Source organism: Myotis daubentonii, chromosome 14 (genome assembly GCF_963259705.1).
Source record: "Myotis daubentonii chromosome 14, mMyoDau2.1, whole genome shotgun sequence".
Classification (NCBI taxonomy): domain Eukaryota; kingdom Metazoa; phylum Chordata; class Mammalia; order Chiroptera; family Vespertilionidae; genus Myotis; species Myotis daubentonii.
Window position 1 is genome coordinate 54861609 of NC_081853.1, and position 142460 is coordinate 55004068.

Sequence of the window (142460 nt, forward strand, 5' to 3'; positions counted from 1 at the left end):
AACTATTAATTTTAAGAATATTTTTATTGATTTCAGAGAGGAAAGGAGAGGGAGAGAGAGAGAGAGAAACACCAATGATGAGAGAGAATCATTGATCGGCTGTCGGCTGGCCCTTAGAGACATATTTTTAAATACATGAACTATTAACAAAATATGCTCTTATAGTATTAGGTCAAAAATAAAAATTTCATAGTCTCCAAAGCAGAAGTTATACAGCTTAAATAATTCAATCAAGAGGAAATAAAGTTAGACAATTGAGAATTAAATAATAGCTAAGTATTATGTGTTGAAAGATTATGATAAGCACACACTCCTTACTAAGTCTTAAAAGGAGAAAATTATATGCATGTATGAAAAAAATTAAAAAGAAATTAAATCCAGGAGGTAGGAGAACAACCTCAGGAAAATCAAATGCAGGGGGTGCATTAATGAGGTGGCAGCACAAATGAATTGCGCTCTGAAATGGACACCCCCAGATCAAGGAGGCATCCGCTGCGCATCCACATGCCAGCGCGTGGCTGCCGCCACGTTCGTGTGGGATTTCGGCATTTTGCTGTCCTGTGTCTGTGCACAGAAGCAGCCAGCGGCCCCTCAGCCGGGTGTGTTTTTGTGTGTGTGACAGTTTAACATCGAAGCGTGAGGAACGCTAAGAAAGCAAGGGCCTCGCGTGTAAATGACCTTGAGCCCCTGGGATTTCACTGTTAAAGACCTTCATTATCAGTCATGAAAAGGAGCATGCAGAAGGAATTTTGAAAACCAATTATTCTTAACTTTGATAATTGGAAATTGGAAAATGAATTTTTAAAACTCATTGTTCCAAAGCTGTTCCCGCAGCGTGCACGGGTGCCGGGGGGCCTTTGTGGCCGCCTCCCTTTCCCGAAAGGCCCTCCTTTGAGCGTTTTCCCCCTGAAGAAGCTACGTTGCATCTCATGTAAAATATTTGCCCACGACCGTCTCCTTTTAGACAGTTCTCAGCGTTGACGTTTCCTTGGGAGCCGAGTGCTCATCACGCCCGTTGAGGTTTATATTACCCTGTAGCCATGCAATTTATCACAGTCCTACATCAGCAACTTCTTTGATTATTAAAATTCCCTGGCAGAGGTGTGCGGAGGAGCCACCGAGCTGCCGTATAATGAATTTTCTTTATTATCTGACCCGAGGTGCAGGGAAACTATATATTAAGGCGTGTGATTGAAAACAGTGAGAAGATGCAGGCCCCGATTAAGGCCGTCTCTGGGACTAGCTCGCCAGGTTTAACACGCTGCCTGTGTCCTGCGGACAACCCCCCAGAGGCAGGAGCTAATAAGCCACCTTTCCCCCGTAAAAATGAGCTTTTCGTTCCCCAAAGTGGCGGCTCTCACGCAGCGATTTTGTGACGCTCCCCACCAGGGCTCGGTTTAGAATAGTAATCATTTACCAGGGAGGTGAAGTGACCCGAGTTGCTAATAACACTCCCTTCCCATCCTTCAGCTGTGTCTGAGGAGTGTTTATCCAGCGTCTGTCCGTCCGTCCAACGGGGAGCTGGTATCGAGCAGGCAGATGGGAAGCCCCAACCACGCTCACACCTTGCCTGTACACGCCCTTTTCTTTTTGTTCTTTTCAAAAATATATATTTTTATTGCTTTCAGAGAGGAAAGGAGAGGGAGAGAGAGAAACATCCATGCTGAGAATCATTGATCGGCTGCCTCCTGCACGCCCCACACTGGGGATCAAGCCCACAACCCGGGCATGTGCCCTGACCAGGAATCAAACTGTGACCTCCTGGTTCATAGATCAGTGCTCAACCACTGAGCCATGCTGGCTGGGCGATGCCCTTTTCTTAAAGGTTTGTTTTCTCACAGGTAAAGTCAAGAGCAGGAGGCCTTACAGGTCGTGGCGCCAGGAAGACAGGGCCTTCCTCCAGGCCCTAAATCACGGTGCATGGGAACTGGTCACCAGCACATACAACAGAAGCATAGCTGTGTGTGTGTGTGTGTCTGCACGCGCGCGCATGTGCATGAGGCCTGTGCACTGATGTTAAATAAATTCGCATTGTTGTGTCTCTGATCTCTGGGAAGATTTCGTGTTATAAAACTGAAACTCTGTCCCCATTAAATATACCTCCCCATTTCTCCTTCTCCCCCAAGTGTTTTAAGCTCCTGTAGGATATCTTCTCTTTTTAAAATTCATATTTTATGTTCTTGAGTGTTTATCATGCCTTATAAATAACCCACCAGAATTTACGTGGATTTAAAATAAATATTTATCTCAACTAAGGAACTCTTATTTTACAAATATTTGTAAACTCGAGCTGTGCGCCAGGGTGTCTGCAGGGCTGAGCAAAGCGGATGCATCCCTCTCATCACCACTGGGGTTTGGGGCTGGGACAAGTCCATGACACAGTGATGGTGAGAACTCCAGAAATGACGGTGCTTGTGGTGACTGGCACTGCATTATAATAACAATGAGGAATCACAGGCAATACCAGGCATTGGGGTTGTTTTTTCAAGGGGTGCTATGAAATTGTGCCTCTTAAATGCACCCCTGAAATTGATGATTGAACTCATCAGTGTCAGACTTAGTTCACGGATTTCATAGTATTTCCACCTCCTCTGGACCCGCCCAGCTACCTCCCTGATCTGTAGTCACAGCTGCCGTTGGCATGTTCACTTTGCAAAGCTATAGAATTTACCATGTGTCGGGCCAGGAGGCGTCGAACTGCAGGCGGAGGTCATCTCTGCACAGGTGTCTGATGGAGCCCACGAATGTCAGCTCAACCCTGAAATGACCACCCTATTATACCCAAAACCTCTGCTTTCAGAAGACCTTTAGTGCCTGCATATGACTTCCAGTGCTCTCAGAAGACCTTTAGTGCTTGCATATAACCTCCAGTGCTTGCATATGACCTCCAGTGCTCTCATATGACCTTCAGTGCTCTCGGAAGACCTTTAGTGCTTGCATATGACTTCCAGTGCTCTCAGAAGACCTTTAGTGCTTGCATATGACCTCCAGTGCTCTCAGAAGACCTTTAGTGCTTGCATATGACCTCCAGTGCTCTCAGAAGACCTTTAGTGCTTGCATATAACCTCCAGTGCTTGCATATGACCTCCAGTGCTCTCATATGACCTTCAGTGCTCTCGGAAGACCTTTAGTGCTTGCATATGACTTCCAGTGCTCTCAGAAGACCTTTAGTGCTTGCATATGACCTCCAGTGCTCTCAGAAGACCTTTAGTGCTTGCATATGACCTCCAGTGCTCTCATATGACCTCCAGTGCTTGCATATAACCTCCAGTGCTTGCATATGACCTCCAGTGCTCTCGTATGACCTCCAGTGCTCTAATATGACCTTTAGTGCTTGCATATGACCTCCAGTGCTCTCGTATGACCTCCAGTGCTCTCGTATGACCTCCAGTGCTCTCATATGACTTCCAGTGCTTGCATATGACCTCCAGTGCTCGCATATGACCTCCAGTGCATGTGGCCAGCTGTGAGGGTTCTGCAGATGAGGCCTTGGGATGATTCTGAAAGTTGAATTCACTTCCTGATGTGAGGTTATCTTACAACATGGGTGAGAACAGCAAGCCCCCGCCCCAACTTGCACCTGCAAACATGCTACATCTGTCTGAGGTCCTCACCAGACTTCTTCCAGAGAAATCTCACAAGACAAGGGAGCCTGTGAACAAGGGGCTGTGTTAGCCACAGGTCTGGGAACCGCAACAGGTTCCTGAGAAGGGTTTCAGGTATTTATTCTTTTTTATCTTGACTTTTTCCTTGTTTCACAGAGGAGAATGCAGGACAACAGGCTGTTGTTGTTCTTTAAGCAACAAGGAGAAAAGAAACCTGCCCCTTTCCTTCCATTATTCAGCGTAGGAGGAACTAGCGTGCGAGGACTCGGTGCTCACGGCAAAGCCGTGACGGGGTCCCCACCACACCAGCCTCTTCCTGTTGTGTTTGTGGTTCTGTAGCTGATGAGTCATGAGTCCAGAGTAAATAGTTTAATTTTGTGAGGGAAGTAGGTGTGTTCCGTGCGTCCATTGTCCAGCCTTCAGATGACCTTGCAATACAAACCGAAGTACACATGGGCAGTTGGAGGCGGCGTCTTTCTTTGTTTGCCCCGGGCAGGTTTAAATCTGTCCTTTCGTGTGCCCCCGGCAGAGAAGGACCGGCCCTTGGGGCTCAGCTCTGCATTGGCGGGAACCCAGGGGCACTGTGGCAGTCACAGCCAGGGCAGGAGAGGAGGAGGAGGACGCTGATTCAGAGCCATCACTCACCGTCATCTCTTCATTAGATTACGAGAAATCCATGGCACGCTCCGTCTCATTTTCTCAGGAGGTCACGGTCCAGGCTGCTAACCTCATCCACACACATAGCCCTAAGCACTCTCCATCATCTCCCCCACAGTTCAAGCTGAAGTTCATCCCTCTGCCTCCCACCAAACACACTAGGAGAGCTCCCTGGAAACATAAGACCCCCTCCATGGTCCCCAAGATGAATGTCCCCTCTATGGACTGCCCAGGGCCCTCGGGGGAGAGAAGGTCCATGGATGAGTCTTCACCTTTTGCTAGCTTGCTTTCTTTCTCCTTTAATATATTGCTATTGATCCCAGAGAGGAAGGGAGAGGGAGAGAGAGATAGAAACATCAATGATGGGAGAGAATCCTGGAACGGCTGTCTCCTGCATGCCCCCCACTGGGGATCAAGCCGGCAACCTGGGCATGTGCCCTGACCGGGAATCAAACCATAACCTGGTTCATTAGTTGACGCTCAACCACTGGGCTCCTCTTGCTAGCTTTTGAGAACACCCTGGAAAAAGCGAGAGTTAAACTGTAATTTTATACAGATACGGTTCCATTGTTTTGACTAAACCAATTTGGAAAACCATTTTGAATTTTGATTGTTACTGTATTGATCATAAAATTAGTCTTTGGACAGAGCCAACCCCTTATGGCCATAGCCTCCTGTGTAATTTCCTCTGAACTCAGAAAATAGACTCCTAATTAATGACCCAGACTTAATAGTCATATTGATTTGGAAATAATGCTGTTTCCACACGGTGCAGTGAAGTTCAGGGTAAAACAATGAACAGGATGATTCAGAAGGAAAAATTGCTTCCATAGTTTGTCCTAAAATTGTTTTGCTCTGGATTATTGTGATGACTACTTCAGTTATTCAGTTTACTTGGTGCAGATGTGGTTGAAGTCGTGGCATTAAAATGAATCGTCATAATTTTTCAATAATTCATTGGTTGTGTTTCAGCAATGTTAAAGTTCTAATTCGTTGATATACATTATCAAGTAGACATGTTTGAGTTATGTAATGTGTGTGTGTGTGTGTGTGTGTGTGTGTGTGTGTGTGTGTATATATATATATATATATATATATATATATATATATATATATCATGGGTGGCTATACTAATAAGTACTGTATTTCATCTATCCACTCTGAAAAAATACCACAACATTTTTTTGAAACCATAAAGGTCTGACCTGTGAAACGAGGAGGAAAACGGCGAGGAGCACCCTGGCCAGTGTGGTCTCTCTTCTGTGCCCGTCCCTGGTGCCTGCGTGTCCGAGTCCCCTCCTCCCCTGAGGACACCGGTCAGACTGGATGGGGCCCACACACGCGGCCTCACTTAAACTTACTGACTCCTGACTGATGTCCTGTCTCCAAATGCAGTCACATTCCAAGGCCTGGGGTGATGCCTTCCACATAGGCTTCCAGAAGGGACACAAGTCAGCCCATTAAAGCCCCAAGAATCGCCCACTGTCAGTCCTCCAGGCTGGGTATCGCCTCTCTGAGGGCTAATCCAGAGAGCGGACTCTTTCCTCTCGGAACCCTGCCCTCCACACTTGGGCTCCGAGCCAGGGACGGAGAGAGAGAACAGAATGGCTCTCCCTAGAAGGGGCAGGTGTTTCTTCTTCCAACCTGCCAATGGCCGGAATTCAGTCGCCCAATTCCACCCAGGTGCAAGGCATCCTGGGACATCTCGCTCAGCGGTGTGCCTGGGAACCCACACTGAAGCCCAGCGATGGCGAACCTATGACACGCGTGTCAGAGGTGACACGCGAACTCATGTTTTTGGTTGATTTTTCTTTGTTAAATGGCACTTCAATATATAAAATAAATATCAAAAATATAAGTCCTTGTTTTACTATGGTTGCAAATATCAAAAAATTTCTATATGTGACACGGCACCAGAGTTAAGTTAGGGTCTTTCAAAATGCTGACACGCCGAGCTCAAAAGGTTCGCCATCACTGCTGTAGCCTCTGCCTCGTGATCCCCCAGGCGTTTAGTTGGCAGAGTTACATGCAATGGAGAGGGAGGCACTAGTAGCTAAGTTGTTACGGGACATGTTTCTATCAAGCATCTTCAGAAGACCATCTGGATTTGGAGGGTTTGCTCTTCACAATGTAAATATTTGCTGGCAATCCCAAAGGTCAAGCAAGACAGGGGCTGAGAAACTTGTCTGTAAAGGGCCAGGTAGTAAATAGTTTAGGTGTTGGGGGTTCAGGTGGTCTCTGTGGAAACTACTCAGCTACGGAGTGGTCCACAAAAGCACGCATCAAAAATACGGAAACAAATGAACATGACAACGTTCCAATAAATCTTTATTTACAAAACTGCTGGCAGCCCAGTCTCAGCCTACAGGCCCTCGTTTGGCAACTCTTCCTCTGGCCTATTAGGGAATTTGTCATTTTGCAAGAATGTCAGTCTTGTGCTCAGATACTCATGCACGGGCAATGAGCCTGCATGACCGCCAGGAGGACCACCAAAATATGGCAGTGCTGCCTGGCCAGTGTTGCTCAATGGTTGAGTGTCAACCTATGAACTAGGAGGTCACGGTTCAATTCCCAGTCAGGGCACATGCCTGGGTTGCAGGCTCCATCCCCAGTGTGGGGCATGCAAGAAGCATATATTTAGTGATTCTCTCGCATCATTGATGTTTCTATCCCCCTCTCTCTCCCTTCCTCTTTGAAATCAATAAAGATATATATATTTTTAAATATGGCAGTGCTGTGCTCTGACTAACCTGGGTGCCCCGTGGACTATCCCCTGTGAGTCAGTAAGAACAAAGTACTTCGGGAAAACCGGCCTTGGAACCACAGGTACCTGCTGGAGCTGGTGAGGGAAGAAAAGAGGAAGCAGGAAGCTAAGACAGAGGTGGGATACGGCGAGAGGATGCTATGGTCAGCCCCTCTGACCTTGACTTGTCTTCGAGGAAGGGTGGTTCCTTCTTGCCCATAAAAACAGAAGCCCTGCTCCTTAAATCCCGAGGTGTCTTGTATTCACCGTATTTTCAGCTGTCGTCTCCTCGTGGTCCTTCCACACTCACCTGTCTCCTTTGTACCAGCAGTGCCTTCTAGGGAATCTGCTGTCTTTTCTGTACATTTGCCAGATCTGCCAAATTGTGCAAAAAAGCATGTGTGAGTCGGTCAGACCCAGCGGTGGTCCCTGGACCCTCAGTCGCTGCCTGGGACTCAGGCCCCCACTTTGCCTGCCCCAGGCTGTTGCTTCATCCTTTATGTTGATGTATCATGACATCAGATGAGGGTGGTTTGTTTTGTGTGCACTTATTGAGTTGATCTAGATACAGATCAGTGCCTGGCACCTGGTAAGAGCTTGGTAAGAGTTTATTAATATCTTAATAATCCCATCCTTAATGCAATACAATTTATAGAAACAGAATCCTACCAAAATATCACCAAAGTCGGCAATTTTTTAATCCAAAGTCTTTTGTTTATATAATATTGCCAAATTCCATTTCCTTGACACTTTTCTGCTGTGATGTTCATGGAATCGCACTTTTCTGTTTATCTCTTGCCTTTATGACATTCCCTTCTTCATCAGAGAAGCTTGTTCGGCTCTCCTGTGGTGGTTTATTGTTTTGATTACAGTAGGTCCTCGAGTTACGTCGGAGATCCGTTCCTACGGCACAGTGTAACGCGATTTTCTCCATAAGTCGGACCCACCCACATAAGCCCTACATCACTCACCTGGCGCACATACACAGAGTAACGAAGTGAAACAGCAAAAAAAAATTAAAAGAAAGGTAACAATTCCTGGCGTTTACCTGTGGGAACTAAATAATAAAAAACATAAAGCACATATGTACATACGTCGAAATGGTGGAACTTTTTTTTTTAATAAATAAATGGGAGATGGCAATGTAACCACGAAACGACGTACAACGAGTCCGACGTAGCCGAGGACTGTCTGTATAAAGGCCAGAGGAGCTACTGAAAATAGTTCACCTCTCTGGGTAACCTGGCGGTAGTCACCCGGGGCCTTAATGAGAGGCTGTTTGAAAGAATGGGACCATATGGCTGGGGAGGCACATCGGCTGCAGCAGGTGCAGTTGACCTGGCGGGGCTGTACCTGCCACAGGAAGCCCCTGGGTCTTTGGAGCCTTGGTGTGGGCTGTGGAGGGTGGGGATCCCACCCTGCTCTCCAGCTCACAGCAGGATGTTTATCCTCTTCCGCCGGAGGGGCCTGCAGGTGACCGTGTGGTCAGAGCCTCACAGGGTCGAACGGGCCCCGGATGCCATCCTGAGACTGTGCAGGGCTCCCTGGGCAGGGCTCTGGCTTGGGGAGGCCCTGGAGGGGTCTCTCCAGGTGGGGGTGTGGGAGGAGCCGGTGTTCCTTAGGTGTCCAGCGTGGTCTTCGCTGCGTCCCCCGGTGCTATAACCACAGGGGACACTGAAAAACAGACCCAAGTTCCATTTATTCCAAATGTGAGAAAGTGGGTTATTCTCGATCTACGAGACGTGCCTGTACAGTGTGTATGTGTGTGGATTGGATGGTGATCCAGGCGCACCCCAGGCTACTCCGTATCCGAAGACAGTTCACAGGGAAAACGGTATCAATGCCATTTCCCGAGCCTCAGCCTTCTCTTGCGGCTGAGAAATACGTGCACAGTGTGAGGGCCACAAAATGCCTCCCGTCGTCAGCTGCGTACGTGGCATCTTTTTCTACTTCCCTTTTAAAGTCTTCATGGTCTTAGTTTTAAGCCCACGTTACCGTGTTGCGCCTGACATACCATGTGTTTTACTGATAGGAATATTCATTTCTCAAGAAATGTGAAGTAAGGGTATAAATATCCATTTTGTGGGCAAAGCATTTTTAGTTTGCATTATGAAATTTGTGTCCTTGTTTTCTTTTTCCCTCCTCATTACCTCTGTTTATTCAGGGAAGTGTTTGCTCAGGTTTTTGGCTTGTTATGTCTCTGACCTTGCTGTGCACATTTCTTTCTTTTCTTTTTTTTTTTTTAATAATGTACTAGTGACCTGGTGCACAGATTCATGCACACTGAAAGGAAATTAATTAGAAGGTGGCTGGTGGGACTGGGCAAGACGGGCAGGACATGCCCTGGAGCCAACATTCCGTGGTCCCTCCTGGCTGGCTGCACCTGGGGCAGTGCTGTGGCTCCAAGGGTATCTGAGGAGTGAATGGGGTCCCAGATTGCAAGAGGGCGGTTCACCGCAGCTCTGCAGCTCCCACGTTGAGTATCTGCCCCCTGGTGGTCATTGCGCATCATAGCTACCGGTCATAGCTACCGGTCAGATGGTCGCTTAGGCTTTTATATATATAGATTTTTGTTGAATTCAGAGAGGAAGGGAGAGGGAGAGAGAAAAAAAATCAATGATGAGAGGAATCATTGATCGACTTCCTCCTGCACACCCCACACTGGGGATTAAGCCCACAACCCCGGGCATGTGCCCTGACTAGGAATCGAATCATGACCTCCTGGTTTATAGGTTGATGCTCAATCACTGAGCCATGCTGGCCGGGCGACTGGGCACATTTCTGACTTGAATATGCCTGTCCCCGCCCCGTTTAACAACACTTCCTGTGTCCTTTTCCTGATGGGAAACCAGTCTCCTGTCTTCCTCAGACAGACAGCATCAGACCTACTGCCCAGAGTGGACAGGATGACAGGGATGCTCTTGGCAAGAAGGCCCCAGGACCGGTTCCCGAGGAAACAGATCCATTTGCCAAAGGATCGGAACAAAACCCCAGTCCCATCGGGGCCACATCCATTTCCCCTGACAAGGGGCAGTTTCACCTGACATCGGAGGTCACGCGGTGGTGAGAAAAGCCCATAACTTACCGGACAGGAGTTTATTGCCATTAAAGTATAAAACAGGACAAAAGAGTGGGGCCCGGACAGCGGTTTACGGGAAACCTCTTCTGGCCCTTCGGTAAACACGGCCTTTGGGAGCGTCCCCGTCGCTGTGGTTTGCTCGGTCCTCGGAGTCGAGTTATGGCCTGAGCGGATTCTTGCGGAGGGCGTGAAGGTTGGCATGGCAGTGCCTTTCTCCTGGCCCTGGGGATGGATGTGTGTGATTCGTCAGTGTGAGCATATGCCTGGCTGTGCTCACCAACTTTCCGGGAAGTTTACTGCCAGGGACACCTTCCAAGCCTGGCGCCAGCACTTAGAATTTAGGTCATTTCCGTGAGAATCAGTCAGTGAGGTGTGTAATCCATCCCCATAACTACATTCACTTACTATCCAAATGCACATACTTCAGTAGCATCTTACATTCTTCACAGGCTTACCATGGTGCTTCGTTCGATGTCTTGGTGAGCATTTTAGATGTGCGCTATAGCTCATGTTTGTAATGGGTGGGCCAGTTAAACAGGGCGGGTACTAGGCTGCCAGATAGTATCAGTTTATTCAAACTCCATTTGCATTTATTTGAGTAGCAATAATGGAAAACTGTATCTCCTGTATGTACATTGTATTTGTGGCATTTTATGAATGTTCAAAGGTATAGTGTCCTCGACTTCGTAAAGGAGAGGGTTTTGGAACATAAAAGATGCTATTTATCCCATCTTGTCCCCCCTTTTAACTGGACGGCTAGCACTTGTCACGGTCTTGAGAACTCACAGAAATGCGTTATGCTTTCACCATCTCTGGTTACTGGGATATTATGAAAAGTTAGAAATATCATCTTTCTGCTGTTCACGATACCCAGCTGCTGCGTGAGAGTCGGTATGACATGAGAGCGGATGAGATACCATAGAGAAACCTCCTCTTGGTTCATAACCATTGTGTCTGGTCCTCCAGTAACCATCAGTGCCATTTTGAGAATCAAAAACGAGCCTGTCTACCTCCCCCCCACCCACCCCCCCAAAAAAATGTATTATTCGTTGGGATAAAGCAAAGAAACATGTTTGATGAACAGGAATGGTTGTTCGTTACCTTGTGTGGAAGATATTGATCAATGAGTCCGTCCTCGCTGTTCCCACCACAGGCCGTGTTCCTTTGGGCACACGTAGCGGAAAGGACACTTTATACAGAGAGCGGCTTTATTCTCCCTCCTGAGCAAGTCAGTCAGATTTAGGCACATTTTAAGTTCTTTTGTTTTGTTTTTAAGTGGCTATCTTTATTCCACTTTGTTTTCAGATGCAAATAGTTAAGTGCTCTGCATTCTAATCCAGGAAGGGCCTGTGACTAAATCATAATTTAATGATCTCTTCCCGGGAGATAATGATGTCAGATTTGGATCTGGAAAGAGGATTCTCATGTTTATCTAATTGGGACCATCTTTCTGCAAAACCTCTGTGGGCTTCTGTAGTTGTGCTAATAATAAACACACCGGGTGAAATCCACATTATGAAAATGCTATATTTTTGGTTCAGGAAATACAGAGCATTGAAACATATCTTCGTATATAAAATATTTTTATGTACCTGTGATAATGTGCATTTTCTCTTAAGTTAGGGGACTTGTCAGTTTTATTGAAAGCAAGAGCTAGGCTCTCTCTTTCTCTCCCTCTCTCTCTCTCTCTCTCTCTCTCTCTCTCTCTCTCTCTCTCTTTGGTTTGAATAGCTTTATATACCTAAAATAAATGGAAAGAAATATTGTTTTTCTGAAAGAAGACAAATCCAGTGCAGTGCCAGTAACTGAGTCATGGGTGGTGTTAACACAGTGTATCACATGCGAGCAATTTGTGATTTAAATACTTGTCTGCTAATTAGTTTGTTTATTTTTCTGGGGAAAAAAAGTCAATTGACAGCATGAATTATGGCCCCTAAATACTGCGTGGAGAGGATTAATTGGTCCATGGCTCTCTTTAAAACTGATAAAAATGTGCCCACAAAGAATTTACCAATATACCATAATTTTACAACCCCCCCCCCCACCTGTCTAGGTTTATGCCGTTGTTAAAAGAGGAATGTCTTAAAACAAGGGTGGTGAATACCTACCACATGAGAGCCATTCCTTGTATAATATCAGTGACCAGGGGCATTAAAAGACTCCTTTGTACCTTCTGCCGACTCACAGCGTTGGGACCCTCTGGACACAGTATTTCAGAGAATCGCTAACAATTAGATGGGTTATTTCATGAAAAGGAAGACTTTTCGCCTCGCTCATCCCTTTACTAACCAACCTATAAGAAGAGAATACTCTTACTACGGAATCTGTAGTGAATAACAACGATTTTGATCACAAGAAACAGACGACCAAGTCAAGCCGTTTTAGGTTAAAACAATTTTTGCTCACCTCTTCCAGGGTCAAGAAGTATTCCAGTTTCAGCTTTTCATAAACAACAGGCGCTCAGCTGATGAGAAATGAGAGTGTAAGTGTCTGCTCTCTCCTTTTCTTGTCCCTCGTGTGGCTTTATTCTCAGGGACGCTCTTCCTAAGGGGTGTTGGACGCAGCCAGCTCCTCCTGCTCACGTCACACCTGCTGTGTCCTCACTTTTTCAGATAGCTCGAGTGTAAGTCCCAAAGCAGGTCTCCCATTGGCTCCTTTTGAGACAGGGGTGTGCGCTGTTGGGTTCCCTGTCTCCAGAAGTTGATGAATGAATTCAGGGGCAAGGGAGGGGTAAGCAAAGGGAAGCGAAGTTTATTACATTGAAAGTAACAAAGCTCTCTGCACGCAAGAGGGGTCCCGAAATGAGTAGCCACAGAAGCTCACTAGTCTAGGGGTTTATATTTCCCGCTCTTGCCCTCTGTGGTCTCTGTCACACAAGCACCAGCCAGTCTCTTTCTGCCCTCCTCTCCCCACTTTTAGTTCCTGCTCTTGGGTTCAGGGGGAAGGGCAGCTCTAGGTTGACTGGTACATTGTGCCTGTCTTGCTCACATCCTGACCACCTGGCTCATTCCCTCCTTATCTACCATCTTCCCTCCCCAAGGCCCTTACCCTAACCTGCCTGATCCCATCTCCCTCCTCACTGTGAGTCTGATGCCTTTCAAAGCTCCATCGCCCCAGACAGGGATGGAAATACTGGCTGTGCTTACCTGTGCCATTCGCCTGGACCAGAGGTTGATGGGAGCATCGGGAAGTGCCCCTACCGGGCCACAGGCCAGAGGTGTTATTCTCTAGGGCTGAGCTGCAGGAATGTGGATCAGTGCCGGGCCAAGGAAAAGACAACAGACCACCACTGTGGCCTCCATTTTAATTTTCATTGGCTGTTCTAAGATTGTCCTGATGACAGTGATTACAATTAATTAGGGGGATGATGAAGCAGCTATAATGAAGAGATTCCATCCAGAGACATTCATGGTGAAATGCGGGCTCTGGTGCAGTCACCCGGGGACTCAGACAAGGGGGGCCTTCTGCTCCCCTCAACATGAGGCTTTCTTCACTGTGGGTGGGGCTCCTAGACGGGAAAGAATCTACGATGCCTTTAAGGAGGTGACCTGGACGTTTCCCACAGCAGTTCTCCTCGCGTCCCTGTAGCCTTGGGGCCACACCTGGTCACCGGGGAGCCTGGGAAGCATACACTTGAGACAGGTGGGCTTGTGCCTCAGAAGGAATCCACACATGCTGAAAGCATGGGATCTGAGACCACAGCACGACCTGGCTCCAGGAGGATAATGTTGACAGGGGCCCTTACATGGTCTCGATTTAAAGCCCGGCGAAGTTGTCTGGTTCCATGGCCCTGAAGCTGGATCGCACATATTAACGATCCACGGCACAGAAGACAAGGTCTCCCTTCTTATTTGTTTTGGAGGCGTTGCTCTTTGATTGCAGTCGGTGTCCTTCTGTTCTTGTGTTAAAGGACGTGTTCAAGGAGGATCTACTGCGAGTTCCTTTCTGCACTGCGCAGGTTCTTGTTTTGCTTTGTTAACAGGGGAGCTGAAGGTGCGGCTTTGTACCTGGAGGCTGTGGGCAGGGTCCCCCGGACCGAGCAGCCTGCCCTCCTCCTCCGTGCAGCAGCCAGCTGGGCTGTGAGTGTCAGACCTGCCAGACAGGACTGGCATTTCCAAGCTGCAGCTCTTCTGCTGAGCAGTTTTTCTAGGAAAGATGCCATATCACCAGCTCTGGGCTTTGCCAAAGGCTCCTCTCCTCCCGCGGCCTCGCTCTGGGAATGACACCAGTCCCTGGTGCAGGCAGCCTGGGCCGTAGATCAGCAGGAAGGGCTGAACGTGCCCCGCCCCCAGTACCTTCTCTCTTTCCAGATGACCGGCCTATCTCTCTCACCTTCTGCTTCTGCTCCTGAACCAGCCGCCCTCGCCCCCTCGTTTGTGGTTGGATAGCGTCGTTTTATTGCACACAGCCGTCCTCAGTTGGGAGCGATAAATCCACACCTTTCAAAGCGAATGCAATCGCAATTCCACGTGAGGCCCCAGAGCCCAGCCTCTCCCCAGCACCCGCGTGCACGTGGTGCCTGATAGACCAGGATCACCCTGGAGAGCAGGTGGGTCTGAACAAAGTGTCAGACAGGATGGGAGCCCAGGGAGGGTTCCAGCTCAGCAGCCCAAGGCTCTGTCCACACACGTCCCCTCTGGCTGGCTGCCCCTGATGATTACAGATTTGAACCTATCCTTGGAGATAACGCTGGGAGGTGTTTCTTGGAGGTGGAAATGGATACCACCTGCCTCCATTTGGCATGCCTTTATTGAAAAAAAAATATATATATATTTTTTTATTGATTTCAGAGAAGAAGGGAGAGGGATAGAGAGATAGAAACACCAATGATGAGAGAGAATCATTGATCGGCTGCCTCCTGCACCCCCCCCCACTGGGGACCGAGCCAGCACCCCAGGCATGTGCGCTTGGCCAGAATCGAACCCGGGACCCCTTAGTCCACAGGCTGACGCTCTATCCACTGAGCCAAGTCGGCCATGCCTACTTTAAATGACATCCTTTCGTTGGCTAAAGTACTTTCCATCTTTCTCGCAAATACTGTTTTCCTTCCTTGGCTAATGATTTGTCTCCCTCCCTTCCTCCTCCCCCTCCCTCCTTTTTTCCTCACTTACCTTTCCCGCCTCTCCCTCCTGTTAAGGCCCGCAGCCTGGGGCAGAGAGCGCTGTGTGTATGCCGACCTCAGGACCGCCCCTGGTAAGCCCTGGGCTCTTAGTTCCTCATTTATACGCAGTGTCAGATGCTCAGCCTTATGTGGTTCCCCTTCAAAGAAAAACCCATATTTGAGAACCGACCCTTCATCTTCTCGCGGCAGGTATCATGCCTTGCTATTCTCTAATACATTTTGGATATTTGATTTAAAGAAAAGCAACTGGTCTTATCTACTGAATTTTCCACTGGACTAAGCACCTGAACAATGACTGGTAAGTAGCAGATGCTCAATAAATACTTGTCTTTTATATTTATTTATTTATAAATTTGTTTTTATTAATTTCAGAGAGGAAGGGAAGAGGGAGAGAGATAGAAATATTAATGATGAGAGAGAATCATTGACTAGCTGCCTCCTGCAACCCCGGCATGTGCCCTGACTAGGAATCAAACTGTGACTTGCTGATTCATAGGTCAAAGCCCAGCTCCTGAGCCACGCCGATTGGGCAAATACTTGACTTTTCAATGATTCTAATGGGAAGCAAACAAATCGCAGAGAAAAGAAGAGCTGCATGTTCGGGAGTGGCCTGTTGGCCCGGCCCGGGTGGGGCTCTGAGCCTTCTGCTGAGTGGGTGCACACCCAGAGGGTGGCCAACTCCGGGAAGCCAACTTGGCTTTGCGTCTCCTTGACCTTGGACATGCTTTCCTACAGGCACAGTCTTTCCCCTGTTGGAGATTTTATTCAGTATTCTACCTTGGTTTCTACTTTAGAAAACATGCCGCGTGAATAACGATGCCTCCGGCGGAGAGATTCCTGTAGCAATTGAAACTCAGGGCCAGTCCTGCCCTCACTTGCATTGGCAGTGCCAAGGCAGGCAGGCAGCGGGACCAGTGCCCACACATAAACCGGCAGAATCCGGATCCAGGGCCAGCGGTTAGTAAGATTCACCAGCCCATTCACTCATTTTCAAAATGTCTTATTTGGCGGCTTCTGAAGGGGAGTTCTGAGTCCACCCTGTGCCACTGGGGACGGTGGCATCACCCCGAGGGTGGCCCACGGCTCTGAATGCCCTTATTGTTTGATGCCGGTGAGAACAAGGCCAGAGCGGAGCCCACCTCACTCCCCTGGCAGATTAGTGATTCTCTTCCCATCAAAGCAGACTCACATGCAACAGCATTTTTGTTAAGTGGTATTGTGTGAACAATTGGAAAATCTGATTATGGTGAGAAAAAGATGAAAGAGATATGCAAATCCCTTATTCTGCTAAAGACTGTCACTTTCCCCAAATCATTTTGGAATCCCAAAGTAACGTTTACATTTTCTGGTGGCCATGGGGAGTCTGGGAAATGACCTCTGTTACTGGGGTGAGTGCCAGGGGCTGTCTTCTACCCCACATTCCCGAATTAACGCAGAATAAGTGAGAAAAACATCAGTGAACGCTATGGTGAAATCACAGACCAGCAAGTATCAGGACAAACAGTTTTTAAAGTGGTAACAGGGGTAGGTTAATTTGCATATGTCACAATTAGGCAGCCTATGGAGCCGGCCTGGAGTGGGAGGGAGACTGAGCCCAGCGCCCTTCCTGGGCGGCCACCACGCCCTCCTGCCCGCGGCGAAAGGGACCCGGCCTGGCCAGTGCCTCTGGAAGCCGCGGAGCCGGCCACCGCGCAGGAGGCAGCCTCGGACACCCCCTTTGCCGGAGCCGGGCCCACGTTTGCGCTGCGGAGAGTCCCGAGCGTCCCGAGCCGTGACCACCCCTGTCCCACGGGAGGGAGCGCAGGGAGGCGGCGCAGACGCGGGCGGAGCGGAGGCGCAAGCGGCAGGCGCGGGAGGCGCGGAGCAGAGCAACCAAGCCGGTCCCGCGCCCGCGGCCACAGCGGCGCTGCTGGGACTCGGGGGCGTCCTCTCCCGCTCCCCCCTGGACCCGGGGACGTGCTCAGCGGACCGGGGGCCACTGGCGACGCAGGTGTGTCCTCGGCGGGCGGGAAGGTGGGCAGGTGTCTGGCTCGCCCGGGGTCGCCCAAAAGCCAACTCGGGGGCGGATGCGCGGAGGCTCGGGGTCACTCCTGGGAGGGGGCGTCCCATGGTGGCCTTGGAGGTGCGAGACCAGGTTCCGTCCTGGCCCCGCAGCCATTTCCCGGGAGGGACACCCCTTCCCAACCGAGCCCCTGGGGGAGAGGGGGCGTGGAGGCCGCCTTCAGACAGCTGGGTCCCCAGGGAGCGGGGAGGCGGCGAGTCCCTGATACCTAGGCGCCCACTTTCTCTGCGGGGCCACCAGGAGGACCCGTGGGTGCCTCCAGCTTCCCCCCCGCCTCGCCCCCTACCCTCCGGGAGGATTCCGGACCCCCCAGGACAGGACAGCCGTTGCGGGAGGCGGGGGGCGGGAAGGTCCAGCTGGGTTTGCAGTCAGTCCCGGCCTCGCCTCCCCCCTCCAGGGCCGACCCTCTGGGGAAGTGGGGCGCGGTACCCCACCGCCCTGTCTGCCTTCCAGGGCCCCTGGGGGTTCTGTAGGCCCTGCCAGCTTGAGGCAGGAGACCTGTGGGCAGGTGGTGGTTGGGGGGGAGAAACTGGAGGGGGAGGGGCTGGAGGTGCGGGGCGGAGGGCAGGCCTGGTGGTTGCCATGGCTCCCGGGACCGACTTGGGGCGCTGGAGATGCGGGTTGAGCCGCCCCTGCGCTGGGTGCCCCTCCCCCTGTCCTTTCTCTCTCTTCTCGCTCTTTTCCTCCCCCCACCTTTTTCCTGAGTGCGGGCAGCTGGGGCGGGTGCGGGCGCAGTGATTGATTCTGAGAGCGGGGCTGGGAGCGGGAGGCCGGCTCGCCTGCCCGCCTGCCCGCCACCCCGCAGACTGCGCCCCGCCGCCCGCAGCCCCGCAGCCCCGCAGCCCCGCTCGCCTGCGGCTGTGCACGCTCGGTCCGGGGCCGGGACGCCCGCGAACGCCGTGGAGGCCACGCACGCGGTCCAGGTAACCGCGGGGGTCGCGCTGGAGGCGGGGAAGGCCGGGCGTGGAGCAGGGGTGCGGTGGCTCCTCCGGCCGGCGGGCGGGGACTGGCGGGTTCAGCCCCACCTGCTCTGCCTGCTGAGCCCCCGAGGGGCCCACAGAACCTGCCTGAGCAGGAGCCGCGCGGTCTGAGCTCCAGGACGCGGGGTGGAGGCCAGTGGTGCTGGCGGCGCTTGGAGGTGGGCACCGGGGAGCCCCTGGGTGAGCTGGGCAGAGTCCCTCCGCGCCCACGTGGTCCCACTTCCTGCGCCCCCACCTGGCAGGTGCGGTGTGGCCAGAGCGACTTCAGGATCCCGCCCCTCCATTTCCTCTTCCCAGCCCCGGGGGTCCTGTCCACACCTGCCTTCGGGCTGTTGCAGGACTGGAATGAGGGCATCCAAGTAGACAGTGGAGCATAATAGACGCTCCAAAGTGAGCGTTGGTTGCAGAGGCGGGTCCTGTTCCTGCTCCTGTTAGCTATTCCTTGGTTTACTTAGCTGTGGTGCCTTCTCCTTTCCCCGCTTGCCTATCATGCCAAACGCCTCTGGTTTCCATTCTCCTTGAGTATCAGGGATATGACTGTTACCAGGCGGGCCCAGCCCCCAAAACTCTGGATGGCCGCCGCTGGGAAGCTATACACGGACCACTGCTGGCCAGGTTGGTTGTCCCTCAATGGATGGAGAGAGACACTTAGACAGCGATTTGGGGAAACGCAGTGACAAGGAAACCAAGTGGACTCGAGGCTGTGGGTGTGAGACTTGGTGTTTCCTTGGCCAGCTGCGGAGGTTGCAGTGATTGTGTCTGAATTCCCTTCTCTGTGATACCTCCCCTGTGGCCTGTACCTGTGGCCTCCCCTCTGGCCTGCACCTGTGGCCTGTACCTGTGGCCTCCGTGGCAGCGTGGATCTGGGGTCTGGTGTGTGAGCCAGCTCTCTGTGTGCTTGCCTTCCGTGCTGCGGTAATAGCAGAGCACGTGTGTGATCACGCTTCACAAGCTCCTGAATACCGTGACCCAGTGGGCCTGGACATGTCTGGCCGGTGTGAGGACGCGATGGCAGTCCTTAGAAATCTCTTTCCCCACGTTTGTGCCCACTTCACGGCGGAAGTGCCAGGCTGTGGTGATGAATGTGTTTTCTGGACTGTTCTCTGCTCCACCTGTATTGATGGATTTTTCCTTTCAGAAAAAGGCTGACCCGGCCGGTGTGGCTCAGTGGTTGAGTGTGGACCTATGAACCAGGAGGTCAGGGTTCGATTCCCCATCAGGGCACATGCCCGGGTTGCGGGTTCGATCCCCAGTAGGGGGCGTGCAGGAGGCAGCCAACCTGTGATTCTCTTTTATCATTGCTGTTTCTATCTCTCTCCCTTCCTTTTTAAAAATAAGAAAAAGAAATTAAAAGGCTGGCTGTGGAGGTTGCCTGCTTCCTCCTGGGTCTGTAGGTGCTCGTTATACCCCCAAGGACGGATTGCTGGGCGGACAGGGCTGGCGTTGCAGTTGACCTTCCCTTTACCTGTGTTCACACATTCGGTGAACTGGTTTCACATCCTTTCTTTTAAAAACCACTTGTGAAAAGATAGGCATGTCTCCGATCTGAAGCTAGTAGAGCCCCACAGACTATAAAACAGACCCCACCCAGGAAGGTGGGAGGTTGTTGGGCCCAAAATTGCTTTGTGGAAATAATGAGGCCCATTCATTCTGATGAAGAATTGAGTCAGAGGGGTGATCAGGGCTGATTTTAGACCCAAACTGGTGTTTATCTCCTGAAGGAAACTTAAGTCATAGACGGGGCTGACGGCTCAGATTTGAAGGACGGGTGTCAGGGGCCCTGTGAGCATCAGCTCAGAGTGTAGAGTTTGCCTTTGTGGGTGACGGCCTGTGACAACACCCCTCCCGCCAGTGCCTGTGTCATCATTAAAGGTGCCTTGAAGAATTAGCGTGACAGCCGGTCTGACATTCACACGGCCATTTACATAGCGTTTCCTGGGAGCGCTGGCATTTGCTGTTTCACTTGTTGGAAATTATTTTGGCCTTTGATTTATGATGGCCACCGTGCCATAGAGCCTACTATAGCTTAGAGACAAAAATTTAGCCTCACACTGCTTTGTGTTTTCCCTAAATGTCCGAGCAGCCATGCGCATGGAAAGCTTGAGTTAGGCTACAGACAAAGGGGACAGGGGAAAGCTGTGACAGTTCTGGAGGTGTCGGTTCTGAACGGGGGACTGATTGGCCTGCCAAGGTGTGCTCCGAGCCCTCCATCTCTGCACTGGGTGTCGGGGGTGGGGGGGAGCTGTCCTTAACGATGCCCCCTCTTATCTGATCCCATCCGTGTTCCCTGTGTTTTTATTTTCACACTCAGACCGAGAATACTGCATTTTCAATTATGAACATTTCGATTACAGCTTCATCCTAACTAATTCAGTCCGGAGAGAATGCAATTGTTATGGTGATTTACATACAATATGCTAAGTTAACACAGCTAATGAGGGAAAGCCCGCCAGTCCTATGCATTCCTAGAAAAACACTGTGCTAAGCATTCTTTCAAAGAAAAGATCCCATTATTCGCCAGCACTTTATGTCTACCTGCAAGGAGAACTGGCACGGAGCCATTTCCTCGGCTCTTAAGGTGGAATCTCTCACGTTGGCCCTCACATGCCTCCCACCGCTCTTTGGGGGGCGGGGGGGGGGAAGGATGGAAACAGGTCTCCATTTCATCAGACATGGTGCTCTCTCCTTTCTCTGCATCCTATTGGAGAAAAGAGTGTATTTTCTAATTTTGGGGGCTGGTTAACGCCTTAAACGTTACTAATTACTGCAGTTTATTTTTTGTGTGTCGCAGTAGAGTAGTTAGTTAATTATAGCCTCCTCATTAGCACCGTGTGGAGAATAATGAATTAACACATCCCTCGGATCAAAAAAACATCTAAGTTTATCTTCTGAGAATAAAAGTGTTATTGTGTTACCGAAAGTCACTATAATTTTCCCAAGAAGCAAATTGGTTGGAATCCTCTGGCTCTGGGATAGGAGCCCTGATGAATGAGGTGGCTGAGCACAGACCGGGAGCCGGGCTGCGGTTGCTTGGCAACCTAGCATTATTCTGCAGTTTCTTCTGGGATATTTATCCAGTAAACTAGAAAATTCTGTTTTGTTAACGAATGTTTTTTAGTCAGTGCACAAATAGACCATAACTAATTGAGATTTTATGTATTGTGCCTAAAAAATGGTCCTGCTTACCTTCCCATTGTGCTGAGATGACAGAAATGCAAAGCATATTCTGTTTTCAGTTTTTTAGCATTTACTTTCTGTAAAAAAATAAAAGGTTTATTTCATTTTCATATGAATTTGTCTCTACCAAGATATTACAACTTGTTTATCTCTTGGGAAGTCAAATTATTAGGAGTGTGTGTGTGTGTGTGTGTGTGTATTCACAATTTTTTCAGTAAGAGCCAGAAAGAGAATTTTAACTGAGAGGAAGTCTTCAAGAATCATGGTTTGCGGGTTGGAGTGACCACCGGGTGTTCAGGGAGGCATGGGCCTCCGTCCACAGGTCGCTGGAGGACGATGACAGGGACGCTAATGCACTGAGTCTGGCAGATGTAGGGATGCCCGCTGTTCTTTGGCCCGGGTTCCTCTCGCTGCCCCGGGAAGCTCCGGGCAGGAGCTCAGCGAAGCCGTGGCTGCCTGTCTTTTCAGCCTCCCCTCCCGCCTCCAGGGACTGCGATCCATCTACACTTTCTCGACTCGGCCTATGAATTTTAGTGCGCGTCGCAATTCCCTCCTCAGGTCGTAAAACCCTTCGGGCACATTTTACGCATCCCATAAACCCTTGTGCTGTCTGCACAGCGGGAGACACAGGTGTGCGGGAGGTGCACTGGCTGCCCCATGGGGCTGCATCTGAGTCCCCTAAATCCTGTGTGGGTGGCCTTGGCTGGGTCAGGTGTCCTCTAAGACTGAGTTCTCCTAGGAAATGAGGGATACTATTCAGACCCGGTGCGCGGGCATTACTGTGAGTGTGAAGTGGGCCCCTCTAGGTGGACAGCTTGGTGGGTGTACTAAGCACTCAGTGAAATGCTGGCCGTTATTGACATAGTAGTTATCCTTCCGTTCCATGCTGTGGATGGAGGGAGGGGGAGAGCGCACCTGAGCCTGCTGGGGTCCTGGTAATTCCTGCTGAAGAGCCCCCGCACCTCGAAAGCCTCAGGTCTGTGGACCGCGGTGATGGGGGGCAGGAAGCTCCAGCTGCCAAGGGCAGAGCAGAGTGGAGGATCCTGACGTCGGCTTCAGGGACCTCTGCCCACTTCCCTTGGTCATCCTTCGTGCCCAGAGGGGGGTCAGCTGCAGCCTCCAGACCGCAGAACACACCTGTCCATTCCCCGTTACCTCTGCTTTCCTATCGGAGATGAGGGGGTACAGCAGAGAGGACATGCACAGGGTGTGGTTCCGATTCTATGGCAATGGGCTTGTATGTTTAAAAATATGTTTTTATTGTTTTCAGAGAGGAAGGGAGAGGAAGAGAGAGAGAAACAGCAGTGATGAGACAGTCATTGATGGGCTGCCTCCTGCACGCCCCCTACTGGGGATCGAGCCCATAACCTGGGCATGTGCCCTGATGGGGAATCAAACTGGGACCTCCTGGTTCATAGGGTGATGCTCAACCACTGAGCCACACCAGCTGGGCTAACAGGCTTGTAGTTTTAGCTGAGGTTCTTCTCTAACAGAGCCTGTGCTGTGATGGAGGCTCCGATGGAGGGGGGGCAGGCGTCCTGTTCTGGAAATGACACCTGTGCTCTGAGGACAAGTCTTCATTATCAGCTGTCAATTAAGATGCGGCTTCCGAGGGAAAAGCCATCCAGCTGGATTCTAGGCATGGCCGATATACTTGGGGTTTTAGAAAGGTGTTTGATGTTTTGGTTTGAGGTATTTAGAAGCTAATGCTGATTATCTTTTATGTGTGAAATGGAAATACCATTCTCAAGACTCAGTGACTGCAATGACGCTGTTGTGTTGTAGAAGGGGGGGAGGGGGGGCAGGGAAATTGCGCGTGCTCCCACTCCGGCCAGACCCGTTCTTGTGTCCTTGGACCCTAGGGGCTCGGTGTTCTCTGAGCTTTTGTCTGACCCCTGCCTGTTTCTCCAGAGCATGGTGCTCGGGTCCCCAATCAATACTTTTATTTTTCTGTTGTAAATTCAGAGACTTCCTGAACTTCTCTAAAAGGCGTCTGGTGCACAATGAAGAATGATTCATCCATTAAAATGTATTTTTTTAATCCTCACCTGAGGATATGTTTAGAGAGAGGAAGGGAGAGAGAGAGAGAGAGAGAGAGAGAGAGAGAGAGAGAGATCCATTGGTTGCCTCCCATATGAGCCCCGACCAGGATCAAACCCACAACCTCAGTATGTGCCCCGACTGGGAATCGAACCCATGACCTTTCAGTGCACAGGGTGATGCTCAACCCACTGAGCCATCAGCTAGGGCTGGATTAAAATATTTAAGGAATTACTTGCAATGGCAAGAAATAAAAAAAAAATTGCCGGCAACGGTGAGCATACAAAAATAATCATCTGTAGATACGTCAGAACAGATAGCAGGCTGCTCGGGGCTGTTTGCTGTTGCGCACCAATTTGAGACGTACTCCGTGTTCCGAGACAGAGATCTAAGCGAATGGATGAAAACAAAGCGCGAAGAAAGGAAGGTGTTTATGCCTGACCTCGATCCCGCTCCGCTCTGTAACCTCCAGCCCCTCTCGGCGGAGCTCGATTTCAAAGGTCTCACAGACCGCACTGGCCAGGCACGCAAGCTTCCGCTCATAATTGATTTGGGCTGAATAGGTTTTGAACGCCATTGATGCACTCGAAATAAAGGACCAACAAAGAGCAGTTCAGGTGCAACACGGGAGCCCCTGCTAGTCCAGCTCGCATAAACTGGAATTGACCTTTACCTCCGCCCCTTCCGGAAGCGCCGCGTCAGCCCAGTGAAGGCCGTCCGATTCTTGGACGCCGACCGCCACGCACACACCCTCCCGTGGAGGACTGGTCACTGCCTCCTGTTTGCCTGTGTCCCCAGCTGGAAACTGGGGAGAGAACCGTGCACTGGGGCCTCCCGGTGGTCGTCGGAGGATTAATGAGCTAATAAGTGCTTTGAAGAGGAAAGTGCCAGCTATTATTATTACTAATAAAGCATTTTTCTCCCGTGCTGTTGGACAGCAGCCATTAAAAACCCATTATTGTACTTAGCAATGAAGCCGTCTAGTTCCGCCCAGGATTCAGGCCTCATCCCTTCCACTCCCTGTGCCCCGCAGCCTCGGAGCTGATGGCAGGGACTGCGGGGTGTGTCCTCGCCTCCCAGGCTGGGGTCCTGCCATCGCCCTCAGGGAGGCGCATGGGGCTGCACTCTGGTTCTGTGACCTGGAAGAGGAGGCAGTGCCCAGTCTAGTTTTTTATTTTATTTTATTTTATTTATTTTTTATTTTTTTTTGATATCAGAGAGAAAGGGAGAGGGAGAGAGAGAGAAACATCAATGATGAGAGAGGATCATTGATCAGATGCCTCCTCCACACCCCACAACCCTGGCATGTGCCCTGACCAGGAATAGAACTGTGACCTCCTGGTTCATATGTCGATGCTCAACCACTAAAGCCACGCCGGCCAGGCCAGATGGGTTTTATTTCACTGGATTTACACCTCATTTCCTGCCCTTGAAGATGCACCTGGGATCCTTTTGGTTATTTAGTTCCATGAAGGAAGCGAGCTTATTCAGGTGGCTGTGTGTGTGCCCGGGTCTCTCCACTGGCCAGTGGACCTCTTACAGGATGTCTCAGGGCCCTGGGAGCCCAAGCAAGACTGCAGCTCCGAAAGCTGGGGCCGGAGGCGCACTGACCGTGCCCTGTCATCCACTGTCCAGTGGTCAGAGGGCAGCCGGGTGCTGTCATCCAACCCCAACGGCGGGCTCTAGTGGACAAGGGAGGGAGCATCGAGAAAAGACTTGCCAGTGCATGGAGGTATTAAACCCACTGCCACACCACATGCCCCACATCACTGACCACACGTGGGAACGGAGAGGAGGTGGGCAGGACAGCCGCTGCCCGTGGGACACTCCCATCTCCCCCAAGTGGCAGGGAGTGGACATCAGCGAGGAGGATTCGATTGCGAACAAGGGCATGAACCTGGGTTGCAGGCCCTGGTCAGGGTGCGTGAGGGAGGCAACCAAATAATGTGTCTCTGTCTCTCCCCCTCCTTCCACTCTCTCTAAAAATCAATGGAACAGTGTCCTCAGGTGAGGATCAACAAAAAGCCCGAAGTGTTTGTGGGTGCAGATGCCCTGAGTCAGCTGTGGCTCCTGCGGAGGATGGGGGCTCATTAGCTCTCAGCACTCCTCCTTCTGGTGTTGGCCATGCATTTAGGAGGCGTGCGGCCTCCGTCCTCCCTAGAGCCCATCAGCCCCAAGGATGGCTGCTGGGGTTTCCTCAGACAACACGGAGGGACCCTGCCTCTGGGCAAGGGCTGCTAACCAGGCCATTCTCACCCAGAACAGGAGCATTCTCCCAATTCCGTTCCCCAGCCTGGCACTTGGCCTCAGATGCCACACCCAGCTTGCTTGCTTTCCCGCGTTGGTTTACAGAAATACCCTGATAGAGGCACGGAAGCTCACACCAGTTCCGCGGCGCAGAGAAACTGCAAGTCATCATCTTCTTTGTCCGTGTTTCCAGGAGGCCCGGTGAGCTGCTGGCTCGCCTGCAGTTGGCCGGTGCCATCTCAGCACCTCTGTGCTCCGGCTGCTGTGCTGAGCAGCAGCTGGGAGCCCCAGAGGGACGGATGCTTAGAAGCTTGACTTTCCCCCTTCAGTCCTGTGTGCATCGGGGAGGCAGCTGCCTTCTGTGCACCTGCTGAGTAATTTGGTTCCACCGGATTCCAGCTGGGGAAGAGCAGTATCAGGAAACAAGACCTTTTGGGCGTCCCTGTGCCCCAGAAACAAGACAGAAGACGAGCCCGTGCCGCCCAATGAAATGTGTGCATGTGCATGTTTGTGTGTGTGCATGTGCATGTGAGTATGTGCATCTTTGATGCATCTGTGTGTTTGCGCATTGTGTGTGCATGTGTGCGCACATGCATGTGTGAACATGACACCTCTGCGTGCACATGTAGTGTGCATGTATGCATATGATGCACCCATGTATTGTGTGTGCATGTGCATTGTGTGTGCGTGTGCATTGTGTGTGTGTATGGCTCTATTCCAAGGAGTCATTCATTCACTCACCCAATATTTATTGAGCTGCTCCTAAATCCCAGGGCTGTGCTAAGCTTTAGGGTGGAGACGAGCTCCCCGCCCTCCCCCAGAGCACCCTGACTGAACGCCAGCCAGCAAATAAGCAAATAAACAAGTCCTCACGGGAAAGAAACAGAGGTCTGCGGGAGAGGAACCTGAGAGTAGGAAGTGGCTTTCAGAAGGTTCTCCAAGGTGACTCTGAGGGGCTGAGCCCGAAGGGGAAGAAGGCAGGAGGGGTCCGGCCAGAGGAACAGGTCTGGGCAGCGGGAGCGGGGCAGACGGGCTGCGGGGGAAGAGGTTTGGGGTCTCTGGGACCCACAGAAGGCCTGGCCTCCACAGTCCTCATGGGTGAGTCCTACAGGGGATGTTGGGACAGATTGTGCAGGGCCTCCTGGTGCTGGGTGAGAACACGGACTCTGATTTATAAAAATGCCCTTTGCCACTGGGAGAGGGCGGATTGTGGTGAGGCAGGTGCAGGCTTCCCCATGGGAGGTGCGGACAGCCTGGGCCTGGACTGGGCTGTGAGGGGATTGTGTCAGTGAGGCAGTGTATCCTTCCAGTAGGTGATGCGTGCTTTGGGCGTAAGGAGTTACAGGAAGGCTCTGTAAGGAGGGTGTTCCCACAGCAGGGCAGAGGGAATTGGAGGCCAGCAGGCCAGAGGGAGGGGGACCCCAGGACGGGCCTGCAGAGAGGACGCAGTGCAGTGGGCTGCCTGGGAGAGCTGCTCGCTGGGCCCCCAGCAGCTCACAGGTGGACGTTCCAGGTGAACAGCAGGCCGGTTGTGATGGGCGTGGTGCAGGGCATCCGACTGCCCTTCATTTGACCCTTAGAGTCAAACCAAGGGTAACATCTCTGAAGTCTGAAAAGGAATATGCATTAGAGAGCCGCCCAGAAAGGTGCAGCCGGAATTAATTCTTAGCATAACTTTTATTTTCTTTATAAGGACAGGTCATGAAGCAAACATGGCCTTAGCTGGTTTGGCTCAGTGGATAGAGTGTCGGCCTGTGGACCAAAGGGTCCCAGGTTCGATTTCGGTCAAGGGCACGTGCCTTGGGTACAGGCTCCTCCCTGGCCTGGGCCCTGGTCGGGGTGCATGCAGGAGGCAAGCAATCGATGTGTTTCTCTCACATCGATGTTTCTCTCTGTCTTTCCCTCTCCCTTGCACTCTCCCTAAAAAACAATGGAGAAGTATCCTTAGGTGAGGATTAAAAATGTAAAATAAAAAAATAAATAAATAAAGCAAAGGTGAAAGCCGGTGCAGACACTAACACATTTTCTTATGCCCTTGCACACACGTGAGTGGTCACGCACACACACACACACACACACACACACATGCACACCAGCATTGTGTAGGAGCCAAACGATTGTGCTCCCCTAGGTCACCTGAAATGCAGGGAGGAATAGCTGGAATGGTAACGAGGGGGCGACTCCCCCGTCCGCCTTCTTTAAAAGCGGAGCCATTTCTGTGACTTCTTAGGGAACCTCGTTTACCCTGTGGCGCGTGTGTTTTTATCGTCCCCCTCATTTTCCAAATGCTTCCTCCTCGCCCCAGTGCCTCGGAGACTCTTCAGTCGGGAGAGAGGCTTTCTGAGTCGACGTCACGTGGGGGAGTTTTGCAAACATAACAAGAAGGGCGTGTTAGTCCCTGTCAAAATATTTTCCTGTTTAAACCGGGCAATTTGGGGCAAAAGCTGAGATGCACGTCAGGTTAATTCATGCTTATTATTTCAGGCGAATAATTTCACCAGGAGCCCGCGTCGGTACGTTCATGTTTGCGTCGTGCGCGGGGAAGGAGCAGGAGGAGAAGAGGCCAGGGGTGCAAAGGGGCGTGAATGCCCCTCACCGGCTCCCAGGGGGACCCGCTCACCTAATAACACCCCCAGGTGTGCCTCTCTCACTGCTAAGTGGGCAGTCGTCCTGGAAACCAGTTTTCATATTTTTCTGCTTAACAGCTTTCATAGAAAAGCTATCTGAGCCCGGCCGGTGTGGGTCAGTGGTTGAGCATCGACCTATGAACCAGGAGGTCATAGTTGATTCCCAATCAGGGCACCTGCCCGGGTTGCCAGCTCAATCCCCAGTAGGGGGCGTGCAGGAGGCAGCCGATCTATGATTCTCTTCATTGACGTTTATCTCTCTCTCTCCCTCTCCCTTTCTCTCTGAAATCAGTAAAAATATATTTTTTAAAAAAGCGATCTGAGAAGAAGCAGGGGGACAGGCAGGCTGTGTTACCCGGAAGGTAGATAGACGGGAGGCGGGTTGAGAACAGCACCTGTGTGGGCAGCGTTTAGACACACTCCAGGGGTGTCTGCTGGGTCCTGGGGCTGATTGGGGTGGGGGTGTTTCTGAGCTAAAGGGGGGCAAACACAAAGGAGACCCTGTCCTTTCTCTGCCACCCTCAATCGATAAGGATGGAAGGGTGGGCACACATCACTTTGGAAGACAGTGGGTGATGTGTGCGGAGCCGGGACAGGAGAGGCACCTGGGCGAGGTCGCAGGTGATGGGCAGCAGCCCTAGCTCGGCGGGCAGGATTCTGTGTGGCTTGTGCAGGTTCCGTCCGACGGGCACAGACCTGCCGGCTGCCTCGCTGCCAGGCCTCCCAGCCTTCCCGGCTCCCTGTCCTTAGGGCCTGGGCGTGCTTCCTCCTGTGTTTTCGTCTGTCCCCACGTTGCCCCATTTTCTACCTCGAGATTCCTGCACTTCGGCTTCGCAGGAGTGACTCACGGTATTCGCCAAAGGGCAGGACCTGGTCTGTGCTTGTCAGGGGGTGGTGAGCGCAGGCAGATCCCCTGTGCGCACCCGCCGTCCTCACCAGCCGTCCTCACCTGCTGTCCCACCCTCGGGCCACACCACCCGGGAAGATGAGTGACAGCACATCCCTCCCACGCTCATTGCAGTTCATAGCTGATGTCCGTCAGCCTGTGGGTGGAGCGAGGGATCGATCCACCCTCTGCGTTTCCTTGGCACGCAGCTCTGCAGTGGAGGCGACAGCGCCTGAGTGGATTTGATCTGCAACAAGGTTGTTGTTGGGATTAAAGAATCGGGACTCAGAAGGAGTTGAGACCCAATTTAATGATGTTCTGGGAATGCATGGTTTTAACAGTAAGGTCTTTGCTTCTTCGTAGGGATTTCAGTTCAAGTCTGTGTGGGGAGACCCTCCAGCCCCCACCCAGGCAGCCAGCCTGCGCTGGGAGGCCATTCAGGCTAAGAGAGAAAGGCTTCCATCCCCAGGAAGACAGTGGACTGTTTTTCTACTTTATGGTGCACAATGGTCTGCTTAGACTGCAGTGATGGCGAACCTATGACACACGTGTCAGAGGTGACACGCGAACTCATGTTTTTGGTTGATTTTTCTTTGTTAAATGGCATTTAAATATATAAAATAAATATCAAAAATAGAAGTCTTTGTTTTACTATGGTTGCAAAGATCAAAAAATTTCTATATGTGACACGGCACCAGAGTTAAGTTAGGGTTTTTCAAAATGCTGACACGCCGAGCTCAAAAGGTTCGCCATCACTGGTTTAGAGGTTAAATATTCAGCCAGACCCACACCTGTGACTATTGACATTTTTCCATGAACTCGGTTGTGTAAATGTATGTGTGTGTGTCTAACGGGCAGTATTTTAAGATGATTATACCTAAGTGGATTATGCCTAAGTGGATACTTTATTTCTATTGATTATAATTTGCATAAATCGAGTGCACAGGGGACTGCGTGTCTGCTGGCGTGCAGGGTGGTGATAGGATTGTGAATGGCTCATTAGCCCAGGAGAGCCGGTGACCGAGGCCTGAGAGGGATTGCTATCAATCCGAGATCAAGTGGCATCTTTTCCACGTGGATTTCTAAATCCCCTATTACTTTGCAATCAGCTCCAGGCATATTTTAGACGAGAGGTAGGCCGCCTCCCATTCCTGATGGGAGAGGAAATAGCGGATCTGACAGTGTGTGTACCAGATATGGAAGGTAATGTCCACTAAGTGGACTCAAAATGCTCTTTTACGGAGAAAAAAGTGACTTAAACCTCTGTGTCTCATGGGACCTCGTTAGAGTCCTCCTCCAGGACTCTGTGCAGCGGATGTTACCCAGAATCCCACCGCTCACACGCTGCAGGCCAGTGCGTGGACGCCGAAGGCCGGTGCGTGGACGCGGGATTAATGGTGCGGTTCTGGGGCTGTGCAGCGAGCATCGATTTCCCCATCAGCCCCGTGTGCGTTTCCTAAGGAGTCGCTGCTTTGTGTTTTCAGGTGATGATACATTTCACTTTTTATTAATTATCATCTCTGCCCACATGGTTTATGCCTGATTCCATTCATTGAAATGCTTTCCTAATCTTCTTTTTCCTAATTGTTATGTCCTTCAGAAACTTCATTAATTTTGAGCACTGGTGTGTGAAAATGGCAGGAGGGAACGCCACTCACAAAGCTGTCTGACCAGCCATTCTCCCTGCGTCCATTGTCAGGTGCCACTCGCCTCTCCCCAGGACCCAGAGCACATCCGGGCACTCCCTCAGGTGCTTCCTGAATAGGTGATGCAGGAGTCACAGGAGGGCCTGCCTTCTGCCAGGCAGAAGGATGGGGCGTGTCCAAAGAGAGGGGGCCGGTCAGAGCTGAGCCCTTTTCCTAGACTCTGGAGAGCCTGTGCTCCCGAAATAGTTGTGGACATGGGCAGGTGAGAGGAAAGGATTTTTTGCTTGAAATTTTCAGATAATTAGTTCAGCTCTAAGGTACATTTTATCCACTTCTAGTGGGATTATAAAACACCTACTGAGATTTCAGGGGGATCCTTATAGCTGAGTTCAGACTGTACTCTGTAACCTTCTAAGAAGTTTCCAGAAAACAGAAGATAATGTTGATTGGTCCGGCCGGCATGGCTCAGTGGTTGAGTGTTGACCTATGAACCAGGAGATCACTGTTTGATACCCAGTCAGGACACATGCCTGGGTTGTGGGCTCGATCCCCAGTGTGGGACGTGCAGGAGGCAGCCTATCAATGATTCTCTCTCGTCATTGATATTTCTATCCCACTCTCCCTTCCTCTCTCTGAAATCAATAATATATATATATATATATATATATATATATATATATATATATATATAACTAAAAAAAATAATGTTGACTGCATGCAATTTAGACTTTAATCTTTAAGCTTTTGCCTTGAGCTTGCAAATCCATGACCTGTCTGTGCCCCTCCCGCATCCAGACGTGATGGGGTAGAATTTTCCCCCCCCGCACTGCTCTGTGGTCTGTCCAGGGTGGGACCTGGGCCCGGCGCCGGTTTCGCTGCTGTGGTTCAGTTTTGCTGTGCGTGGGTCCCCGTGCCTGCCCTGCACCCTGGGTTTCGGCAGTGTGAGGAGGCCCAGTGAGGAGCTGCAGGAAGTCAGGACAGACCCACACTGAGCCCGGTGACGTGACCGGCTGGCCGCTGTGGGAAAACCTCCCTGAGCACTTCGTTACCCCAGCTTCAAAGGGGCCTTGTTTGTGGAGGATCAAAGGGTCTCTTGCAGAATCAATTCAGAGCATTCAGCACCCACGGAGGGAGGAGAGCATGTCTGTGCTCCGGGTGAGCGGACCCTGTGGAGAGACAAGGAGGTGCTGCTCTCCGGCTGTGCCCCGCATTCCACAGAGGAGACCAGAGCCGAGGCTGCACATGGACACGTCCCCGGACAGCTGTGTGCAGCCTCCCCGGGCCCTGGGAAGCCACCTGTGCCCATGGGAGAAACGGTTTCGCTTTCCCAGGGGAGGGCTGAGTTCGTTTTGGGTCATTTTATTTTTTAAATATATTTTTATTGATTTCAGAGAGGAAGGGAGAGGGAGAGAGAGATAGAAACATCGATAATGAGAGAGAATCATTGATCGGCTGCCTCCTGCACGCCGCCGACGGGATCGAGCCTGTAACCCCGGCATGTGCCTTGACTGGAAATCGAACCATGACCTCCTGGTTCATGGTTTGATGCTGAACCACTGAGTCACGCTGGCCAGGCTGGGAGGGTATCTGTAAACTATTTCCTATTCTCTTTCTCCCTAAATATGTGGGTGTGATCCTCAGCTATACTTTCAGCTTACTTATTTAGCTTAATACAAATGTCGTTTTGATGAATATTTTTCAGAGCATCACTAATGATTTTTTACTCCCTTCACGTCAGAAATCTCTTACTGATTGATTAGCTGACCCATTTTTGGCAGGAGGGGCGGTCAGGACACCCACTGCTGGTCGACCAGAAGGTCGTTCGCTGAGTTCCCGTGTTCTCTCTCTCCCTGTGAGCGGCTGGGCACCTGCCCTGTGCTGAGCTCATGGGGAGGCTCTGCTGAGTCATGGTTCCGGGCTGCTCGTTGGAGGCTGTTCCAAAGTATCAATCTGGTCTCTGAGGGACACAGTTATGTTTCTGTGTCATTCCGGTTCCTGGAGCGCTTCACGCAGTTACTTTTACTGGGTCCCTATTAAGCTATGTGAGAGGTATCATCATTTGCATATTTCCTTATACATTGTCACCTATAAGCATCGCATTTTATTAAATTAAAGTCAGAGTGAAGCAGTGAACATTTAGAGTGTCAGGAGCTGTGGCCTACTTGGATTTTTGCACATCTCGTGACGTCTCTTTAGCAGTTTCCGGTTTTTTTCAGTGATTAGAGTAACGCGTGCTCTTCCGATTAGCTATTTGTTTTCACAGTTTTACAAGCGAGGTGTTTGCACTTGGAATTTTTTTACAGAACAAAGTTTCCATTTGCTCGTGAGCACTTATAAAATAACACTTATTTTAGACATTATCTCTGCTTTTTAAAATCAAAACACTGTTTTCTTTTTTTCCAGTTATTTTTTTAATCCTCCCCCAGGGATGTTTTTTATTTACTTATTTTATTTTAGAGAGAGAGAGAGAAACATGGATATGAGAGAGAAGCATTGGTTGGTTGCTTCCCGTTAGTATTCGCCCTAAAAGGGGATCCAACCTGCAACCCGTTGGTGTACAGGAGGATGCTCCAACCGGCTGAGCCACCCGGCCCAGGCACACCTCCCTGTCACACTCCGCAGGGACAAACAGGAGTCCCGGCTCCAGAGGGAGCCTGTGGCTTCCGGGAGGTGGGGCTGTCAGTGGTGTAATTTGGAAGCGCGCCAGCCCCTTTGGGTGTCACAGGGGCTGGGGGCCAAGCTGTGAACTTGGCTACTATTGCGGCAGAAGCTTGGCTTCCAGGGTTGTCCTGATTCTATAGCCCCGGGCCCTCCTTCCCCTGAGGACTCTGCTCCCACCAACCCCCTTACACTCCTGGCTCCAGGTACCTGGTTGCCCAGCACACTGGCCAGCAAACTTCTGAGACCCTGTCCTGCAGGAGATGAGCCATGTTGGCTCTGACTTCAGAGATGATCATCAGGATGCGTTGTATCCTCGCTGGATGGTAGAGAACGTAGAAATTAGGCCATTTTCCCAAGGTAACACCCTTGGTGGGTGCCCATTCATTCAGGCAGGTGTGTATTGATGACCTGCTGTGCCACCTGGGGACCTCAAAGCCCAGACCCTGGGAGCCTGAGGGGCCGGCTGTGGTTGGTCAGTCCAGGTCCTCCCAGGCCGCCATCTGTTGTCAGGGAGGGGCTGCTCAGGGGTGTGCTGTTTCTCCTTGATGTTCCCAGGTAGTGAAATCTAGACCCTCCTCCCTGTTACACGCTCTGAGCGCACTCCCCAAAACCGTCTCGCCCTTCCTGAAGTTACTTACTTCTTTAACACATATGAGTGATCTTAGCAATCGAATTCTGTTGTATGAGATTTGCCTCCGTTTATGTCTGAGGGTTCTCCCCTCTCCCAACCACAGCCTAAGATTGTAGAAAATGCAGTGATATCATCTGGTGTGTAGCCTTCAAGGTTTTCTTTGTTTTGATCTGTTCTTTGTATTCATCTTCCACATTAAAGATTCTAGTCTTCCCTGCGTGAGTCTGGTGACCCAGCATCTTGCGCGTTTTAATTGCCTTCTCTGTTCCTCCTTCACAGCCATCATCAGAGACACTCTTCTTGTCACCGTAGACGTTTGAGGTAAAATGAAACTCTAAAGCAAAGCGTGTTGTTTTCCCTGGGAGTTAGAAGGCTGTCCCCTCTCACGTCATCTCACTTGAGCCCCAGGAGCTGGGCTGCAGGGTCGGCCAATCTCATTTGCAACCAACACGTGCACACATTTCATGTCTTCTGTTCTTGCTGAGTGACAGCTGTCCCACGTGGCGGGTGCTGGACGCCACAGACGCTGGCCGTCTCCGGGGTCCTCTGCTCAAGAGAACAACTCAGGAAACAGTCCGACCCACTCATCGCCACCGGGAGGGTCAGGGGCCATGTTAAATGCTGTCCGGGCATTGTCAGTCATCCATAAACAGTTTTGTTTGTATTAATAATGCAAATAATACCGGAGTCAGAGTAGCTGGAATGGGCCTGGAAGGCGGTCACTAAGCAAAGTGGATGGGCACAGTGTGGGGAGTGCCACTCGGTCAGTTGGAAAGCAGTGGGGGCCGTTCTGAGGTGGGGGTGGGGTTGGGGTGGGGGCGGGAGTTTTGTGTTTCGGTGAATTGGCGTGAGGCTCTCCCCAGAGGCCTCCCAATCTGTCTGCAACTTTTTGGCAGGAGCTTTTGGAATAAGGCCAACGGGATTGTCCAACTGCACGGAAAGGAAGTGAGTGGCTTGCTGTGTTAGCCGGTCTTCTTTTCTTGGGGCCAAAGAGACTGTAGCTTTCTGCTTCCTTTTACATCATCATTTCTACCAGAATGAGTTAGAATTGCTGGGTGGAATTGAGTGGTTTGGCTGATACTCATTAAATCAGGAGAACTGGCACATGGGAAGTCTTTGCTTTATTTCTACCGTCGGCGTCTCCATAGAAAAATCTCAGGTGGACAGAAGTGCATTCCTGGGGTGGCCTCTGAAACAGGCTTTGGAGATGAGAGCCAATCCTCCAGTCGCCTGCGGTTGGCAGTAAAAGGATCGTTTGTGTGTGTGTGTGTGTGTGCTGGTGGAAACACTTTCTTCATTTCACAAGTTGCTTTTGAAAAGATGGGCGCTTGGTGGGGAGACACCTGGGTGGGGGGTGGCTACTGGAGCTGAAAGCTCGGGTATCCTTTCTTCCTTCCTCTTGGCCATTGCACAAATACACCAGACCAGCTCTATCCCCTTGTCCCAGCATTAATCATGCCTGTCCATTTTGGGTGTTTACACCTTTAAATATTTATGAGCTGCTGGGTCCTTTATTGTTGTTTACCCGCTCCGGGCGCTGGGACGCCTTGCTCTCCTTCCGCAGCCAGCACTCCCTTCCCTTCCTCATTCTCCTGCCTGGTCTTTGGATTGCCTCCAGTTTGCATACATAATTTGGGGATTGAGGTGCCAAAAATATAGTCATTTTCAACTGGAGTCTTGTTGAAGTCGCTTTCACTCGAATCTCATACCCAAATAACTTGGATTTCTGAGGCCTGGAAACTCAGCGAGGCCCCCCCAGGGAAGCTGAGATACACAGAGAGGGCATCAAAAAGCTGCAGGTGGGTCGCAGGTCCCCAGGGAAGCGGCCTCTGGACTGGAGAGATCTCCGAAGGAGCGCGATTCGGGCAGTTCTGATTTCAGCCTCGGTCTGGGGTCGCTGTGAAGATCGCTGTGGTCACAAGCAGCCTCCTGGTTGTTAAGACTCGGGTAGGATTGGGTTCAGTCCTCATAGCCACTCTCTACATTTTTATGTACTTTTCCTTCCTTTGCAACTTCAGAAGGTAGAGTCCTTTATCAGTAGGAAAACAGTTGCCATCAGGTTCCAGAGAAGAGACGGACGTTACATTGTTGCCGGTGGGAGTGGGTTCATGTCGAAGGAGAGCATCGGGGACCTGTACCCGGGAGGCCGTGACTTGGGAAGATTTATTTGTGACGTCAGATGCACAATCAAAGGAGTGCCCCTGGGTACCCAACATGTCTTCTCCGTCTGTCCCACCGTGGAAAAAGCCCAATCTTGCCTTCATCAGGCCCGGAAGTAGGGCCGGTGTCCAGAGATTCTGTGCCCTGCCAAGGCCAGGCCAGCGCAGCCTTTCTCCCCATCCGGCCAGCTGAGCCTGTGTTCCCGGCCGTGCTGGGGCCGGCTCTGTGTCCAGGACCACACTCAGAGCCCGCCCGTCTGCCGTGGGCCCCGGCGGCCACTACGAGTAGGTCCACATGGCTGCTACAGAGAGAACAGGCGAGCAAAAGGGGTGAGTGTGTGATACCCAGAGAGAGACAAGTGCTCACCAGCCCCCTTTCTCGTTCTATCCCTTCCCCGTGGTTCTCTGGGGAGTGTGTGAACCTGACCTTCCCGGTGAAGCAGGCTTATGCTCCCTGGTTGATTACGCTTAATAATACCTGATTCCCTTTGCTCCCTCCCTTTATTAATATTGAGCTACCTACACTAACAAAACGACCATTAAAATATTACAGAGAGACACTGAAACCCAGCAAACCTTGGGTGGTCTTTTTAATAAACTCACCCTTTGGATCTGATATTTAAAAAGGGCTTTTCAAGTAACAACTTGACAGCTGGCAAAAATAAAATGCCCGTAAAATTACGTAACACGACCAAAGAGATGACTCAGAGTAAGATCCAGTGAAGGGAGAAGATTTTGTTTCCTCAACCAAGTGCCATTTGTGCCCTAAGACATCCACGTTGGGAAAAACACCGCGTGTGACATGGACACAAACCACAGGCTGCTCCCCCAACAGCAGAATTGGTTGAGGCCTCGGAGAGGACATAAAACATGAAATACATCCCTGCGCTCGCCGGCCCGACGGGGGGGGGGGGGGGGGGGGCGCCTCTTGGAGCCGCTGAGATGAGATGAGCGGGGAATTAAGAGATAAATCAAAGGATCCCATCAAAGCTTCTGTCCTCAGTCATAAATGCTCCCACCGTGGAAGGAGGCCTCCTGCACAGAGATCAAAGCTGAGCGCCTCGCCAAGCACCCCGGATTCCCTGCTCAGAAAACCAAGAGCAGGGAGAACGTGGAGGAAACACATCAGAGCTACTCGGAGCTGCACACAGTACCATCTCCCTTTCTCAAGGGCAGCGTGCTCCATCAGAGAAACCAAAGGAATCCTGTTGGCGCGTTGACGGAGAGCTCGAGTTCTACCTTCAAGCAGGGAGGGTGGCCCCCTGGGCTCGGTCGCTTATTGCAGACACACACGAGGCTGCTTCCGGGTGGTCAGCCCTTCCACGTCGATAGTGAGGTTCTCTTCACATCTGCAAAGAGCAGGGACAGGGGTTCACATGGAGAAAAGATGGTCTCTCGCATGTAGCTGGGTCAGAGGCTTCCGTCCGAGTTCATGGCCATGTTGTTAACTTCTCCTTACTCAGTGCATCAGCCCTCGTGGGAGGTTTGCTGCTTCCGTTCCCTTTGTGAGCGTGGCCGGTCCCTGAGCTGTGCACAGCAACCCTGTCCTCTGTATTCTTCTGTCATTCACACTGTATGTTATTGGTGACATTTTCAACCTGCGCTGTGGATAAAATGGCAGTGAAAGGAAAATAAATCTTAGCAATAATGGTCCAGTTGTCTAGTACAGGATGTTTCCTTCCTTTGTAAAAATTGAACCTTTAAAAAATGTTCACTCATTCAAAAATCGTTTTTGTTTAACTGTTGCGAGCCACTCGGCTGAGGATATAACAACAAACAAAAAGGAGACCCAGTTTTTACCCTCCTAAAGCTTACAGTCTAATAGGGCCGAGACCTATTGATCGGATTGTCACTCAAACAATGTCTCATTGCTTCTCTAAGTGCCAGAGGGGAGAGTTACACAGAGATTGGACTTGTGGAGGTCACCGAATGCTTCTCAGAGGAACTGCTGCCTGGTCAGAGATAGGAAGTAACTGGACAGGAAGGAGGCATCTGATTAGACATTTTTCTCAGGAGTGAGTGGATGGTGGTGGAAGATCAGTCCAGCTATAGGCAGAGGACAGGGCCGTAGGTAGTGTACTGATTCGGAGAATGGATTTTAGCACCAGGAAAATCAGAAATCTGGCAACTTCTCATTTGAGAATGCTGGACAAATTAGACAACCTCTTTGAACCTCAAACTGTTGACTGTAATCCTTATCATAGAATTTCCCTGATAAATGTTAGCTATCATCATCACTATCATCATCATTACCACCACTGTCACCATCACCATTATTATCATCACAGCCATCATCACCATCATTGTTATCATCATCACCATCATCATCATCATCACCACCATATCACCGTTATTACCATCACTATTATTATCACAACCATCATCACCATTGCCACCATTATCACCACCATCATCATCACCACCATCATCATCACCACCACCATCATCACCATAATCTTCATTAACATCACCATCACTACCATCACCATCACTATCATCATCGTCACGACCATCATCACCACCACCACCATCACCATTATCACCATCACCACCATCACATTATTACTGTCACCATCATCATCGCCACCATCATCACCATAATCTCCATCAACATCATCACTTTGGGGTCCAGCACTGATTTTAGGCTTATCATTTCGTTACTTTGAGTTTCAACTTCATACTTTTATAAAATGGAGGTGTTGGATTAAGTGATTTCAAGATTCCTTTCTGCTGTAACGTTCCATAGTTTCCCACGCAAATCTAACCCTGGACACTTTAGCTCAGATGGGAAGCCTGTCTGATGCAGGCTAGGGGAAGTGTTGCTTTTGGGGAAATGCTTTGAAAACAAGCACAGTTCTGCCTTTTAGCGGCTTTTCTTCTATTTTTTAAAATTACATTTTAGAAGTTTCTGTTATCTTAGATTACAGTTTATAGCACGTATTTCTTCTGCTAAGAAGCCTTTAAAGTGCTGCCGTGGGACATTTAATTTCCCATTATGGTTAGTTTCTCAGATTCTTCCTTTTGTAATTGTCACGTTTTTACAGTCCTGTTTAAAATGAATTTATTTTTCCAACTAAAGATGTCAAGCTGAGTTGGAAATTGAAATCCAAGCACTGTAAAATCAAATGATAAGAATGTGGCTTCGGGCGAAGTTTTCAACCACCACAACCTCTAGAAAGATCACCACAAAAATGTTTCCTTTTTTTTTTCTTATAAAATCCGTAAGCACACCTCTGAGATTCTTTTGGTCAAAATAAAATTGCATAACATTTCTAAACCTAGTCAAGGGAAACCGACCTACACCTTGTTATTTGTTTTAATAGTTTAATATTTTGTTTGATTGCCTCATCTTTACTCTGTTTATACTTCACTGAAATTACGATTGTTGCAGCTTCACAAAGTCTGCTTTTGACTAGAGTACATGAAACAATTTAATCTCTTTTTAGTGCCACAGATAGGAGAGAGAAGACATATGTTTCATATACAAGATGTCCCAAAGAAATGTATGCACACGCGAATAGCCGATAGCTCCATTTTGAAAATGAAATGTAGTTTAATAAACACGTAGGTCTTTGCGCCCTAGTCTTGTCCTCAGTAAAGAGGAGGGGGTGGTACTGAGTTTATTTTTAACAGGGACAATGACACACTGTTATACTCGATACGTGGTGACAGCTCAGGCACTGTGGCCAGCAAACGAGCCCGGCGGGGCCAGGGCGGCCTGGCCGAAGTTTGGGTGCCAGCTTTGTTTGTGGGCCAGTGAGTTCCCTCGATGGTGTCAGGTTTATTTGGGTTCCTGAGACCAGTGAACGGAGTCCAGGAGTGCACCCCCTTCAGCCACCCCGACTCCTCCCACACGGCTGGCTACTGACAGACACGGCCGCTTCCCCTCCTCCGGGTCCTGAAACGGACGCTCCATTGGGACGGGGACTGGCGGCGCCCCTTCCTCAGCTCCTGGGAAACCCCACCGCCCCGTGGGCACCCAGTCACTGCCGGTGAGCAAGGCCCATGAGTGGCGCTGGAGTTTTGTTTCTTCCCATGCTGTTTACAGGCCCTGTCACTCCCAACCTCCTCGCTGGCTTCCTGCTGGGAGGGAGCCGCAGAAAGCCCTTGTTTTCGGGAAAAGGATGTTCTGAGCTGTGAGTTGTGACTTGGTCGATTGTGTGTCAAACAATCTCTTTGTCAGAGGCCAGTGTTCCAGTGGCTGTGAATCAGAGGCAGCGGGAGATTCCGAGAATGTCCTGTCATCGCGGGCCTTTCAGACACTGAAGTGACCATTGTGCCACATGGCCTCTCAGTCGGGGTCGTCCAGTGACCCTTAGCGGTCAGGGACTCTGGTCACTGAGACGCAGCTGGGAGCTGTGCCATCCTATGTGTGTGTGTGATAACTAATGTGTATGTAATCACTGTGTGTGTGGTAACTGGTATATGTGTGTGATAACTGGTGTATGTATGTGTGTGTGTAACTAATGTGTGTAACTGGTGTGTGGGGGGTAACTACTATGTGCGCATGTGTGTGGAACTGGGTGTGGGGGTGACTGTAGTCTGAGGGTGTGTGTGCCTCCTCAGCAAGGTGTGTGCTCAGGTACCGAGAAGCCTAGCGCTCCGAGGGCTGACATCAGCGTCCGTGTGGACGGCGTCACTGCCTTTGGCAGGTTTGCCAGGGTTTGGCAGGTCAGGTTTTGGGTCTGGGAAACCCCTCACTTCTCCATCTGAATTAACAGTGACTGCTTCTCCGATGCCTCCATCTCGGCTCACGGAGGGCTCCCAGGAACCTCTGCTCAGACAGCGGGCCCGGCCACCCTCCTGGCTGATAAACGGGGGCAGGCAGCGGGAGACAAAAGCATTAGGACAGCTAATGGTTCTAAATGAAATCATCTTCTCAGACCTCCCCTCGTGGCGCCGCGGCGAGACCAGCAGCCCTCGGAGTCAGCCCGCCCTGGCGGGTCCAGAGGCTTCTGCCTGCCCTTGGCCGCTCGCCACGTGACGGGACACAATTGTTCAGAAGTCAGGGGCAGCCACGCGAGGGTGAGCTGAGCGGTCGCACCTGCTCTGGGGAGCGGCCGGGCACGGCCCACGCTCCACCTCCGCTCATTGCACTAAAGCAGCGGTTCTCAACCTGTGGGTCGCAACCCCTTTGGGAAGTCGAACGACCCTTTCACAGGGGTCGCCTAAGACCATCCTGCATATCAGATATTTACATGACCATTCATAACAGTAGCAACATTACAGTTATGAAGTAGCAACGAAAATAATTTGATGGTTGGGTCACAACATGAGGAACTGTATTTAAAAGACCAGAAGGTTGAGAACCACTGCACTAAAGCGAAGCCTGGAGTCGCTGCCACGGACACGGGGGCTCGGAGCTGGAGGGGCATCTGTCTGACTTGGCATTGCGCTTATTTTTACCTCCAAGTAAATGATTGGGCCTGAAGAAAGGGAAGAAGGAGAAGGAGGGAGAGGGAAGGAGAGAGAAGAAGAAACATCAATGTTGAGAAAGACATATTGATTGGTTGCCTCTTAAACACACCCTGGACTGGGGCAGGGAGTCGAACCTGCAACCCAGGTACTTGCTCTTGATTGGGAATTGAACCCTGAACCTGCAACCCTTAGGTGCATGGGCCAATGCGCTAACCATTACACCACCGTCCGGGGAAGAAAGGACAGAAATCAGAATGTTAATATTAAAACTCCTGGTGTTTAAGAAACGGATGCTAATTCCGGAGGCCAAAAAAGTCCCAGCACAAGCGAAACGGAACGTACCCTTGCGTGGCTTGTCCCTTGGATCCCGGGGTTTCTGGAGTCCCCTTCCTCCCACTGGGCTCCCAGGTGAGCCACTGCCCCCCGCAGTCCTGAGTGGCAGCTTCCCAGGAGGGTCCTTCCCGCAGACTTCAGACTGGCCTGAATCGTGAGCCCAAACTGCGGTGGCGGAATCCGACCACAGGTGTTTGTGCTGCTGCCGCCGGAGCCCTCAGGACCTGGAGGGGCCGCTGCATTGCCCGCCTCTGTCCCCCGGCGCCCGGGCCCCTGGCGATTTGCCAGAAACTCCCCGCCTCTCAAGGGGCTAATTCGGTCTCTTCCCCAGGGCGGTACTGATGTGTGAAGATGGTACGGCTCTCGGAGAAGCTAATGAAATAAAGCGGACTGGGCTCGCGGAGAATTCTCAGTCGCTTGCAGCACAGAAGCAAGTACCTGGCTTTGCAGGTACCTGTGGGTGCTCTTAACGTCCGTGGCTTCATTTCGTTACTGCTGTCCATGGCATTGGTGGCCGTTTTGCCTCGTCTCTGGAGAAAGCACCTCCCTAGGAATTGGTTTAGTCGCCCTGTGGAATGACAGTTTTGTCAGCTGTGGGGACGTGTTTGGGTGGAGAGAGGTAGCAGATGGTTTGCAGGGCGTCATGGGCAGGGACGTGTAGGGAGCAGGTGTCTTGCCGCGTTCCAGCAGTCTAATTCGTTTATGCGTTCCTACGAATGTTGAATGGGGAGTTAATAAACTTGCTATTGTTCTGTAATGAGAAGTATTTTTTTGCTGCAATGAAAACGGGCACTATTCCTATTCAAAAGGAAGGCTCCTAGTCTGAAAAAGACACTTGTGTGAAGAAAACTTACGTAGAAGGAAACTTGTGCGCAACTAAGCGTTCTAGCCAGAAGATAAAGTTACGTTAATTCAGTATACTCCCTGTGCCACTTCCTAAAGTTTTTACGTTTCATCTCATTTATGAAAAACTTGGGAATTTAAAAGCCTAAGGAAGTAATTTATGTTCCAAAAACCAGTAATCAGAGTCATTGGGGTTGAGGACCTGATGACCTCCAAAGTCTAAATCATCTATTTATACCATCTTTTAAAAATATTTTAAAATAAATTATTATAAATTTATTGCCAAGGTTACTTTTGTATTTTCCCCATCTATCACCAATATTGTGAAGGTAAAGATTAAGTCTGTTTCACTAACCACTCTATTTAATGTCCATAAGTTGCAGGAGGCAGTTATGTCCATCATAACTGCTCAGTAAAACTCACTGAATGAATCCCCTGGGTTCTGAAGGCCAGCCTTGTTGACACATTAAGCTTGTGCCCTGGCCAGTGCGCTCACTGGTTAGAGCAGGGGTGGGCAAACTTTTTGACTCGAGGGCCACAATGGGTTCTTAAACTGGACCGGAGGGCCGGAACAAAAGCATGGATGGAGTGTTTGTGTGAACTAATATAAATTCAAAGTAAACATCATTACATAAAAGGGTACGGTCTTTTTTTTTTTTTTTTTTAGTTTTATTCATTTCAAACGGGCCCGATCCGGCCCTCGGGCCGTAGTTTGCCCACGGCTGGGTTAGAGCATAGGCCGGGCACTGAAGGGTCTTGGGTTTGATTCCTATTTCAGCCTGCTGGAGGCAATCTCTCTCTCTCTCTCTCTCTCTCTCTCTCTCTCTCTCTCTCCTCCCTTCTTCCCCCTCCCTCCTCCCCTCCCTCCATCCCTTCTACTCTGAAAAAAAAAATTAATGGAAAAAATACCCTTGGGGGAGGATTATCAAAAACAATTAAAGAAGTAAAGTTGTTATCATCTTCCTTCAGACACGTTTTTTGGGGGCTTGGGGTTGGGGAAGAGCAATGCTTAGCCTGCTTGGAAGACAGCTGGTGTTTTATGAAGCTGGAGATGTAGTTATAACTAATGAAATCATGGACTCCACGCTCCTTGTCCATGAGGTTTAAATAAGTCCCAGAAAAACCTCATGACCAGAAGGGTTGGGTACCCTGACCTGTGTGGACTTCCCTGCATCACAGCTTGGAGGCTAAGAGTGTGGGCGCTGGTTCAGTTCCAGAATGTTCCACGGATTAGCCATAGACCTGCTAAAGGACTTCTTTCTGCACCTGGGTTATCTCATCGGAAGTCAGAGATAACAGTAGTACCCACCTCATAGGACTGTTATGATGGAGATGAAATGAATTACTTGTCAAGTTCTTAGCTCAGCGCCTAGCACATAGTATTGCTATGTAATGTGTGCTCCAAAATCATTCGAATATATGCCCAATGCGCACTGATTTTAAAAAATGTATTGAACACCATAAAGATACCTATGATAATAAAAGCATAATATGCTAATTAGACCGGGTATCCTTCCGAACAACCTTCCGGACGAAGCCAGTGCTGCAAGGGAAGCCTGGGTCCCAGGTTCCAGAGGGAAGCCGGTGCCGGCAACTGGGGAAGGAAGGCCTACTCTTGCATGAATGTCATGTATCGGGCCTTTAGTAGTAAAAATAAATGAGTAAATGTATTGAACATCTGCATGGACATTAAGGATGTTATTTAATAATTAATGTACTCCCAGTCCTAGAATTAAATTATAATGTTCACAGCTAGGATCATAAATGAATTCTGGAGAAAAATTATATTTATAAAAGCAAGATACAGAGCCAGGAGTTAAGATGTAGTGTCCAGACTGTGAAATGGGAGTTGAATGGTCTATATCTGTACACACACACGACATTAATGCTCCCAGCTTGCCTGTTGGCAGGAGAATGTAGCACTGAATCCCATGTAATTTCCTCTTTCTCTACCACATTCATATTCACATGTTACCTTGATCTTTTTTAAAAAGGGCCCAAAATTGCTTGCATTGCAAACCATAATCACTGTATTTTTAATTTATTTCTCTTATCGTACACTGAAAATTGTGCAAAAAAAAGTGGCATTCAAAACCTGAATGTTTTTGTGTTAGGAATTCAAAGAAAATAAATACCTTGTGTGACTTTATTTCTGAATGCTAAATTAGCTTGTTCTTCTTTTTCCTACTTGCCGGTTTCTGCGTGTTATCTTTGACATGACATTTGGACTTGATGTAGGAAAGAGAATTAACTCAGAGGTCTGTAGAGTAAGCCTAGGACACGTTTTTTATTATATAATGCAAATGTTTTGCTTTGCTCTTTTTTTTTTTTTTTTGAAAGGAAGGCTTCTGGAGAGAAGCAGTGAGAAAAGCAGAGAATTTCTTGGCTGCTGGGGCAGCTGCATTCTCTGTGTACAAGGCTTTGTCACCTGCAAAATTAATTTGGCAAAGATGGCTCTTTCTTTGCCTGGGTCTCCCCGAGGCAACGCAGAATAGCACGTTTTCCTTATGGCTCTGTGCACTAAGGGGTAGGTTTCTAAAAACCGCAGCTCTCAACCGAGGGGCCGGGTGGGAGTGAGGCAGCTGTGTGTGTGTGTGTGTTCACATGAGTGTGTGTTACAAATCTTACGGGCTGAGCAGAAGGACTAATGGGCTTGTATATTTTGAGAAAGATTCCTTGGTATTTCTATTTTATTTACCTTTGGATGGCTTTGCTCTTTTAACATCTTTCTTTTCCCTAATGGGCAGTGTTACAGTTGTGGTTACAGATTTCACACTTGCGCTTGTAGGAGGATTATAAAGTGTAGTGACAGTGTAGGCATTTGTGTTTGATCTAGGGGACAGATATGTGGTCTGTGCACATGTGCCTGTGCGTGTGTATATGTGAGTGCTTGGGTGTGCATGCGTGTATGTGTGTGGGGGCATGTGAGTGCTTACACATGTGTGTGTACAGATATGTGTGGGTGTATGTGCATGTGAGTGTTTGTGCATGCATGCTTACACATGTGAGTGCATGTGCATTTGAAGGTGAGTGTGTATGTGAATATTTGTGTGTGCATGTGAGTTCTAGTGTGTATGTGCATGTGTGTACATAGTTATGCATGTGAGTGCATATGATGTGTGTGAGTGTGAGTGTGTGCATGCATGTGTGTGTGTGTGTGTGTGTATCTAGGGAGGAGGCATGGTTGCTACAGAGCTTCCTCAGCTCATGATTGAAACTCTTGTTCTAATTCAAGGAAGAGATACTCAGTCTTCACAACCATAAGACTGAACTTTACTCATCTTCTCCGTGGAAACAGTCCAGGAGGCACGTCAGAATCACCAGACTATCTGAGCAGATGGTTTTGCTTCCTTTTGTATTGGACACTGCCTTCCATATGGCAACCTTTCCAGCCCTCCTCTCGGGCTTGGTTCTCCCAACGGCCCCGAGGACGTCCCACGGGTCACTTACGAGATGGACATCCCACGGGCTCACTTACGAGATGTCGCCGCTCCCCCCGCAGCCCCCGCTGTGCTCAGTGGCGGCACGTCTGGGCGCTGTCACGTTGGGAAAACAGTGACGCCATGACGAAATTCCGTCCTGTCATTCGATCTTTGCAGGGATCCCGGGGGCCCTCGGTGTCACTTCGCAGCTCGCCACGCACGAGTTCCTCTCAGAGCAGTGACCCTCGGCCAGGAGACCTTGTCGCAACATATGGCGACGCCTGTCACAGGGTTCGTGATGGGCACACAGCTGACCTGCTGTCCTCTTGGATTGGCTGCTTTTCTGTATAACCTCCACAGAAAGGAGAAGACGACGTTGTATTTGGAAGCACAATGGGGAGGGGGGCGTGCGATGGCATCTCTCGGACAGACCACGCCTTACAGACACAGCCACTCTGCAAAGGGGGCATGTGGTCAGGTTCCGAGTGGCCGTCTGCCAAGCTCGGCCAGGAGTGAGCCTGCATGTCAGAGCTCCATCAGGAACAGAAAGGAAGCAAGAGATGGCGTCATTGCAGGTGTCACTGTGGGAGAAAACTCCAGGGGCCTGGGTTCCAGACCTGAACCGTAGGCTCTCCGATGGCTTCCAGCCACCTCCAGCCTCCTCCTCTCTCTCCCTTCTCCTGCCCAGACCTTACCATTCTCACGGGGACATGCACAGAACGGACCAGTTCACAGCGCTCAGAATGATGAGGGATGTCTGAGAAAACCCATCGACAATGTGCAGCCTTCGTATCCTGGGCAGTTTATCAGTTACTTTAAGGATGAGGACAGACATGCACAGCACGTGTCACTTTCCACCGAAGTGAAATCGTGAAACTCTTCGGCTCCAATGATTTCTTGTAAAGAAGGTGTATGGGTTTTCGCTCCCCACATGAGTGACGACCCTACATATCCTGTTACGCTTTTAGATTCTGAAATGCTCATTTTATTTATTTCTTTTCATTTTTAAAAAATATATTTTTATTGATTTCAGAGAGGAAGAGAGAGGGAGACAGAGAGAGAGGAACATCAGTGATGAGAGAGAATCATTGATCGGCTGCCTTCTGCACGCCCCCCACAGGGGATCCAGCCTGCAACTTGGGCATGTGCCCTGACCGGGAATCGAACCGTGACCTCTTGGTTCATAGGTGGACACAACCACCGAGCCACACCGGCCGGGCTGAGACACTCACTTTAATTCCCAGGAAGCTGTCTTCTCCAGGGGCCCCTTAACCTTGCGATCGGTTGAGCGTCTCACATTCTGAGGGGTTTTCCTAGTCAAGGACCATGAAGGAGAACCATGTGGTCATCTCTCCCTTTCCTCTCTGAGGAATTCTGGGAGCCCGGAGCGGCTGCTCTTGGTCTGGACCGGGTGCTGTGAACTCCGGAGTCATCTGTTTCTCCTGGCGTCTCATAAATGGTCCTTATCATTCTGCGGTTCCCTTGGAAAGTGTATACATTAGTCCTGTTGTCTGCTCCGGGAAATTGATGGCGAGGCTCTCGGAGGAGGGAGGTGCGGGGATGATGGAGGGAGAGGGGCGAAGATCTGCGTCCAGAGCAGGGGGGACCCAGGAGGATGACACCCAAAGACGGGAGGCGGCCGTGGCGGAATCACCTGGACCGGGATTCCTGGGCTGCTGAGACGCGATTAATCGACACCGTAAAAATGAAATGCTGGCCCGGGGAGGAGGTGGCACTCCACCGGGCCCTTGAGGATGTGTTAGTGCCTCCACTTGGCAAGCATTTGTTTTCTCCTTTCAGAGCATAAAACCTTCACGTGAAGGAGAGATCTGTACCCATGTTGTCCAGCCCGATTTTAATCCTTGCCCGACAATATGTTTATTCATTTTAGAGAGAGAGGACGTGGGGGGAGGGAGCGGGAGATACAGATGTGAGAAACATGGATCCATTGCCTCCCGTAGGCACCCGCCGGGGATTGAACCCACAGCCTAGGAGTGTGCCCTGACCAGGAGCCAGACCCGCCACCTTCTGGTGCACAGGAGGACGCTCAGCCCACTGAGCCACCACTCGCCTCTCACTGGTCTCTGCACTCAGGTGTCACCCAACAACCATCTGCGGTGTGCGGTTACCTGCGCTTCCTGTGCGAGGTCTTGGGGACACATGAGTGGAGTATAAGTCCCCTCCCTTATGGGCTCACCCCTGTGGTTAGAAGCAGAATAAAAGGGAAATAACTCAGCAAGACAAGTGCTGTGTTGACAATGAAGCTCGGAGTTATGAGGGAGCGATGGGGTTACCTTAGATCAGTGGACCAGGAGGGACTCCAAGGTGACATTTCAGGGGGGACCTGCATGGGAAGGGGGGCCCCGAGCAGAGCTGGGAGTGAGGAAGTCGTTCATGCTGACTCCTCTCTGCGGCCCCCAGGCCTGTGTTCGGAGTGTAAGGGGCGATCGCTGCTGGACTTACCTGTCTGCACCTGGGAACCACACCAGGGGTTTGTGTGCAAGTCACCAGGGACCGTTCCAAACTCATTGACAAGTCTCGCTCTGTGGCTAGAGCATTGACCTGTTCACCACAAGGTCACAGGTTCGATTCCTGGTCAAGGGCACGTACCTGGGTTGCAGGTTTTTAAATATCATTTTTAAAAATAGATTTTTATTGATTTTTAGAGAGGAATGGAGAGGGATATACACACACACACACACACGTATATATATACATATATATGTATATATATATATATATATATATATATATATATATATATATATATATATATATATATTTTAAATAAAAGCAGGTGTGTGTGCTGCAAGGGAAAGGCTGGTTGCAAGGGTGACTGGATCCGGGCTTCATGAGCACATCATCAGCTTATGCCAGATGTGGATCAGCTCACAGTCAGTCTAGCATGGGAAGCAGAATCCTACAAAGGGAAGAATTCAATGTGATACTTCTCATTGTTCTCATTGGAAGATAGTGCAGCTGGAGATGCGGGCATTTTAGTGAAAGCTGATGAAGTCCCTCCCACCATTTTCTCTACAAAAATCATGGGCTTTTAGTGCCACTCGAGAAGGCAAAGTATATTTTTATGCTGCAATTAAGTGATTGAGGACAAAATGCAGTAGTCGTGAGAACGTGATCAGACGGATAAAGGAGCCGGGAAAGAGAACCATCTCAGTTCTCCCCTTAAATTCCCTCTCCAGCAGGGGAGTTAGACATGAAGCGGCCGGGCCCAGCTGTGCCTGGAGCTCCACCCTGGCTCCTCCCAGCGCTGCTCTCAGGTTATTTAGACTCTGCCTCAGTTTACTCAGCTGTAGAATGGGGGTATTGACAATTCCTGCCTTCTGGGGGTAACATGCATCCTCCATAGCCCGTGCCTGACAAGGGACAGCTCCGTCATCAGCAGCGTTATTCCTCCAGAAATGACATAGCCAGGACCGGAGCCAGGGTTTCCCTTGCTCCAGAGTCACTGCTGAGGGGGACCTGCCTGGTGCTTGGTGGGAAAGGCCGGGGAGGGGCCAGTGCGCCTGCCTCCTGATGACTCTGTTCAGGTTCCCCTGTTATGTGTCCCACTTTTATAATCCCACTTTTATAATGGATCAAGATTACAATGATGAACAATAAATGAACAAATTCATCATGGACCTGATTCATGAAGCCCATTACCCCCATTTTCACAATCCTGGTTCACAGGCTCTCACAGCTGGGCTCTTGAGCCCACAGCTGGGCCCTTGAGCTCACAGCTGGGCCCTTGAGCCCACAGCTGGGCCCTTGAGCTCACAACAGGAAAACTGGCTCCCACAGCTCACCTTATGAATGTCACCTTTGCATATTGCAGTACTCCTTCCGCGGCAGGACTTTTACTCCAGGAGCCCAAGTGCTTGCTCTGTATCAGTGTGAGACAAAAGAAAGAGAAGCTGACGGGGTTCATCCCGCACTTGTCATAATATTAAAACTCTGCTACTTCTTATCTCACTCCTCACTGCATCTTCTGCTCTGAACAAGCTCTTGGGATGATAAGGCTGTTTCTAGCAATTTCTCTCCCCAGAAACGCTGACTGGGGTTTAAATCCTGTGAGCATCTGAGTGGCAGACTCATCGCTCTCCTTAAAGATGCTCAGGTCGGGAACCTGCAGGGCACCGCGGGCTGCAGGCAGGGCCGCCGCTGCCTGGATGGGACCCAGTCGTTCAGGCCCGGAGCGGCGACACAGTTACCTTGGACCACACGGCTCTGTTCCCTCTAACATTTACTTATTTATTGCCAGTTTACTTACGGGAATCAAGGGTCCACTTTTATACTTTCAGTAAATCCTTTAAAAAAAATTTCTCTTTATTGTTGAAAGTATTACATATGTTCCCCTTCCCCCCCATCGGCCCCCTCCTCTCCACTCCTCACCCCCCAGGCCTTTACCACACTATTGTCTGTGTCCATGGGTTATGCATATAAGAATACAAGGTCTTTGGTTAATCTCTTCCCACCCTCCCCTGCCTTCCCTCTGAGATTCTTCGGTCTGTCCCATGCTTCTCTCTGGATCTATTTTGTTTCTCAGTTTATTTTGTTCATTAGATTCCACATCTGAGTGAGATCATGCGATACTTGTCTTTCTCTGACTGGCTAATTTCACTGAGCATAAAGGTAATTCTTTTCCACATAAATTATTGTATCAGAAACGCTGTCCGTAGCTCCACCGTGGAAATTAGCAGCCAGTATAATGGCTCACTGTGAGTCGCCACGCCCAGGAGGTGAATCTTGTTGGGGGGGAATTGATATTCTTACCTAAACAAAGTGCCAATGCTTTTTTAATGGTTTTTATCAAACTGACTTATGGGCTTATCATAGACCCAGTCAATGTTTATTGATTGGTTGTGGATCTAAATGCATAGACACAGCACACTGCTTTAGGCTAATTTACTAAATAAACATTGTCCTGCTTTTCAATAGTAGAGTCTCGGGACCTTGGTGAAGGCTTAGAGACGCTGACTGAGGTAGAAACTATTCCAGAAATCTTTCTCAGCTGGAAGAGAAATGCCGAATTCTGCGCCAGCAGGGTCGTTCCCCCGTTTTCCTGAAAAAAGAAGTGTGAAACAGAGACAACACCTATGGGCTACGTACGCAGAAATTCCAGCCAGGCAGGGTGCGTCCAGGTGTTTGGTGAGACACCGGCTAATCCCCACGTCCCCTCTGTGCTCCCGTCAAAGATTCCGTGAGGGTCTGAGCCATGGGGACACGTAGACTTCACTGAACACACCACGTGTGTGCTGTGTGCTTCCTGCTGCCGGGCTGGGGAGGCTACGGAAGATTCTAGAATGACAGCCAGAATCCAGGTAGTTTTCAGTCTTCTGACTTAAGTGGAGAAAGAAATGAATCAGAACCCCTGTTACCCACGTGGTATCACTTAACTGGTGTGCTCAGAAAAGCCCACCCGCTGGATGACATGTTTGCCTGATGGTGTAAACAAGGACCACTCCCTCCTTTTCTTTCTTTTTGGGTGTTTCAGCCGTAAGTGAATCTCCACGTGTCATTCTGTGTGTAAGGTACACTCTGCCCCCCCCCCCCCCCAATCCCCTCGCTCATCTAACAGGTTTAGAGAAAGGGCTGGGCTTTGCGTTTGGGGGGAGGCCTGAGGGACTGAGGAGGAGCTGGGAGTCCAAACCCCCCTTACAGGACCGGCCGCCACACCAAAGTGCCAGGGCAGACGCTGAAGCGCACACGGGGTTTAACCGGGAGGGTTTCTGACGCCCAAAGCCGCAGAAGAGCAGCTGCTTAAACACGCGTGCCCTTTGAGGAGGGAGAGAAAGGGATTTATGTGCAAGACTTAAACAAAAGCAATCCCACAGGTGGGGCGACGTCATGAGAAGGGGTGCTGGACTAGGAACTATCCAACACTGTGTGCTTTGAAAGTGTGGGGGAGGGAAAATAATTTTATTTCGACCCTTTTTGGTTTTCTGCCGAGGCCCCTATAATAAAGATAGATTGACCGGAGAAAAACCAGATACTTTTAATAACATGGGGGATGCCCGGGGGAACCGAGTAACTTCCAAAGATGGTCCAACCTGTCTCCTGAGCTGAAGGCAGTGTTGGGTGGGGAGAGGAAGGCGGCTGTGGGCGGCCAGGAAGACAGTACGCAGAGGACCGCTGCTAGGTGAGGGTTTGCTGCGATTTCAGCTCCTCTTCCTCCTCCTCCCCCTGGTCCAGTGAGCGTCTGAGACCCCTTTCCAATGAGATAATGTCTCCCACAGAAGGGCAGGTTATCCATTTTTAAAAGTTGATTCCAGAGAGGAAGGGAAAGGGAGAAAGAAACATCAATGTTGAGAGAGAATCATGGATCACCTGCCTCCTGCACACCCCCACTGGGGATTGAGCCCACAACCTGGGCATGTGACCTGACTGGGAATCGAAAGGTGAGATCTCCTGGTTCATAGGTCGACGCTCAGCCACTGAGCCACACCGGCCGGGCAGCTCTCTGCTTTTAGAGCTTCGCCTGTGCCTGCTGTTTCCTGGAAATGATCTGACTAACGTACCCTATGCCAAACCCTTCTCCCCTTCAGAAGCCGTTGCTGGGCTCCGAGTCACCCACCAGGGCCTGTGGGCCCGAACACTTTCCCTTCTTGTCTCTAGTTTCTTCGGCCGCTCTAATAAGTACATTGACATGAGACAGGTGAACGGGAGAAAAGCAAAGTTAACTTCCTGTGTGCGGAACCGCAAGACATGGGACTGGGCGAGCGGGGCAGTGGAGGCTGAGGGGTGTCCTGAGCTAAGGAGCTGGGGGACCTCCCGGGGGGAGGCCATTCCCAGGACAGAGGAAGAGCAGCTGCGTGGTAACCGGAGGGCGCTGGGTCATGCCTCCTACGGGCAGTTCTCAGCCGAGAAGCAAGCGACAGGGACGACGTGTGGGAGCCCCTTCCCTCCCCTGAGTGGCACCCCGCGATGGCGGTGGTTTCCAGTTGCTCCGAGAAGCACGCTTTGGGAATCATGTTGCTTATTGCCAAGGCTCGGTATTGCCTAGTTCAGTGGTCGGCAAACTGCGGCTGGCGAGCCACATGCGGCTCTTTCGCCCCTTGAGTGTGGCCACGAAGTTTCAATCGCACTGTACGTGCGCGCCCGCACGTGGTATTTTGTGGAAGAGCCACACTCAAGGGGCCGCAGTTTGCCGACCACGGGCCTAGGTGAAGTGTAAGGAGAAAGTTGTGGAATTCTTGCCGTGAAACCACGGCTTCTAAAGACGCACCGTGCCCCGTGGTAGTTAACGTTGTTGTCGTGCAGTAACTATGGAAACTGCTCCCTGTCTGGGGCCCCTCCCCCTAAAAGACAGCAAGTCGGGAGCTTTTATTTATCAGTTACTCTCCAGTAAATTAGTGTGAGGTCTCATTCAAGGGATGGATCCCCTACAAGGAAGAAATTAACATGGCTCACCGTTTACCTCAGGTTTCATCAAAATATTTACATAACGCCTTGTCACTGCCGCTTGCTAGCCACTCAGGTGATTTTAACAAGTAGTCACCAAATACAATGTGAGAGAAAGTTGCCGTAGAGTAGACGAGTGTTCTTTGGATTGAGAACTAGTCAATGAATGAATTAATGTCAGGGAAGTTGACAAACGCAAGAACATTCATAATGTTGGCCATGACCTCTGTTGCCAAGATAAAGTGATGGCCAGAGAAGCTGGAGATCTTTCCGTCTCTCCCAAAATGAGGTCAGAATACCCAGTAAGTCATGACTGCCCCAGGAAGAGCCTTACCTGAGTTCTTACAGATCATCCTTACCTGAGTTCTGTGCAGATCACTCAGTAACTCGCCATCTTCACGTAACTGAATATCATCGATATATGATGGCATGTATGTAACAGTGGACAAATCATGCACTGTATTGTAGGGTACATATATTTCTCTAGAAAACTGTCAGGAAGTGTTCACACCTTGTCTAGAGAGGGAGAGGGGAGATGTGATCTTTAACGCTCATTCTTGATCTAATTTTTAAAAATAGTCTCTATATTAATATATTTAATATTTTCTTTGGGGATTTTACAGGGATTCACTTTTATTGTGAAATACACAAAAGCTAATTTAAAATGGTATGTGAAAATGAAAACAGAGTATAATTTTTTTTAAAATTTAGTATTAGAAGCAAAAGGCATGGCATTAATTTCTCTTTCTGACATATATCTTGGAGTGAGCCGTGTTGCTCTGGCCCACAACATTGTGTCTGACTGTCATCAATCAGTTCAGAAGGACACATGGGCTGATACTGCCTGTGGGTCCCTATTTCTTATTCATGGGAAGTGACTACAGGATGTGAAGGGTCCACAGACCTAGGTCAGCAGCCCAGGAATCTGCACGAACTTTCACAAACTGCAGAGGTCATAGGTCGGCTCTGTCGGCGCTAAATCCATCGCCGTAGTGACCATGAGCCAAAGCAAATTGTAAGCTGTTTATAAATTTCTCTTAAGTACCAAGAAATCGAACTTGGTATTTCATGACTTGAGTAGAACAAGATGGCGTCTTAGGATTTATAGAGCAATAAGCTTAATGTTGCTAACACACCTAGGCATTCGTGCATCTATTAGACTACTTGCCACAAAAGACCTATACGTCGGATTTGGATTTAAATAAAGAAATGCCACTTGGACAACCTCTGGCCTGGGATTATGCGTAAGTTTATCCCTTTCCTGTGCCCCGACCTCTCGCTCGCTGTGGGTTTGCTTCATCATGGTCCCCCTGAAAGTTCTGGCTTCACAAGAGGTATGTTTCTATGAATTATAAATTTGAAGAGAAACTAAGTCTAAAGTTTTAGTATCACTATCCAGCCATCACCATTTTTAAGCAATAAATTGCCCTGGATGCCTTTGCCTCAGGGAATGAACAAAGAAATGTGGGCACGAAACAAAAGAGATGAAAAAATAGCAGAGGGCTGGGAAATAGTGACAGAAATCAGAGTGGGCACCCCCCCAGCCCCCTGCACTCTGGGCCCCCCTTCCTCACACGGCCTTGTCCCCGGAAGGTTATCAGCGTCTGGTCACGGGCTTCATGTCCATGCAGCTGATAATGAGGATGACCTGCTGCTCGCTGTCAGAGCCGAAAGTCCCTGTTGACGATCGAGTGCCTGTCGTTGCCGTTCATTCCGTAACGCCCTCGCCTGGTCTCAGGTTAAGGTTAATGGTGTGTCTTCAGATTTATACGCGCATCTAATTGGATAAAACCTCCACCCGGAACGTTTACGGCATGTCCTCATGTCTGATGTCTGCGGCCTGGCTCAGTCCGCCCTGTGCGTGTGTGTATCTTTGGGCTCTGTCTGTAGATACTGGTAGTTTCCGAGGCGTAGAGGAAGATGGGGTGCGCTGTCCTTCTCTCCAGTAACCCGTCCAGCAGGTGCTTCGTGACCGTGTTCGGCTGAGGTTTCCCAGGTGAACAAATACTCATCAGCTGGACTCCCCTGCTCCCTCACGTCTGCTCACACGCGTGCGCACACTCCACACGCGTGTGGTTATGCCCCCACCCCACTGTCAGCTCCAGCTCGGCGGAGTCCCAGCTGGTAACCTTTGAGGCATTGCTTTTTTTTTTTGGTTTGTTTAATTTTAAAATTAAAAAAATTTAATTACGGTTGACATTCAATATTATATTAGTTTCAGGTGTACAGCATAGTGTTTAGATGTTTATATAGCTTCTGAGTGATCCCTCTCCTAAGTCTCATCCCCCCCTCCCCCCAGCACCACGCATAGCTATCACAATATTACTGACTGTATTGGCTGTGCTGTGCTCTATGTCCTGTGACTATTCTGTAACCACCTTCACTTTGTTCCCTGGCTCCCCCACCCCCCGCCCCTCTAGCAGCCACTGGTATGTTTGTTCTCCGGGTCTGTGAGTCCTTTGGGGTTTATTTGGGGCATTGCTGATAGAACTCAGCAAGGAAGCGGACCCAGGGCAGAGGCTGTGAGGTTCTGGCCACAGGAGTGCGCTCCCCACCCAGTCACCCCATGTTGGGTGTCTGACAGACTTTTCTAGCGAACCCGCCTGTAGCTTGAACACCCCATGTTTTGCGATGGGACATTCTCCTAACATCTAGTATGCGGATGAATAGGCCTTCTGATATTTAAAAAATAAAGATAGCTGTAGTAGCCAGTTTCGCCACATTTGATTAGACATGTAGAAGAGTTTCCATGAAAACCTTTCAAATGTTACCTCAGTACAGCAAGGGATCGATTAAAATCCAGCCACGTCCACAGAACCCTCGCACAGTCGACGCGGAAGAAATCTAAAGCGAATCTGAGACAGCGTCACCCGTGGCTGCTCGTCACTTGTCAGGGCCACTCGGAGCTGTGGCTATAGCTGGCCTCCAGCAGGTACTGATAACATTAATGAGATTCATTGGGAGTTCTAGTCCTGTTAGCCTGTGCTATTGCAGCACACCTAGCAAGGTTTAGATCCATGTTGTACCTATCAAATCCGTATTTACTTTAGTAAGTAACTCAGAAAATTAATTTCTCCGTCGTCTTTCGATGAATGAGAAAGAAGGCTCTCTGGAATTTCGCTGGCTCTTACGTTGGCACCGAGTGTATTGTTGTAGACGTGTGGATGAAATTCACTCGCTCGCTCACTCAGACTCACTGATTGTCTCCTGCACTGTGGGCGGGCCGGGAAGGGCGGGAAGCTACAGTCTCATAGCCGCGGGCGAGGCAGGTGCGTGACATCTTGTGAGCCCTGTTTTCATTTCATAAGTCACAGTCCTCATTCAAAACATTTGATTCATACAGAAAAGTGGGAAACAGGTGAAAACCACCCAAAACATAGGCATATTTTAAAATCAGTTCTTTATGAATAAAAACATAATTAATAGCTATCATAAAACACTTGCCATGTAATTTGTTCATTTCTTTGAAACAATTCCAAATTCCGTGCTTCTGATTGTTTTTTTTATCAAAGATTCCCAGACTCAGTGGGCGCTATTTGCACTCATTCTTTATGTCATTGGTCTCTTGTTGGGGGTTCAGACAAGAGCTTCCCACCTGGAAGTACTTCCACCTGGAAGCACCCCCTTTCTTTTTTTGGACATTTCTTTTCTTGGCGTTGAACAAAGTTGAAATACATAAGGAATAAATGAAGAGAGAGTGAATGGAGGGAAGGTGTTGAAAGACCTGAGGAAAGTGGAAAGGAGAAAGTCGGTTCTGAGAGCTGAGGTTTGATGTAATGTCAGCTGCCCATCAATGGGGTAGTTGTTAGGCGCTGCTGGGGCCTCTGGTTTGGGGTTTTGTGATGCGGGGGCGGGTGGAGAGAAATGACAGCAGTTATGAGGGGCCTTTTTTAATGCAAGAACTTGCTTCCCAAAGTTGACCTTTGGTTATAGTCGTCAGAACTCACTCAGGTTTTCTCTCTTCCATATTTTGTAGTTTTCAAATTTTAGAAAATGTATCATTTATTTCAGATGAGAATATAATCCAAAAAGTTTTGACTCAAGTTAGAAGAGATGGAAACCTGTTGGTTGAGATTTTGACAGGTAGGATGTAAAGTTTTAGACTCTGTACTTGCAGATATTTTTTTTTTCCTTTGGAGAAAATATTTTTACTGTATTTTAGCCAATTTTTTAAGGAGATAATAGTCATTAACTGATGGAATTAGGAAAATTTCTATAGTTGTTCCATATATTTCTTACTTAATTTGATAGGCTTTATACTAGTGTTATTGTAACTGATGGTAAATAAATATCTTTAAACTTGAAGATTATTATATCCATTCAGACCTAACCCACACACCACCCGGGGGGAGATTCCACCTGGTTGGATCCAGTAGTTAGAGGCATACATACAGATCTCTCTCAGGAACTGGAAATCTCTGGGAATGAAGGCAGTGGACTGCTCCTGGGACGAGAACCTGTAAAAGGTGGAGAAGTGGTTACACGAATTTAAACTTACGTAAAAATTCACTGAGCTGTACACCTGAATCGTGTATGTTTTAGTGCATCTGTAACTGGACTATCAATGGGTCTGGGCTGCCCGTCACTACTGGAGCCAATTCAGCAGAGACAGGGTTGAATCATATATGAGTGTTTATTCCCATCCTGCCAGCAGCATGGGAGAGCAGCGGGTCATCCACAGAAATCTTCTCTCTACCCCACCATAAGCCACTGCTTGTGTTGGGTGGAAGGACAAAGATTACATGGGGAAGTAGGCACATGGGATCTTCAAAGGGCTGGCGGCTCTGCTTTCTGCAACAAGGTTGTTAATCTTTCCATGACCATAGGCAGCTCCCTGATGGGGAGGATGGGCTGCATTTCCAGGTGAGCTCCCAGGTCCCATACAACTCCAGCCAGGTTAGAATGTGCCTTCTCTAACCAGGACAAAACCATGGTAAACAGAGCAGGATTGATATTTCTTACAATTATAGCTGGTCCCCAATATTCTATTTCTGCCCCTATCACATCTGTGCTCTTCCTCAATTAACAAAAACTTCCCCCCTGGGCAGGACGGTGTACAAGGCACCAGGAACGGTGCTGAGCCAGCATGGAAGGCCAGGTCTCCTTTCCTGCAGCACACAGTCTGGATTTGGGTGGCTTCCTTTCTTTCCCTCTGTTAGGAAAGACTCTGAATTAAATGTCAGTACAGCATCTCCTCAGTAAGAATTTGTGTGTATGAGTAAATAAAAGGGGAAACCAAAAATATTGGTTACGTATGTGCAATTCTGTTCCAGCTGGAGCTCAACCTGCAGTCTCTTGCCATTTAATTAAATCAATGGTGTTATTAATGATACTGGTCTATCCAACATAATTATCAGTGAAAGCTGACATTTTCCCAATGCGATCAGGTTGCTTAGAGAAAAGTCTGCATTTCTTTGCTCTTCTGCGGAGGATGGATTATCGCTGGGAGCCACTCCTTTGTCACGTCAGTGACATGAAACAGTGTGAATGGATATGGCCAGATGTACAATATTCCCTTTGTTTTCAGAGCAGAAAGCCATTAACAGTTATCTCAGCATTCCTGTGTTTATGACACTTGTAAATTGATGCATGGTCTTCCCCAAGCAGGAGGCGGAACAAAAGCCTCTTAATTTTCTTTATGTTTATCCTTCCCCAGTTTCACGGTGTTGGGTGATGTGTGGGCTTCCTCCCTGGCAGCCCTGACTGCGGAACTGGGGAGGAGTCTCATGAGGGGACAGGTCCGCCCCATGGCCATCGCGAGCAGGTCCAGTGCCGGCCATCAGTGCTTGCTTCTGCAGCTCAGGGATTGCTGAGCCCTGTGTGCGGAAGGAAAATGAAATGTAAACCATCCTAAGTGAGAGCGCTGTCCCTGACTGTTATACTAACATAAACCTCCTCCGTCATTCTTAAATCTTCGCTTTGGATGCCATGGTCATAACGTATCCCTTCCTGCAACTGTAATGAAAGTTGCTGATCTGTTTCAAGCTTCCTGAGTACAAAAGTCTTGTTTAAAATTGAGATGCTCCGAGTTCATCCCAACATTAGAATTCAGTGTGGCCGGAACAGCACTTGATTCTCCGGTGGAGGGGTCAGGGTAGCCCCTTCTGCTCTGCACCCAGAGCCTCCTGTAGAGAGATGGCTGGTGGAGGGAGGAAGCAAAAAAAAAAAAAAAGAAAGAAAGAAGAAGACTTCATGGACACAGACAACAGTGTGGTGATTCTCAGAGGGGGGGGGGGGGGAGGTGGAAGAGAGTAGAGGGTGATCAATGGTGGTGGAAGGAGACGTGATGTGGGTGGTGAACACAGTGCGATACACGGTTGCCGTTAGTGTGCCGTGTACTTTCCATCCGTTGTTCTGTTATGTCTGACAAACATGTGACCTCACTTGACCTCACCCTATGCTACAGGCAGCGATGCTTCTGTCCCGTGTGCAGATGAGCCAGAAAGGTGGGCGCCCCCAGGCCGCACAGGAAGGCTGTGGATGTCACCTGCTGACTCAGGGCCGTGTCTTACACACGTCACGCTCCTGTTCACTGGTCAGCAGGCCAGAGTGCCTTTGCGTGTAGAGGGAGGCCGGGCGAATGGACAGAGGCCAAGTCCCCCCCACCCCCCCACACACACACTTCTTAGAGCAGAGGATGAATGTAAGTGAGTGGTTCTGTTTGAGGAAGATGTGGGCAATTGGAGGCCCCTGAAACATGGAGGATGCACGTGTGTTAGGGGCTGTCGTTCTGGAGAAACAAGGGCTGATTTTCCGTGTCGTCATGTTGGGGCACTCCTGTGCAGTATGCATGTCGGCCCGTGTTTCCGTTCTGGAAACAAGCGTGTTCTAAATCCCGATCACACTAATCTCTCCAGGGCACCAGAGTCCGGCGAGAAGGGTCCCCTTTGGCCACTAAGACATCTGTTTCCTTTGAGTTCCATGTCAGGATGACCTCTTCCTCCCCAGGATGAGTGGGGAGAGGAGGGCGATGTAAACCACCAGGTCCAATTCACGAAAACTCATTGGTTCTTTTTCTTGACCAGGGGTGATGTCATTGGACCCGACCAGTCAGACATCAGCTTGAGGTCACTGGCTCTCAGACATGTTTTAGTGTATTTTCTTGTCTTGGTTCCAACTCCATCCTGAGATTCCATGAATGCTTTCATCGGGTGTGCGGCCTCAGACTCAGATTCTTGGAAGAAAGATGGATGGGAATATAATTGTGTAGCTATCTTTCTGTTTCAAAGTGTACTTACTGCCCAGCTGGTGTGGCTCAATGGTTGAGTGTTGACCTATGAACCAGGAGGTCATGGTTCAGTTCCCGGTTAGGGCACATGCCTGGGTTGCTGGCTCATTCCCCACTGTGGGGCATGTAGGAGGCAGGTGATCAATGATTCTCTCTCCTCATTGATGTGTAGTGATGTGGGTGGTGACTATGGTTTTTTAAAAATACATTTTTATTGATTTCTGAGAGGAAGGGAGGGGGAGAGAGAGATAGAAACATTAATGGTGAGATAGAATCATTGATCAGCTGCCTCCTGCACACCCCACACTGGGCATCGAGCCCGCAACCTGGGCATGTGCGCTGACTGGGAATCGAACTGTGTCCTCCTGGTTCATAGGTCGATGCTCAACCACTGAGCCACACCGGCTGGGCCCTTACAGTCTCATTTTAAGCCAGGAGCTCAATGTTCCTTTCTTTTTGTGGAAGAGACTTTCTTGGATCAAGACCATGTCGTTACAAAAGGCAGATCATTGCTACTGAGCAATTAGCACCCAAGGCTATTTGTCTGTGGCTGTTAGAGGCACCGGGAGATTAATTGAAACAGCCGGCCCTCCCTTACGAGGCCCCTGGTTGTTTCTGTGCTCCGTTTCAGGGTAGGATGATGTATTAATCTGGAAATGTGGTTTCCTAATAGCATCATGGTTTTGAAAGCCTTTCCCTTCACAAATAGGACAGCTCATTAAACAGGCACATGCAATGGCCTTAAAGAAATCGGCATTGAATATTAATGGCAGAGAATATTAAATAATAGATTGCAGGTGACGAGTGATACATAGCTCTAAACAGTGAACTCGGATCACTGTTCTCGATGTGTTTCGAAGCGAGAAGGACCAGGAAACTTTGAAGGACAAGGCATTACCGTGTTTCCCTCATACTTTCCCCCTTAGAAACAGCCACACAGTTGGTGTCCCCAAGCTTTTCCCAGTGGGTAGAACTAGTGTTTGCAGTTTGGCAACGCTCAGCTTTTCATAATGAAAGCAGTTGTAATTTTTAACACATTTTATTTTGTGGATCGGAGTCATTCTTTCCGTAAAGACACATTTGAAAATATTTTTTACTACTAATGGAAGCCCTATCCAGGCCACCAATGGGTGTGTCTCTCTCACACCAATGTTTCTCTCTCTCTGTCTCCACCCCTCCCTTCCATTCTCTCTAAAAAATCTATGGAAAAATATCCTCGGGTGAGGATTAACAACAACAAAAAACAGAAAAATATATTTAATTTCTGTGATGTTGACATTTTAGAGTATATAGCTTCCAGTCTGTGTTAGTCTGTATTTTTTTCTGCATTTCCAGGTCAACCCCATTCCCCTCCGTTTTCACCGGAAGGACAGAGGGAACAGAGTCCCGTCCTCTGCGCGTCCTCCTCCCGGAAGAGCAATGGAGCGGCTGCCCGGTGCCGGCGGAGCCGTCTTCTCTCTCCTGTCCCTCCTCTTGCATTTCGCCAGCGCCTCTGAGATCCCGCTCTCAGGTAGGGTGACGGCGTCAGTACCGGCTCTCGGGGATCTCATGTGCACTTTGATTTCACGTCGGACATGTCTAGATTGAGGAGGCGTTTCGACCATATCTCTGTGTATTTCCCAGCACTCCGTCAGAATCTGCCTGTGTCTTCCTCGGTGTTCGCGTGGCTTGCACTGCGCTGCCCGGCGCCATTCCTCACAGCCCAGGCCTTTTGCCGCCCTGCAGGCTTGGCCTATGGGAACATAGGCTAGAGATCAGGAGGTATTTTGCCGTATAAGATAGTCTCAAGTACAACCAACAGCTGCTCCTTTTATATACTCAGGTTCGTTTATTTTAGGGACAAGTATGATTTAGAAATTACTGGTACCCAACCAATCATAACAAAAAAAGGAAATGAATAAACTTTGTGTTCTTTTAAAAAATGACTATATATGTAGGAATGAAAAATGAGATAGGAAAGTGTTAAGCAGCCGTTTTTATAGTGCGCACATACACACGTCCGACGGCACCCACTGCAGATGTAGGCACCTTGTCCTGTGAATTTACAGCAAGAGCTCCGTCTGTGGTTGTTATGGAAGTTTACATCCTAGCATATGTTGGTAAGATGAATGCAGATCTAAAAAATCATAAATCTGTTTAATTAAGTGAGAATAATTAAAAACTCAAAAAAAAACCAATGTGTCTGTGTAACCAGACAATCAGTGGGTCCGACTGCCTGTCACTACTTGAGCCAGTTCAGCAGAGACAGGGTTGAATCATATATGAGTGTTGATTCCAGTCCTGCTGGCAGCATGGGAGAGCAGGAGGTCATTCAAAAAAAATCTGCTCTGCCCCCCACCTCACTATAAGCCAGGTGTTAATATTGGGTGGAAGGACAAAGATTACATGGGAAGTAGGCAAAGGGTAGGCCCAATGGGCACTTTACAGGGAATAGGGGCTGGGGATCCTCAAAGGGCTAGTGATGTGCAAGGGCTGGGGGTCTTCAAAGGGCTGGCAGCTCTGCTTTCTGCAACAGGTTGTTAATCTTTCCATGACCATAGGCAACTCCCTGAGGGGGAGGACAGGTTGCATTTCCAGATGAGCTCCCAGGTCCCACATGCAGCTGCCAGCCAGGTTAGAATGTGGCTTCTTTAATCAAAATAAAACAATCATAGTTAACAGAACAGGATTAATATTGCCTACAATTCTAGCTGGTCCCCAACATTCTGTTTCTGCCCCTACATCTGCAAATGCATTGTATGTAGAGCGTGTTAACTCCAGTGTAGGAATTTGGGGACATTCCCTTGTGTGATAAGCTCATGGGACATAAAGAGACCCTTGAGAAGTTACTTAGATATTTTGTCCATGAAGTTCAAGGCTTATCCCCCTGGGTTTCCACCTGTGACTTTGAGAGTTATAAACAATGTGTGCTGGGGCTCCTGAGACTCTCCACCTTGGGAAGGGCCTCCAGGCCGTCCGAGTTCTGGAGAATTAGTCTGGGCCTCAGAAAGTCGAATACGCAGCTGCTAGCCCTTCAGAAACCCAGACAGTCCCCCTGTGACCAGAAGGGGCCGTCACTCCGGCCGAGTTAGCTAATGTGCTGGGAACCACTTTCCGAGGCTTCCTGAGGTTACAGGACATCACATACTGTGGGCCTGCACCTGAGGGCACCCCCCCCCCCATGAGAGTCACTTCCCCACTCTCCTGGGCAGGTTTCCCTGGCCCCCTGCTTGAGAAACCCCGCTGACCCACTCCCCAGACGTACAGATTCGAGGTTCTCTAAGTCGAGGTGAATCTGCCGGCTCACACACACTGTACTCCAGCCTCGCTGTAGAAATGCGGGGAAGGGCCTGAAAGAATTCGTCCTCGGAAGGTTCTTTTGCTTTGAGTAGCAGTGCCTCACTCGGAGCGAGTTCTCCGTGATCCTCCAGGGAAAGAGGCTCACTTCACACTTGACCCAGGCCAGTTCCCGACTCACAGTCTCCCTCCTCTCTGAGAACATCTGCTTCCTCTCCATCTTCCCTCCTCGGGTCCATTGGTGGTGAAGGTGTGAGATTTTTGTCTCCATCCGCAATGCTCATTTTCATTCCAGTTGTCTCAGCAACTTAGGCGTTTTCGTGGCGCACAGTCCTTCACCAACAATTGTTATAAAATATTAATGACTTGTTTTCAGAGCAAGTGAATATTACCCATTTATTTCAGGACTCTGGAGCAAATGAAACGGAGGCAGGTATTCAAATTGAATGCCAGCACGTCTGGTGTCTGTGTAATTGGCCTAATTATGGAGAAAGAATTTATAATGTAGAATATCTATTCTTATAAACACCCAGAGGTGGTGAGCTTCATTCCTGGAACAATTAGTTATGCCGAGACTTTACAACCTTAGCAAATTTAGGAGAGAATAATGCTCTCACAAACAAGTTGTTCACAAGCCATTAGCTGATATCTCAGGGACCGTGGCTATTGTGCGCCATTTATAACGGTAGTAAAATGTGAGTAACACGAATATGCATTCAGCTCAAGACCTGCTTGACTTAGACAGAGCATTAACCAGAAGCAAGGTAACTGTCCGTGCAGATATGGATGTTATTAAAATACTTACCAGTACCCAGTGGATAAAGCCTGAACCTAGGCTAATGCCCCTAAGTTAGTAAAACATGATTATCAGATTCATTAGGCACAGATACAGAAAACAGAATTTTAAAATTGGAAGTGGCATGGAGTTATTGTCCTAGGCTGAGCGTCCATGATAGGTGACCCTAGTACCTCTCCAGTCCCAGGGGCACATCCGGGCAGTCTGTGATCAGACCTTTCACAGTAACACCGCCTGGCATTGTTGCTTTTTGCTGCGCAAACAGGTGCTTTATGTTACAAAAGCAACGGGGGTAGTTGGTGTCACCCTGGCAGAGATCAAGGTGTTGGCAGCCAGCTGGGCCAGCAGGCAGGGTGTTCTGCACAACCATCTCCTCTCAGTAAAACAAAACAAAACAAAACAAATGTTTTGCTTAAGATTGTCCTTGTGCAGCCAGGCCAGTGTGGCTCAGTGGCTGAGCATCGACCTATGAACCAGGAGGTCACGGTTCAATTCCTGGTCAGGGCACATGCCTGGGCTGTGGGCTGGATCCCCCAGGAGGGGACGCCCAGGAGGCAGCCGGTCAATGATTCTCTCTCATCATTGATGTTTCTATCTCTCCTCTCTCTCCCTTCCTCTCGGAAATCAATAAAAAATAAATTTTAAAAAAGATGGTCCTTGGTGAAGCACTTAAACATTGCTGCTCTTATTCAGTGTCCTTTCTTGAGCACATTCTTCTTCATAATCTGTGGCTGAACCGGGACATCCACATAAAGTGGTTCTGCCTCTGACCAAGGCCCCAGGTGGTCCCATCCCTTCACCGAGTCGTGGCGTGAGCACCATTTTTACTCCAAAGAACACAACAGACCGAGATTACAGGAACGGGTACGTGGCAGATGTTACTCCCAGTGGATCAATGGACCCTGTCATGTCAAGGTGGACAGCTGACAATATGTGTTTCATTGATAAAATTAGCAAACCGATACTCTCCACTCGGAGCCTGACAGCTCCCCGACAGGGACGGCTTTTCTGGTCCGATCAGTGAGGATATTGACAAAAGTGAATTTGGAATACTGTGTAATGAAATATATCAGGATTGGCGGATGGCTGTCACTCAGGGAACCAATAATTTTCCCAAACGGTTATTGTGTGATGTTACCAGATTAGGTATGATTAAGAAGAATCCACGGATCAGACATTTTACGACAACAGAGTCTGAATAGTTTCTGGCTATGGTTTCAGACTCCGCATTGCAATGAAGAAACTGCCACTCTCCCCAGCCTTTTTGGCTCAGTGGATAGAGCATCAGCCCATGGACTGAGCGGTCCGGGTTCGATCCCGGTCAAGGGGCATGTACCTCGCTCAGTTACAGGCTCAATCCCGGCCCTGGTGAAGGTGTGTGTAGGAGGCAACCAATCAATGTGTCTCTCTCACATAGATGCTTCTCTGCCTGCCTCTCCCCCTCCCTTCCACTTTCTCTAAAAATCATTGGAAAAATATCCTTGGGTGCGGATTAACAAACAAAAACATTTGTATTAAATGTAAAAAAAAGAAAGAAAAAGAAACTGCCACTTGGTGGGTTTTGGTGCACTCTCTAGGGGACTATCCACAGTCACCAGATGGGACTGGAAAATATTTTACCCGCTCACGGACAGACCTGTGTGAGGCTGGGTTTTCTTCTTATCTTTATTATTAAAATATATATGTGTGTGTGTGTGTGTGTGTGTGTGTGTTACTGATTTCAGAGGAGAAGGAAGGGAGAGAGAGAGAGAGAAACATCAATGATGAGAGAGAATCAGCGATCAGCTGCCTCCTGCATACCCCACTGGGGAATCGAACCCACAACCTGGGTATGTGCCCTGACCGGGAATCAAACCAAGACCTCCTGATTCATAGGTTGACACTCAACCACTGAGCCACACCTGCTAGGCTATTTTCCTCTTTTTTTTCTTGAGATCTTTAAGCAAAACAATTTCAGCAACAGATTTGCTGCAGGCATATATGAGAACCCACATCTTCTAGGATATAAAGAGATTTGCAGCAAAATGAAACAATGCCAGGTCTCTTATTCTACTTTGTGTTTTTTCTTTTAATAAAACGTTATTTATTTCAACCTGTGATGGGATTATTTTTAATGGACTAATAAATATTTTAAGGATTTTTAGCTTTAATTTCTAATAAAATGGAATATACGACAACATGAAGCAGTGGCACCGAATTGCATTCCTTCCATGAAACCCATGGCACATGTGGTAACTAGTTAACCTCACTCAGTGTTTTCACCATTTAGTTCCACAGGTTCCAACCATCACAAAACAGTCAAAAGAGCAAGTCGCCTTTCCCTTTGATGAATATTTTCAAATCGAATGTGAAGCTAAAGGCAATCCGGAGCCAAGGTGAGCGGCCTCCCACCTGAGGCCTTCAGGTGTGAAATCCCCTTTCCTGCCGCTTCCTGGTTCAAGGCAGCCGTCCCCTCTCTGTAGCCTCACGTGGCGGGAGGGGGGTTGGGGGAGGGAAGAATGCTCTCTTTCATAGGGACACTGACCCTGCTCTCGAGAACCCCACCCTCGTGACCTCATCCTCTCCCATGGCCCCGCCTCTGACCCCATCACACTGGGGACTGAGCTTCAATTCAGGGATTTGGAGAGATTACACATCAGCCTACAGCCTCTTGTCAGATGTCTTCTCTGATGGTCCATGCAACATACTTTCTGCCAGAAATTAAATGTCCTGGTTTTGTCACTTCTGTGCATTGGTGTATAAATACTTGAATACAAGATATCGTTTTTCCACGTCCTTAAGCTGAGCTTTCGTTACAGATTTACGTGGACAAAAGATGGCAAGCCCTTTGACCTCTCCGACCCTCGGGTCATTGCCTCCAACAACTCAGGAACCTTCCGGATCCCAAATGAGGGGCAAATAGCTCACTTCCAGGGGAAGTACCGCTGCCTCGCTTCAAACAAGCTGGGAGTGGCTATGTCGGAAGAAATAGAATTTATAGTTCCCAGTGAGTATTACGGTGGAGATTTCAACTTACAGACGTTTTTGTCCAGTGCGCGGTAGGCGTTGTTCTGAGCTCTAATGAAACAACACATTATTTGTTTAATCAGCGCGTGTGCGCCTTATATCTTTTTTATAAGGGGAATTCTCTTCCAGGTCTTGACATGTAGAAGTGGATGGATGACCTTGAAAGCAATGGGAGGTTGCTGCACTCCATCCAGTAACCTTGTGTCTAATTTGGGGAAATGTAGTATCTATTGCCTCATGATGAGAACTAAGTTGCACATGGTATTAGTTAGGGTCAGCGAGTTATGCTGCAGTAACAAGTCATCCCCAAGCAGGGTTCACACAGGTCATTCCTAAATCTTGCAGTTCACTATGGGTGTGGCAGCTGTCCGTCGGAGCAGCTGTTCTGTTCCCCACACAGCCTCCTGGGCGACTCACCCTCATGCCGTGGCTGCAGCACGTGACCCTGGGCCACCAGGTTAGGGTCTGGGGCAGAGAGCATGAAAGCTTGCTTCTAGCGAGAAGTCACACAGGTAACTTCTAGAGGTGAGGTGGCTCAGAGCTAATCCTAAAGCGTACCTGACGTCACCGTGGGAGTCCCTCAGAAGATGCTTAGCAGTCATGCCTGCTGTAAACAGTAGTCATGGAAACTGCAAGCTGCTTACTCTGGAGGGGGTCATTGGTCAGTAACTATCACCAAAACTAAGACTGCATCACTGCCATGCTCAGGGGACCTCTGATGACCAACCATCACAACTGGCTATCTTCCCTGATCTTAGAGGGGGCAAGGTCATGTGATCCTAACCAGAGGCTCACAGAATAGATTCTTATGTAGAACGCTGTCACCAGCTGCCGTGTGGCAGTTTCTCCTCACGGAGTTCTAAACTTTGAAGAACTCAAAGAACATCAAAGCGCTCGCAGGATACAGCGGAAGAACAGGCACGCGCTTCTAAAACACACATGCACAACACGGGGGCCTTACCCCACAAGTCGGGGTGGGGACCGGATTGAAATGATTGCCGAGAACAGCTAGATCAATGTAGACTCTGCACGTTACGTGTGCACCTTAATATTTATAGAGTAATTACTCTAAAAGTATAGAAAAAATGATTATCAAACCATGTGGTGTGAGGAGGAGGAAGAAAAAGAGAGAAAATACAAAGTGAGATGAGCAGACATTTTAAAAACTAGAAATAAATTCAGGTATATATCACTGATTAAAGATAAAAGCAAATGGACTAAATGCTCCAGTTAATAAAAAGCCATAAGCCATTTACAGCATAACACACCTAAAGCACAAGGATACAGAACCGTTAAACCACAAGGTGGAAATGATAGCCCAGCCAAATGCTATGCCAACGAGAGCAGGCGTGGTTGAATTAACGCCAGGCACCTCAGACCTTCTTTTAAAAAGGCTCCCAGGCCGAAACTGGTTTGGCTCGGTGAATGGAGCATCGGCCTGTGGACTGAAAGGTCCCAGGTTCGATTCCAGTCAGGGGCATGTACCTTGGTTGCAGGCATATCCCCAGTAGGAGATGTGCAGGAGGCAGCTGATTGATTTTTCTCTCTCATCGATGTATCTAACTCTCTATCTCTCCCTTCCTTTCTGCAAAAAATCAATAAAAATTAAAAAAAAAATAAAATAAAAAGGCTTCCTGGATTAGTTCTAAGTGCACATGGCGATAAACTATGTGAAGAAAAATACAGAACCACATGGAGAAATAGACAAATCTATCATAATAATGAAAGACATTTCGCCTTATCTTTTCATTATTTGAGAACTCAAGCAGAAAAATCATCCATGCCAGGCACGTGGAAGTTTTAAAGACCCAGCCAGTGACCACGGCACAGCACGGTCGCTAAACCGGAAGAGCACATTTCCTCGACATTTGGTGATTTACTAGCTGGGAAGACAAGATGACCCTATGCAATTAAGTTAGAAATCAATAATGAAAAGAAAACTGGAAAAGTCTTATATCTTTGCAAATTAATAGCCATATTTCTAAGTACTTTCTAAGTGAAATGAGAGACGGCCAGGGCCCTGGAATGCGTTCTGAAGTGACGGTGGTGGAGATTCTGCACTGGACACTTGCTGGACGCGGCTAGAGCATTGTGTACGTGGACACACATTTCTCATCCTCACTGGTCTCAGAAGAGAGGGTGGTGGTTGGTGATGCCAGCTTCTTAGGTGTCATCGTGTTGAGATGAAAATGAACGCGCTAGCTTGAGGGGACAGTAAAGTCACAGAAAGGAGAGTGAAGGGGAGAATAATACAGACACCGAAAGCCAGTCCAACAGAGAGGCGTGAGAACTTCATAGCTGAAAGGTGTCCACGTGTATGAAAACCGTTTTCAAAGATTTACACAAATGGGGAAAATATCCGTCTTACGGGTCGAAAGACTAGGGAAGCTGAAATGTCGCTTCTCCATGAATTGATCTACAGGACAACTGAACAGAAGTCTCTGGTGGTTGCTTTGGTCTGTCTGTCTGTGGAGTGTGACCTACTGACTCAAGGATATGAGGGACAGAGGGGCCACTGGGTGGAATCTCTTGACTAAGGACAAGTCGGGGACGTGGCCCCGTGGAAAGACTGTGTCACTAGCCCGCGTGGCGGTGTGCAGGCCGTGGAACTGCACAGAGAACCGGGAAACAAACCCACGCAGCTCTGACAGAGGTGCGAAGAGCCAGCCGGCTTCTCTTTCGTTCTGGTTTTGAGACGGGAGGTGTGAAACGCTGACCATCCACGCAGACAGCCTTCCTCTGGAGCCCTCTCTCTCACCTCACGGAGATGCTTCCTTCCCGGTGGATTCAAGACGGCGCCGTGCGGTAGAGGAGTATTTTAACAATATTCCTGACGTCAGGGTCGGGAGGGTTTCTTCAACAAGACGTGTTAAAGCTCCACACACTGGGAAACACAGGAGTCCTGTCCCAGCCGGGAGAATGAATACATTGTTGTGTAATCAGACAAAAGTAGAGCCCAGCAGGGAAGACTGCTGAGCCTTGGGAATAGGTTGGACACACATGCACTGTGGTCTCATTTATGGGAGTTCAGACATCCATCAGAATGAAATATTGTGTAGGGGTGTCATTTTGGGTGGCAAACTTGTAGAGCAAAACAAGCGATGGATAAAAATAAAATGCAGGAGAGGAATGATCTCTCCTGGAATGAGCGGGGGACAGACAGGTTGTGGCAAGATTATGTTTTTTGTGTAAGGGGCGGTGGCTGAAAGAGTGTTCGTGGTATCTCTTTCCTTCTCGTTATCACTTGCGTTTGCTTTACAAAGGGCCTTTTGTGTACGTGAAGTGAATAAGTATGCAGGATGCCGATTTGTTGGAATTAGCCTTACTGAGCTGGTAGGTGAGACTTTGTAGCATAGTGACGGGCAGAGCAGTGACACATAAACTTGGAAATGACCTCAGGAGTTGGGGTTTGAAGTGACATTCAGTCGCAAGTGTTAATGAATTCTGGATCAGAAATTATCGCCATGGAAATTGTGGTTGAGGATGATAAAACTAGATCGATCTATCCATCCATCATCTATCTATCTATCTATCTATCTATCTATCTATCTATCTATCTATCTTCTATCTGTCTCCCTACCTACCTATCATCCATCTGAAATCAATTAGCTGAAATAAGATGAGAAAGAGAGAGGCAGGGAGGTTATTAAAAATCCCTGTAGAAGACATGGCGTTGGCTGGTCCCTACCCTGAATTCTGATGGTTGCTATGGAAACACAAAGGCAAAAGCAGCAGCTAGACCTGGTGCAGAGAGAGAAAGGGCACATTCTCATCTACGATTCTCCATTAGAGGATTTTACAAACATGTCTCTGGCTCTCGAAGCCGACGGAGCCAAGACCTGAGCAATGGGAGGAGATTCTGGCCGGAACCCGCTGGCATTGTCGTTAAGAGCGGCTCTTGGAGTTGAGCTAAGCGGTGGGTAATTGCTTCGTGTTCCTGCTTCTCAGAAAAGAGAAAAATAAATTAGTTTCTGATGCACCGTGTTCAGTCTCTCCTGAAATGACTTCATCACCTGGCCGTGTTCTGGGATCGGTTGTATTTTGAAGAGGACCCCAGCCCGGTTCCCAGGGAATTCATACATCAGAGACCAGGTGGAGCGTTCGAGTCTTTTCTAAAGCGGCAGAGATTGGATTCTCTTTTGATATTAATAGGTCTTTGTGATTCGAGTGTTATCAGGTATCTCTCTCATGTTTTAAAGTTTTCATCTGTAACCTCGAAGGCTTTAGCCACCTAAGTTCTAAGGCGAGCACATCAGCCGAGAATCCCATTGTTGTCCCTGCAAACAGAAACCTTTATACACAGCGATTCTGGCCCCCTCCCTGCCGCCTCTGAAGACGTTAATCCCAAACATTCACAGAAGCTCATGCAGGAGAAGAGAGCCCCCCGCCCCGTCTGCCCTCATGCTGGGGTGAACGTTGCGGGGGTGGGGTGGGGGGACACACCTGAGCAAGAGCCACGCATGTGTAGTGATATTTTTGTTGTTGTTAATCCTCACCCAAGGATATTTTTCCATTGAACAATTTTTAGAGAGAGTGGAAGGGAGAGGGAAAGACAGAAACATTGATGTGAGAAAAACATTGATTGGTTGCCCCCTGCACGCGCCCCGACCAGGGCCCGGGCCGGGGAGGAGCCTGCAACTAAGGTACCTGCCCTTGACCGGAATCAAACCCAGAATCGCTTCGGATCCTCAGGCCGACGCTCTATCTACTGAGCCAGACCTTCTAGGGCAGTGGTTCTCAACCTTCCTAATGCCTCAACCCTTTAATACAGTTCCTCATGTTGTGGTGACCCCCCAACCATCAAATTATTTTCGTTGCTACTTCATAACTGTAATTTTGCTATTGTTATGAGTCGTCGTGTAAATATCTGATATGCAGGATGTCTTTTCATTGTTACAAATTGAACATAATTAAAGCATAGTGATTCATCACAAAAACAATATCTAATTAATTATATGTGTGTTTCCCGATGGTCTTCGGCGACCCCTGTGAAAGGGTCGTTCGGAGGACATAGGAGCACATTAAGGAGCAGGCTCTGGTCACGTGGCGCGGGGGAAGTCAGGGTGCAGCCCTGGCAGCGGCTCTAGAGTGTGCGCACACAGTCCTATGCTCCCAGGGCCGCCTGTGCCCCGTCATGCCGGCAGCATCCTCTCCGTCAGCTGAAGGCGCCACCCGCTTGGTAGAGGGCACCTGGCCATCAGGGATCAGACTCAGGACCTGACTTGATGCTCGAGTCCCAGGAAGGCCCGTCTGCAGAGTCCGTGCCTGGGGGTGGAGTCCCCAGGACATGTCTGTTGGACTGGTTAGTTAGCATGACTAGTGGCATTAACCCTCCCTGATGCTGTGTCTTGCTTTTTGCACTGATTTTTAGAGAGAAAGGCGGAAGAGAGAGGGAAGGAGGGAGAGAGAGAGAGAAAAACATTGATGTGAGAGCAGAACATTGACCAGCTTCCTCCTGCCCGATCCCCACCAAGGATAGAGCCCACGACCCAGGCACCTGCCCGACAGGGAATCAGGACAGGCCCAACCGACAGCCACACCGGCCAGGGCATGGCGACTCTACTGTGAGGCAGATGGGCAGGGGGGACTGTACAGCTTAGGTTTCAGAGTATCTTTCCCCAAGAAACTTCTAGTCACCCTTCTGGGGATCCCATAGAGGTGACTTCGTAGGACCCTAGGGTGCCGGAGAAAAGGAGAAAGGGCTGAAGCCGCGTAGCCCACGAGTGTTAGTACGAGGGCTCGGTTCATCCCTTAGGGCAGCCTACAGATTAGCGTGTTTCTCGGGTGTCTCCGGCGTTCCGGGCGCAAAGCCGTTAGCTTTTGTCGCGTGAGGTGCGGAGCATGGATGGTGGGTTGCGGAGCCCTCCCGCACCTCAGAGCCGGGAGGTTTGCTTTGCAGGTTTGTTGTGTTGGTCGCTCTGATTAGAAGACTGGGGCGCAGCTCACTGGTCTCTGTGAAAGGGCCCCACGCAGATCCCGGCTGGGGTTCAGGACCCTCTGCCCTCGGAGCCGTTACCTGAAGTGCATCTGTCAGCGGAAGAATCAATGTGGAAGCCGATGGAGAAGAGGAGCGAGCAGGTGCGGGAAGGGCTGGGTGTCCTGCGGACCTCGGCTCTGGGGTCGGGGTTCCCAGGCCTCCGCACAGGGAGCGTCCCGGTCAAGGCCGGGCTCTCCGAGGCTGCAGGAAGGAGGCTGCTGTGCGCGCTGACGGACTGCTCCTCTGAAATGAGCCGGCAAGCGAGAGCCCAGAAGAAGAATGAGCGTGTATCCATTCACCTCAGGCAGTGTTGCACGTGTCCAAACTCAGCCTTGCCGACGTTTGTCACCAGAGAAACGCAATTAGCAAAAGTCACGGGTGAGGGTTACTTTTAGACAGGAGCCGCGTCTTTATCGGAATGAAGCCGACTTCCTGCCCGCTGATGAGCTATGGCAATTAAGTGTCACGTCCTCTGCGCAGGTGGCAATGTTTGCCTTGCAGCCGGCATCACACTCACGAAACGGCTTCAGAGTTCAACAATAAGACCTAAGAAGTCATCCCAAACAACCAACACATTAATGTCCTTTGTCATACCGGTTCTCAGACCTTAAATGATTCCACACATAAATATTCTCCCCCACCTGTGGAGAGTAATTTCACCTTTGGCCAAAAGCTGTTCCAGAGACTTCTGCCACGGAACAAAAGGTTGGGTGGACTTACCCATTTCATTTTACTTTATGTCGTCTTACTGGTACCTTGGAAGCCAGTTGAATCACACCATTGACACGTTCAGAATTGGCGCTTTATAACCTAGGTTTAATTAATGCAGGGCTCCCCGGCTGTGCTCTCTGCGGGAATCATTCGGTTTCTGAGTGCTCTGAGGGGGCGATTCTTTAATTAGGGCTTTCTGCATCTTATTCTTCCTGTCTTACAGGGGGGTTCCCCTGGGAAGTGAGCATTCAGGTTGGGCCTGTGGCGTCTGCTTGTTACAGTCGGGACTGCATGCTCCTTGCATTTCTGGAACCGGATTTCCCTCCCTCCGCTGCCCCTCGTGCCTGAGTATAAGCAGATCCCTAACTCCCCGGCAGCCCTCAGTGCCTCGGAAGCTGGGCTTGGCACTGAACACTGAGCGAGGGTGGGGATTTGGAGTCTGGAAGTCACTCAGCTGGGCTCAGGAGCGGTGGACTTCCCGCAGTGACTGTCACACACCTGCTCAGTCAGAGCCGCCGGCCACAGCTAGGTGGCGCCGTTACTCCCTGCAGCTCGGAGCCTGGTGATGACAGCTGGCTCCTGCCTCTGACCTTTGACTGATGGGGATGGGATGCTACCCGCTTCCCAGAGCAGAAGCAGGATCCCCGGTGGCTGCCATTCCAGGGGCCTGCCCAGGCCTGCAGGGAGACGTGCTGGAAGGAGGTGACCAGGAGGGAGCCCGCGGGCCCGTCGCATGAGGAAGCCCGCCTTCCCAAGTGGCCAAGGCCGTGGAGTAACACCCTGCCCCCTGCAAGGCTGAGCTGGGGAAGGTCCTGGGTGCGAGACAGAAGCAGTTCATGCAGCTGCTGCGGCGATCAGAGAAATGCCAGCACATTCCCCCAGCCAGGAGGGGAGGGCCGTGGGGGAAATGCAGGGAGCACCTCCAGCGGGAAAGAATTGACAGTAAGCGAGCGTGTCCCCGGCTTCCGAGAGTGACCGCCGTCTTCGTGACCCGCCCCTGAGGAAGGGAGCACAGGGCAGGGAAACCCTAGCACGTCCCACTCTGCGAGGGTTAGGAGTCCTTCCCGAGGCCCTTCTGCTCCACGAGAGCTGGGTGAGTCCCTAACGCAGGTCCCCCCCCGCCCCCCTCGCAGGGTTCAAAGGTGCCAGCGAAGGTCCAGCCAAACACGAGCTGAGTGTCCTTAGGGCTGTTGTGTAAATACCTTCACAGAAACACCCAGAGTGGGTGCTGGGGTGGAGTCCGGCAGGGCTGTGGCTGCAGGTCCGTGGGAGCTGCCTCGCCCTCAGGGAGGTCCCCCCAGGAGGAAGCACATGCCGGCCCATCACAGGGGCCCCTTCCCCACGTCACGCCCCTCATTCGAAGTTCCTGTTACTCGGAGCAGCGCCCACGAGAAGCTCTCTGCCCCGTGATGTGGTCACGTTCCCCCTCACATGCGGCTGTGCCATTTCCCCCACATGGCCTGGGAATCCCTCCTCCGGTGTGGTCACGCTCTGAACGGCATACTCGCCAGTCACATGCAAAGGCGTCGCCGTAGAGCCAGGGAGCGTGTGTCTGCGGGAGAGAAATCTCAGTGTTTGCAGAAGGTGCCACGTCTCTCAGAGCTTAACATGCACAGAGCCCGTGGCTGGGCGCTCCCGCTCCTTGCAGACACACGCAGGGGTGTGCTGTGGCCCGATCCACGTCCCAGCGAAAGCGTCTGGTCAGCAGTTACAACTGCACAGGTAGTTGGGAACTTGTGTAAGGACGCACCCAGGTTCCCACCAGCATCTCTCTCTGCAGGGGAGATCGGAGAACCAAAATGGGGGTGCTGAGTTGATTTAAATGCTCCAATTTTGTGAAAGAAGAATGCATCAAAGTATTACTTGTGCCGCTTAAAGTTAACTATAACAGTGTCTTGAAATGACTTTTTTGTACCAGATGTTCCAAAATTCCCCAAAGAAAAGATCGAGCCCCTTGAAGTGGAGGAGGGAGACCCCCTGGTCCTGCCCTGCAACCCGCCCACGGGGCTGCCCCCGCTGCACATCTACTGGATGAATATCGGTGAGTGGGGGCGGCTTCCCCCATGCATGTCAGGTGACACGCTGGAGCCAAGATAAGAACTAGTAGCAGGTTATCACTGTGGAGCCAAACGCAGTTAGAAGCCGCCCCCTAGAGTTTGCTCCAGGTTTTAAATACACACTTCAGGGTGTGCGTGAAAACACCAGACAACACCAAACAGATCCCTCAAGCTTGGCACACCTGAAGAGCATGCAGGCCAGTGATAGAACGAGGAGCGTCTGGGAGTGGTCCTCCCTGTGTCCAACAACCTGCCTACCTTGGACAGCGCCCACCCACTCACCTTTCACAGCGCCCACTCGCTCACCTTTCACAGCACCCACTCACCTTTCACAGCGCCCACTCACCTTTCACAGCGCCCACCCACTCACCTTTCACAGCGCCCACTCACCTTTCACAGCGCCCACTCACTCACCTTTCACAGCGCCCACTCACCTTTCACAGTGCCCACTCACTCACCTTTCACAGCGCCCACCCACTCACCTTTCACAGCGCCCACTCACTCACCTTTCACAGCGCCCACCCACTCACCTTTCACAGCGCCCACTCACTCACCTTTCACAGCGCCCACCCACTCACCTTTCACAGCGCCCACTCACTCACCTTTCACAGCGCCCACTCACCTTTCACAGCGCCCACTCACTCACCTTTCACAGCACCCACTCACCTTTCACAGCGCCCACTCACTCACCTTTCACAGCGCCCACCCACTCACCTTTCACAGCGCCCACCCACTCACCTTTCACAGCGCCCACTCACTCACCTTTCACAGCGCCCACTCACCTTTCACAGCGCCCACTCACTCACCTTTCACAGCGCCCACTCACTCACCTTTCACAGCGCCCACTCACCTTTCACAGCACCCACTCACTCACCTTTCACAGCGCCCACTCACCTTTGGGACAACACCCATGTCAGGGCCCAGCACAACCAGTATCTGCTGCGAGCATTGTATTTCTTTCTTTTTTTAAAAGAAAAGAAGACGGGAGAGAGAGAGAAACATCAATGATGAGAGAGAATCATTGATCGGCTGCCTCCTGCATGTTCCCTACTGGGGATCGAGCCCGCAACCAGGACATGTGCCCTGACCTGGAATTGAAATGTGACCTCCTGGTTCCTAGGTCCCTGCTCAACGACTGAGCCTCACTGGACAGTGTTATATTTCTGTTTTAGTAACGTTTCACCTGCCACATGCAGTGAAATAATGGAAAAACCAAGAAGCTGAAAAAGGAAAAGAGAGATGAGATTATTTATAATCCTCACCTGAGGTAGGATTTTATTGATTTGAGAGAGAGAGAGGAAAGGAGAGGAAGAAGGAAGGGGAGAGAGAGAGAGGGAAACATCCATGTGAGAGTGAAATATCAATTGGTTGCCTCCCACGTGTGCCCCGATCAGGGATCAAACTTGCCACCTGGGCATATGTCCTGACCTGCAATCGAACCTGCAATCAAACCTGCAACCTTTTGGTGCAGGGGACGATACTCCAACCCACTGAGCCACACAGGCCGGGGCAGGACTGTTGCCCCTTTAACGACAGGCATTCCTTTCCAGAACTGGAGCACATCCAGCAAGATGAGAGGGTGTACATGAGCCAGGAGGGGGACCTGTACTTTGCGAACGTGGAGGAACACGACAGCCGGAACGACTACTGCTGCTTCGCCGCCTTCCCCAGGCTGAGGACCATTGTGCAGAAGATGCCGATGAAGCTGACAGTCAACAGTTGTAAGTCCAGATAACTTACCCTCCGCCGCGCATGCTGAGCGCCAACGTGTCTGTCATTTCATTCCGGCCGATGCCAGCAAGAGCCAGGTTGTTCAGTTCCACTCCAGGGAGGTCCCCCGACAGGAGACACCTGCCCCTGCAGCTGCCCGGCTCTGTCTCTGCCACCAGAAACCCAAGCCAGTGGGCGCAGCAGACAGGATATTCCAGGGTTTCCCAGCACCATCGGGCTCTGCTTCCCGGGACAAGTCAGCAGGCTGGGAAGATGGCAGAGCCCAGCAGTCAAAGATAAAAGAGGAGCAATATTACAAATTTCTAAAAAAATTTTTTTTAATTGATTTCAGAGAGGAAGGGAGAGAGAGAGAGAAACATCAGTGGTAACAAAGAATCATTCGTTGCCTGCCTCCTTCCTGTGCCCCATGGGGGATCGAGCCTGCAACCCAGGGAGGTGCCCTGACTGGGAATCGAACCTGCGACCTCCTGGTTCAAGGGTTTGAAGCTCAACCACTGAGCCACACCGGCCGGGCACTATTACGATGTTATTCACATAACTTTTTCTGTCTTTCCGAAATTGACAAGGTTATTTGAATTGCTTCCCTCCCCTACTCGGGTCTGGGTGCCCAAATGGGAAAGCATCAGGGGAGAACGGCCCGACAGGTCCCAGGGAGGACCATCGGCTCTGCTGGCGCCGGGTGGGCATGGCCGTCCGTTGTCTAGTTTGGTTGGTGACTTTCTCCGTCGTTACGTGTGGTGCATGTTGCCAGGGCTCCGCTCGAGCGTCCTGGCAGCCTCCGCTCTCCTCCCTGAGCTGCCACTTGTGTCCTCCCGCCTGGATCCACCTGTGACAGTTCAAGGTTAAGCTCCGCGTGAATGTCCCTCCCACTGTCTCCCTAAAGACGGTGCTCTAGTGAAGCGTGTGCTGCCTCGAGCTGTGCTTTTTCTCAGGAAGGAATGTGACTCCTCATTCTCTGTTGGCATCCACACCCACCATTGTGTTTGTGAGTTTTCTCTTCCATTTTCTCATTTCAGTAAAGCATGCTAATGACTCGGGTTCACCCACAGAGACCGGCTCCCGGGGTAAGTCGGTCGTGCATGGCGTGTTGGCAGTGATTCTCAGCGATGTAGCTTGTTGCCATCTCACAATCTGAGTTTTTCCTCTGATACCTTTGTGAGTTTATAAAAATACTAATATTCATGTTAAAGAAAATCCCTTAACATAGAGGTGTCTATTAAAACCTTAAATATATTAGGGGTGAGCTAATTAAATGTTAGACCAAATAGAGCAGGCTAATTTTTAAGCTGATACTTTTGTGTGGCCCGCGAATGAAGTGAGAAATCTCCAAAGGCCCTTGGCTCCCCGCCCCTGGTTTAAATGAGAGACACAGACACAGAGACACACAGAGTTATTGAATGGGGCGGGCACGACTCCAGTGTAGACCGTAGAATCAGACGTCCGAGAACTGGAGGGCTTCCGTCAGGAAATGAGCTCTCCTCTCCGCTGTGTTTGAATCCTGGGCCCGAAGGCCTGGCCGGGACAGACTTCCTCCTCCGGCCTCACTCCCCTCGCTCCCCGGGGGGTGCCCAGCGGCGTGCCGGAGGGCATCTAGGTGCCAACACCCAGATGCGGGAGGGGTGTCCGTGTGTGTCCACCACTCGCTCCCATAGAGGCATCGGGTTACGTCTGTTCTGAGAACAGTTTAGAGCAGTGATGGCGAACCTATGACACGCGTGTCAGAGGTGACACGCAAACTCATTTTCTTGGTTGATTTTTCTTTGTTAAATGGCATTTAAATATATAAAATAAATATCAAAAATATAAGTCTTTGTTTTACTATGGTTGCAAAGATCAAACAATTTCTGTATGTGACACGGCACCAGAGTTAAGTTAGGGTTTTTCAAAATGCTGACACGCTGAGCTCAAGAGGTTCGCCATCACTGGTTTAGAGCCACAGGACAGTCGCTCTCTGAGCCAGAGAAAAACGGGACACTGTTCTTTTCCCTCCAGCGAATTCCATCAAGCAGAGAAAGCCCAGCCTGCTGCTGCCTCCGGCGGCGAGGGGCCCCGAGTCCGCGGTCACTGTCCTCCTGGGGGACACCCTGGTGCTGGAGTGCTTCGCCGAAGGCCTGTGAGTACCTGCCCCATCCGACCGTCCGTCAGCCCCGACCGTCCGCGCGCTGTGTAAGGAATGTGATGCCCATTGAGGCGCGCCTGCACGCCCCGTTTTCGACTGTTGCCTTTTTTTAAAAAGAACGAGTGAGCACATGTCTGGAGGGAGTAATTGTCACTCCACCATCCAGACTTCAGGCTGGCGCTGGGACTGGTCTATAAGCCGCTCACTCCTCCGTCAGTGTGGGAGTGAGGACGGGTGATGGTGACAGAAGCCCCCGGTGCTCAGTCAGCGGGTGCCACCCTGAGGGCCCAGCTGGAGCCGGCTGCGGTGGAGGCAGGGACAGGGCTTGGTCCCGGGCTGGCGCTGTCCCTCCAGCTCCTCCTCAGGTTCCCTGTCAGGTTCCCAGGACCCCATCTGCCTCTCCTGTCCCCTGCTTCCCGCGGCACGAGGGGGCCCGTCCACATAAGTTAAGATAGTTTCACGTGAGCCTAGAATTCCCTGGACTTTATCTGGAAAAAAAAACAACAACAAAAACACACGTTTCCAAATCCCCCAGGAAAGCGAGGGGTCCTTCACGTGGTCATACCTTTTCTCTCTTTTGTTTAATTTGCTTTGGGGCATGATCTCGGTTAATCGGATCATATAGGTTTCTGGTGCACGTTTCCATGGTACGTGATCTGTATGTGGCATTGCCCAAAGGCCAGTCCGGTTCCACCGCCACCCACATTTTGGAATCGCTGCGTTTATTGAGTAACCTTCCTAAGTCCTCGCGAACAAGGCTCATCTTCTCTAACACATGGCCAGGCAGGTGTTCTTCCTCCGGCCTCTTGTCTGTCTGTGCTGCCTGCCTCCGTGGGAAGCAGCCCCAGCACCCGGTTCCTTCCTCGTCTGCGAGCTGAGGGCGCGCCCCCCACCCCACCCCCCGTCGCTGGGCAGTGGTCAGTGGGGCAGGACGTGGAGTTTAGAAGTCGTGGTCGCCCGTAGCTCAGTGTACATTCCCAGTGAGTGGTTTTACATTACACTTCAGGGCCTGTTCCGGAAGCTGGTCCCTATTGTGTGAGAAGGTGGGCGCGTCAGGCCGGTGGGAACCACGTGGGAACCATGTGGGAACCACCGCCCTGTGGTTTGGTGCCCATGAGCTTGTGGTGGGAGAAGTCACATTCTTTCAGGATTCGTCACCGTGCCCCTTGGCCCTGTGGGCCCACGACCTTTCAGCCACCCTCCCTCCCTATTTCCCACAAAGGCCACAGTCTTCCTCTTGGGGTGGATGGCGGGGGGGGGCGCACAGCCGCTTTCGAAACCATGGAAATGCTGCCCTGTGCTGTCGAGACATGCAGCCCAGGGAGGAATCTGCAGCAGGACAGAAACCTGTCGTCCTGGGACCCGGGGCCCGGTGCACGGACTTCCCCTGACACGCACGGCCCTGGGTGTGCCTGGAGCCCGGCGGGTCCTGCTTCAGACGCAGGGGACGCGCTGTGGGATCTGAGGGAGCTGCTCATTGACCTTCCTCGGCAGTTTTAAGCCACGCCCTCTGCAGTCACAGACCAGTCATCCCTGGATGCCCACCGGGTCTCCTGTGTCAGGCGCGGCGTCTCGCACACCACATGTTGGCTGGATTTCTCCACGCCCCAGGGCAGGGGAGGGGGAGGAGCCCCGAGACCCGGAGTCCCCTCTCCCGTCTGTCTCCAGAATCTAAGCCACCTCGATGTTTAGCTTATTTCTGCACTTTTCAACCCAAGGAGCTGCTCCGAGCAGTCAAGGGATGGAGCGTCTCTGAACCAGAGGACATGTAGGAGAAGTGTCCACGTGTGGGTAGTCATCATGAAACGGGAAATTCTGCAGGGACGCTGGCGCCCAGCCTGACACGGTCACCTTCTCACATAATAAAGAGGTTACACAATACACAGTGTCCCCTGAAAAGTATACACACTCTGAAGAGTTACATACACCAATGGGTTAGACCTGAAAAGGAAGAAACAGCAATTGAGCTATCAGCTGTTACGTGTGTATACGTTTTGGGGGGCACACCCTGTATTTTCCTTCAAGTCTTCCTCGCTCAAACGCTGTCAGTAAATCTTCCTTCAATTAAATAGAAAAGAGCAAAAAACAATTTGGCGAGAATACAGCTGCCGGGCTGCGGAGGTGAGGCTGCGCCCCTGAGAGAGGAGCTGCGCCATCGTCGCCTGGCGCTCACGCTCCTCTCCCTCTGTCCTTCCAGGGGCGGGGTTTGGAGGATGAGACTAATTCCGAGGACGGGCAGAAGGGGAGGGCTGGCACTACCGAAGTCTGGGCTTGTGAGGGCTCCGGGCTGGGGGGGGCTGTGGTCCCAGCAGCCTGTGACTTGGCGCCTCTCCATGTTGACAGATGGGGCGGGACACAGCCATTCGGAGACCTGTTAGGCCGTGAGCTCCAAGGCCCCTGGCGAATGCACTCGTGCGGCCCCTGCGGGCCGCGTGCTCTCAGCCTGGCCCGTGTCGGCCGGGCGCTCAGGCCTGCAGCCAGCCCCTCGGCTGTCTCACCTGAGACATTGTCTGCAGTGTCTCAGGGCGCCCCTCGGCCGGCCGCTGGGCCCTCCTTTATCTCGTGTTCAGACTCATACAGGGGCGGGGCTGGTATTTCTGGCCACTTCCAGTCGCCACAGGAGATTTCACACCCGACACCGCTCTTGCCCTAGGTCTAGGCGTCCAGTTGTCCATCCTTCACTAGCCACCCCCACGGCCCAGCCCGTCCCTGCAGTGGGCCCCGTTCACAGGAGGGAGGGTGTGAGGAGGAGGCTGTGGGAGGAGGCGCTGAGGGCGGCGGCCTGAGCCAGCCCCCGCGTCCACCCTGGTGGCGTGGGCGGGGCGGGGCCGCGGGAATGCGGACGGACATCCCTCGGCGGGACTCTGAGGACACGCAGGAAAGCCGCGCGATGAGGGGTGTGTCCCGTGGGGTTCTTTCCCTCTCATTTGGCCCATTTAGAGACCTGCATCACCTCCTGATTGTTTTTCAGGCCAACACCACAGGTCGGTTGGGAAAAAGTGGGTGGTGATTTACCAAAAGGAAGAGAAACGAAAGAGAATTACGGCAAGATGTTGAAGATAGAGAACGTCTCCTACGATGACAAAGGGAATTACCGCTGCACGGCCACCAACTTCCTGGGCGTGGCCACGCACGACTTCCACGTCACGGTAGAAGGTACGTTCGCCGCCCCACGCGATTCACTTCTCTTCTGTGTAGCGGGAATGTGGCGCACCTACCCCTGTGCAGCAGGTGTGTCACGGCAGTAACTGACCCCCGGTGGGCTGCGGAGCGGGCTCTGGGTGCCACATCACTCACTGGTCTGTCACCACACAAACCACAGGGAGGGGACGGTCAGTCAGAGGCCTCCGGGCCGCCCTCACTTAGTCCTTCAATCCGGCCTCCTGGCCTCGAACTTCCAGGAAAAACGTTTATATTAATATACGCGTGACGCTGCCCAAGGTCGGGTCTCAGAGCAGTGAGCTCTGTGATGGGAGAAGGTCAGGACGACTCCAGGAGAGCTCGGCCGCGTTTCCCGCCCCGTCATTAACTCGCCGTGTCCGCCACGAGTTCCCTCCACTTTCTGAACCTGCTTTCCCCCCCTTGAGATGAGCGAGGCAGACACACTGTTGTCCCAGCTCTTTCCCAGGCACGTTTTTTCTGTCCGTGTCCAGAGGATATTCTCTATGTTAGTGATGGGGAAAGAATAACAGACTCCGAGGCAGAAAGATGGATTCTCTACCCAAAGGTGCAAACACACCTTGGTTATAGTTAGGTTCTCTCTCTGGAAACCCAAGCCTTTTGGTCAGCAGCGGGGTGGCTGTTGTGTGTGGTGGGATAGAAGTCATTGGGCAGTGAGGCCATCATTTAAAAGGGGTGCCCCAAATGTAGACACTGGGGCCCTGCCTGCTGGGGGAGGGGAGGCTCCCTCATCACCTGGGAATTGATTGGCGCAGGCTTTCTCCCTGGGCGGACACTGAGGTCCCCTGTATGTGGGTGGTGGACTGTGCTGACTGAGCCCGTGGGATGATTCCCGGCTTTTCACTGTGTCGCACTGTGTGGGCCTCATGATGAGGGGAACTGTCCCCTTCAGGGCTGCATTCATGGATTGGCTTTCTAGGGCTTCCATTTATGTTCCAATAAGTTTACCTTTCAAGCTTCAGTTTGCTCAAGGAGCCCCTAGGTCCAGGCCCCCGCCCCCCAACCCCCGTTCCAGTTACTGCTGAAAAGGAAGAAGGAGACACAAGTTTGCCCCACACACAGGTGTTCGCCCCACGGCTTAGCCAGGCTGCTGTTTGGGGGGAACCCGTGTTCCCCAGGCCTCTCCCACAGGTGACTGGCTGGGTGAGGAGGACCTGGACTCAGGGCTGGGAACATGACGTTCTTGTTCCCACAGAACCAGACAGGAGAAGCCATTGCTGTGCACACACCAGGACACAGGCTGCAGCCTGGGACTTGGATCATCCAGAGAGGAGGCGTTTGAGAGGTGTCTGTTACCTGTGATCGTAGTCCTCCTGGGTGTTTCTATATGGCTTGGCTGTGCCGGGCAGCAGGGCTATTTTCCGGGACCCCCGCCTCGGCCCCTGCACCAGCACAGGGACCCTGCCTGGCCCATAGCTGCTGCTGGACCTGGAGCTGCTGACTCCTGCAAACCCCTCCAGATGGCAGGCTTGGCTGCGGGAGCTGCACATCTTAGCAATCTGGCTGTGGTTTCCCGACTGGAAGGCAAGCTTTCAAAAGAATTGCAAGGGATGCAAAAAAAAAAATAGAAAGGGAAGTCAAGGATGTAGAATAAATTATCCCCTTCGCCCTGTGGCCTGGAGGACTGCAAAGGAATACAGGTTTCCTGCACAGACTGTCCCACCATTCATAAACCAGCCAGGAGCCCTATTGAGATGCAAATCATGTTTTTATTGGGGACACTTAATCCTCTCCCCTTAATGAGACACCACACATTGCCTCCGCTGTGTTTCTGCGGTTGCCCTTCACGAATTCACGGACCAGGGAGAAGGCAGGGCCTCCAGGAGCCCTTCCCCTGTTTCAGTGTGGAAGCCGCATAAATACAACCCTCCCTGGGCTCAGGGGCGGGCCAGCGCGCTTCGCTTTCATTCAACTTTCCTCTGCCTTCGCCTGCCTCCTGCTCTCCCTGCTTTTGTCTTTGGCGTAGAAACTCAAATTAACCACATGGGCCACATGGGGAGGGGAGGGCGGCCGTGAACTTTGAAATTCGAGTCCATCTGAAAGCCCCCTTGTGCCTCAGTGAAAGCAGGCCTTGTGTGCGGTTCCCCCACCCCCCTGTGAGAGTCGTTCACTCCCGGACACAGCACACTCTGTGACGGAACCACCGCAGTCTGAAGAGGGGGCAAGCTGCACTTCCACGCCCTGCGATCAGCAGAAGCGAAAGCAGCCGGGAAGCTGACTCGGCAAAATGATTCCTTCCAGGTTCCACCGTGAAAACATTGTGCATGTAGTAAAGGAGGCGGATCACGTACGCAAGGGAACACATGTAGACGTATGAACATATACATACATATTGTTATAGTCTCTATTATATAGATATCCTGTTCATTATGTCAACGTAAGGAGCGCCCAAACCTGTAGGGAATTTTTCTGAGTTTATTTGAGCCACACGGACGAGTGGCCGGGAAGGGAAGTCGCAGCGGAGGGAGCACGTGCTCCCGAGAAGGCAGTTCTGCAGCCTATTCTGTCCACGACCGTCGTTCTAGTCCATTATTAGAGCCTCAGTGCTCAACATCTGCACCTCAGTTCCCAGCGGCATCAGGTCCATTTGTCATCGTATTTTTAAATTTACGATTATGACAATGCGAGTAACATTTCGACATGCGTCGTGTCCATCAGTTACCATTTTACATCTTAGCATGAAAGAATGGGATTCAATGATGGATTTCTCCATGAATTTTCCATCTTAACGTTTCTCTCGCTTGAGCCTTTTTAAAAAACTCTTTTCAACCAGATCTTGCCTTTCGAGAATAGAGTTGCAGGGTCTGATTTTGGAAAACATCCCTGCGGGCCCCCGGCCTCACCTCCACCTGCCCTGTCGCTGACGCCCTCAGACTCACCGCAGGTTCCTTAGCGAACCACACCTAAAAGGGAGATCCTGGGCAACAGGAAGTAGTGAACCTCACCCCCCCAGGACTGCCCCCATATTATGCCTTTTTCACGGGAATCTTTGGGGTCCATCATTTCAGTTCAACTCAGATTTGCTTGCCCTGTGTTTTTTTCCCCACTGTGCCCAGCCGGGGAGACACAGGAAGAGTAACCTGGGCTATTAGGGACACGGTCTCAGGGCTCCCCCAGGACCCCAGTGGGCGGGTTTCGGTCTGGGCGGCGGGCAGGACAGTGTGGCCCGAGAGGATTCTGAGCCGGACCGACGAGGTCTCTCTCACAGCATGGCCAGGCCTGCCTGCCTGCCTCAGGCCCAGCTCACATCTCCAGGAGAGACGGGGGTGAGAAGCGTAAAAAGAAGGTCCAAGCAGTTTCGTGCAGAGAGCTGCGAGGAAAGGCTCGGGTCAAGGTTAGCCATGATTCCCAGTGACTATGCAGAACCTCCGAGGCAGCTGACAGACGGGACCTCGGGTTTGGAAGAGGAGGGGACGTGGGTGCAGTGATGGGCGCGGCTCCTCCACGGTCCAAAGGGTAGAGTCAGAACAAATTAGAAAACCCACAGCGTTTGCTTTGGCCTGGATGCCGCTCACACGGTGGTGGGTTCGCAGGTCCCAGGACGGGCAGGGCAGGAAGTGGGGCTTGTTTCCTGGGGACGCGCTCAGGGAGGGGACTTCTCAAAGCTCAGCCTCCGTCCCCAGGTGAGAGGGTTGGGCACTGTGCCACCTCAGCCCCCTCAGCTCCAACAGGGACCGACATTCAGGCAGACACCAAAGAATCAATGAGAAGAGAAATAGAAATCCTGACTTGATTACGTGTGTAGATGTAGGGAAATGTCATTGTGACCAAACCTCCTTAATGTTGCTATTTTTATGGAGATATGATTGACATGTTTTGAGAGATGATTGACATGAATCCATTGCAAGTGTACGACGCCGTGACTGATGTTTGTGGACATTGTGCTCTAATCACCCCGGTCACCCCAGTGACCTCCAGATCCGTCCACAGTTACAGGATCTTTCTTGTGATGAGAACCTTCGGCATCTTCTCTCGCAGCAGCTTTCAAACTCATCGCCCCGTGCTGATCATCACGGTCACCACGCTGTACGTCACCCCCGAGTCTCCCTCGCGGTGACGGCCCTGAGAGCTTTCTGTGGGAAACGTGGTGATTCTCACGTTCATGGAGCTTTAACTCAAGTAGCTCATTTTAATGTGGTTTATGAGAAGACAATAAAGTTACTATAAAGCATGCACGCACACACACACACACACACACACAGGAACAAGCCCATGCTCCTCAGTGAGGGATGTGCAGTGTGTAATGTGACGATTGCATTTTACAGGTTGTAGATCATGAACACGGATGTTTAACTTGGGGGTAAGAGTTACGTCCACCCCCGGTGCGACAGACACCGAAGCCCTTCTCTTCCTTGAACTTGCCAGGGTTAACTTGTATGTTTTTGGTTTTCCTCACAAATCTATTGGCATTTTCTTTCCATCTAATCACCTTTTCCCTCCTTTGCTTTAAAACGATGGTTACGCGTTTTTCATTGCACGTAGCCATGCACTTTGAAGACTTTCCGTTTTTGACTGAAATGGAAATTGAGTCGTTTGCGGGAGATAACCCAGCGACACTCAAAGGGAATGACCGCCGGCAGGGATGGTGCAGTTTTCCCCGAAACCAGATTACCCGAACCATCCACACTTCCATCGAAATCTTTGATTTGCTCCTCACACGGTGATGCGCTTACGGTGACAAGCACCACAGTCGTGTTCGCACTAAAGAAACACGCCTGCTTCCGCCCTGAGCCTCCCCTTAGGATTACCGCCCGGAGCCTTCGGCACAGGGGGACGCAGATAACCGAAGAGTTTCTTTTCCTCATCGTTTCAAGGGCAAAAGCTAAACGCTGCTGATAGCCTCCCCTCCCTCTTACAGAAGGCTCTCTAGGAAGGAATGCTGCCCAGTGCTTTCCTAGATGAGCGGGCAGGGACAGGTATGGCTATGAAGTGCTGCAAAGCCATTCGTTCAGACACTGAAACGAAGGGCGGAACGTTCTGTTTCTTACTGTCGGCCAAGTTCAGCTCCCTGCCGCTCCTGGAAGCTAAGCTGCAGCCAGCACCACAGAGCGCCATCCGCCTCTCCTCCACGCTCTGCTGTTGAGATGGATGCGTGCAGCAAAATGCCAAAGTAGCAATTAGATACCTGGTTTTAGTAGGTTGAATTTCTCATCCATGCTGACAGTCCAAATGAGAACACACGCATGCGCACCCACACATTCATGCACACATGCACATACACGCATGTGCACCCACCTGTACACAAGCACATATGCATACACATGCACACATGCACACACACACAAGCGCGCCCACATGTGAATACACAAGCACATGTGCACACAGGCGCACACACGCACCCTGACCTTACAGAACACTCAGCAAACATCCCTGAACCCCTGCTGTGTCTGCCACCTGCTGGTGTGCATGGAAGTGAGGGCTTTGATGTTGGTGGACCCGCTGATGTGGATAAATCTCTGAGGAGCCCGTGACTTTGTTCCCAGAGCCCCCTCGCTGGACGAAGAAACCCCAGAGTGGCGTGTATAGCACGGGGAGCAGTGGCATCCTGCTGTGTGAGGCGGAGGGCGAGCCTGAGCCCGTCATCCGGTGGCGAGTCAACGGCATCCCCATAGAGGGTAAGTGCCAACCAGCTGTGACGGGGGCGGAAGGCCATGAAAAGCCATGGAAGGCCATGCACAGAGGGCCACGCCCACCAGCGTGGCTCAGTGGTTGAGCATTGACCTATGAACCAGGAGGTTGCTTTTTGATTCCCGGTCAGGGTACATGCCTGGGTGTGGGCTCGATCCCCAGTAGGAGGCCTGCAGGAGGCAGCCCATCAATGATTCTCTTTCACCATTGATGTTTCTCTCTCTCTCCCTCTTCCTTCCTCTCTGGAATCAATAAAAATCATATTTTAAAGAAAAGCAAAGAGGGCAGGAAGGGAGACAGAGGGAAGGTGTGGGGACAGGGCCAGTGTTGGAGGGTTGGCGCCATGTGGGTGAATGTGGGCATTACGTTGGGCAGGATCAGGACCTGAATTTATAAGAGAAGTGGCATCCAGGTCATAGCCGGACGGGCCTGCTAGAGGGAAACCGGGCATGTCACCCTCGGGTGTGGCTGTGGAGAGGCGAGGAGCCTGAGGCAGTCGCCGTTTTGGCAATGAATACCAAACGGCGGAGGGGTCTGCGAATGAAACTCACGGCTGACGTTGGGGAAGTCTAAAGAATCAGATGCAGTGGACAATCACTCACCCTCAACGGCTCTTAAAATATAAATGCTGTGTGACACGCGTGATGGACGGTGCATGAATGTTTTAGGTCCCGTGTTTCTCACACTGACACTCTAATCTCCTGCAGAAAATCCATTTGCCGGTGACGTTGTCTCCCCCGGGGAGGTCAGCTTCACGGACCTGCAGCCCAACCACACGGCCGTGTACCAGTGCGAGGCCTCCAACGCGCACGGCACCATCCTGGCCAACGCCAACGTTGACGTGGTCGGTGAGTGCCCCCCGCCCACAAGAAGGCCCTTCCCCCGGCCGTGGTCCAGGGCACGGCGGTCAGGGCCACACACACCAGCTCGTTGAATCTTTCACGCATAAAACATGGGCAGGCAGAGCCCTTCTGTCTGACATGTGGGCGTCAGACTTTCTACTAAAGTTACACTTGCACAAGTGTGTTGATTTGGGGTAGCTTCTAACTCAAGAACAGGGACTGTAATATTCTGCTCTGTTCCATTCTCATAATATTCTCTGGCTGCATAAAGAGCAATTAGTTTGCACATGTTGTTTCTTTATTTTTAAAACTTACCATTATTGTTGAGAGTATTACAGGTGTCTCCTATGTCCCCCCAAATTTGAACGACAATGAGGTACCACCTCACACCTGCCAGAGTGGCTACTATCAATAAATCGACAAAGAGCCGGTGCTGGCGAGGCTGTGGAGAAAGGGGAACCCTAGCACGCAGCTGGTGGGAATGCAGGCTGGTGCAGCCGCTGTGGAAAACAGTGTGGAGTTTCCTCAACGCATTAAAAATCAACGGCCATTTGACCCAGCGATCCCACTGTTGGGAATATATCCTAAGAAACCTGAAACAGTGATTCAAAAGCACGTGTGCGCCCCTATGCTCCTAGCAGCACAGTTTGCACTAGCCAGGTCTGCACATGTCATTTCTTACATGCACGTTTCAAACTGTTGACATGGTTTTCGAATAGATGTCCGTCCGCTGATAGAAACTGAGGATGAGGAGAGCTACGCCTCCGTGGCGGGGTCCAGCGCCTTCCTACGCTGCGAGTTCTTCGCCTCGCCTCAGGCCATGGTGTCCTGGTAGGTGACCGCGTCCCGCGTCCCTGAGAGAAGGTCAGCCGTGGGTCCGTCTTCGTTTCCTCCTCTGTCACATGACAGGCGCCCTGTTTCCGCGTTGCCACCTGTACCCAGGCCTCAGGGGAGATGGGGAAGTGCCCTAATCGCACCCTCCCCGGGAGCATGGACCAGCCTGGTGGGTTTGCTCACTCGGGGAGATTGGGGGAAAGCAAAGAATCGGGGTGATTATGAAAATGAATTTAGAGTGTGTCCCACGCCGGGTGCCTCTAAGGTCTGTGTCCTGAATTACTGCTGAGTGAGGTCATTTCTAGATAGTGATCGAGCCTGCCTTCATTCTAACCCTGCTGACAACCTCTCCAACGTGGGTGTGCACTTAACGTCACTCTGTTGCCAGTGTCATGAGTCCAGCCATGTTGTTACATGGACCGACATGCGTGTTGCCTCACTGGCCACACGCGGTGTTTCAGGGGTTCCCACGTCACTCCCGGTGTGCTGGGGGCTGAGACCAGTGGGCGGAGCAGGGGCAGCCGGTCTGGGTCAGAGCCTGTCTTTACCTAAAATTCGGGGATGTTGTTCATTGTGGATGTTTAGTGTGTTGTTTTTGACCTTTAAAACTACTCCGTTAACACATGACTGATCTTGAACACTGAGATTTGGGGCACCTCTTCCGTTTTGCCTGGGAAGCCCTGCTTCCCTGGCCTGACCCAGGCCCCGGCCCTTGCAGTCCGGTGGGGGCAGCGGTGTGTCCTGGGAAATTTCAGCCCACAACCTGCGGCAGGGAAGTGTGCGGGCTGGGGCAGGGTGTGCATGGACGATGGTGAATGAGGGAAATGACTCGGGTTTGCAGGGCAGACAGAACCCAGGCCTACAGGACAGGAAGGACCCCGGGCCTGTGATGTCTCCACTGACCAGTGGCCCCCAGAACAGCAGGGGTTGTGGAGGTCAGGGTCCCTCCATTCCCAGCCTCCCATCCAGGCTCCAGGGGAGACAGGGAAGTGCCCTAATTGCCACCCTCCCCTGGAGCATGGACCAGCCCTGTGGGTTCACCATCAGAGAACATTTATTCAGCACCAAGGACAGCTGCAGGGAGGTATGACCAGCAGAGGCATACAGGGGCCCCTGCAGGTGTGTTTCAGTGGTTGACCATTGACCTATGAACCAGGAGGTCTCGGTTTGATTGCTGGTCAGGGCACATGCCAGGTTGCAGGCTGGATCCTCAGTGTGGGGCATGCAGAGGCAGCTGATCAATGATTCTCTCTCATCATTGACGTTTCTCTCTCCTTATCCCTCACTCTCTCTCTAGAAATCAGTGAAAACATATTTTAAAAAATACAGCAGAAGCATGGGGCCCGGACCCGAGCTCCCCTGGGCACCGTCGTTGGGGCAGACACGACTGTCAGTCACCCACGGGGGGAAATGTGAGCCCCAGGGAACACTGCGTGAGGCCAGCGAGGCTCCCGCGGAAGGGAAAGCTCGCACGACCTCTGCTAGTGCCCGGGGCGCACAGCCACGCTGACCCACGCCCTCTGTCCACAGGCAGAAGGCGGACGCAGCCAGGCCTCTCGAAGGCCCACGGTACCACGTCCACGCGAACGGGACTCTGCAGATCCGCAAGGCCACCGTGGAGGATGCGGGCGCCTACTCCTGCTGGGTGGAGAACGCGCAGGGGAAGACCGCAGTCACGGCCAGTCTGGACATCCGCAGTGAGTCTGTTCTGTTTCCGCCTGGCGTGAGCTCTTAACACGGGTCCCATAGGTCGCCATTTTCCCAAGTGAAATGGGATGTAAGCAACACCGGCCAGGGCAAGAAATTGAGTCTTTTTTAAAAACAAAACAAAACAAAACATGGAGGCCTTTGTTTGCTCGTTCTCCTTACTCTCTGAGCCCAGGACACAGGGAAATCGCTAAGCTATTGATCACCCTTCCCACGCGAACCACGCCGTTGCCCAGGCCGGGTGGAAGCAGTCAGCACTGCGCGGTGATGCTGGGGTATCAGCGACAGGCTCTGCAGGGGGACCCACCATCCCGCCGGCAGCTGTGGCTGGTGGAGCTGCGGGCCCGGGGAACGGGTGTGCCCTGCAGTCCTAACCCCCGTGTTTGTTCGGTGCCACAGATGCCACGAAGCTCCAGGTCTCCCCCAGGGACCCCCGCGTCCCCCGGTCACACACACTGGAGCTGCACTGCGAGAGCGAGTGTGACCCGCACCTGAAGCCGAGTCTGAGGTTGACCTGGAGCAAAGGGGGCGCCGCCTTCGAGACCAATGGCACCGAGGACGGCAGGTGGGCGAGTGCGGGCGGCAGGAGCAGGTGTGAAAGGTCAACACTGGATCGGTAACCGGACAGCCAGTGGGTCCAGCTGCCTGTCACTGCTTGAGCCAATTCAGCAGAGACAGGCTTGAATCATTTTTGAGGGTTTATTCCAATCCTGCCGGGGAGGCTTGGGGAGTGCACGTGTGTGCCTCCATCCTGTGTACAGAGGGAGGAAAAAATGCAGACGAGTCCAACTGGCATGGCTCGGTGGTTGAGCGTCGACCTATGAACCAGGAGGTCACGGTTCAATTTCCCGGTCAGGGCACATGCCCGGGGCGTGCAGAAGGCAGTCGATGGATGTTTCTCTCTCATCAATGTTTCTCTCTCATTGATGTTTCTCTCCCTCTCCATCTCCCTTCCTCTGTCTCTCTAAAAAAATAAATAAATAAGAAAAACATATTAAAGAAAAACAAAGAACATAAAAACCCCTCAGAGCAGTTTCTCTCCCCACAGGACGACATTTATATCAACTAACGAGCAAACTGCTGTGAACATATTTCAAATGTAATGAGACTTTACTTTTTAACAAAATACTTGAATACTCATGTTAACAGTACATAGATGTGGTAAAAGTTGTAATTCATCTTAACCGTTTTTCGTATAGTGATCTGATTACAAAGTGGCAAAAGTGGGAGGAATGATCAAAGCTCTGGGCAGAGGATGTAGGAAAAGAAGGGCTGGTCTGCCCCCTGCTGGTCGGATGAATCCCACAGTTTAGCTGCTGTCAGACTCCAGGGTGCAGCCTGCTCAGGGGTGGAGGGTGGGGAAATGGAAACTGAAATGGGCCAGAAACAGAGATTACCTGAGTCCATGGGGATCTGGGGCGCGTGGTCCGGGGCAGCCACAGCAGCTCCTTTGACAGAAGCAGCCGGCTGATTCTGCCTGGAGTTCCCTAACATACACCCGGTGAGAGTTACTCAGACGCGTGGCAGGTGTGAGACACGGATTCCCAGGTGCACCCAGCGGCACAGGGCCACACCCACCCATCCTGTGTGGCTGGGCTTGGTCACTAAACACAAAACAAAACAAAACTTCTCCCTTTGTGCTGGCGATCTGCGTGTGCCTGAGCGATGCTTTTTAAATCCAGTTTCCGACGGCGCGGCTCTCTAACCACGTTTGCATTGCGTGAAGTTGGCTTTGGTTTTCTTTACTCTTTCTCGAATGGTGTTCATTGAGGAATACATTTTTTAAAAATACGTTTTTATTGATTTTAGAGAGAGAGGAAGGGAGGGAGAGAGAGATAGAAACACCAATGCTGAGAGAATCGTCGATCAGCTGCCTCCTGCACGCCTCCTACTGGGGATCGAGCCCGAAACCCGGGCAGGTGCCCTGACAGGGAATCAGACCGTGACCTCCTGGTTCATGGGTCGACGCTCAACCACTAAGCCACGCCGGCTGGGCAGGAAGACATATTTTTGAAAGGATTGTGTTTGTCATTCCTGCTCTTTTCTTCCTCACCCTGTGCTCCCTGTCCCCTGCAGGATCCTGATTGACGGAGCCCACCTGACCATCTCCAACCTCACCCTGGAGGACCAAGGTGTCTACACCTGCTCGGCTCACACAGCTCTCGACAGCACTGCCAACGAGACTCGCGTCACCGTGCTCGGTGAGCGGCTCGCTGTGGGAACCCCTCCGTTACGATGACATTCGGCCAATGATTACCTGGGCCCCTGCACTTATGTTGTTAGTTAGGTTTTTTCAATTAAGTAGTAGCCCGGTTTCAAATACTTTCTCCTCATCTTCCCTTAAAGCAGTGGTCCTCAACCTTCCTAATGCCGCGACCCTTTAATACAGTTCCTCATGTTGTGGTGACCCCCAATTTCATTGTTACAAATTGAACATAATTAAAGCATAGTGATTAATCACAAAAACAATATGTAATTATATATGTGACCCCTGTGAAAGGGTCGTTCGACCCCCAAAGGGGTCGCTACCCACAGGTTGAGAACCGCTGCCTTAAAGACTTGATGCTTCATTCCTTTCCCTCTGCGCATACCCTTGCCAGGCGCAGTGGGGGGCAGGTGATGCTGTAGGGGGTGCTGGTGGGGGGATCAGGCACAGGCCTCAGCCCTGGGGGATCTCGGGAGGATCTTCCCACAGGGGGCAGCATGAGGACACTGCCGGTGACAGGGACCCGGAGGGGACGCGGCCCAGGGAGGAGGGAGGCTGGCCAGGTGCCTGGTGAGGGGTCGGCAAGCCAGGCCACCTGCTCTCTCCTCACCTTTACCTTTGGTTTTCAACCAGATGTTCCGGATCCCCCCGAGAACCTTCGCTTGTCGGAACGACAGAACAGGAGCGTGCGGCTGACGTGGGATGCCGGGGACAGCCATAACAGCAACATCAGTGGTAGGGGCGGCCTGGGACCCCTGCTACTTACCCTCCCGACAAAGCCATGCCTGACACGGCTGGCGGGTTCTCCTGTAAAACCTTTGCTGCTTCTGCTGCTGTGTCCGAGTCTCCCCCTAACCCACACACGCTCCTTTGCTGTTTCCCCAGGGTATGTCGTGGAGTTTGAGGGCAGCAGGGCGGAGCCGGGCCGGTGGGAGACGCTGGCGGCCGTCCCCGGGGAGGAGACCACGGTGCTGCTGACTCTGGCGCCCTACGTGAGGTACCAGTTCAGGGTCATCGCCGCCAACGAAGTGGGCAGGAGCCGCCCCAGCAGGCCGAGCGAGCACCACGAAACGCCTCCCGCAGGTGGGTCTGCGCACGGGTTTCCATCCAGCATTTCGGTCGGGCCCCGTTTGGCTGCCTCTACAAAGAACTGCGAGAGTGGTCCAGGCTTTTAGACTTCAGATTTTTCCCAAGACAGAGCTGGAGAAGTTCTGTAAATTAACCACTCACCAGACGCTCCGATCACACTGTCTCATTCAGAAGGATGGAAACGTTGGCCACAGAGCAGGAGCCGGCGGGCAGGGATGTGAGCCAGCGTTCCTCTGAGTGACGTCTGATAGCGGAACATCATGGTACAAGCACAGGCCGAGGGAGCTCAAGCTGGATTTCAGTGTATGGAGAGCAAGTCGGGGACTCCACTTTGTTTGTTTCTTTGTTTTTTGTTAATCCTCACCCGAGGGTATTTTTCCATTGATTTTTAGAGAGAGTGGAAGGGAAGGAGGGGCCGAGACAGAGAGAGAAACATCGAAGTGAGAGAGACACGTTGGTTGCCTCCCGCATGTGCCCCAACCCAAGGGCAAGAACCAAGCCTGCAACTGAGGTATGTGCCCTTCACCAGAATCGAGCCTGGGACCCTTCAGTCCGCCCGCCGGTGCTCCATCCACTGAGCCAAATTGGAAGAGCAGTTTTAAAATTAAGACACGTGGAAGTAAAACCATCTGCTGCTCTCCAGGGAATAAGTATGACTTCAGGAACAGGACTTCACTCCTTTAAATAAAATACATGTTTTCAAGCTGCCTCATGGGAGGTAATGGATGAGCTAACTGAAATCATTGTGGTAATCATCTTGCAGTATATACATCCTAGAGGCCCAGTACATGGATTCGTACACCAGTGGGGTCCCTCGGCCTGGCCTGCACCCTCTCGCAATCTGGGACCCCCTGGGGGATGTCGGATAGCCGATTTCGGCCCGATCCCCGCAGGCCTGATCCAGACAGGAGGGAGCCCAATCTTGTGTGTTGAGCGTCTGTCCCCTGGTGGTCAGTGTGTGTCAAAGTGACCGGTCGTTTGGTCGTTCAGTCGCTTAGGCTTTTATATGTATAGATACGCATAAAATGTATGTCCATATTTGAATATAGACTTATATCATCAACTCATTACATTGCCCACCTTAAACTTACACAATGTTACATGTCAATTATATCTCAATAATGCTATCTTAATCTTTTTAGGGACTGAGCTTGATAGGAATCAATAATTATATCCGTTATTTAATATATTTATTTACGGGGGGACAATATGATGATTTGTCTATAGGCCATACAATGGGAAAAAAATTTTAATGCTTGTCATTTTCCAGCTCCAGACAAGAATCCACAAAACGTAAGGGTTCAAGCCTCTCAGCCCAAGGAAATGGTGATCAAGTGGGAGGTGTGTATTCTTTACCGTGTTTCTTTGTGTTCTTTCTCTCTCAGGTCAGTTTGCTAAGAACAAGGATAGGACAGTTGCCGGGAGCCGGTCCATCCTTGCTGTTTCAAGGGACCTGGCATATATGGCATACGGTTCTTAATATGTTTGCTCACCTTCTTGGCGCTGTGTTTTAACCAAAGTCACCTCTCCGAGAAAGGTTGAATCCCCAGGTAGGGATTTTCCCCTGAAGTTAGGGAGGGAATAAAACCCCTCAACTAAGTGCCAGGCGGGTAATTAATCCCTTTAACTACAAACAATCATGCTTAAACTACATAATCTTTTCTCCCTGGAATGGAGATAAGAAACGCCCTAACCTTTGTAATAGAGATTGATAGGATTGAATCAACTGGTATAAATACAGTCGTAACAAGACAGAAACACACAGAACTCAGAACTCAGAACTCAGAACTTAGAACAGAATCAAGAAGACAGAACCTACACGGAGCCTAGAGACAGAAGAACTTTGCTGGAGAGAGCATGCCGGAGGATCCTGGAGAGGGACTGGCCTCGGAGCCTAGAGACAGAGCCTAGCGGGAGAACATGGCAAGGGATCCTGGACTGAACCTGACTACAGAGATTGGCAGGAGAACCTGACTGGAACCTGGACACTGAACCTGACTGGAGAGCCTGGACAGAACCTGGCTGGAGAACCTAGCGAGGGAACATGGCTACAGAACCTCGCTGGAGATCTGAAGCAGAACCTCTCTGGAGATCCAGACCAGAATTTGGCTGGAGATCCTGGCTGGAGATCCTGGCTAGGCTGCTGATCAACTGAACTCTGCCTCCGTGTCCTTCCTTCTTCGCCGACTCCGTCCACACCTTTGGGGACCCCTGGACCTGCTGGGGTTGGACCCCGGCATATGGCGCCCGAACAGGGACCACTAGGTAAGCGCCCCGCACTCGGGACGGATCGGACTCCACCGTAGGAAGAAGGTGGATAGTCTTCGCCGACTCCGTCCACACCTTTGGGAACCCCTGGAACAGGATTCCCCTAGGTAAGCCCCCCTCCCCCATTGAGAACCCCCACACTCGGGACGGATCAGACTCCACCGTAGGAAGAGGGTGGATAGTCTTCGCCGACTCCGTCCACACCTTTGGGAACCCCTGGAACAGGATTCCCTTAGGTAAGCCCCCCCCCATTGAGAACCCCACACTCGGGACGGATAGGACTCCACCAGGGTGCTACAGACCCCCCTATAGAGGATAAGTAGGGTAAGAAGGTGGATAGTACAGAACTTAGATTGAGAAGTTGTGCCATACTGAGTCCAAAGAAAGAAGACTCTGTATTGATTCTTAGATTAAGAAGATGTGCCATACTGAGTCTAAAGAAAAAAGACTCTGTATTGATCTTTTAACATATGTGCTTGCTAGCAGAGGAATTAAGGTTATTCCCAGTCAGACAGAACATTTTATACAAGAAATACATCCATGCTTTTCTGAGGAAGGAAAGGTGCCGGAAAGGTAAATGTAGAGGCATGGGAGAAGGTAGGCCCAAGGAGCCTTATCCTTAACCCCACTGCAGCCTTTCCACCCTGGGAAAGTGCAGGATTGGCAAGCTCTCCCTGGTCTGATAGATCAGGACTCAGGTAATAGCGGAAAGCGCCAATCCTACTCTTAAAATGGATACAAGAGAGCATTTCAGGGTTTTTCTTTTTAATGCTTGCTTTTAAAAAATAAAAAAGGGGGAATTTGCCGGGAGCCGGTCCATCCTTGCTGTTTCAAGGGACCTGGCATATATGGCATACGGTTCTTAATATGTTTGCTCACCTTCTTGGCGCTGTGTTTTAACCAAAGTCACCTCTCCGAGAAAGGTTGAATCCCCAGGTAGGGATTTTCCCCTGAAGTTAGGGAGGGAATAAAACCCCTCAACTAAGTGCCAGGCGGGTAATTAATCCCTTTAACTACAAACAATCATGCTTAAACTACATAATCTTTTCTCCCTGGAATGGAGATAAGAAACGCCCTAACCTTTGTAATAGAGATTGATAGGATTGAATCAACTGGTATAAATACAGTCGTAACAAGACAGAAACACACAGAACTCAGAACTCAGAACTCAGAACTTAGAACAGAATCAAGAAGACAGAACCTACACGGAGCCTAGAGACAGAAGAACTTTGCTGGAGAGAGCATGCCGGAGGATCCTGGAGAGGGACTGGCCTCGGAGCCTAGAGACAGAGCCTAGCGGGAGAACATGGCAAGGGATCCTGGACTGAACCTGACTACAGAGATTGGCAGGAGAACCTGACTGGAACCTGGACACTGAACCTGACTGGAGAGCCTGGACAGAACCTGGCTGGAGAACCTAGCGAGGGAACATGGCTACAGAACCTCGCTGGAGATCTGAAGCAGAACCTCTCTGGAGATCCAGACCAGAATTTGGCTGGAGATCCTGGCTGGAGATCCTGGCTAGGCTGCTGATCAACTGAACTCTGCCTCCGTGTCCTTCCTTCTTCGCCGACTCCGTCCACACCTTTGGGGACCCCTGGACCTGCTGGGGTTGGACCCCGGCAGACAGTATTTTCTAAGAAAAGGGAGATAAGCTATTTAGATTATACTATCATATTTTATTAATATATTTCATTTGTTTGTGTTAAAGAACATTGGGATTTCAGTGTTGTGAGAAAGAGTTTTATGGCAGCAAATAATTTAAAGAAGGTTATTCAGGCTAGAACAAGACTCAAAACTGGGTGGAATTTCTTGATTTTTTAGAGAGAAGAAGGGAGAATGAGAGATAGAAGCATTGATGAGAGAGAATCATTGGTTGGCTGCCTCCTACATGCCCCCTTACTGGGGATGGAGCCAGAAACCTGGGCATGTGGCCTGACCCGGAATGGAACCATGACCTCCTGGTTCATAGGTCGATGCTCAACCACTGAGCCACATTGGCGGGCTGGGTAGCGTTTCTTAGTTGATTCTTTCTTATGAAAAGTTAGACTTAACCCCAAGGATAGAAGCCAAGCATCTAAACTGTGGGACTCTTGAGATGAGAGGAGGCAAGGGACTAACTTGCAAACTTTGCAGAGTGACAGCAGCGCTCACCCCAGTTGCTCACGGAAGAGGGGGTGAGCTCTCCCTGGAGGGGACCGGCTGTGCAGCCTGTCTCCCACCACACTGTCACCGTCCCGAGTGCGTGTCCCTGTCACTGACGTGTCCCACCTCTGCTTTAGCCTCTCAAGTCCACGGAGCAGAACGGGCCAGGGCTGGAGTACAGAGTGGCCTGGAAGCCCCTGGGGGCCTCGGGGGAGTGGGAAGAGGAGACGGTCCGAGAGCACAGCCTCCGGGTGATGACGCCGGCCGTCTACGCCCCCTACGAGGTCCAGGTCCAAGCCCTCAACCACCTGGGCGCCGGCCCCCAGCCCCAGTCCGTGGTGCTCCACTCCGGGGAAGACTGTGAGTGACTCCTCGCACTCGGCCCCTTTCTCTCAAGGAGCTTGCATTTCCGCAGGGAGCATGACGTTCCAGCGGCCTCTGCCTGCGGGGAGGGTTCCAGCTGTGGGAGGGGCTCGGCAACTGGACTGTGGTTCCTCCTTAGGGTTGAGGCGGGGCATGCGATCAGTCAGTATAGAGTGTAAGGACGTGTGAGGGAGGTTTTCATTCTCTGTAATCCCCGAGAAAGCTATTTCTATACTGAAAAGCAAAGACCTGCCGTCATCCCCACAGTGGGTTACGCAGCAGAACTGTCCTCGGTTTCCAGTCGCCTTTGCCCTCACACGTCAAGGACCTTGTTCCCAGCCCCCTGCCCAGCCCCTGCCCCGTGCCCCGCCTCCTGCCCCATGCCTTGCCCTCTGCCCTGCCTCCTGTTCCAAGCCCACCTTGTGGACCGACACACACCTTTGGGGTGAGAACCTCCTGGTTCCCTGGGAACCGGCTCCACAGCAGAGCTTTTCTGAGATTCCACCTCGTGAAAAATTAGCTTTTTAAAAAATGCATTTTTATTGATCTCAGAAAGGAAGGGAGAGGGAGAGAGAGAAAGAGATAGAAACATCAGTGATGAGAGAGAACCATTGATCAGCCACCTTCTGCAGGTCCCCAGCTGGGGATCAAGCCTGCAACTCCTACTTGGCATTGAACCATGACCTCCTGGTTCATAGATCGACCGTCAACCTCTGAGCCATGCTGTCCGGGTGAAAAAATCAGCTTTGAATGTGTCCCAGTAGCCACGTTCGGGGCTATCGAGACCTGACCTCCCTCTCGTGCCCACAGACCCCGACGCGGCCCCGGTGATCCACGGCGTGGACGTGGTGAACAGCACGCTGGCGAAGGTGACCTGGTCCTCGGTGCCGAAGGACAGGGTGCACGGGCGTCTGAAAGGATACCAGGTTCCTCCCCACTTCCTTCGCGTGCCGACTGCCTTTCCTGCACCCCAGCTGCTTCTGGAGGGAGCCCGGAGCCCAGGCCCACACCGGCCGGCCAGCAGGGTGACGGGCTCCCGTTTCCATTGCAGATAAACTGGTGGAAGACGAAGAGCCTGGCGGACGGGCGATCGCTCCCCAAAGAGGTGAGCACCCTGCGGTTCCCGGGCCAGAGGAGCTCGGGCATGCTGCCCGCGCTGGACGCCTTCAGCGAGTTCCACCTGACCGTCCTGGCCTTCAACGCCAAGGGCGCTGGTCCCGAGAGCGAGCCCTACGTCTTCCAGACGCCAGAAGGAGGTGAGGGGCGGCCCTGGGGACTGTGCCCACGCGGGGTGGCCCAGCGGCTGAACCGACAGTAGCGAATCTGTGATCCACGAGTTCGAGTCTCGAGTTCAGTGGAAAATGACAGCGCCTGGGGCTGCGGGTTGTCGTTGTTAACTTTCCAAGTGTCTGTTCCTGTTTTCAGTACCCGAACAGCCAACCTTCCTCAAGGTCATCAAAGTGGACAAGGACACGGCCACCTTGGCCTGGGGGCCACCCAGGAAGCTGAACGGAAACCTCACTGGCTACCTGCTGCAATACCAGATAAGTAGGTAGACATTGGAGCCGGATTCACCCCCAGTCGGTGTGTCCGTGGTGTGTGGAGCGTTTGGCCCGCTCTGCCGCGGCCTCGTGCCCGTCCCGCAGGCGGTGCGCTCCGTGGTGTGCGGGGCCTGCAGGACTGGGGCAGAGGCACAGCCGCCCACCGCCGGGTTTTCTGAAGGAAACTTTATTGGAACACAGCCACGTCCGTTGGTTTATATTTGTCCAGAGCGGTTTCTCATGACAGTGTCCACGTTGAGTAGTTATGACAGAGACTGTGGGGATCTCAAAGGCCGACATAGTTACAGTCTAGTCCTTTTCCAAAAGGTTTCCAAACCCGGGGTTAGCAAAATCAACATGCCAGCGGGTAGCAGGGAACATGTGTGCCATGTTTATTTATCAGGTACTTCTAGCCGTGACTAGCTCTCCATCCAGCAGGATTCCAGTTTGCCCTTGCACGGTGATTACGTCAGCCTCGGAGAATGAAGTGAGGTGGCAGCTATGAATAATTCAGTGCTGGGCAGGCCCCAGGCATGCAGAGAAGCCAAACTAAGGGCAGCATCACTTGTATGATCATGGTTCTTTTTAAAAAACTATTTATTTTTAATGTCAGAGAATGAAGAGAAAGGGATAGAGAGATAGAAACATTCATGATGAGAGAGAATCATTGATCGGCTGCCTCCTGCATGCCTCATGCTGGGGATCTAGCCTGCAACCCGGACATGTGCCCTGACCAGGAATCGAACCTTGACCTCCTGGTTCATAGGTGGACGCTCAACCACTGAGCCACGCGGCCGGGGCTAAGGCATGGTTCTTTGTCTCCTAGTAAACGACACCGATGAGATCGGAGAGCTAAATGACGTCAGCATCACCGCCCCGTCCAAGCCCAGCTGGCGGCTGTCAAACCTCAACGCCACCACCAAGTACAAATTCTACGTGAGGGCTTGCACGTCCAGGGGCTGCGGGAAGCCTGTCACGGAGGAAACCGCCACGTTGAGCGAGGGCAGTAAGTACAGGAGCTGGGAGGACACATCTGCACTCGCGATATTTACGCCGAGGAAGGAGCGCCCGTGCTAGCCTGCTAGTCGTGCAAATCGGGGATCCGTGACCTCGGGCTATCCCCTCCTGTTCTCCACCCACATAGACCCAGAATGTATCTCTCTTGTTCGTGGAGTTCACATCGATTCAGTGCATGGGTTTCTACACGACAGGCGTCCAGCGGGAGCTCCGTGTACTAGCATATGAGGTCAGGGGCTACCGTGTGACTTAATGCAAATAGGGGACGAGGGCATGAAGTCATTCATAAGGTTAGTAGGAGGATATTTTCCTTTTGGAAATGTTTCCAGACTAAAAATAAAATTATCTCTTGCCCTGGTAGACGATGTGCAACGCTGATCTAGTACATGTCACTTCCCTACACATGTCGGACCCCTGCACACGCTGACTCACGTACCAGTTTTATGTTTCTGTCCAGTGGCTGGTGTCGCATATCTGACGTGGAAATGGCCCACCGGTCTGGTTTCATTTGCACAGTTTTTCTAATTCAATTGCACTTTTCTTTTTCCAACTCAGAACCAGGTCTCCCCAAGTTATTTCTCCAACCACGATTTGAGCCGTGGTTTCGCTAAGCTTACCCTGACACCAGCAGGGCCTCGGGAGAGAAAGGAGAAAGTAGAGTGAGGACGGAGGCCTGTGTGAGGTCCACGCGATCGGACCTGGAGGGATATTTGGGGATGGGAAGCAGGAAAGGGAGATGGCGGGAACCCCTCCCGCTGGGTTCCGGGTCAGTCCTTGGGAAAACACACATGTGCATTTCCTCTGAGGAGCTGTATCTCGATATCACGGAACCCTCCCAAAATGATACCTTTTGTCCAAGTGGGATCTCTTCCTGCGTCTCCTTCTTCTTGCTCTGCCTGACAGCACATGCGTTCAGAGCACGGGGTCTGCCTTCTTTCTGGTTATTGTCTGGTTGTCACTCCGACGCCCACGGTCCATAATCTCAGAGGGAAAAGATGGATTCGTCAGAAATGGGCTTCTGTGTGCCTTTAATGGTTTGAACAAAACATCTGCTTCTCTGTTTTTCAAAAGCTTGTGCTCCTTAATGGTTTCTCAAAGTCAAAACTAACTGCCTCTGTTTCGGTGGTGCTCAGTCTTAACCTCTCTGCTCCCTAATGCCCCTGGTCAGGTGCCGTCTGTAGCGAGGGAGGCCCTCTGTCATCAGAAACTCTGCATCGCTTCCTCCTCTGTGGGAGCGTTATAACTAACGCTCAGCATGTCACATCGCATCCCATCGAAAACAGTGTTTCCTGACCCCTCGACATAGGGAATATATTTTACTTCCGAATAAGTTAACGTTTTCCGGTTTCCACTTAGTCTGTTGCTTTGATTCTTAGCAAAAATAGGTATTTTGGATAGTTTGTTGCAAGGCCAGAAATTAAAGGTATCTTTTAATCACACTTGGCTCATATTTTTACCTGCAACGATGAGTTTTTACGATGACTATGTGGCATATTCATGTTTTTCTTTGGAAAGTGTCCATTTCTCAGAGCACGTCCCAGCCTCAGTGCCTTTTGATTAAATGTACCTGGAAACCTGCACTTTCTATAGCTTGAGTCCCTACAGATGTGCCGCACTTCACGTGTGGCCATAGTCGGATGCCGCTCCATCGATATTTATGGAGAAGAGCAAGGCAGAAAGAAGTAGCATGGAGTGAAGATGGCTGTGCTTCCAGTTATAAGCCTTCAAGGCCACACTCCGTCTCCTGCTGGGCGTGTAAAGTTCAAATTCCGCAAAGTGACAATGCACAGTTTTTTTTAGGTCCGTATTTGGTTTCGAACCGTTCTCCTGGCCAGGTAGACTTACTAGTATGTACAGCGTCTACTTATCAGCTTGTACGCATCCCAATAGGACACGCATCCAGCGCATGGCATTTACCGAGCTTCAGCGTTCTAAAAGGAACATAGGACACGTCCATTGTATTGATCCTCCTGGTAATTCAAGGACTGTCTCAGGGGAAATGGTGCTGCCAGGGGCTCTCTTTTGCGTCTCGATTAACACTCTCTCTGTTTCCACCTTTCCGCCCGCTTCGCCACGCTCACGGTTCCTGTGCTCTCCCCGTGTACCTTCCTCAGGCAGAGGTCTCGGGAAGCTCCCAGAAGGAGTGAACGCCACTGAAAAGGTTCACCCCCCCGAGGTGCCTGAGCCCGGAGCCGAACACGCAGTCCGCCTCCTGCCTAAGAACTGGGTTGGGAACAATAGCATTTTTGAAGATGTGATTGAGGCCAGAGGGAGAGGTGAGAAGTGGGATTGCTGGGGCAGCCTCGGACGGCACATCTGCGTCTGTAGATGGTTAGGTGCCCCCCCTCCCCACATTGAAGGTAAAAGTGTGCAGGGTGTTGGCTGTAAGAAAGCAGTTTCCATTCGTTTCGCATAGCGGATTTTTGTTTATTTATTTATTTATTTGGTATTTTTAAATCCTCACCCGAGGATAGTTTTCCATTGGTTTTGAGAGAGAGTGGAAGAGAGAGGGAATGACCGAGAGAAAGATCGATGTGAGAGAAACACATGGATGGGTTGCCTCCTGCACACGCCCTGACCGGGGCCCGGGCTGGGGAGGAGCCTGCAACCGAGGTATGTGCCCTGGACTGGAATCGAACTGGGGACCCTTCAGTCCGCAGGCCGATGCTCTATCCTCCGAGCCAACCGGCCAGGGCGTCAGCGTAGCATTTAAAACTGTCCCAGTGGAAAGCTTCCCACGGAGCCCTCGCCCTGGCTGCTCCTTCTGGAATAGTTGCCTAAACTAGCTCCTGCTTATTAACACGCGTGAATAACAAAAACTAAAAAGGAAAACAAGAGGAACTCGGAACCCAGCATCACCATGGCAACCTGCAGTGCCCGAAGCAGCTTCTGCTTGTGCTTCCGCCGCTGCGTGCTTGCCTCACCCACCTGCCTGTCCCCCGCCTTCGGTCCTCACACTCAGACCCGGCCAGAGGGGCTGTTCCCAGTCAGAACGCGCCCTGTGTCCGCGTTCTCCCCGGGAAGTGTCCTCCCGGTCCCCTTCCCGCCAGGGTCCCCGGAAGGAGACACAGAACGGATGCTGTTTTGAGTGTTTGTAAATGAGGGGTCACTTCCCCCAAAGGGGCGCAGTGCTGCTGGCTCTCGGGCCCTCAGTGTGTGACTTCTGTGCGCAGAGTACGCGGGCTTGTATGACGACATCGCCACGCAGGGCTGGTTCATCGGGCTGATGGGCGCCATCGCCGTCCTCACCCTCGTGCTGCTGACCATCTGCTTCGTGAAGAGGAACCGAGGCGGGAAGTACTCAGGTAGGAGGTTCCTCTTTCTTTTATGTTTACTGGGCCAACAATACACTCATAGAAACAGCCTGAGCCTCCTTTGAGGGACGAGTGACTGACGTAGACATGGTACCTATACACAGTGGAATACTACGCAGCCCTGAAAAAGGTGGGACACTGCCATTTGTGACAACATGGGTGAGTCTTGGGAGTCATGCCAAGTGGAATAGGTCAGACGGAATTGATTTCACTCCTATGCGAAATATAAATTAAAAAGCAACAAATGAACAAATAAGTTTGTTTTTAATAGAGCTTCCAATTGATTAAATATTACTCTCCAGGGGGCACTCTTCAGAGATGTCTCTTATTCTTCTAATTAAACATATAGGTTAAATTTACATGAGTACATTAGAGATACAGTGTGCTGTGAGGAGAAACCATTCCTATGTTAACTGACCAAGGGGGACGTTGTCTCCAAGTGGTTACACACTTTCCAGTTTCTAGTACTTAACATGGGCCCTAAGGAGACTTACAATGCTTCCCAGCTTCTCTCTTTTTTTTAAAAAAAAAAAAAAATGTTTTTATTGATTTCAGAGAGGAAGGGAGAGGGAAAGGTAGAAACATCAATGATGAGAGAGAATCATGGATCGGCTGCCTTCTGCACACCCCACACTGGGATCAAGCCCTCAACCTGGGCATGTGCCCTGACCGGGAATCGAACCATGACCTCCCGGTCATAGGCTGACACTCAGCCACGGCAGCCGGGTCAATAATTGACGTTTGTTCTCTGTAGCGTAGTGACAGGGCCCTGAGGTGAGCCTGTGGCATCTTCCAGAAGGCTAGGAGAGCACGGGGTGGGCGTGGTCACTGGTTCCCCAGAGGTCATGGCCGAGCCTCGGACCCACAGAGTGAAGAGTGAATACGTGGAACCCGGCAACCTGCCAGGACTCAATGACAAAGAGCGAGAACCCAGAAAACCCCTGTTTTCCTTTACGAGGTCACAGGCGGTGGGAGAGTCAACCACAGACACACCCACGCGGCCTCATCGGCGGTGTGAGCTCCGTGGAGGTTACGGGCCGCCCCCACCCAGCCTCGCGGCTGACGCGTCGCCTTTAAACACGTTGGCATTGTTCGCTTCTCTCTTTTCTTCAGTGAAAGACAAGGAGGACCTGCACCCGGACCCGGACGTTCAGTCGGGGAAAGATGAGACCTTTGGTGACTACAGGTGAGCATGACGCCCGCCCCACACGGCCCAGGGGCAGGCGCTCCTCAGGTCCTCAGGTCGCAGGGGCAGGCCCAGCGGCGGCACCCGCATGCCTCCCCTGCGCCCTCGGAGCAGGTACCACGCTCTCATCTCCTCCCCCGAACGGTGCTCCTCAGGAGACCCCTCTGTCCCCACCTTCTCCCAGGAGACCGTGTCCCGGGCATGGAGACTGGCACTCACCTGTGCCCCAAGCAGGGGCCGCCCGAGGGCTTCGGTCGTGGTAACTGCAGAATCCCAGCCCCGAGCCAGTGGCCGCATCAGTCAGGGCAGCTGACGGCGCTTCCGCCGAGTTGTGTGTCCAGCTCTCACTGCTCTGGGGTGTGGGTGACGGAGGTGCCTGGCCGGGAGGGGGCCCCCGAGGACCCCACAGACCAGGAGCCGAGCGTGGGCCCTGAGCGCTGGCTCCACGCGACACATCACTCCTGCTCCCTCGGCGACAGTGCGTCCCATGAGGTGGGGAAGGGCGGTGCCCTGGCGCGGCTGCCAGGTGAGGGCAGGACCCCGGCCCACAGCCCAACGGCCACGCGTTCCAAGTGCTCCCACATCTACCTACATCTCTCCAGTTCTTCCTTTTCCACTTTCATAAAGCTGTGTAGGGTGGTAGACGACTTTTTAAGGTGTGATCGTCGTTACTACTTAAAGTAAGCCCCGATCAGGAATTTAGGAGACTGTATTGCGTTATAGACATTTCACTAACTCAGAGTTGCTTTTAAAGATATATTTTTATTAGTATTACCATTTTTAAATCCTTATCCAAGGACATTCTTGGAGAGATGGAGAGAGAGAGAGAGAGAAACATTGGCTGGTTGCCTTCCTTCCACCCTGACCAGGGATGGAACCCACAGCCCAGGCGTGTGTCCTGACCAGGAATTGAAGGGCAATTTTTTGGTGCACAGGGTGATGCTCAACCAAGGCCAGTGCCAGAGTTGCTTTTTTTTTTTTTTTTTTTGAAGCATAAAACCCAAACCATAAGTATAGGATGCTAATGTTCTAAAAATGCCAGCCATTTAAAAAACATTTAACAAACCTGAGTTTATACACTCCATTAAGTTAACTTCTTTGGTTATAAGAAACAGAATTTCATCGAGGAACCTAAACAAAGAGTGATTTGGGGGAGGATTTGGGGGAACATATCAGATCAAAGGTAAGACAGAAGGTGGAGACTTGGGGATCCTGAGTTCCAATGTTCGAACAGCCAAGGAGGCAGCGTCTGTCCTGTGTCTGCAGGGCACCCGGCTTCCCAGGGAGCTCCGGGCTGTAAGGGGAGCAGAGCTGCTGTGGAAAATGGAAAATAGGCCCGGCCGGATTCGATTCCCAGTCAGGGCACAGGCCCGGGGTGCGGGCTCGATCCCCAGTGTGGGGTGTGCAGGAGGCAGCCGGTCAATGATTCTCTCTCATCATTGATGTTTCTCTCTCTCTCTCCCTCTCCCTTCTTCTCTGAAATCAATAAAAATATATTTTTTAAAAAGGAAAATAATTTCTCAGTTGCTCAGAACGGCACAGATGGGTGGTGACTTTTGAAACGTGTCTGTGAAAGTGTCCTTTGGGGTTTGTGTGTCCGTCTCCCATGGTGACGATACCCTGAGCACAGAGCTCTGATCCACCCTCGCTCTGCGGGAGCAGCTCCGGTTCGAGGCTGCTGACCTGCTCTCTCTTATCCCCCAGCGACAGCGACGAGAAGCCCCTGAAGGGAAGCCTTCGGTCCCTCACGCGGGACCTGGCGGCCACGGAGAGCGCCGACAGCCTGGTCCCCTATGGGGACGGTGACCACGGTCTGTTCAGCGAAGATGGGTCCTTCATCGGTGCCTACGCGGGGTCCAAGGAGAAGGGCTCAGTGGAGAGCAACGGCAGCTCCACAGCCACCTTCCCTCTGCGCGCGTGAGTGCCACACGTGGGCGCCACACGTGGAAGCCACGTCCCCCTGCGAGCGTGACCATTCCTGTGGGAGCCACGCTCCCCCTGCGAGCATGACCACTGCCTGTGGGAGCCGTCTCCCCCCTGCCCGTGTGGCCACCACGTGTGGGAGCCACGGTCCCCCTGTAAGCGTGACCGCCACGTGTGGGAGGCACACATGGGAGCCACGTTCCCCCTGCCCGTGTCGCCTCCAAGTGTGTGGGCCATGTTCCCCCTGCAAGCGTGGCTGCCTCGTGTGGGCATTAGCGGTTCCCACTGACCTCCTGTCTGTCGGCTCGCGGGTCCAGAGCATGCACCTGGGACCCAGCACTGCCAGAGGCTCCAGCCAGACTCCCACGCGCTGCGGCCACGTGGAGCAAACAGCACTGCCGTGAAAACTAACAACGCCCTGAGTGCCGCGGGCCTCTTGTTGTTGGTTCGTTTTCTTTACAGGTGCTGAACATGCAGAACACGGAACAGCCGTGTTTGGTCCACCTCCAGGAATCCAAAGCGTCCGTCAGTGTGTTCCGTCCCCACCGGCCGCGTTGGCACAGCGTGGCGGCCCCACGGGGGTCTCTGTTTGCACGAGTGTGCTTTTGCAGGGGAGTCTGGGTGATGCTCCCCTACAGGTTAGAAGGTAGATGGGGGAGCACACAGGTTATTTAAGTGTAAAGAGGACAATGAATGTCTTATTAAAACCGTTGTCTGTATGCAGTCAGAGTTTATTATTTAAGTTTAGGAGAAGTCTTAGTACACGGTCCGCTAGCACTTGCTGGGCGCTATTTGCCCGGAGACAGCCCTGTTTCAACAGCAGCCGAACTGCCTCAGCTGGAACTGCTCATTCCTATCGGCTATGATCCCGGCACACGTCCTGTTGGTGTTTTTTTCTTGGACTAAATTCGGCTGCAGGAGAGGCCGCGTCCCAGGCCATCTTAGGAAAGATGGCTTGTCGTGGCTCCGTGACATCCGCACTCCCACGTGACGGCTCCCCCCGCTGCCCTTTCCCTGATGGCCCGCCGCATCTGCTCGCGAATGCGTTGTGCGTGCCGTGTTGATATCCACACGGTAGGAGGCGGGGTTGGAGGGGGAGAGAGGACATGAAGGACGCTGTGCCCACCATCCCAGGGCCACGCAGGGCCGTGCGGCTCCCACGCATGGCTCTGTACAAAGCCCCCGGATTCTGTTCTTCATGGCTTCCGCCCAGGGTCTTACAGTAACACGTCCTGTAGACGTGGAGGGAATGTCTTCATATTTTTCAACATAAGTTTTGTTGGGGGGCGTGTGCTCCAACCCCAGCCCCGAGGGAAGCTGTTCACACACGACCCTCCATCACGGGCTGACCATGCTTGGGGGCGTGTTCCGTGTTCTCCTGGAGACATCAGCGCGAGGTGAGGGAATTCATTGCCTGGCAGGTGGGCTGCCCATCCGCCCAAAATTGTCCATGAAAACGTGAAGAAAGCATGTGAAGGCTCGTGCATGCGCATCAGCGACCTCCAGTGCTCAGCTCTCCATGTGCGGAAACAGCTCTTACCCTCCCCACAAAACCCCTGATTGTGTTTAAGCCAAATTGGTTCCCAGATTCTGCCTTTTCGGAGCTGTGGCTGTGGGCATCCCTTCTAGCGAATCCCTTGACTTTGGTGTTTGTTGCCTATATCTATCTGTCGTTTTAAACCTCGTGTGTTGTCCAAAATGCATGGGCAGGAAAGAATGTCTTAGTTAAAACAGCGACTTAGGGGTCAGGATCGGAGCGCGCCCCCCCACCCCCAACTCCCAGCACAAGTTTCCAGCGGGGAGCCTTGGTCCTCGCCCTGCGTGGGGGTGGGGACCCGCACACCCGTGGGGGGCACCCCGAACTCCATCCGCATCTGGTTTCTAAGGACCCGCTTTCTGGAGGCAGGATCCTCATGTGCTGGCTTCTCCGGGGGAGATTCTGGTCCCCGGCTCCTGACGAGGCCAAGGTCATGACTCGGTGGTTTCGTTCCTCGGCGACTTCAGCTCCTGTTCTTGGTCATCAGGCCTCCAGAAGGCACCGGGAGCACGTTTGTGATGGATTCAATAACCTCCCGTTAGAAGCCCACACAGTGGCCACATGTTTCCTTGTCCGAAATCTTAGCGCTCCCTTAGCTGGGGAACAAGGGGGTCCCTTCTGAGTGGCCCAAACCAAGGGGCGTGGGCCGTGCGACTGCCCTCGGCGGCCTTTCTCGATCTCCCGTGACCTCTTCTCCGCGCCCCTGGCCTCTTCTCCTGGGAACCTCCGCACAGAAGGACCAGATTTGAGACTGACTTTCTCGCGCCCACGGTCGACGTTCCTTCGATGTCACAGGTTGTATGTTCTCGCGAGGACTCTTGGTGGAATGACCCAGGCTTGGGGAGACCGCAGTAGTCTCCCGGTCCCAGCACCGAATTTGTACAGAAACCCTAACACAGGCACATGCTGGACCCCTCTGCTTCAAACGGTCTCAACTCTCAAGTGCTAACGATGATCTCAGTTACCTTCTCTTTGTCACAGGGTGTTCTTCTTTATGAAGAAAAATTTGAAAATAATAAAAGCTAAGATGCCTTTGAACTTGATCAGCAAACCCATACTCTGATGACGCATCGAAAAGTCACCCCACGCACACCCACGCAACGCTTTCCTGTGAGCACATAAATATATTTTTATAGGAAAACAAACCTACAGGAAAGAAAGTAGATCCGCTGTTCCGTGAGCAGCACGATGCGCACACGCCATCAAAAAAAATGACCAGTCAGATGAGAATGAAGCAGGGTCTTTGCTACGCAGAAGTGACTCATGAGCTCTGCACGTATGTTCATGAGCCGATGTGAATTGGGTGGGTTTGTTCTACTTGTGTAAAGGTGTCTGCTATTTTGGATTTCCCCATGTTTGTAAAAATGAAAAAGCACAATGGAATTGTGCGGGAAGCCTCACATAATATTTTTTCCTATTTTATACTCATGGAGGAGATGAGCTAAAGAGAGAGACGGATCATGAGAAATGTTGTTCGGCTTTTCTAAGCATTGAAAACACGGCTGCCCGTCGAAACCCTAGCTCTGTTTACCTGCCACTAAGATAGGGTTCCTGGCACAAGGTGGAGTGGGTCCTAAGGGCCTGGTGTGTACTCTGTGGTAGCTAGACGCCGAGGGCTCCCGCGGGGCAGCGGGCATGTGGAGGCGAAGCTGACCTCGCTGTGTGTCTTATACTCTGTGATGATGTCATCAGTAGAGATAAAAGGTATGTACACTGGCTTACCAGATTGCTTTTTTTTTTTAAACTTAGATTGATATTCATAGCTGAACTTTATTGAAATGTGTTTGTGTTGTAGGTGGTGTTTGTACTATGCCTGTGAAAACGTACGGTTTAAAACTATTTTCATTATACATGAGATTCAACTTTCCAAATAAAAGTTTGGCTTCATGAACTCTACACACATGTGTATTCTTTTCTGTCCAGACGAGAATCAGAATGTGCATATCAACCTTACCTTCGGTGGCCTCTGAGCCTGGACTATTATCAGCGAAGTGTATTTTTGTAAAGTATAAATGAGGTATAAATGCAGTATAAATACAGTGTTTTTATTTGAATGCCTGTTTACAGTAGACAGTTTACCATCACTGTCTCCAACATATCCTGTGCCGTAAGTTCTATACTGAAGGTTAATGCAAAACTGAGGCGAATGCACGCTCACCGGGTTGTTCGTAAAACAACACAGAAATGTCACTTTGCAAGAAAATGGCCAGTGGCTGTCCTTTCAGATAAGGCTGGTGGTAACTGGGACTCCCAGTGGGGCTCAGCAGGCAATCTATTGGAAACTGTGAATTTTGAAAGTGGTGTGCGTGCACTAAGCACGTTGCATACGTTACCGGTTGACGTCTGGGGCAGCCTTCTCTCTGTAGAATGGAGGCCCAGAGGCTCCCTGGTGAGCGCGGCCAGCGGTCGGAGGCAGAATCGAGCAGAACCCGGGCTCGAGCCACACTGGTACATTTCCTCTCCACCCCCCTCACATTCTCCCAGAAAGGCTGAAGGAAGGTGAGCTTGGGGTCAGAGCTGACTAATTGATCATGTTTAGGAGAACTTGGCTTTTAGATACGTGGTCAAAACAGACACAGGGGAAACAGTGTGGTATGTGCATCTCAGCCATGGGAAAGGACAACCTGAAAAGCAATCATTGGAATAAACTGGTGAGCGTGTTGCATTGAAATAAACTGGTGAGCGTGTTGCATTGAAATAAACTGGTGAGCGTGTTGCATTGAAATAAACTGGTGAGCGTGTTGCATTGCAGTTCTCCTGGAGGGACACACAGTAGCCAGTCTCACTGGGCCTGCGGCTCCTTGCAGACTCGGTCTAAGTCCTGTCGTAACCGTCTGTCTCCCTCGCTGTCTCACCCATCCGAGTCCCGATTGTCACTCGCACTCAGGGCGTCTCGAGAGATCTGAGCCCGGATCCCTCTCCGATCTGAGGCTTCTATATTTGACTTCCTACAGGCCTCTCTTCTCTGTCTCAAAGTCCACACTTCGGGAGCGGAAGCGTAATTCTGGGGGAGACACGTTCACATTATAACATTAAGTTCCTGTGTAGAGAATAAGAATCGACTGTGTGTTAAAATGGATTTAAAAACACCCAGAACACGCCTCTTTGATGGACTTAAACCTTGGAGGCATCTCATAGTTGTACCGTTTTTCTTAAAAGGTGTAATTAAAAGGCTCATCCGCTAGGTGGGAGTGTTTCAAAGAAAGTCCCCGTGGGGACAGCGCCCAGGGCCTGGCCTTGCCCCTCCGGGCCGGTTTAAAGGTGAAGCAGGCATCCTGCACATGTTAGTCATTTTACACAAATGCGGCTTCTCAGTGTGGCCTCATTATAGCCCTTCCTGGCGTTCGCTGATTCCAGTTTTGTGAATGATACAGGCCTTTTCTGAACGTGAAGGGAGCCGTAGTTTCCGAACCCTGACAGTGTGATAAAATCATCGGTTATAATACTCAGGGCATGAAAGTAGTACTCAGTGTCTTAGCTGAACCATTCTCTTCCTGGTGGAAACACCTCTCAGACCGGAGTCCATGGCTGTCGAAACGCGTGACCCCTGTGCCAGGCTGGGACCGGTGCCGGAACCGACCCCTATCCCAGGCCCGGATCCCAGGGGCCGGGAGGTCAGGGGCATACAGGTGTCCGCTGCCGTGAGGACCCAGATGGCATCGGAGAGTCTGTGTGGAGCGTTCTGTCCGAGGCTCACAGGAAGCGGATGGGGGGGCGTGCTTGGCAGGCGGTGGCCATGGTGTGGGTGGACGATCCGAGCGCACAAGCCACGTAGTCAGCCTTGTAAGGAGTGACTCAGGCCACACGGGCATCCCCGACTCGGGTGGTCAGCAGGCAGGCGATGCCTAAGGAGCAGACGGGGATGTTTGTGCACGTCCCGGGCAGCTGCCCGACAGATGCTGGGAGCGCAGCCTCCAGCCAGGAACCACCAAAAACTCGGACACTGCTCTAAGACATCCTCCCAGCCCCACCCTGGGCACCGTCAGCATCGCCGGATGCTGGTCACCATGGCTGGCTCCCGCACCTGCCTCCCTCAGTCCCCAGATCCAGCATCCTTCCTGGAACTTCTGCTGGAGAGCTGACGGCCGCGCACTTTCAGACCCGTGAGGACCTCTCCTCTGGGAACAGGGATCTGTGGGAGACTCGCCACGGGGAGGGCAGGACACGTGGGCTCCGCCCTCACCCTGCCGCTGGGCAGGTAACCCCGCCTTCACGGGCACGGTGTGGTCACAGGTGCCGTGGCGATGAGCATGGCGGCCACACAGGTTCTGTGGGGTCACAGGGCTGTTCCCTCCGGCGTGGAAGCGGTGGCCGCGAGGAGTGACATGCACGGGGTAGTCCCCAAGTATACGGTGGTCACCAGCTGCCCTCAGGTTTGGGGACTCCACTATATTCCCAGCGTGCACTGCAGCATGACATCCAAGTTAAAACGTGCAAAGCTGTCCCGGCCAGCATGGCTCAGTAGAGTATCGAACTGTGAGCCAGGAGGTCCCGGTTCGATTTCCGTTCAGGTTGCGGGCTGGATGCCCAGTAGAGATGTGCAGGAGGCAGCCAATCAATGATTCTCTCTCATCATTGATGTTTCTATCCTTTTCCCTTCCTCTCTGAAATCAATAAAAATATATTTTTATAAAAACAACAACCAAATTGCCATGCAATTCTGAATGTCTCCATATGTCCCATCAGCCGTGAACAATAAGGCAAATGAATAACAACTTAAAATTACAAAAAGGTAGGTGCGCACATCATCGGTCATCATGTCCATGGCACGGTCTGGGTTCCTGGCGCAGTGCACACCCCATCAATGCTTCTAATCACTGTGTCCCCATTACTTATGACTCAGTTCCATCGGGGACACGTGGTTTTAAGGTTCTGCAGCTGCCAGAGAATTAACTACTTTTGTGGGTAGAATTCCTTTTCTGCACCAAAGGGTTCTGGACCGTCGATGTAGCGGGGTCACGTGACCACCCGTTGGCGTGAACACTGTCCCCACGCGTCAGACCGAGAGCAAGCCTTCCAGCAGGAGGCGAGGCCCGGTGCAAGGAGGAGCGTTTGCTTCCGTGAATGGACACGAAGGCCGAGTGTGGCCCAGGCGGTCAGCAGCGCGGGCCGTCTTCCCTCGCCCAGGAGGGCCCGGCTGGCCCAGAGCGGCCCCGTTGTGCACGGCCCCCATCGGCTCCCGGGACGGCCGAGCGCGGAGCCCCGACTCCCGGCGCCCCGCCAGCTGGTAGAGGAAGGTCCGGGCAGGCCCGCCGCCAGATGGCTGGCCCAGCTGCCCGCGCTCTCCGCCCCTTTCTGGGCCAAGTGCTACTATTCCCAGGGGTGACCCGGGGGCTGTGAATGTGGGGGCTGGTGGGTGAGTCCTGGGAAGTGCGGAGGAAATAAATGGATCTGGAGACACGGGCTCCACAGCCCAGACACGGCGCCAAGTGCTTCAGGAAATCAACTCACTTAATCCTGGGGGCGCATTTCTGGGGTTGGACGTGTGATCCTGTCTGTTTCACAGCTGACCAAGCCGAGGTCCGGGGCACCAAGCGAAAAATTGGCAAGGCAGGGATTGCAGGTGTTAAATGGACCAAAGGCAGCAGTGCGACTGTTTCCTTAATTAAACACAATTCCAAGAGCGGCTTTTCTGTCTTTTTAGACGCTGGTTGGTGAAAAGAGGACGTCTTAGAAGCCCGGGGTGACATAAGTGGGCACCGCGATATCCACTCCGTGGTGAACATGCATGTGCCCTGTGGTTGGGCTGTAGGAGCTAACACAAGCATCTTAATGTAAAACATAAATGCGTTTGTTCTTCAAGCGTCCGGTGGAGAGCGCAGGCTTCTCATGCGTGGAGCACAGGTCACAGACGGACACCCCCACCCCTTTCTGTCGCTAAAGCAGCCCTCCGGTCACCGCCTCAGGCCTCAGCTGCAGTTGCCTCACATGGTGAGGCTGGCTACGTGTCTACGACGTTTCCCCCCATTACTAGCATTTGAAACTATTATTACCTAATTCTACAATAATTTTTGGGCGAGATGCCCTTTCTGACTTATTTCACAGAACATATATGTTACTTGAGTTTCTAAATATTTAAATAAGCCAGGCCGGTGTGGCTCCGTGTTGACCTATGAACCAGGGGGTCAGGGTTTGATTCCCGGTCAGGGCACATGCCCGGGTTGAGGGCTCGATCCCCAGTAGGGGGCGTGCAGGAGGTAGCCGATCAATGATTCTCTCTCTCCCTCTCCCTTCCTCTCTGAAATCAATAAAAATATATTTTAAAATATTTAAATAAAACTTAAAGTTGAACTGGAATCGATATTTTGGGGACTACATGGAGGCTTCATAGGAAAGCCTTGAGCACAGGGCTGGCTGGGGACACCAGGCAGGTGCACAGGGGGGGCGGGGGGGTGAAGGGAGGGCACAGACAGCCGGCCCGGGACCCTCGGGAGACAGAGGAGGCTCCCAGACAGCACCCACCTGGCTGCACATGGCTCACCTTCCCGATGCCATGGGTTTGTGTTGTCATCGGTCCCCTGTTGTGGCTCTTCCTTCATCGTCATGATTCCAGGGTGTCCCTTTGTGGACGATTCCCACCTCCCACTGGATCAGGACATGGGTGCAGCCACTGCCATGATCGGGAACAAAACACCGAACAGCCCTGGCCAGCGTGCCTTAGTGGTTAGCGTGTCAGCCTGAACACCAAAGGGTCTCGGGTTCAAGTCCCAGTCAAGGGCACATACCTGGGTTGCAGGCTTGACCCCAGGCCCTGGTCAGAGTGTGTGCAGAAGGCAACCAGCCAATATGTCTCTCACATTGATGTTTCTCTCTCCCCTCTCCCTTCCCTCCCTCCCTCCCTCCCTTCCACTCTCTCTGAAAATCGGTGGAAAAAAATATCCTTGGGTTAGAATTAATTTTTTTTTTTTTTTTTTAAAAAAGGAAGGTGGGAAGAACTTGATTTGGAGGAAATCAGCAAAATGGAGTCACACAAGGCGGGGACCATTCGAGGGACACGAGGACGGCTGGTGTGAAGGTGGAGATGATGCGGGGCGAGCAGAGCCGTGTGCGGGCCATGCCACAGGTACCTGCTTACGTGTCTGCCCTGGCAGGTTCGTCAGTTCCAACCCGTTCCCGTCCCCCACAAAAACCAGGGAAAGAATCGGGGTTCCTTCCCAACAGGCTCCTGTTAACCTTTCCCCATTGACCTGTGAACTCCTGTTTTATTCATGAGATACTTCCAGTACTATTGCTGCGGCGAACACCGCGAACGCTCTCCCATACTCTGCCGTTAACGTCCGTCCTCAACAGTATTTTCAAGGGAAGGGCAGGGAGGTGGCCCAACACGCTCCACGCGGAGATGTCCGGCAGTTGGGGATGCTGGCCAGGTGTCCCGAGGACCGGTAGGGAGTGTTTGGGGTGGATACACGTTCTCACTTAACCCGCAGCCGCTCGGTTTACGTAAAATGACAGAACTGTGTCATTCGTGTTAGGAAACGGTTTTAAAGTGGGAAGATAACATCCGCCCCCTCAGAGCAGGCGATGCACAAATGTTACTCTACCGTCCCTTTTAGGAAGTTTTCTTAGATAGAAGCCATTTGGCCTAAAACCAGTTGAAAACACAAAGGCTCTGGTCATGGAATGCTGGTCCGACGTGGAACAGAGCCCTGATGCAGGAGTCTGATCGCGAGTGAAGAGACGAGAGGGAGCGGTGGCAGGCCACGCCCTGCAGTGCCGGCTGTGACAGCCAAGGCCCCGTCCACTGTCCTTCCTCCCCTCCACTCAGAGCACCCTGGCTTCTGCTTTGGTGACGTCGGCGGCCACGGCTGGGCCAGTCCCTCCTGGAGAAAACCTGCAAACAGCCTCACTCTGCTGGGCCAGTCCTCCCCGTGCTCACGGCTTTCCTTAAAAAATGCCGATTCACATGGCTTACCACGAAGCGTGGCCGCGTGGCTCCGTGGCTGAGCGTCAACCTAGGAACCAGGAGGCCACGGTTCGATTCTGAGTCAGGCCACTTGTCCAGGTTCTGGGCTCGATCCCCAATGTGGGGCGTGCAGGAGGCAATGGATCCATGATTCTCTCTCATCATTGATGTCTCTATCTCTCTCTCCCTCTCCCTTCCTCTCTGAAAGCAATAAATATATATATATATTTAAAAGCCAAATGATACACGAGAACATGATTTCGGTCTTCCATTCCCATTTTCCCCCAAATAGGAGACTCGTTGTTGCTGGTGCAGACAGATCCATTGCGAGAAGACTGTTCTCCTCTGAGAATGCTGCCCGCTCCTATGTGAAGTCTCGGTGTGTGTAGGAATGGCTACGGGAACCGTTAATGAAGACCATTCATTCCGCGGTAAGCCATGTGAATCGGTTTCTTCCCTATTCATTTTCGCAGAGCAGGTCCAGTAATTAGACACCGAGAGAGAAATTGCCTGCCCTTACTTATGGGAAACGTATCACAATTATTCCACTACAGGGAAGGGACGCCACAGTCTCTGACTCATGTATGTGGCTCCGCGTGTTCTCCACATGTTCTGTCATCGATCTACCTACCTGCCCAGTTGTCTATAGCTCTCCCTTCCGCGATGCTGTCAGCTGAGCCGCTCAGGGCCTTCCGGGAGCATTCTTAGTCCGCTTGGGCTGCTGTTTACCCCAAATGACCCCGGACTCAGTGGCTCATACACAGCAGACGCTTCTCTCTCCTGCTCTGGAGCCCGAAAGTCTGAGATGAGAGTGCTGGCAGGGCGGGGGGGGGGGGGGCGCGGTTAGAGAGGACCCCGTTCCAAGGTGCAGGCAGCATCTTTTTGCTGAGTCATCTCCTGGCAGCAGGAGAGTCAGCGACCTCCGGCCCCTTCCTAACAGGGCACTCATCCCATTCGCCGGGGCTCCACCCCGTGACCTGGTTGCCTCCCAACAGCCTCACCTGCAGGCGCCTTCGCAGCAGGATTAGGCGTCCGCAGGTGGGTTTGGGAGCAGGACGCTCACGCACATTCAGCTCATGACGCACCCCGTAGGGGGCCCCTGGTGATTCCCATTACGGCGGCATCATGAGAATGTTGGTTCCATGGGCTTCCCGTGTCTCCCGTAACCAGCCTGGTCCTCCTCTGCACTCAGGCAGGGCCCCGGGGGCAGGAGAGCCGCAGCAGCTGAGCTGAATGAGGTGGCCGGATTCGAGGCTAGAGGTCTCCTTAAAGGCTGGTCCCCCCAAGGTTGGCCTCCCCGTGTGCCCGCCGGGCAGGGAGCCCTCTGCGTCTCTGTGCTTCTCAGGAAGGCGCCTCCTCCCGGGAACAAGCCTCACGGACACAGGTGTTGGCAAAAGAGCGAAACGTTTGTGTGAATTTGAGCAGCAGTCGCTCTGAGCAGGTCACACGGCTTGGGGAACAGGCGCGAGCATCATTTTTGCCTCTTCCCGTCCGCAGGGGCAGCAGGGTCGCCGTGCGTGGGCACGACCCGCACAACCGGATGTGACTGCCCTCGAGGCCCCTCTGCCCACAGAGCTTCTGTCTAGGATGTCGCCTCGTTCAGAGCTCAGCACTAAGAACCGCCCCACGTTCTGTCTTAAATGTTTGTTTTTCTCCTCACGGAGACAGGGGCGCATGGAACAGAGTGCGGAACCTCAGAGGGGGGGCGGGGAGGGGGGGTGGGTGTCAGAGATCAACCTAAGAACGTGTGTGCATAGATGCATCACCCGGGACACAGACCACAGGGTGGTGAAGGCCTGGGGTGGGGGTGGTGGTGGGGCTAGAGAGGTCAGTGGGGGGGGGGAAAGGGGACCTATGTAATACTTTCAACAATAAAGATTTAAAAAATAAAAAAATAAATAGTGAAAGAGTGGTCTTTTGCTGAATAAAACATCACCCCAAACGTAGCCGCCTAAAATGAGGAGCACCTGCCTCCCTCACAGACGCTGAGGGTCAGGATCAGGCCGCTCAGCGGGGTCCTGCTTGGCGATGCTCACGAGGGGATCAGCTGTCACGGGCGAGTCATCGAAAGTTTTAGCTTCGCTGGTGGGGACAGCCGCTCAGCCCAGTCACAGGCTGTTGTCAGGGTTCAGGCACTGGCCATGGGTTCTCAGTTAGGGTTAGGGTTAGATTAGGGGTTAGGGTTAGGGTTAGGTTAAAGTTAGGGGACTTAGGTTTAGGGTTGGGGTAGTGTTAAGGCTAGGGTTCAGGTTCAGATTTGGGTTAGGGTTAGAGTTAGGTTAGGGTTAGATTAGGGCTAGGGTCAGGGTTAGGTTTAGGATTAGGGGTTAGGGTTAGAGGATTTAGGGTTAGGTTTGGGGTAGCATTAGGGCTAGAGTTTGGGTTCAGTTTTGGGTTAGGGTTAGAGTTAGGCCCTAACTGTTATGGTTAGGGTTAGGGTTAGGATTAGGGTTAGGGTCAGTGTCAGGGTCAGGGTTAGGGTTTGGGTTAGTGTTAGGAGATTTATGGTTAGGTTTGGGGTAGCATTAGGGCTAGAGTTTGTGTTCAGGTTTAGGTTAGGATTAGAGTTAGGGTTATGGGATTTATGGTTAGGTTTAGGGTTAGTATTCGCATTCGGGTTAGGATGAGGCTTAGGGTCAGGGTTAGGGGTTGGGGTTATCCTTAGATTTAGTGTTAGGCTGGGGGGGGTTACTGTTAGGTTAGGGTTAGGGTTAGGGTTATTTTTAGGGTGAGTGACTAAGGAGAAGAAAGAGTGCCCACCCTGGGAGTGACCCTGACTCCTTGAGGGAGCCTCAGAAATAATGTAATTCCATTCCCTGTGCTGGGGTCTCTGTTGGTCACACCGAGCAAACTGCTACCAAGCGAGGTCACGGTCGCCTTGGAGGGGAGCTGAGCCACAGGTGAGACAGGGGCGTGGTCACCGGTGCCCACAGTCGATGCTCGAGCAGCTGCTCCTCCCATTGGTCCGCAGCGGCGCCCGTGCTGACTGGCATTCAGTGGCAACAAATGGATGTTTGCTCTAATTCCTCTCGGCGTGTGCCCACCGGCTGTTAAACAGCTGGAGCGTCGTTCTTGGAAGCGGCTCATGTTATTATCCTGCTTCACGGACGTCGCCTGTGAAGCTGCTGGGCCTCATTTTCCTCCTCCGATAACTGCCTTGTCTGGGCTCCGGACCCAGAGCCCTTCCATCACCATCCCTCTGCCTCCTGTCTTCGCCTCGATTCTAACTCCCATCCATCACTTCTGAAGGCAGCTGGCACCACACCAGCGCCAACAACTTTCCACGTGGACACGTGAAATAGAGAAGGCTCTTGCCGGCCACGGTGGCTCTGTGGTCGAGCATCGACCTATGAACCAGGAGGTCACAGTTCTATTCCCGGTCAAGGGCACAGGCCTGGGTTGCAGGCTTGATGCCCAGGGTGGGGCGTGCAGGAGGCAGCCCATCGATGGTTCTCTCTCATCATGGATGTTTCTCTCTCTCTCCCTTCCTCCCTGAAATCAATAAACATCTATTTAAATGACATATTGAGGGGCTCTCTGGTACTTAACCTGGTGTTGCAAATCCAGGGCAGGGAGGGCTTTGGTCCTAAGGCAGGTCAGAGGCCGGGGTCAGCCCCTGGTTCCGACAGAGCTGGTCTCCCTCCGAAGGGGCTCGCTAAACGGCTGTTTCCTTTCTGACTTACCCGCCCCTGGGGTCAGGTGGTGAGGGGGTGGCCTTCTCCCCGGGGGCACGTGGAGGGGGATGGGAGTCTCCCTATGTTTTTAAGCCCCTCTCTACAACAAAAGAGACTCCATTGTAGTTATTAACGTAGTTAATACCAGTTAACAGGGAAAATGCGTGGTCACCTGGCGGGCAGGTTCTGTTTTTAAACAGGGGCCGGCCGTGCCCATTAGCTCTGCCTGAGGGCCGGTCCTGGCTTTGTAAAGCAGCCAATCACGGCGAATACCCTGCTTGAGAGAATAACCGGGAATGTGAGCCCTCTGCTTCCACAACGTGAGTTTATGCCCAAGAAGAGTGTGTGCAAGTTGTGCCCAGCAGCCATGTCTCCCTCCCTGATTCAGGCCACATTTCTACAGGCCTAGTGCACGTGCACTGAAGGCAGTTAGCTGGCCGTTACCTGATTTGAGGTCAGACGAACCCTGTGCTTGGCCGGTGGCTGCTAGGGTTGCTGTGCTCCCCCCCCTCCCCCCGCCCGCCCCCGCCCCCGTGTGGTGGGCCCTTTGGCTCCGGGGTCACGTAAATGAAGACAAAACCTACTTGTTTTGCACAGGCTTCGGCGATTTCATTAGCCTTGTGACCTCCCACAAGCGATGGAAATTAAACGCCGTCCAAGGCCAGGTCTGACTAAGAAAAATAGGCTCTCACACGATTGCAATAAGCGCACATATTTTAATATCCCCTCAAATCTGCGTTCAGGTTTTCCATTTCCTGCCTAATCACCGTTCCCACTCTGTGGGCCCAGGGCGGAGGGCCAGGGCTCTCCTTCTGTTTTGAGAGAGAGAGAAGTCCTCAGAGACTTAAAAATACTTTCTCAAGATGAATCATGATCTTATGATTAAAAATAACAATGCTTTGCAACCTGGAGATTCATAATATAGTGGAAAGATCACTGAAGCTATAGCATATGCCAGGACATGAACAGTTCCCTGCTCTCTAAAAATATATGTTTTTACTGATTTTAGAGAGAGAGGAGGGGAGAGGGAGAGAGAGATAGAAACATCAATGCTGAGAGAATCATTGATCAGCTGCCTCCTGCACGCCCCGTTGTGGGGATCGAGCCTGCAACCCGGGCATGTGCCCTGACCGGGAATCAAACTGGTGACCTCCTGGTTCAACCGTTGAGCAACCCCAGCCGGCCTTCTCTGCTTTCTGTAATTAGACTGATGTGAGTATTTAATTTTTTAAAAAAATATTTTTATTGATGTCAGAGAGGAAGGAAGAGGGAGAGAGAGATAGAAACATCAATGATGAGAGAGAATCATTGATTGGCTGCATCCTGCAAGTCCCCCTACTGGGGACTGAGTCTTCAACCCAGGCATGTGCCCTTGACTGGAATCGAACCCGGGACCATTCAGTCCACAGGCTGATGCTCCGTCCACTGAGCTAACTCAGCCAGGGCTGATGGGGGCATTGGAAGTCTGTTCCCACCTGGGCTCCAGAGCACAGCTCTCCTGGGAGTCCCTGCGTCAGCCCTGACGCGTGAGAAGGCCCCCCAGGCCTGTGACAGCTCGGACACACGAGACAGGCTCTCATCACGGGTGTCAGGGGGTCTGGGGCTAGCACCACGGACAAGAGCTCGCTGTCCTCGTGAGCGAAGTTCTGGTCTGCCGGCAGGTGGGCGCTTCTGTGGGCATCGTGGCACCTTCTGCCACCTGATGAGGACGCTGGGCGGTCACCGGCCGCTTCTGGAACCGAGTTCTGACCTGTTTGCACACTGACTGTGTGTGTCCCCCAAATTCGTCTTGGAGACGGGGACCTTGGGGGTGCAGACATTGCACAGCGCCACTCAGTGGAGCAGGGGCAGCGGGTCCCTGGAAACCCCAATCCCTGGACCGCGGTCCTGCGGGCTTCCCCAGACACAGTCACGCTCGGCCTAAAACCCCTTTGTCCTGCCCGGCCGGCGCGGCTCATCATTTATGTTTCTATCTCTCTCTCCCTCTCCCTTCCTCTCTGAAATCACTACTAATGATTTACAAAGCCCTTTGTCCTGTTTAAACCTCATACTGTGACCAGGACGAGAGGAGGCCGGTGGGGATTTGCTGAGTGGGAAACGGTCGTGTCTTTATTTGCTTTTCTTTCCGTGTCTGTCTGCCACTGGCTCGAGATGAAAGACTGTTTCATCGGGTGAGAGGGGATGTTCCCGTGGACGCTGACACGGGCTGCCGGCCAGGGCGAGTGGACGGATGCCCACGTCCGCGTGGACCAGCACCTGGAAAATAAAGGAAAAGGCCAGGTGGGCAGAACCTGCCTTTCCTCCCGGTCAGTCCGCACACGGCCGGCAGGGGGCGCCGGCCGCACACGCTGCTTCGCCAGAAGCCGGAGCCGAGCAGCTGATTCCCGCTTAGATGGCTTTTCTCTTCCAGCCGTTTCCCCAGCAAAACAGCGAACGTCTGAAGAGGAGGAGCACGCGGGCCTCGGCGAAAGGCTGATGGTTTAAATTTAAAATAACCCTTCTCAGCGCCGCGGCCAAGCGGGCTGCACCCGGGCCAGGACCGCGAGCTGCGAGGCGCCGTCCGCGCACAACACACACGGGGGCCGGGAGCCGCAGCCCCAGGAAGAGGGTGTACAATCCCTCACTACGGTTTGTTTTGAAATAACATGTTGGATGTACTGAGGTCAATAAAGCCCATCGGCATGAACGCCAGCTGTTCTCGCTTTTTGTATGTGGCTGCGGGAAAATTAAAAATTGTTTCCACCGGGGGGCGCTAGGGAGGGCGTGCTGCCCAGTCTCCCGCCTGGTTTGGGGCCGTCTGTATTTTTGTGTCTCGCCAGGTTTCCCGTCTTCCCAGGTGAGTCCACGTGCAGCCCTTTAAAAAGCCCAAGGCGACCTTGCAGCTCTCCCTGTCATGGGGGGGAGGGGGGGGCAGGGGGTGCGGAGGTAGAGGGTTGGGGAAGAGGTTTGACCCCAGAGAAGTTCTCTGACCACAGCCGTGGGTGGCAACATACAGGAAAGGGCTATTTGACTGAAAAAAAGAAAGGGTTTGGGGGTAAATGCTGAGGTTTTGGAACCACAGCTTCACCTTGAACAAATATTCACCAAACCACACCAGGGGCTTTTACATAAATATCTCCTTGAATGAGAGAGAGAGAGAGAGAGAGAGAGAGAGAGAGAGAGAGAGAGAGAGAGAGAGAGAGAGAGAGAGAGAACAGAAAGCAGGCTCTCCTGTTATCTTAACAAGACACAGGTGTCCTTGTTCTCGCTTCTGCTCGGCCGGTTTTCAGCATCCACAGAGCTGCTCCGGACGTGCGGCCCCTCAGACATGGGGCTCATGAGGAAGTCCTGGCGGGAAAGCACCTCAGGGAGGAGGCCTGTTCCAGACTCCGGGCTGCAGGCAGTCCTGCAAGAGCCCAGCCGGCTCCCCGTGGTCACCACACTGCCCCCTGGTGGGGGGGGGGGGCGGAGGTGCCTCTGAGGTGTGTTCAGGGGTCTTTGGGCTTTTCTGGGCTTGCAATGCACCAGCACCTGGAGCACATGGAGCTGGTCACATGAGCTGGTCACATGGAACTGGTCACATGGAGCTGGGCCAGGAGAGGGAACTGGCGCCAAGACCTCAGGCCGTCGAGGCCCAGCGCTCCCAGCAGCTTGAGTCCACTGAGTGCCGGCGATCGGACAGGTCGGCACCGTTCCACTCAACCCCAATTCATGTGGCGAGAGCAGCACAGCAATTCTCTCTGATTTTTGTTTTTTTAAATATGTTTTTATGGATTTCAGAGAGGACGGGACAGGGAGAGAGAGATAGAAACATCAGTGATGAGAGAGAATCATGGATCGGCTGCCTCCTGCACGCCCCCTACTGGGGATCGAGCCCGAAACCCGGGCATGTGCCCTGACCTGAAATTGAACCATGACCTTCTGGTTCATAGGTTGATGGTCAACTACTGAGCACACACCAGCCTGAGCAAGGAATGTGCCGTGTGTTATGGAGGACTCCGAGGCTCAGCAGGTGTCTGTCTGTGTGACGTCACTGCGCTGTGTAGATTAGGGTTCCAACCACCAGTGCACACGTCTTGTCTGGTCGTGTGAAAAGGTATTTTCTCTCTCTGGCCCATTTCTTGGGGAAAATGCAATGACCTACGTCAGTGGTTCTCAACCTTGGCTGCACATTAGAATCACCTGGGAATCTTTTTAAAATCTTGATTTCTGGGCCTCATCCTCCGGGAATTCTGTTTCTTTGTTATGGGGTGGGGCCACAACATGAGTAACAGAGAAACAGAATTCCCAGAGGAGGAGGCCCAGAAATCAGGATTTTAAAAAGATTCCCAGGTGATTCTAATGTGCAGCCAAGGTTGGGAACCACTGCTCTATGTGGAGATGCCGGCAGTGCCCTGATGGTTTCCTCTGTTTCTTCTCTCACCCAAATAACCGACACCAGCTGCAGGCCCTGTGGTGATGGTGGCAGTGGCTTCCCGGCACCTCACCCACCGCCCACCGGCTGAGCTCCCTGGAGCTCCCCCCCCCCACCCCCGCCGCTGTGGCTCGGTTTCTGCCAACAGGAAGGGCTTGGTGCAATTGTCCTGGGAGAAATAATGTGCCCTTGGGTGTAGTTTTATAGAATCTATTTTCCGTAACCTTAGAGGGCTTACATTATACCTGGAAACGTGTTACATTCAGTCCTTTCAACCTGTAACCTGCTGGGAGAAAAACGGCTAATTTAAGATCTTTCTAATCTCATCTCCTAACCTTTACAGTGAACACACTCATCTGGAATTCACATTCGGAGTCATCTCTAACCTTGCACACAACTTCTGGACAACGCTCGCAGCCGCACACTGCGGGAGGCCGGCGGAGCACGGGCCTCGCGTCCTTGCTGGCGCACGGGGTGACCTCCATGTTGCTGAGGCGTCATTTTTCTAGAATGCAGTTGAAAAACATCTTTCAGACCCTACAGCGCATGCAGGTGGGGCTGATGGAAGGCAGAGGCTGGGGAGCTGCGCGTGCCATTGTTACTCTGTCATCAGCAGCAGCATGGAGCTCGCTCCTGCTGCCCACGGGTCTGGAATGAAGAGTTTCCAACTTGCTGGCAGCAGCCTCGTGCGTCTCCTGCTTCCCACCTCCCACGGCGGCCTCCTTCTCTCTCGTGTTTGATTCAATCTCATGTTGTTTTGTACAGTAACGTGCTGCCCAGGCCCGCAGCCCAAGAGCGACTGCTGTACCATGTAGCCCAGGGTGCAGTGTCCGGGTGTGCAGTGCCTGAATGCGCAGTGTCCAGGTGTGCAGTGCCCGGGTGCGCAGTGCCCGGGTGTGCAGTGCCCGGGTGCGCAGTGCCCGGGTGTGCAGTGCCCGGGTGCGCAGTGCCCAGGTGTGCAGTGCCCAGGTGTGCAGTGCCCGGATGTAGAGTGCCCAGGGGTGCAGTGCCCGGGGTGCAGTGCCCAGGTGTGCAGTGCCCAGGTGTGCAGTGCCCGGGTGCGCAGTGCCCGGGTGTGCAGTGCCCGGGGGTGCAGTGCCCGGGGGTGCAGTGCCAGGGGTGCAGTGCCCGGGTGTGCAGTATCCAGGTGTGCAGTGCCAGGGGTGCAGTGCCAGGATGTGCAGTGCCCAGGTGTGCAGTGTCCAGGGGTGCAGTGCCCGGGTGTGCAGTGCCAGGGGTACAGTGCCAGGGTGCAGTGCCCGGGTGTGCAGTGTCCAGGGGTGCAGTGCCCGGGTGTGCAGTGCCAGGGGTGCAGTGCCCGGGTGTGCAGTATCCAGGTGTGCAGTGCCAGGGGTGCAGTGCCAGGATGTGCAGTGCCCAGGTGTGCAGTGTCCAGGGGTGCAGTGCCCGGGTGTGCAGTGCCCGGGTGTGCAGTGTCCGGGTGTGCAGTGCCAGGGGTACAGTGCCAGGGGTGCAGTGCCCGGGTGTGCAGTGTCCAGGTGTGCAGTGCCGGGGTGTGCGGTGCCCGGGTGTGCAGTACCCGGGTGTGCAGGAGGCTGTACCAACCAGGTGTGTCTGAGGGCTCTGGGATGTGCACAGAATGACCAAGCCAGTTGTATCTCTCACAACATGTCCTTGTGGTTAGGAGACACGTGACTGGATACCCAGAAGTGGTAGTTCTAGTTTTAATGCTTTTGAGAAAACTCCATACTGCTTTTTGTTTTGTTGTTTTGTTTTTGGTTAATCCTCACCCAAGGATATTTTTCCATTGATTTTTAGAGAGAGTAGAAAGGAGGAGAGACAGAAACATCAATGAGAGAGAGACATCAAGTGGCTGCCTCCTGCACACACGCAACCAGGGCTGGCTTCCTGCAACGGAGGTACGTGACCTTGACCAGAATCAAACCCAGGACCCTTCCCTCCGCGAGCCGACGCTCTATCCACTGAGCCAACCGGGCCGGGCCATGCTGTTTACCATGGCGACTGAAAGAGCTGACATCCCTGCCTACCATGCCTAAGGGTCCTCCTGCCCCCCAGCCTCACCAACACTTGTTACTTCTTGTCCCCTTGATGGCAGCCACCTGCCGGCCTGAGGTTACCCTCCCGGCTTTCATGAACGTCCCTGAAGAGGAATGGTTTAGCCTCCTTTCCTGTACCCACTGGTCTTTTTAAAAGCTAATAACCTGCATTTTATCATTTAAAAGATTACGAAGTTTCATGTGGGACACAGACATTTGCTTTTCATCAACAGAAAGTTGTTCTGATGGGAGGAGATTACCCCAAAGGCAACGGAGGCGTCTCAAGTCCTTGACAATCACCAGCAGGTGCACGCAGGGCGGGCGTGTGGGGAAGGGCGCTCTCTCCCAAGCATCTCCCCCCCCACCCCCGAGTCTTCCTCACGCAGGTGCTGGGCTGCCTTAGGAGTGGCCGCGTGCCAGCCCCAGGAGAAACGGGCCTCAGATTCCAGCCCAGGTGTCTGCTCGGCTTTCCTCGGTGGGACCCACGGTTCCCCATGTGGAGCTGGGGTTGGCCACGCGACACAGTCGTGGTGGGTGGAATGGGCGCGAGGCGCCCAGGGAGGTGCTTTAACCGCCGAGAGGAAACCCCACGGGGACGGGCCTGCCCGCTCCCTCCCGGGCGAGGTGCTGAGGACTCACTGGTGTTTGCAACCCTGAGAAACTGGCCAGTAAAGTGGAAATACGCGCTCACGCTGGAGCACCCAGAGATCACCGGGCCTCGCCTGACCCCTGTCCGCCTGCTGGCGATTTCTTACCAAACAATTCAGATTCTGGGGTCACAGCCGCTCCTGGTTTCGTGACCGCTGTGGGGCCGACGGCTGGCTCCTGCTGTGTTACTCTCCCCAGAAACCAGGGGAAAGGGGCCACAGAGCAGGCGCTTTATTTCTGGTGGAAACAGCGGCATCTTGAAAGAAGCCATTTTGCTTCCAGGAAAAATAGAAACAAAGAAAAACAATTTAGCCTGATAACAAAACAGCACGGGTCCTAGTTTCCGTCCCCAGCAGGCAAGACAGCCATTTCCCCTCCCAGGAAACGCGCCGCTGAGATTTCACCGGTTACGTTTCTTGTGACGAACTGAGAACAAGACCCATGGAAAGAACGGGTTTCAAAGCACCAGCCGCAGTCCTACTGACCCGCACAGGCTGGGCCTGGCCCAGGTCACCTAGGTGCCCCTTGTTTGGTATGAACTTGCTGCTTTAAGGCCCTCGGAGGGACTGAATCGTGAAGGAAGTGAGGGGAGTTCAGGCATCCGGATCCCTGAGTGTGAAAAGCCAGGTAGCACGTGACCCAGCGGGCGAGAGGGGGCGGTGGGACCAGGCGGGTCAGGATCCTGTAGGACAGTGGTTCTCAACCTTCCGAATGCCGCGACCCTTTAATACAGTTCCTCATGTTGTGGTGACCCCCAATTTCATTGTTACAAATTGAACATAATTAAAGCATAGTGATTAATCACAAAAACAATATGTAATTATATCTGTTTCCCGATGGTCTTAGGCGACCCCTGTGAAAGGGTCGTTTGACCCCCAAAGGGGTCGTGACCCACAGGTTGAGAACCACTGCTGTAGGAGGAGCAGGAAGAGCAGCTGCAGGGGCCTGGTCATGGAGGAACCGAATGAGATGAATGAGATGAGCGCTTTCAGGAAACCACTCTGACTGCAGCATAAAGAATAAATCAGGTGGGCTCGGCCGGCGTGGCTCCGTGGTTGAGTGTCGACCTATGAAGCAGGAGGGCATGGTTCGATTCACGGTCAGGGCACATGCCCGGGTTGTGGGCTCCTTGATCCCCAGTAGGGGGCGTGCAGGAGGCAGCCGATCGATCAATGATTCCCTCTCATCAGGCTCCTGGGTTAGAGGGAGGCCTGCAAGCCTCCTGTGCGTTTTTATTGTCGTCGCTATGTTTTTATTAAATGTCCCAGGAAACACTGAGAAAGTCTCAGAGGTAAACCCGGCTTCACTCTTCAGAGCCTCCATCAATCACCAGGAGGCTTGTTACAAAATGCAAATCGTCGGATGCGGCAGATCTGAGGTGGGGTTGGCAACCCGCAATGTTAGAGAGCCCCCTGGCACCCTGGTTTGAGAAATACCCGTCCCAACTGTGAGTGAGGAGCATCCAGAGGTTGTCTGGGTGGCCTGAGGCTACAGTGCCAGCAACCAGAGTCCAGCGGGGGCTGGAGAGCTATGGCTGACCACAGTCAGTGCCCCCGGATGTGGCCTTTTTATCCACAGACGGAGATCGTGGTTGGGAACTTGTAAATGAGCCGACTTCCTAATAAAATAGCCTAGGTTAATTTGTCTCTCCCACCCCCTCTCAGCCCCCAAGGACCCTCACAGCTCCCCTCCAGGTTCAGGGGGATAGGCACTCATCTCCCCTCCAGGGACAGGGGGAATGCGCACTCCCCTGAGACGGCCAGGGTTTGCTGCGTGAACAACATTCCTTTAGCTCGGTGTGCCCGATGCGTCCCCTGTGGCGTGGCCAGGATGGGCAGAGACAGGAAGCTTCACCGGATCCTGGGAGCCCGCCCAGGTGTGCGGGGTCCGATGATGAATGACCAGGGATACAGGTTCGCTGTCAGGAACCCGGGCCAGGGAGCTGGCAGCTCGGCTGGGGGAGTCCGTCTCAGGCCGTGAAAATACACATTTTCCGTTTACCTTGAGGGAAAGGTGACCCTTAGATCAAAAGGCTTGAGCACCTCTGAGCCCTTGGAAACAAAGGACTTTTGGCAGATGCTGGGGGAGGGGTGACCGCAGACCTTGGGCCACGCCTCCCTGGGCGGGGTTTTGTGCGAGATGTTGATGTGGAATCAGGCACTATGGCAACCCTGGTGGCTTCCCACCTCTCTGTCCGGGACAGCAGGTGCAAAAGCGATTTGGGTGGAGTTTCAAGAGAGTGAGTTTTCATAAGAAACAGGGTTTTGTCCATGGGCTAGACGAGGCCTCTTATTACTTGACGCATCCTTATTTCTGGGTGCCTTCACACTGTTGTTTTAAGGGTGATAATGTATTCGAACATGAACTTTAATCCTGATATTTCAAAGTCTGTTCCCCCGCATGCGTGCGTCATCTGACATTTTAAACAAGGTGTCTTCCAACGTCTGGAATCTCAGACCCCCTCGACATACCTTTATCACCAAACTCCGCTCCTAGACCCGCCTGCTTTTAAGTTCTCCCGGAGCCGAGTGTCCTCATGATCAGGAGGAACCTCAATAACAGGTTTCCAGAGGACGCAGCCCCTACAAAATGAACAGAAGCCAACCACACCCAGACCTCGCAGGAGCCCGGAGGAGGAGCCACCTCTTTCGGGCAACGCAGGAGGGTCCTCAGCCCTCACCAGGCTCAGAGTGGGGCCTGAATTTGGAAGCAGGGGGTCTTTTCTGGGTTCAGCCACCGCAGGAGAAAGGTGACCTGTGGATCACTGAGGCCGCGCCCCTTCCTGACACTGGGGAAGACAACAGCCACAGAGAAATAGCAAGACAAAGGGTTTCATTTATTCTCTGTTCTCTCTTTTCCGCACACCATAGGGGAGAGTTGGAGCACACGATTTAGACCGTCTTTCAGATCTAGAGAGTCACCATAGTTGTTTTCAAATTTTGACTGCAACCGCTGTTCTAATTAGAGAGCAGGTCATTGTGTCCCAGGACACCCCGCTGCCCTGGTGTGTGTGTGTGGGGGGGGGTGGGGAGCGGAGTTGGTGGGGGGGGGGCTGCTGTGGGGAAGGCGTGCTGGGAACCAAAAACGGATATAAACACTCAACAATCATTCTGAATAAGTTCACATATTAACATTAGTTTAGGCCTGAAAATCGCTTTTCGATGAACACGCACATAAACAGTAATTTCACCATAAAAAAAAAATGGCAGCTGCTCATCGCACCCCTCACCTCTTCTTTGTAAAAGTAATAATAATAATCCAGGAGGCTAGGGAAGAGGATTTTTAACTCTATTGTTAACGTAAAAACCATTGAAACCTGTAAAGAATTTTTGTGAGTTTATTTGAGCCAAACTGTCGACATATGCCGGGAAGCAGAACCTCAAGGAATCGAGATAGTGCTCCAGAGAATGGCAGGGTTACATCCGTATTTATGCATGAAATTCATTGGTGACAGATTTAAGGAGGTGGGATTAAGCGAAGCGGGGGAAACCTCTGTGATAGGATAAAAAGTAAAATGATGGACACATACTTAGGTGGGTGCAGGAACAATGAACATGATGATGAAGGAATCTGTGGTATCTGTCCTGGGACCCAGCACACCTGGTTGTGCCCCAGGGGCTCCATAAAAAGGGAAGTCACAAGTTACTCAGACATCCCAGGGACATGTTATCATAGATGCAAAAAGACAGATAGGCTCAGTTACGGTAAAGGTGGACCTTATCAGTGAAGATATCGGCTTAGGACGTAACTGCCCACCGTAACTGCTTTTAGTTAAGGTTTAATTTCAGACCATCCTGTGTGGTTACTTTAGGTCTGCAAAACTGCCATGCAGGCCTCTCCTGAGCTTGTCAGGTCAGCATGTGGCCCCTTTCTTTCACACTATCAACTAATTTTTAATGGTTTCCTTTCTATTTAAAAGCACTTTTACTTTATTTAGAATTCCTAGGATTCTTCTAAAGTATTTTTGAAGGAAAGAGCTGAGAGTTTTAACACTTTATCACAATCATTGTTTAAAAAACCTTCAATGTGATGAATATGTTAATTGCTTCGCATTCAGTTTTTGACGTGTTTAGAATGGATGATTTATGACCTGAGAAATGTGCCATGATGGGTTTAGTTTGATTTACATTAAGGATGATGATGATGATAAAAAATAATTGGGTATTAGTTTTATACAGATATATATGGATATGTGTATTTTTTAAAAAATCTTTAATGTTGAGGTTATTACAGATGTTCCTCTGCCCGCCCCCCCCCCCCCGCCCCCCTTGCCTCCCTCCACTGGGTTCATGCCCCAGGCCTTAGCCACCCTATTGTCTGTGTCCACAGGTAATGCATATATGCGGATAAGATCTTTGGTTAATCTCTTCCACGCCCCCTCCCCCCACAGCCCCCCTTCTCTCTGAGAATCACAGTCTGTTCCATTTCCATGCCTCTGATTCTATTTTATTCACCAGTTTATTCTGTTCATTAGATTTCTTATTCACTTATTTTTAGATTCAATTGTTGATAGGTATGTATTTGTTGACATTTTGTTGTTTATATTTTTATCTTTTTCTTCTTCCTTTTCTTAAAAAATACCCTTCAGCATTTCCTATAATACTGATTTGGTGGTGATAAACTCCTTTAGCCTTTTCTTGTCTGTAAAGCTCTTTATCTGACCTTCAATTCTATCTTATAGCTTTGCTGGGTAGAGTAATATTGGTTGTAGGTCCTTGCTATTCATCACTTTGAATATTTCTTGCCCCTGTCTTGTGGGCTGTGAGCACAGTCTTGTTGTAGTTGAGACTTGATTGCTGTTGGTGTCACTGGGAGAAATTGACCTCCAGGCCGATTGGCTGTGAGGACCAGCTGGGACTACAGTGCAGGAGACACCCCTACGGAGCAGGACTTGCTTCAGTGGGGCTTTGGTGCTTGAGTCTGCCCCTTGAGTGTGTCGCTTATGGATGTGTAGAGCTGTAACCTGGTGTGGTCTGACACTGACCACTGGGTACACTGGCTCTTGGGTCTCCAAGGAGGTGCAAAGTCAGCCACTGCCTGGGGCTGGCCAGCAGATTGCTACAGAGAGATCTGAAATTCCTCCTCTTTGTATTGGGCAGTGATGGCGAGCCTGTGACACGCGTGTCAGAGGTGACACGCAAACTCATTCTTTTGGTTGATTTTTCTTTGTTAAATGGCATTTACATATATAAAATAAATATCAAAAATATAAGTCTTTGTTTTACTATGGTTGCAAATATCAAAAAATTTCTATATGTGACACGGCACCAGAGTTAAGTTAGGGTTTTTCAAAATGCTGACACGCCGAGCTCAAAAGGTTCGCCATCACTGGTATAGGGTTTGGAAGTGCCCAGATGAGGCCCAGCTATGAAGCAAGGCAGGCTGGTGTTGGGTCTTGGGCATTTTGTTGATAGGTTTTGACCCAGCTGCATCCTGTTTGAGATTTTCAAGACAGGCCATTCATAGGCAAAAGCTGCTGCAGGCAGTGTGGGTAGGTGGGTGGGGTTGTAAATTGGATGAGGCAGGCCCTAGGGAATCACCAGGGCAGGGTGGAGCAAACAGAAATGGCTGCCAGGCACAGGAACAAGGAGCCCTCTGAGTACCTCCGTCTGGGAGAAAGCTGCCCCCACGTTCCTGCCCTGATGCCAGACAAATGTGTCCCCCCAGCCTCGCCTGGTGCTGGAGCCCAGAGGAAGCGGGACCTTGTAAGTTCAGTTCGTGGTGCCGGCCTTTTAAGAGGAACAGCTGGGTCTCCAGCAGCCTCTATCACTGAGCCCCGATCCGCACTGGTTTTTACAGCCCGTAGTTATGGGGGCTTCTTTTCTCAGCTCTGGGACCCTGGGTGGCGGGGAGGGGCTGGTGTGGGGCTGGGACCCCCTGCTCCTCCAGGCGGCCTCCGCAGTGGCCATCTCCCTCCCGATTAAAAAAGCAGCTCACGTGGGTGCCGGACCAGCCCATGGGTGCTGGGCCAGCCCGTTCTGCGCCTCCGTGCCTCCTGCGGGTCTCAGTGCCCATCCTTCTTTACCTCTCCAGCTGGAGGGCTTCCGTGTGGAGATTGCGGTGGTTCTGGGTGATGGATGATGGTAGTTCTGTGTTTCAGTTGTAATTTTGCTGTGGCTGCGGGAGGCGGCGAGTACGGGCATTCACCTACGCCGCCATCTTGGTTTCTCTCCCCCTATTTTTCTTTCTTAAGACGAGTGAGAATGTGGGAACCTAACATGTCAGAGGCTTATTTTAACCCGGTAACGACCACGCGTCCAAAACGGAAACCATCCCCACTCACCACGATATTTTGACTCTAGTTTAAAAAATCAATTTGCAGTGAATGTTATAAAAATACACATATTACTCACAGTTCGGGTGTTCTTGAATATCTTCAGCGGAAAATTCTCATGGAAACGATTTTAAAGTTGGTCAGGGCTGCCACTTAGGGAAAACCTTTCTTTTTCTTTCTTTTTTTTAATATAGAGGCGTGTGGCATGTGGGGAAGGTCCCCCGCTTGTGTCTATGGACACTTACGGCGTACAAGGGGTTAAAGCCAGAGGTAGTGAGGTTGTAGGAAAGTATTTTTAAATCGTGGAAAACATAGAAAAACTGAAGGAGAATGGGGAACCGGTCGGCGTCCCCAGTGTGCGGAGAAAGGGGAGCCTGAGGGGCACAGCCTGGGAGGGGACAGCAGAGGCCACGAGCCGGCGGCTCCTCACTGGGCTGAGACTGCAGGCAGCGTGATGGGGCGGGCGCGGTAGGGCTCTCCTGGTGTCAGAGGACCCGACACTCCTGCCCGGGGCTGCTCAGACGCTCCCTGTGGCCCTTCTTGTTGTTATTAAATAATGAAAGGGCTACTGATTTCTCATGATGGCACGATGAAGTGACACTTGGTCTGAAGCTTCATGTTTATGAGACGTCGCCACAGCTTTGCACAGTTTAGCCTGTTAGACTTGAGGCCCACTCACCGCTCCCCGCCGCCTACTTGGAACACAATCCTGACTGGGAGGCACGGATCCCTGGAAGCCGCATGGGCCACGCTCTGATGGATGAGTGTTGGTTACGCTGAGCCGTGCTGCTGGCTACTTTCCCTTTCCTGCCCTCCCTGTGCCGGCCCCCGGAAGCCCAGCCCTATCTTGCCGTAAGAAGAGAAAAGAAAGAGTAAAACACCGGAGCCCAGAGCTCAGGGCGGAAGACAATGGCAGCTGGGAACTGGTGCTGACACTTTCCTGGTGGAATGCAGGACGCGTCTCTCAAACAGATTCTTTCTAAGTAGCAGGTTTGTTTAGGTTCTGGGGGCCAAGGAAACGCTCCGGACAGCACTGCGACTCGTCAGCTGTAACACCTGCAACAGCAAGGCCCACGTTCTCTCGAGTCCCACCACGGAGATGCCGAACCTCACGGCCGGCGAGGTGTTCAGGCTGTGACTTAATACACATGCATCGTGAGCTCAGCAACCGCCCAGGGGTGGGCGAGAGTCGGCTCGGGCATGACCCGAACCTGTCCCCAGCTCCGTGCTCAGCAGCGTCACACTGTGGACTGGAAACGGGTCACAGAGGAGTGATTACACCAGCGGCATTGGCAGTGCTGCCGACCAGGCCCCTCCTCCCCTGCCCACCCACAGAGACGCCTGGTTGAGCATTTATCAGTACACACGCCACGTGACTGTTCAGTTCCTTTTGACCTGTACTATCAACACCACTTCGTTCCTTCACAAAGGCACGCTATTGTCCACAAGGCCAACCGCACATTAATCCAGATCAATGGCGAATGAACTGGAAAACATTCAACCCAAAGCTCATATGTTGTGTTTCCTGGCAACCTTTGGCACCAATGAGGACCTCTGTCAATATTTGCTCAGGGAATAGGTCGCCCTTTGTAATAAAATGTCTTATATTTGTATAAATGAAGTTTTCTTCATCACTAGATACTTGTAATGTAGACTCGCTCTTGTGGGGACTGTGGTATGCTCATTTATAATCATTATGGAAATTTTCGCATGATAAAAGAGGAAAAGTTATTAAAGAGAGGACAGGACTCTAATTCCCGCTAAGCAAGTTGCTAAATTGGAGGCCTTACGCCCGTTATTCAAATGCTACAGACTTCCATTTCTCATCTGAAAATACAGACAATAATATTGATCATGGTCTTATTGTGGAGATTCTAGTAATATTAAGTGTCTGGCGCATACTATGTGTTTAAAATGGCAATAGATATCGCTACTATCACAAGAACTATGATAATTATTTTATTGCAGATATACTCATCTGAGGATAACTGAATTTTCTAACCATTACATGGTTGGGATAAAAACAGTATCACACATAAGTTTTCAGTTAGGCAGTCATGGGTAACTCATCTAACCATCCTTAAGATCAGTCTCAATGAGTAGGAGCTTTTATGAAGACTAAGAACTCAGGAAGATCTGGCTGAAATAGAAAGATTCCTTTTCAATTGTCCAGCTAAAATTTGCCATCAAATTTGCTTAAATGAGAAATTTGAGTTCACAGTCAATCTCTCAGATCCAAGAGAAGCGATTCCCCAAACTTCTAAGATCCAGAGCCTGGGCGCCCCCTGGCCTGTTTCCCTCAGGACACAGGAGAGGATGTGATTATGCAACAACTTCAGCCTAAATCAGCGGTTTTCAAACCTTTGTTTGCAGAAATGTCACCAGAGAAATGCAGATTGCTGAGGCCCCTTTCACAACTTCCTGCCTTGGAGGAAGGGTGGAGGGAGACATGGAGAGGAGAGGGAGGAAAGAGAGAGAGGAGGGATTGTAAGAGAGAGGGAGAGAAAGAGAGGGGGATGAAAGAGAGAGGGAGGACAGAGGAAAGAATATTTTTGGAGAAGATCCACGTTACTTCCCAGTGTCTTCTGAAATCCTGAATTCATTTTGTTTTTCAGAGTTTTGGGATTTAAAAATAGATTGGGAAGTTATATTGATGCAGTTTGGGTAGGTTTATATCTTAGGGGAAGTCACCCGACTGGAAATGGTGTCATAAGTCACAACAATGTTAAGCCCAAACTAATTTTCTCAATGAAACAATGGCCCAGACACTGTCCAGGCTGCATCCTGAAGTGAGAACAAACATGGTCTTTGATCAACTGCCTGTAATAGATGTACCTACAAAAATAGCCTGGCTGGTGTGGCTCAGTGGTTGAGTATTGACCTATGAACCAGGAGGTCAGTTTGATTCCTGGTCGGGCACATGCCCGGTTTGTGGGCTCCATCCCTAGTAGGGGGCTTGAAGGAGGCAGCTGATCAATGATTCTCTCTCATCACTGATGTTTCTTTCTCTCTCTCTCCCTCTCCTTTCCTCTCTGCAATCAATAAAAATATATTTTAAAACAAAACAAAATAAACAGAGATGCACCTACGCAACACAGAGACAAACCCGCACAGCACAGAGCTTAGCAACAGCCAACAGCTCCCTGGCCTGGGTCCCAGAAGTGCTGCCCTTGTCCACAGAGATGCCCAAAGCAGAGCCAGACAGGAGGAGAGACCCCACCTCTACCTGCCCTGGGCACGGATGCACCTGAGAGTTACAGCGATAAGGACCGGCGCAGGTACACATCTTCATGTGTCCCGATCTTGACAGTGGCCCTCATGAAAGACCACACTGGCTGAAATAAGGATTCCACTGCACATGCCATTTCCTATCTCCCTTTGTAGAGTCTTTACGACTCACAGAAGCAAATCTGTCTTTCCCGGAGCCCACGATGGCAGAAGTTCATGTACGGCTCACTGCTATAATTACAGCATGCGACAGCACGCCTGCCGTGTGTCTGGGCTGTGAAATGCCGGTCCCCAGATGTTGCTGCCGGAGGAGGAGATGTCTGTGCCCCCAAGCTGCCCGTTAGGGGAGTGAGGCATGATGCAGCTTCCTGTGCGATTTATCTCAAAGCTCACACTTTCTGGGGGGAATAGTAATTACCAACACCATTATTTATTGATTTCAGAGATGAGGGGAGAGGGAGAGATAGAAACATCAATGAGGAGAGAGACTCATTGATTGGCTGCCTCCTGCATGCCCCCACTCCCACCCCCACTGGGGATGGAGCCCACAACCCAGGCATGTGCCCTGACTATGACCTCCTGGTTCATAGGTGGACGCTCAACCACTGAGCCATGACAGCCAGGCACTAACACCATGATTTTTAAACTAACCTTTAATAGGGTTGCATATTAGGACAGTAAGGCCAGTTAATGTTGGGGGAGAGAGAATTTATTGAGCACCTACTATGTGCTGGAAGCTCTGAAGGCATTTTGCATGCATTACCTTCCACTGTAATCAGATGGGTCTTCTGTTTAATGTGACCTAATACTCATTCTTTCTTCCTTGCTAACGTAGAGCATGACTGTTTTGGACTGAACTCCCCTGTGGTTTTATTTTAAGTGACCTAAGCGTGTTTGTTTCATTTTCCTACTTCTTTTCAGCTTCGTTTTCATGAGCACTTTTAAACTTTGAGGAAAGGAGACAGGTTCTTACTATCTGTCCACTTGAAACATAACTGTGGATAATATATTACACTGTGAAGTGGCTTATGAAAGAGACTTTCTTATTAATCATTTTCCTCCAACACCAACGGCCAGATGAGAGTGACTTTGCGATATTTGCGTCCATGTTCATTTAATTCAGCTCATCGGAAAGTCTTTGTCCAATCACAGGACACGAAGACATTCCTGTGCCGGCCGCCAGCTTTCCTTCTGCTTCTCCGTCCTTTGAATTATTGGTGCCAGTTGAAAAAGAAAGTATTTTTTCCTCTCTTACTTTTTGTTTGACTCTGAAGAAGGAGGTTTCATGGACTTCAGTGTGCCAGTGTCTCAATTCCCTGCAACAGCTGTGGTGTAAGGAAACGCTCTCCCTGATTACGAAGGAAGGATGGATTTTCTGTTTTGCATTTTTGTTTTGCTCTAACTGTTCCGTGTTCCCATTGCACCGTTTGGTCTCTAAGATAGTCCATGCAAGTGGCAGGGTAGGATTCCACTGGGACATGTCAGACTCCGACACCCCCTCCCTGGTGTTTAAAAAGGCAGATCTCTCAGTCTAGAGCAGTGGTTCTCAACCTTCCTAATGCTGCGACCCTTTAATACCAGAGGTCCTCAAACTTTTTAAACAGGGGGCCAGTTCACTGTCCCTCAGACATTCCACACATGCGCACTGCGGGCCTGGGGCGAGTCGGCTGCTAAGCAGGACAGGCAGCGGCGGCAAAAACACCCGGCGGCCCGATAAATGTTTTCGGCGGGCCGCACGTGGCCCGCGGGCCGTAGTTTGAGGACCCCTGCTTTAATACAGTTCCTCATGTTGGGGTGACCCCCAACCATAAAATCATTTTCGTTGCTACTTCATAACTGTGATTTTGCTACTATTATGAATTGTAATGTAAATATCTGATATGCTATATGTTTTTCCGATGGTCGCGACCCACAGGTTAGAGTCACCTCTGCGTCTGAGGGCTGTCAGGTTGGGGGAACATCAGTGTGGTCTCCCCAGGTTGTGTCTGTGTGTGGCTGGTAGCACCGGGAACTGCCCATTGGGGTCTGCGATGACGGCCAGGCTCTCCGCCGGCGTCTCGGTGGCTGGTCATTACCCGCCTTGGCTGGGGAGTGTGGGCAGGAGCGGCCCCTCAGCGCTGTCTTCGTGACTGTGGTGCTGACTCCCAGGCAGGGGCCGCAGGCAGGCGGGGAACAGTCCGAGGGGGGGGAAGGCTGAGCTGGGCCCTCCAGTCATTCTCCTTCGCACGATCAAAACTGCTCACCGTCAGCTGCAGCGCACGCGTCTCCAGGATCACATATCCGTGTCTTGCACACACAGGGCTGCTGTTTCTGTTAACATCTTCCTTCCAGCTCGCGTGTCTCTGTCTACCTCTCAATTATAGACGCGTGTTTTCACCTCGGGTGTTCATTCACGCCTCCCCTCCCCTCGAAACGCTCCGCCGGCTGTGGCATTCACCGCTGCTGCTGCTGAGCGTCCTGTGCATTCAGGGACACGCGCACCCAGCAACTCCCAGGCGCCACGCAATTACAGGTCCACACACCCATGGGGTTGGTGCCCACATGACAGAGTCACTGTTTCGTTCGATGGGAGGAAATATCAATGAAACAGCTTTTAAGAGTGTAATTGAGTGTGTGTTGAGTGGTCCATGGAGATTGGTCAACATGTCACTCAGGGACAAGAGATGTTGGGGGACAAAGGTACTGAAATAGTCCAGGCGGGAGAGTCACCTGCCGCCAGGTGAGCCCGCTCTTCCCAGATGCGGGGCAGGCTCGGCCGGGCGTGGCTACGTGATGCAGGGCTTGTTTTTGAGTTAGGGCCCTCTGCTTCGTGTCCACTTACATATGACTATCCACACAGAGACATCAGGGTAGAGGGTGCGTTGTGCTCTCCTGCGTCCTGTTGAAGGTGGGTGACCTGGGA

The 142460-nt window shown here is 51.5% G+C and overlaps 1 protein-coding gene and 1 long non-coding RNA gene across 10 annotated transcripts; one reads left to right on the forward strand and one right to left on the reverse strand.

Moving 5' to 3' along the window:
• Positions 1 to 8115: 8115 nt before the first annotated feature.
• LOC132215769 (uncharacterized) lies at positions 8116 to 14138 on the reverse strand. Its single transcript, XR_009448613.1, has 5 exons — positions 13231 to 14138; positions 12491 to 12771; positions 12193 to 12377; positions 11186 to 11304; positions 8116 to 10306 (listed from the first exon to the last, which is right to left on the reverse strand). It is a non-coding gene; the product is annotated as an uncharacterized LOC132215769 (long non-coding RNA).
• Positions 14139 to 16937: 2799 nt separating this feature from the next.
• On the forward strand, positions 16938 to 113316 carry CHL1 (cell adhesion molecule L1 like). Of its 9 annotated transcripts, none has more exons than XM_059664551.1 (30): positions 16938 to 17196; positions 30513 to 30709; positions 30826 to 30990; positions 62303 to 62477; positions 67309 to 67414; positions 67838 to 68025; positions 76652 to 76774; positions 78341 to 78511; positions 79538 to 79585; positions 80514 to 80634; positions 83612 to 83796; positions 85016 to 85105; positions 89304 to 89435; positions 90156 to 90296; positions 91010 to 91121; positions 92655 to 92821; positions 93231 to 93396; positions 94908 to 95032; positions 95671 to 95772; positions 95923 to 96120; positions 97397 to 97467; positions 100677 to 100899; positions 101713 to 101828; positions 101954 to 102158; positions 102328 to 102450; positions 103270 to 103449; positions 105575 to 105736; positions 106634 to 106765; positions 107888 to 107960; positions 109665 to 113316. In XM_059664551.1, the coding sequence occupies exons 4-30, from the start codon at positions 62387 to 62389 to the stop codon at positions 109879 to 109881; spliced, it is 3768 nt and encodes a 1255-aa protein (XP_059520534.1). In that variant the 5' UTR covers positions 16938 to 17196; positions 30513 to 30709; positions 30826 to 30990; positions 62303 to 62386; the 3' UTR covers positions 109882 to 113316. The 9 variants fall into 9 exon arrangements, with proteins under 9 accessions (XP_059520534.1, XP_059520535.1, XP_059520530.1 ...); XM_059664552.1 differs by having other exon boundaries at positions 30826 to 30975; XM_059664547.1 differs by lacking the exons at positions 30513 to 30709; positions 30826 to 30990 and adding an exon at positions 42405 to 42507.
• Positions 113317 to 142460: the final 29144 nt, after the last annotated feature.

Bases quoted from the DNA above. Each gene is read 5' to 3' on its own strand.
- CHL1 (XM_059664547.1), top strand. From the start codon at position 42,415: ATGTGTGAAGATGGTACGGCTCTCGGAGAAGCTAATGAAATAAAGCGG. The intron at 93,397-94,907 runs GTGGGCGAGTGC...TGTCCCCTGCAG, and splicing joins AATGGCACCGAGGACGGCAG to GATCCTGATTGACGGAGCCC. The intron at 96,121-97,396 runs GTGGGTCTGCGC...GTCATTTTCCAG, and splicing joins CCACGAAACGCCTCCCGCAG to CTCCAGACAAGAATCCACAA.